Here is a 144,179-nt window from a genome sequence, read left to right as displayed (position 1 = left end):
AAATGTTAGTAATTTGTCGGAAATATTTTTATGAAATGTTTTTGTGCATTTCTTTTCATAACTTAGCATGTAACATTTATAAATAGTGAAAATCGGGTTAACAGTACCCTCTACATATATACCGTCTGATATATAATCGTTTATATAATTTTACTCTTTGGTGGTAATGCACTTTTCACAGAGTTAATATATCCCATCTGTAACGATACCTTCTTTATAACGATATGTTTTACGCCGGTCTCTTGAGTATCGTGATATTATTATAGGTATTTCGCTGTATATAAAGAGTGTACTAATAGACGCTCACCTATTCGGAACCGTCTAAAGTCGTAATCATTCATCAGAAATTTGGAAACGTTTTAGTGAAGGGAAGTGAAAAATAAATTAAGGGCGAAAAAAAAAAGTAGTTCCTTCTTTCATCACTAGAGGGTGTCATATAAACACGCCTTTTCTGTCATAATCACAGTGCACATGCTAATTCTGTGCAAACATGTGTCTAAACTGCTCAAGCTTCGTGGCAGGACATATTCAGAACAACCATTTGCATTCTGATTTCGTTTGAAAAGAGTTTGACGTTGAGTTTACAAGGAGGTGATGCTGAAAATCTCGTATGAACACGATGATTCCGCAACAAAAGCTGAGCACAGAATTTTAGTGTTCGGAAAATTTCTGGGAAAATTATTTTTCCTACTTCATTAAAACGTTCCTAAATCTTCATAATTTTCTGAGGAATGATAAGGCTGCACATAGCTCAGAACGTAGGAACTTTAATTATGTACGCCTCGTATATGTTACAGATTTTTATTAGTTTTATTAGATAAGCTTACCTAATTTTTCCCCATGTCAGAAAATGAACATCTGTGGGGAATGTGACACAATGATAATGATTTTGCATATCCTTCCTTTATTCACGTACATAGTAGATTTCGCTTATAATGGTTTTTTTTTTTCAAAAAAACCGTTACGAGAAAATGTTGTGAGCCATAAAACGCTTTTAACGAGAATATCTCGATGAGAAGATATTAGTGAAAGATGGTACCACCATGAAATTAATTCGTACAAAGCGGAAAAACGTTATAAGAGAGATTCACTGTGTTGATACTCTAAAGACTATTGGCTGCTCCTAACTGGTGAATCAATTTCTTTATGTCTAGCAGTGTATGTGTTCCAGTTTAAGCGTCCATTATTGCCGCTGTGGTGGTCAAGTGGCCATAGTGAAGTGGTCACCCACCGTCGCCGCAGTGGTGGTCGGCTGGTCGGCTTCGAGGCGCAAATGCGATCTCCCCGTTAAAAAGTCTCGCCGCAGAGAGCAACAGGCCTACAACGTTATAATTATTCATTCATTACACTTGACTCACTATGAGTTAAGAAAAAACTCATAGTTTGAAAAGTTGAATGCAGATGGCAGCATTACACAGAAACAAACTTCACGGAAGGTTCACTAAACATACACACGCACACATTCCAACATGTACCAATTCGTTAGAAGTTCCGCAGAGGGATATCGACGAGATTCATGTCTGGTTTAGTAGTGTATGTGTGTTAAAAATCTCCAACATGATACTTGCATAACGTGAATAATTCAAGCAGTCAACATCTCTACTTAGAAATATGGAAGACAGAAGGCAACACCAGCGCAGAACACAAAACAAGCACGATTCTGACTGCATAAATACGTTAATGATACACATACACTCAAAACACACATTCCGACAAGCACCGATTCGTTAGAAATTTTACAGAGGTGCATGCGCACCTCTAAGTAGTAGTGTTAGTGAATGTGTTCATGGAAATCATTTTTATATTATCGTTTATTTATTCAAAACATGGTATCAACATTTTTGCATGTGTGATAGCATCGAATTTATATTTACAACATTAATCCTTTCACGGATCGAAAAACAGAGATGAGTTTTATCTCTAAAACTTTTCCAGTTTTTTCCGACTTTTCAGAACTCAGTTTCATCTTTAGCAATAATTAAAAATTCACGGGCGTATATGAACTCATCATTATCAAAGCGGGTGGGTTTTTAGAACTTCCATACATTACAGCAAATTTAATTAATTCGAGATGTATACATACATACATAACCGACCGGTTCCTGCTCTCTCTCTCTCTCTCTCTCTCTCTTCCTCATTATATTCTCCGGTTTGATCTGATCAATTAAAAATTTCGTCGTTTATTTCCATCTGTGTATTTATATGGTAAATACATAAAAAAAAAAGGAGCATCAATCTCATAAAAACTAAGAAATCGTGTTTATACGTATAAATAATGCGATAGATGTTGCACGTATTTAATTTAAGGAAAGTAATTTGCGCTCAGTCAGTTTCGTTTTTCCTTCACATTCAATTACATTTTCGGATCGGTAAATCACGTGTAACCCAAGAAACGAGATGAAAATTCCCTTAAACGTTTTAATAAATTGCGATCACTCCCAAAAATATGAGCAATTTACATTTCTTGGCTCTTGCTTTTCCACCAGACGCATAAGAAACGGCAAAAATTTTACGTGATTAAAAGGTCACTTTTAAAAGTTTTCTTCACTCTCTCTCTCTCTCTCTTGAAACCTGATTCATTTTGTTGCTGCGAAAACTAATGGAATAAATGCGCTGTCTCTCTCTCTCCAGCCATAAGTGAAAAAAATAAATAAATAAATGCGTATAAATGTATAAATAATTTATGTGTCGATCTGATAAATAACTTCCATCTCTCGCTCAGATACAAAATAAAAGTCAAGTTAAAGCTCCTGACTTATTTAAAATCCAAATGGCACGCTGATTAGAGGAGCTCGTAATTAACGGTAATTTACATTTAATTGCCGTTATTTAGTTGTCTGCGATGTGGGAAGCGAGTGGAAATTATCAAAAGAATATGCAGATTTCCGGGAAAGCACTCAGTCATATCACGTGATCTAGCTGAGAGGCACTTCAAACGAGCAAACATTCCAGAATGATCGGCGCAGAAAAGGCGAGTTGATTCATTTGCGATTTCATTCGAATAATTGCACGCGGGGGCTACAAATTTGTGCATTTTCGAGGACCTGTAATTGCTTCGGTGATTTAGAATTTACTCGTGGAAAATCACCCGGATGTTTTGTCATAAGCGATTGAGTATAATTTAGGGACACACAAAACGAAAGGAAAATTATACTGTTTTTTTCGGTTTTGTTGATTTCTTTTGTTTAAAAGGGAAAGTCGAAAATTCTATTCAAACAGAATAAGTGTTATATATTATTTCAAAGTTTCTGCACCAAATGATTTAGCGGTTCTAGGTGCGGAATTTTTCTTTTTCTTTTTAAAAAAAAGAAAATCAAGACTAGAGACTCATAGCATTATTTTTCCACGTTTCCATTCTAACATCCACCCCAGTTTTGTTTCTGGTAATTACCAAAACTATTATCTGCAGTGATTCTCTTTGCATGCGATGCAAGTCTTCGTGAGTTTGACGCAAATGTTTGAGTTTCCATCACCGAACTATAAAATCGGGTCACTGATTACCTCAATTTTCAATTAATAAATTATTTGGATTTTATCTCTGCATTCTTATTGAATACAAACACAAAGTCAGAAGCCACAACAGACAAACTCACAAACAAGACTACCGGAAAATTTTAGAACAAGAAAAGGAAAATCGACATTAAAAAAAAATTAGGGCTGGGAATCTTGATTAAAATTTTTAACTGGTTAATTAAAAAACTAATCGATTAATCAGCGGCCGACAAAAAAAATTCGAGTCATCGTTAGTTCGATTTATCGGAAATTCCGATTTCAGAGTGGGAAAAAACAAGATTTATCAAAATAACAGCGATACTTACGAATATCATATTAGTAAAGCATCTATACAATACAATACAAATACAGCGCCACAACAGGCAACATGCCCAACGAGGTGGCTGAGAAAAAGATGCCCATAACGATGCCATAACCCAAAGTACTGGGGTTGAAGAAATTCAAAAATATAAGTTATTCTAATTCAATCATATTTAATTATTGAATAAGAATATTAAGAAATAAACTAGACATACATACAGTATTATGAAAATGGATGCATATAGGATACTCGTACAAATAAAGTGTGTACAAGAAGATTTTCCACCAAAAAATGTCATCAGTTGTCATGCAATCAACTTTTATTCCCCCCCCCCCCATGTCAAAAAATTATGTCTACATATTGATTAAAATATTTTTAAATATGGACACTTATCGAAAATGTTATGTATAGGAAGTATACGTACATAATTTAAGACAGGGGTGCACAAACTCTTGCCCACGGGCCAAATGCGGCATGCCACGGCCCGCCATCTGACCTGCAAAAGTTGTTGTTTTTGTATCTCATATTTCCCCTCAAAATAAAATTGTCAATTATAGCCAAAAAAAACAGTCTAATGCAAGTGAAGTTGCCAATTAGAGCCAAAAAAAAAGTCAAAGGTAAGTAAAATTGCGAATTACAGCCATTAAATTGTCAGAGATAAGTTGGGTCCTAATTACTGCCAAAAAATAAAGTCTCTAACTCCATCTAACTAACTTCTGCAAAAATAGCCAATGGCAGAAAATAAAGGGTTACTGGTAATCGTAATATATTGTAAAAATGCAATTCACCAAAGAAGTGTATATGTTTGAATGAGATTAATATGTTTAAATGAGAGTGTAGTTAATTACATAATTATCATTATATAATTTATGAGAAATGAAAGTAATCCTAATTCTTGATTTCAAAAATTCACGTATAAGCCTCGTTGAAAATAAGGAAGAAAAGGGGACATTTTTTTTCCAAAAAAGTTTTCTTCCAAAATTATGGAAATATCCCGTAAAATACAAGTCATATGGTTACTCGATTTATGTTTCCGGCCCGCGAGTCGCAAAAATACCGCATATCTGCCCAGCGGACCGAAAAGGTTAGGAACCCCCCCCCCCTCAATTTAAGACATCTAATAAAATAGGTTTCGTCAAATGAATCAAGTAAATTTAAAAACTAATAAAATTTTAATGAAGCCGATTAACTCAACTAAAATTTTTAGATGAAAATGCCTTTTTTTTTTTTTTTTTTAGATTTTTCTGCCGCAAATGCCTACGTCGAAGTTGTTTTATGTTTTTTTGTGAATTTTTCAGAGGCCATTTTCTGTAGAACTTAAACATTTTTAGTATTGAGAACTTCAAAAAAACTTCTCTTACTATAACATCTTCAACCCGTAGTATTAACTCGAAACGGAAAGTCTTCCTTCCCCGGCCGTATTTGAACACGAATAGGAATAAGTGCCTGAGAGATAGAAAAATTGTTGTAAGGCATAGAAGTGACAAACACCTTTCAGCTCTGCTATACGTAGCTTTCAGATGACAATAAAAATAACGTTGGATTCGCATCAAGGTATTAAGACTTCTAGGCGAAAGCAGCCCATGTACGGTATAAGAAAAGCTGGGAATAAATTAGAACTTGAGTTTAGTTTTTCCACATGTGTTGCTCGTGCATTTGCACAGCATTGTAGTTTAATAGATGACCGGTAACTGTACTAATTCCCTTTGGTTGGCATCACAGCTACGAAAGGTCGGGATGGGAGGTGACCGGGCTCTAGCCCTAGAGCACATGCTATTTAGATTTTGGGTTGTACACCATAGATAAATGAACTATAAACAAATATGGAAGTTATTTCAGATACGCAAAAATCATATCCAAAATTTGAAAGACTTCTTTTTAAATCGATGCAGACCGATCAAATAAAAAGCTTAATCTTTGAAAATTTTGAGAAAAATGTGTTGTTATTAACAAACTTCATAACATTTAAAAATGTTATGACTTTGATATAATTATTCTTTAGTTTCAGCTAGCACTATTTTTGCATGATATCTAATTATGTATCAAGTATCCGATCGAATCAAACTCCGACCTAATCTCGAAGGACCACAAACACTTTTTCTTGAGCATGATAATATCAAATTAATTTGGCAAAAAATGAAAGTATTATAATCTATTGTTAAACAGTATATAGAGATTTAATAAGTGAAGCCAAGAATTTTGCTAGTTTTCGCACCCTTATTCGTTATTAATATCGTAGCTTTTTTAGTGATTTTTCTTTTTTTACCATGAATTATAAATGCCTTTTTCTAGTGTTTATTTTAGTCATTTTATTGCCTTTTTTACGTGCCTTTTTGGGCCATTTCTAGTGACTAAACTTTCGGTCTGTTCTCATTGTAGATGTTAATTAAAATAGTATAGATAGATTACAGCATATAATGATTATTCAGTCACAACCAGAATATTATGTTTGTATAAATAAATAATATATATATATATATATATATATATATACATACATATATTTTATATAAAAATATATTTTATATATATATAAAATATATTTTTTATAAAAATGTATTGTACTCTATATTTTACTATAAAAATGTCACTGTTAATTTTGAAAGTAAAATATAGAGTCAAAAACACTAGGAAAAAGGTAGAAATATAGCTGTGGGAGTTTCGCTCTCGTGAAACGTTAATTCTAGAAAATAAAGTAGCAATATTAGCTTGCATATTGTGGAAAATATAGAAATTTAAATAAATAATTGAATAATCAACTGAATACTAATTTAATAATAAGTAATCAAATAAAGAATATATGAATTGAATAATAAATACATAAAGAAATAAAGAAGTAATAAATGAAGAAATTTCATCGATAAAAATTGAATTTTACGACTCCAATCAGAAATGTGATTTAGTAAAAAAAATTTTCTTTCTTCTATTCATACAAAAGGAAATTTATTTCTTAGCGATTTCATTGAAATACATCGATAATCGATTTTTTTTTTTATTTTTGAAACGTTCTTACATGCCAAAATGATCAAGTCTTAAAGTGAACGCGCAGAAAGCAGTGAAGAGTGGATCAAAAATCGATAATTTCAACTATCAGTACCGTATATTACAGCGTTTCTCATCTTTTCTGAAATCGAGGACCAGTAAAATGTCTGAAACAATTTGACGGCCCCCTGCGTCCGATATTACCGGACATACCCGTAATTTTCATTGTTTCGATTTTTTATACGTTTTTTTCAACGATACTTACTTGAATTTGTAATATTTGTGATAATTACTATAAAGTCGTAACACACACACAAACACACGGTGTTTCATAATATAAATAATTATGGCAAAAATTATGAATAAATTATAAATATTCATCGCACAACGTTTTAAATATAATATTAATAATTAATTGTTAATAATATATATAATGTTAATAATTAATTGTTAATAATATATATAATGTTAATAATTATAATTAATATAATATATAAATTATAATTACTTAATTATTATAATTAATTATAAAATACCCATTTACAAAAAATACATAATTTTATGCGAATACAAAAATACATAATTGTTTGCTTGCGGAACACCTACGCATTGTCATGGACGCTGATATATTATGATGACTTATCAAAATTATCGTTCTGTATCACATATTTGTCACCCAAGTTTTTCTCCGGATAGTTAGCGTTTAGAGGCGTTACCCCACTTATTGAGGAGGCGGTAGTGTGTTCACGAAATTATATTTCTTAGAGGAGAAAGAACGATAAATGCAAATATTGTGTTTGCTTTTTCGTTTTTTTAAATAAGTTCTGAAAGGCTGAGAAGTGAAGAAAATGTCCGTATATACCTGTCAGACACTGGCGCCACAAATGTGCGACTTGCTTTTTCTCACTGTATAGTTTTTCTTTTGACTTCAGGGAGTTAAGCCCTGACTTAAACGATTGTGTATGTTTCGAGTTGGAATATGTACTTTGTAGGTTTTAAAATGGCTTCCGGGAAATATGTGATTTATTACGTAAAAGTTAGCAGTGAAATTCTTGAAAAAATTCTATGTGAAGATGAAAATACGCCACATCATCTTGGCAGAAAAAGTTTGAACGAAGCGAATTATTTCCTCACAAAAAAATTCAAAAGTTTAAAAACAAAGTAAAAATTTGCAGACATTTATGCATTTAATGCATTTTTTGAGCATCAAAAATACAAAAACATTTTGAAAACACCAAATATGAATACTCGGGTCTGAAAGGGGATATGTTTAAAAATATTTTCAGTGTGTTCCGAATGTTCTTATACCCTTGAGTTCTACATTTAGAGTCGTATCTTGTAGCTGTCTTATCTGAATCTATTTTTTTCCTTTTGTTGTTTACCATTGCAAACATGAACAATATGGTTCTGAAGCACATAATTAGGAAAGAAATTCTTGCGAGGAACGTGGCCTCGGGTAGATTTCAATTCATAGGCCCAGCTCCAAAAGTCTGAAACAAGAGTACTCCACAAGGACAAGTTCAGCTCTAGGAGGTGAAGGCAAAAACATTCTTTTCTGAAGAAAATTATTCACAAAGAACTCTTTCTATCTCTTCGACTCGCTGTCTGTATACCAGATACAATGCACTTTTGTAGGGAAAGAAATTCTTGTTTGAATCATTTTAAAGGAACTTTTACTTTCTCCAGAATTTGAAGGAAAGAAAAACTTATTAACTGAAATGAGAAGAAACTATTTAAAGACCTTGCAAACTTGCAAATTTATATTTTAAGTATGAATACTTGAAAGACATTATTTTTCATCTCGTATCTTTTTTTTTTTTTTTGCTCATCATGAACCATTATTATCACTATTTTTAGAGAAAAGCTTGATCTATTTTTACTACTTGTGGAAGAAGTTTCGAGTCGAACCATGGCTGAATCTTTCTATTTTGTTCTTTATCCAAAAATTTTTAATGCATTGTTTAGACAAGTTGTCCCTCACTTTTTTTCCTATTTAAATATTAGAGAGCTTTTGTATAAAAAAAAATTCAAAAATACTGTAATTGGATTTCAAATAAGTGCTAAATGCCTACAGAGTTTCTTAAAAACTCCAAGTAAAAACTTGATGGATGAAACATCGGAATAACTCATATTCACTCAGAAAATCATTTTTGAAACGTCACCGAAAATGATGAGAAACAAGAGACACTGTTTTCTATCGGTCTGTGAGGACAATTGAAACTTTGTCCTGTGCAGAACTTTAAAATCTAAGATGTAAGAAACGTCTCTCTCCGTTGCATCCTATAGCAGAGATATGTAGTAAGGACGTGTCGGAGTCAGTGCCAGCTGACGTACTGTGTGACGTCATTTCTCTGACAGAGCCGAGCGCGCCCTCTTTTTCAACCATGTTAATTAAGATAGTTTGCAATCGTGTAAAGCCTATTTTACTGAACTAATTCCAAAATTACCTTTTCTATTGCTGTCATTAGTATCTGCATATTCATTGGTCTGTTTCTTTGAATCATTTGAATATTTAAATTTAAATATTTCGTTATTTTTTTCAATGTGGTAACTTCTATTGCTACTACATTATCCTCCATCAACCTTCAAAAATCCCTCTAAACTGAAGTATGAGAAGTTGAAGTGAAAATAAAATATGAAAATCAATCCAAATCGGAATTCGACCTATATCGCTTTACATTTTATCCCAGGTATATTCGGGTAATACGTTTGCTCTCTCGATGTACAATAATAATTTTTTATTTAAAAACAGAAATTTAATTTGAATTCTATCCAAGTGATAGCTCTTTCACAAATATTTTTCATTCAATATTCTTTTACTTTCTAAAAAAACAGTAAATATACGTTCACTGAACGGGAAATGTGTAATTGGACTGTCAAGCGGTTCAAACCAGATTGGTCATGTCATTGAAATCTAAAGAAAAAAAAAGTGCATAGATAATTAATATTTCTTTCACTACTTCAATGTAGGGAACATATTTTATTTTACGGACGGATTTCCACAGATGTGGCGATTGCAGTCGCTATCCTTTATTACGATAACCCCCTCCCCCCCTATAACGATATTTTTCGACGAGATTTTGAAACCCCCACAACGATATTTTGTAGTATTTCGCTTGAAATATCCTTCGATTGTATTTTTATACTGAAATATCGTTGTTTGTTATTTTTAAATAAATTAATAAATTTCCGGATACACATCTATCCTCCGGGAATACTTCGATATCCCTCTGAGATGGGAAGCGGGATCGCGTCTCCGGTACTTCAATTTTCAATGCATTTTTATACTCGTCACATACTTCAGTTCTTCCGAGGACGTCTAATACTATCGATATTTATTACCATCTAATCACCGAAATTGTTCCGGTATTGCTACTTTTTGTGCGAGCACCAAAGTCTATTGTCAAAAACATTTTTTACAGGGATAATAGCTCTTGCTAAACTTTGTTCATCAATTAATCCAGCGTTTCTCAACCTATTGTTTGCTGACCAGAGGTGGTCCGTGACGATGGCCACTAGCAGACTTGTAATTCAATTCTAACTGAATGAAAAATTATTCATTTGTAATTTATACCATTAATATCCATATGGGTTCAAATCCATATCTTAAAATTGAGCCTCCATACTTAGGTTCAACATACCTCATCAAGGAAATTGCCATCCTAAATACCACTGATTATAGCCAAACGACGTATTTTAACTTTAATATTTTTCTCATATTTCATTGACAAAAATAACGGGAACTTGGAATTTAAATAAGATAAAATATGGGACGTCGACAGTTGTCATCAGAAACGTTGCTAAAATTCGGCAAAATCCCTAATTGTAGTTAAAATCACTGAAAAATTGATAAAAAAATGTTTATTCTGACAAATACGTAAGATGAATACAGTCGAATCCCGTTATAACGAACGAACTCCAAGAGACCGAAGAAAGCTCTTCGTTATGGCGAAATTTCGTCATAAAGTAATTCCAGGTCTTCGCATTGTTTCTGTGTAATCTTATCTGGGGGATTACAAAAGTGTTCGTTAAAACGAGATTTTCGCTCTAACGGTATTCGTTAAAACGGGATTTGACTGTATTTATTTATAGCCATAATTATCGTAATAAGTATAAAAACGCTGTTTATTCAGTATATGTCAGTAAACATTACAAATTTAAATAAGTATCGTTGAAAGAACTGGACAAATGTATAAAACAATTCGGAACAACTGAACATACTGGAAGGTCACCGTAATACGGGACACAAGTTGTCTGCGGAATTATTTCAGATATTTTACTTAGATTTACAAAGGTTGAGAAACGCTGAACTAATCAATTGAAATTTTTTGTGACGTATAAATACACAAAAGCGCATGTTTTTGGTTGTACAAGCAAAGGGGCAATTTATAGAAAAGATGCCAACAACAGTATTTCTATAACTTTGAAAAATCGAAGGATATTACAGAAGTAATCTGATAACACGTGATGACAATGTTGCCTCTCGATATAACGATAATCGGTCAACAATGATTTTTTTTTTTTTTTTTTTGGTCTGCCGAATATCGACTGTCGCACTTTTATTACGTAACAAAATCCTGAATTCAATCGTATTATAGGTAGGTCATATACCAAAATTCTGACACTTACATGATGCATGAAATCAAGCATACAAAAGCATGTTAGAGAGCCACAAATTATTATTTTTTAATTACCATTTTTATTATGACACAGTGCCTCAAAATTTTTTATTCCAATGCAGCTTGATATTTCCTGAAAGTCAAAATAATTAAACATTTCTGATTTTTCTTGAATGTTGTTGAACATGACATACAGTTATCGTGTAATGCCCTGAAAATATACATATATTAACTATACAAGTATTTTATCAAAATTTCTCTGTAAATATTCAAATTACCAACTGAGAAAACTTTCAGTACGGAGTTTCACGTATAGAGTTGTTGCCACACTAAAGAAACAAAAAAAAGTAACCACCTTGTGTGTTTTTCAACGTTAATCAAGTTGCAAATCTCAGGACTGCGAGTTGCTCCGTTAACCGCTCAGTCACGTTGAAAATGTTACATGAATGTTTCATGAGGAGAAGAATTTAGGTCCTTTTTTTTCCCCCCGTCGCTAAAGAAAGATGTTACTTTTTTTCTCCTGTTTTTACTTACCGAAATAAATTTTTGCTGAAGTGTTTATGGCCATCCTTAAATGTTTTCTTTTTTGCTTTTGCTACTGAATTTTCGCAAGTCATGGCTTCTTGTCCCCCATAAACTGCAAAAGAGAAGGAAAAAAAAAAAGATGGTTATATTCCGCTCTTCAACGTTTTGTTTATTCGTCGAAATTTTCCGGTGACAAAATATTCTGGGATTTATAGTCTCTCTCACTCTGAAGATAACGATGATGTGAATACTAGTAATATCGGGTATTATGTAAACGTATAACGAATGTAAATGAGAATTTATTGAAACTTACGTGAATATATTATATTTTGCATTAATTCTAAAAATAGTGAATAGAAAGGTAATAAAGTTTCGATAGGTACAAAATTTAGAGAGGTAAAATATGTTATATATATAGTACATTCGGGGAATATGGAATACCGCTTTTATCTTTTTTCCTATTATTCCAATTTGCAATATGGTAGAGAAATATAGAGAGACAGAGACCTGAAACCTGTATTTATATAAAATTTTGTTTCTTGTCTTTACATTGGCGAGTGTATCGTATTTAAAAATGAATGTTATGTTTGAGAAAAAAGGTTTAGGAGAAAATTGTTTCCGTGGGCAAACATGGAGCAGTCGAAAAATATGGAATTGGGGATTCAAAATGAAGAAAACTAATTCGAATTGAACGAAAACAACGTTTAATGGGTCTGACAATGAGAAATGAAAATTTCATCGTTTGTTTTTGTAGTTGATGATGCGGTGTTTTCATATCACAAAAGTTAGAAAATTTCACACTTCCTATCCTGCCTCAAAAAAGGTGGACCCAAAGAGAACAAGACACACTTTATATATAAACACATTTCTGGACCTCTCTTCCCTCTTCTAAGTTACTAAACTTTCCATCTTAAAGAGTTATTCTAGCCGTACTCAGATAATACTTGCTGTATTCCATATTACTTGACGCACCACCTGTGAAAAAGTATCGTTCCATCTATAACCGGATTTTAGTTTGAAATCATTGGTCACATTTGCAATAATTAATAAACACTTTTGAAAACTTGCTTAAGTAAATTTCTGGAAGGGGAAAAACAAATGTTCTCCTATAGCAGATGTGATGATGGCTACAGCCGGGTGACACAGACTCTATAGCAACATGGAGACATTTTGAAGTTCACTGTTCCACTTGGAGGCAATATGTATGTGTGTTCCATATTACCCGACTATTAATAACCCGAAAGTACTACATAGGTAGGGAACAAAATTGAAGGGAAAAAGTTATTGTTCGTGAAAAAAAATTTGTATGTTATGTCATTTTAAAGTTTGACTCATAACTGAAATACCCCATAACCTGAATAAAAAACTGCATAATCGGATACTAAGATGCTTTTATTTTAATTATATTCATTTTTCTTAAAATGGCAGAATAATTAATGATGAGTTTCTACTGTCTAACATATCATACATGTTTTCCTTTTAAATGAGATAAACCACAATAATTTGGACAATACAAGAAACTATTCATGGATTTAAAAAATATATATACTGTACATGACATTTTTCAGGACTTTGTTTATGCCTAAACTTATTTCTTGAAGTGTTATTGGGGTTTAAAAATTTTTCAGAATTCTGAATATTCTGCTAAAATGCTGACTTCTAATTGCCGAGATTTCAAACAGTGGCCAACTTCTGGCCACTCTAAGAAGAATCTGCACTTCAGACACTGACCGTAACACCAAAAGTGTAATAAAACAAGCATAATTGACGAATTTTTCGAAAAACATTTATTAATGCGATCACCGTAATTTTTGGAAGGAACACTGCATCATCGTAAACACCACACTTGTAAAGTTATAGTCTATGTCCAAATTCTAGACTCGTTTTGAGGTGGCCAGCAGCTGGCCATCGTCTGAAATCTAGGCAATTGATGGTCAGCATCTTTGCAAAATGCATTGTGTATAATACATTCACGAGCACCTCGAATAAAATATAAAAAAAAGACATGCTATTTTTGACAGTAAAATCTCATCATTAATTATCCTCTCAGTTTAAGAGAGTTTAATGCGTATAAATACGTCTTGGTAACTTACTCTGATATTGTTTATTGAGGATTAAACACGCGGTATTTCAGAGAGGTCTCGCAACGTTGAAATGGCATAACATAGAAACAATGTGGATGGAAAACAAAGATGGAATATGTGAAAGAGTTCGATGGGCAGATTTGAAATTTTAAATACACTGGTCAACAAAATAACTTACAATTCCCAGTTGGCACCACAGTCGTTGTATTTCACCACTTGTTTCTGCGGAGCATTTGAAGTCATTATATACAATAAGAGACTTCAAACGATGTATCAACTTCAGCAGTTCATCTGTGAGGCATACGCATCCATAGCAATAGAAGCATTGCAAGAACGTGGATTCAAACTTAACTCTTCCATTTTTTCATATCATAATCCGTCGTTTTGTGACTGGCCCAGGTTCGCGAAGGGCAATATCACCCATTTTAATATATCGCACCGAGACTGTATTACCATCTATTAGCCAAAGTTATAGCCACTGTGCGGTCGCGTGAGCATCGTGCTGGACTCCGTTGATGGCACAGAGGTGGTCGGCTGAAGTTGGTTTTCTGTGGTGTCCAGCTTCGAGGCGCGAATACTAGCCGATCCCTCATTTGAAAAAGTCTCTCCGCAAAGAGCAGGCAGACCTACAACACGATACTGTCATAACATGAAAAATTCAAGCATTTCCATCTTTACTTCAAAAAATAGAGGACAGATGGCAGCATGAACACTAAACAAGTGCAACCCGACAGCGTGAATACCAAAGCGTATTAAAGACGCTATTGTTATTATTGATACGCTTTGGTGAATACGTTAGGGCCACACATACACTCAGAATACACATCCCGGCATGTGCCAATTCTTTAGAAATTCCGTAGAGGAGTGTGTACGAGGTGCATGTGCTGTTAAAAGTAGCAGTAGTAGCCAAAGTTATAACTAATTTTTATAATTTATTTGAAATTCCAGGCCTGACGTTTAAATGACTGTTTGTCTTTAATTTTTTCATCCCTCTATCTGTCAGTCTCCAAGTTATTTCATTTCAAAGAGTTTGAGAGCCCTTTCTGAAACATCCTGTGCAGTGATATTTCAATGAAATTTATTAACTAAAAATAGTACTGTTTTCTACTTATTTAAATGTTTCAGGTAACGTAAACTTTTCGGTTTTTCAAGTAAAACAAATACGCATAAGGGGCATAAATGACAAAATGCGCCATTTTTTTATTCCGCGGCCAGAGATATCAGTGCAACCTGACCTTTCTCTTTTCCCCATACCTCATTCTCCGGGTTCTCTTCTGGAGAAGAGTAAATATCACGTGATCTAAAACGTACTATAACCTGCCATCTTCGACGTGTATGCACGGAGGCGTGCTATATACCTTTCAAGTCCCCTCAATAACCATCGGATAGAAATTTCATGCAAAATTTCAGCCATCCACGTCAAATCCGTTCAGAGAATATCGCTTCAATATTTTAGAAAACGATGCTTTCTCTTTCCGTGCAGGTATATAAAAGTTTTCTGCTACCAGGTTGAAACTTTATATCCATGCAGAAGAGGAGAAGTGGAACCCTGTGTGTGTGTGTGTGTGTGTGCTTCACTTTCCAGGGTATCTCATTTCTTTACTTTTCCTCAAAATTCTCCGTTTTCTTTATATTTTGCTCTTTATCTTTTTTTCCCCTTAGAATTCGATATTCGAGAGGCCTTCTCTTTCCCTCCGCCATTTGTTATTCTTCACGAATGAAAAAGTTATTCTCTTCAACACTAAACTGTTTCTCTCTGGGAACTCAAACTGTTCGAGTTAAAGGTGGAAATCGCATCTTTAATGGCTCGGTCCTCAAATCCATCCGAGTCTCGGAATTTATTCTTTAGAGAAAAAACCTTATCGGATTTTTGGGATTCCCCCTTTTTTTTTGCTATATGTTTTGTTCAAAAAAAAAACAGAAAGTCTGATATATACAGGTTGTCCTGTAAGTGCTGGCGCGGCCTTTATCTCATCAACCGTCCGTCGTAGAGGTATGATTTCAGTTTAAAGAACGCTCAACAAGCCTTCAAAAACTACCCTGTACTAGTTTTGAGAGTTAAAATATAGTGCGTGACAAAAGAAAATATCTAAATTTTTTTGCGGTCTCCTGTACTCTGAGTGTGTGTGTGACAGAGTGAGTGATCTAGTTAGTGAGCGAGCGAGTGACAGAGTGAGCGGCCAGGTGATTGAGTGTATAAGAGTGAGCAGCATAGTGAGTTGATGATAGAATGAGTGACCAGTGAGTGAATGACAAAGTGAGTGAATGACAAAGTGAGTGAATGACAAAGTGAGTGACCTAGTCAGCAAGTGAGTGAGTGAGTGACCTAGTCAGCAAGTGAGTGAGTGAGTGACATAGTCAGCAAGTGAGTGACCTAGTGAGCAAGTGAGTGAGTGACCTAGAAAGTAAGTGAGTGAGTGACCTAGAAAGTAAGTGAGTGAGTGACCTAGAAAGTAAGTGAGTGACGCGCTTACTGAGAGAGTGATAGAGTGATATAGTGTGTGTGTGTGAGAGCGATATTGCGAGAGAATGACCTGGTGAGCAAGTGAGTAACCTATGAAGTAAGTGAGTAACCTATGAAGTAAGTGAATAACCTATGAAGTAAGTGAGTAACCTATGAAGTAAGTGAGTAACCTATGAAGTAAGTGAGTAACCTATGAAGTAAGTGAGTAACCTATGAAGTAATGAGTAACCTGGTGAGAAAGTGAGTGAGTGATATAATGAGCAACCTAGTGATTGAGTGGGTGACCAGGTGAGTGAGTGAACGAGAACGAGCTAGCTCTAGTTACAGGCCGGTTTTGCTCATTCATCCACTCACTCGTTCACTTGCTCACTCGATCGTCAATTCACTCATATCGAACTGATGTCGGTGAATTTTGGTGGCCAAAGTTGGATTTTCAGAAATGATTCTGACTTTGACTGACGAACACGCGAAGTGTCGGAGATCCCTCGCCACAGCTCTATGTGTTGTTCCGGTAGGCGAAAAATCCTTTTTTTTTTTTCATCGCCAACGTGTGATACATGGCTATATGTAGTAGCTGTATCGGATTTGCTCCGTGTCGCGAGAAAAAATAAATAAATTTGCGAGAATAACTATAAAAATAGTAATATTATAGCAAAATAATTATTTCCTGTCAAATTTTGGAGGGAAAAAAATGAGTACTGCATCATGACTGCGGTTTGATGGGTTGCCACAGCTAACGTGAGCATAAATATCACGGCATAAATGAATACTGAAACTGACTAAAGTCTGGATTATCAGACAATGTCTAAAATTAGATATATGAGAATTTACAAGACGATTAGAAACTGAAGTTTTTTTTCATATTACATACACTATGTGTACAACCTAGTCAGGATCGTAGGCAGGGCCGGACTTTGGCAGGTGCGAAGGGTGCGGCCTCACCGGGCCGCTAAGTTTTTGGGGCCGCAAAATGGAATAAAAATGTTTATATTAATTACATTTTGGCTTCAACTTCTTAGCAAAGCAATAGCTTAAAATTCAGTTCAAAATAGAGAACCTCTAAGGTTGAGGGCCTGGGTAGATAATCGGTTTTCTAGCCCTGAGAACCCCAAACCTTCGAGTGCCTGAGGGCGCAGTTGCAATTTTTCACTGGGAGGCGAACACTTTTGTCCATATTTATTGCCAAATGGCATTTTTTCATGACTACGAAGGAGTTTTACAGTCGTTCTCGGTACTTATGGATACCCTGGGGTATTGAAAAATCCATGTTCAATGGGGCCGCAAATGTTTTTTGCACCGGGCCGCAACATACTTAAGCCCGTCCCTGATCGTAGGGCCTCCATCTATTTATCATTTCATTTGGTCATTTTTGTGTCTCATACATGCAGATGGAAAAGATAAGCTCCTAGAAAATCCAGACCGTTCTCAGTTTGATATTTTACAAATACTGAAGTGTACACTGAATATTCTCTTATCTTATTTTTTTAACACGAAATGATTCAAAAATGTTACGAAACAGAATAGAAAATATAATAGAAAGAGATATACGTCTGGAAAGTGATTATGAGGTGAACAAAATTAATTATGTTCGAGTGACAGTAATTATGATGATGATTTGTGCGCGTAATTTCATATCACAACGTGGCTGTGTTAGATTAGCATGCACGTCCATATCAATAAAAATGTTTGTCAGCCGAAACAGATTCAGAAAAATCGCGAAAATAATCTTCGTCAGCCGAAAAATTTGTAAGCCGAGGTGTTCGTTATTCGAGGTATCAATGGGTTTCTGATATGAAAGAATTTGAAAACGAATTCTAAAAATATTGTTGCGTTTTTAGTCATACCCCTGCAGTAAATTTTGTTTTTAAGCGATTGATTCGATGGATGGGATTACACTGCCATCTATGAAATTTCAAGAAAACTACAAAAATATATGTGAACTTCGGTATAGGAAAAAAATTTATGACACACATATTTCTAAAAAATAGTACTGTATATACATATATATATAAGCTAAACTGTTTAGAGTTTTTCTCGTAAATGAAAATTTTGTCAGAATAATCATATAACTTAATTTAAATTTAAAATAAAATTTTATCGTTATTTTATTATAAAATATTTTAATTACGCAATTGTAAGTGTTTCAAAACAAAAAGTGTCATGGGTGTTTTTGTTTGTTTTTCTCGAAAATTAATATATTGATCAATATATTCCACCTGAAATGAAAGTAATAAGTTGGAATTTTTCGAAGTTCAAGAGGAAATTTATCACTTGACAGATGAAAGGAATTTTTTTAATGAAAATGCCATCACTTTAGGGGGAAATAGAGGAAAAATGAATGACCTCTCGCGTGTTGTGTGTGTGTGTGAAAGAGACAAATAATCTAATTTAATATGTTATTACTTTCTTCTCCCATTTCTTCTGATAATATTATTCCAATCTTATCGAGAATATTTCTTCATTTTAAATAAAAAAATGTCTCTGCGTCCGTTTACACAAGGAAGTCGCACATTCCTCTCATTAACAAAAAGTTCATTCTATAAATATTTGAGATCCCTTCTTCAGAATAATTCACCTCAACAGATATGTTTGTTCAAGAACTCGTTTGTATCACTAGTTCGTTTCAATGAAATTATTCCATCTGCTATTCATAAATATTTGAAGAAGCAGCAACACATCACGGTCGTACATAATGACTACGCGATTGATGTAACGTGACTACTTTTAACTGAATTTAGAATTCCAATGCTTTTACATCGCTCAGATTAAAGTGAGTTTTTTTTTTTTTTCTGTTTCAAATCATGAAAGAGTGATTCGAGTCATCCATTTAATACATTGCTATATTTTCATTTATGTGTATGAGTTAATTCCTGTCACCAGGATGTTCACAGCGATAAATGTTTATTTTTCATTAATTATTAGTAGGGGGGGAGAGTGAGGTAAGAGACGGGATACCTAGTGCTCTTTTGGGTTTATAAAATCACCAATTATGCTTGGAGGTTTTTGAAAAACTACATTTTACTGTACATTACTAATGGGGGGGGGGCAAAATGAGATAGCTGGTGGGGTAGATTGATAGATAGAACCGCTCACAACCCCGGACTGATGCAAAGCACCTTACTTCCGTTACCTCAAAAGAGGCAGGGTTGTGTCGGAAAAGTTAGCAAACATTTATAGTGGTGGTTCCCCGTGCTCGCAAGTTTCGGATCGCTCGCGTTCTCCCCATGAAGACAGCCATCAAATCGATATAACGTACAAGCCATTTGACTATAATGTATAGCTGAACCCAATGACTTGGGGGGGGGGGGAAATTGCACGTGCGCCCAGTGGCACATAAGGGCCGGAGACCGCAACCTGGCATCTGGCCCTTGTGTGCCACTGGGCGCACGTGCAATTTTTCTCCCTAAGTCATTGGGTTCAACTATACATTTTAGTCAAATGGCTTGTACGTTACATCGACGCTGGTGGGGTAGAATGAAGCTTATCTTGGCGTAATGCACAAAGATGAACTAAAATTGAACATCTTTGTCTCTTTCGGCTGTACGTGCAATGAGCCCATCATTCACTCTTCCAACTCTGGATATAGCCTTGAACAGACTGTCAGTATAAATTACCACAGTAAAGACAGCATCGGAAGCCTCTGATGAAAAATCAGAGTGAGACCATTTTCAGCTTGTCTTGCTCACTTTTTTGCTTCATATAGCCAATTTTTTTAGCATTTTCCTTCCTCCCCCCCCCCTCCGTCTTTCTTTCTTTTATTTATTTATTTTCAGCTGAATTTCATTTTTGTATGGTGACTATGTCAAAACTTCAATCTTTTCGTATTTTCTAATCCACTTTTTCTTTAATGTGAAAGCACTGCAACTAGGAATTGTTTGGATTTCTTGTGGAGCAGACATTTGGAATAATTCATGTTTTTTCCCATCACTTGGCGTGACATTGATATCAATAGCAAAATTAGTGGTGTCAGTGATAGCAGGTTGGAGCGTTCAAAGTCGGGATAGTGGTGCAGCTTACGGCCGGTCTGTAGTCTCAGAAGATGCAAAATCATATTCACTAGAAACTTCTTGATTGACAGGCCAAATGCTAGTCTTCAGAAATTGATTACAGTTGACATGATAGCTGCTTTTACAAATGCATTTCATACATTTTTGCGATCTGGTACAGAGAAAGTACACGTCCTGGATTTGATCTTATCTAACTTGTAACTTCCTGATCGTAATAAACACCCAGTGTTTTCACTGACTGTGGAACTTGAAAGGAGTCAGCCGTTTTTTGCATACCGTTTCCATCATTAATATTATTGCAATTATTTATACAGATATGCAATTACATTTTTCGCCGATTCAAAGATCCACTCTCCTCAATTAGTCTTCCTTTTATACGTCCGAACCATCTCCGTAAACAGCCAAAGAAAAAAGGACGTCTTAGCAAAAATGGGATAAAATGAGTCATGCCACACTAAAAAAATCCCATCTTGTTAATGGCTGATTAATGCTCTTGTTTATTAGGTTTTTAAAGAGCGTTTATCAAGTATGTAAATTAATCACTAAGGACTAGACTCTTTACTAGTATTCATGAAGTTATAAATAAATATGTATAAGTTAACTTTAGTAGTATAACCCTGAGGGTTTCTGGCTTCAAATCCCAAACCTGAGGGTTTCTCGCTTCAATCCCAAACCTGAGGGTTTCTGGCTTCAATCCCAAAATTGAGGGTTTCTGGTTTCAATCCCAAAATTGAGTGTTTCTGGCTTCAATCCAAAAATTGAGGGTTTCTGGCTCCAATCCCAAAATTGAGGGTTTCTGGTTTCAATCCCAAACCTAAGGGTTTTGATTATTTACAGGTTTATGCACTTTAATAGTAGAAAATATAAATGTGTTTCAAGTGTTAAAATTTATAAAGATAAAAAAAACTTACTATTCATCATTTGTTTCCGGTGTCTTCTTTTTTCTTTTGATGTTGTTTTATACCACTATATATGCTAGTGCGAGCATAAAAATATCTAATGTCGTTTTTTATGCACGTACTAACATGAAAAGTGATATTTTTCTTATTATCTTTATTCATAGCCACTTGAACCAATACAAAATAATTTTCAACAAATAAAACACAATGGCTTTCTTATATATAAGAGAAAGGATTATGTTTAAGAATAATGAGATACATTTTAAATGAGGATTGTAAATCCTATAATAGATATTGGGCACAATGCCCACTGGCGGTCACCATCCTCCCCAAATACCGCCACCTTCACCACCAATTATGAAGCAAAATTTGCTAGACGTTAAGGAGTGAAATTCAAACATATGCTTTTATTGTTATATTAATCAGAATTTTAAAAAATGTAAAAGCATAGATTTCGATCTACATCTCCAAATATCACAGTTTTTACCAATAACATTTGAAGGAAAATTTGTTAAACGTTGATTATTCATGATATTTTTCTTATTATCTTTATTCATAACCACTTGAACCAATACAAAATAATTTTTAACAAAGAAAACAATGGCTTTCTTATAGGTAAAAGAAAGGATTCGTTTTAAGAATAACGCGATACGTTTTGAATGAGGATTGTAAATCCTGTGATAGATATTCGACACAATACCTACTGGCGGTCACCATCCTCCCCAAATACCGCCACCTTCACCACCAATTATGAATCAAAATTTGGTGAACGTTAACGAGTAAAATTTAAAACATATGCTTCTATTCTCATACTAATCAAAATTTAAAAAATGTAGAAGCATAGATAGAAGAAAAATTTGCTAAACGTTGATTTTATGCAATTTTCACGACTTAAGTAGAAATGAAACAAAATATTTGCAAAATAGTTTTATTCATGCAATTAAAAAATGAATATACTCAATAACAATTTTCACAAAGTCCAAAATATACTGAGAAATCAAATTTGATAATACACCACCACCATTTATAAACATGAATATATATGTAAGCACCATACAGAAGTATTGTTTGTTAATAATAATAAATTTTCTTTTAACTTTTTTAAATGTCAGAAAACAGTTATATATATATATTGCTATGACGTAAATGAATGAACTGTAAAAGTATCAAAATAATTATCCTATTTCACACAAACTATAGGAATATACTAAAAATCCTAAATTATATTTCAAACATCCAACAATTTTGTCTATTTCAATAAACAGAGATAGAAACAGACTTTATTAAAATGTCCTAAATATAATTTTTTCATTATATATCACTTAAAAATATTCGATTTCCAATAGTTTTATTATCTTTAACAGTTTATTGTGTTTTTATAAATATCATTCAAACAAAAAAATGTTCTTTTGAAATTGATTCATTACGTCAATGTCACAATCATTCATTATGTTTTGAAATTGATTCAACATGTATGAATTTTTTCATTTAGAAAAATAGATAGTGAAAAAAAGTTCAATGAAATACAAAATATAATAATTGTTGGTTATATAATATATACCACCACCTATTCAAACAATGATTATATAAATTTCCATTAAATCATGAAAACATAGAAATTTTACGTTTTCAAATACTTATGTTCTGATCAAAGAATATATAAGATGCATTTCTAAGATTGAAACATATAAAAAATATCAGTTTTTAAACTGTAATGCTTTGATAATGTCAATCATGATAAATTTAGAAAGATAAATTTAAGAGTTACAATCATGTTAAAGTTTTATAAAAAAAACTCGAAATATAACATACTAGAAAAGTTTTTATTTATGAATCTTATGATGACCGTATGACAGTACATTTAAACCATCATCTAATAGATACTTTTTGTCATAAAAGGGAGACAAAGATACTTTATTTAATTTTGTTGTTTTCAAAATATGATTTTTAGAACAGATAATATTCTGAGAGTCTTTAAATATTTGATTGTCAAATAGACATTTTTTATAATGATCAATGTTATAGTTATCAACAACAGATTTTTTTAAACCTTTAGCTCTTTTTTTTATATTTTTACCATAAGAAAATGCATACATTTTTGGTTTTAAGGATACCCATTCCTCGATAGCAATACCGCTTGTTTCATCTTTTAGTGTTCCCGGTATATTTTTATTATGGGAAGAATAGAATTCACTTTTTTTAGGGTAATTACTAAAATCCATTATGTGATTAAAGTTGTTTTTTAAATCATGATACACATCTGACGTTTGAATTTCAAGTATTAAGGAATCAGTGTCTGTATATAGTAATTTGACATTCTTGTCATAAAAATTAACAAAATCCTCATAAAATATTTTATACATATGAAGCTTAGACAACTCAAGTACAGTAAAACCGACTTGAATCGGTTTGTTCAGCAATAGTGCTCGTTTTTTAACTTTAAACATAGCTAAAGAATCGTTTAAGGGTGTAAATTGTTCGACACCTGGGTTTGACATTATTTTTTTGCATTGATCTACGGAAGTAGCTATCTGAACATTTATTTTTTTTCTAGGATTTTCCATAGTCTTCCCATAAAATGCATTATTCATTAATTTAAACAAAGTTTTATCTGATTCAGTTTTAGCGTTTCTTTTTAATTCACTGTTCATGTTAACATATGACTTGATCCATTCTACCTGATGGAAACCTAAAATATTATGAATTTTAGTGAGAATCATTCCTTTTTTTAAATAATACTTTAAATTACGGTAATGAACAATATAATTTTTTTTTTCATAAAAATTTGGAATGAGTTTTTTAGTTTTAGACAATTTAATGTTAAATTTTTTAACCATTTCTAACTGATATGGTGATAACATGTTTTCTGTGATTTCTAAATGATCAACAGCCAATGGATAATTATCATGTAACTCATGATAATTCACAGGATAAAATAAGTCAACTTCCAAAATGTATCCATAATCGGAATCATCACTCACCGATAAAACATTGAATTGATCGATTTCTGATTTTTTTAGAAACCGATATTCTGAGAGAGGTAATTTTTCTGTTAAAGATTTACTGTATAAACCATTTACATCTAAGTTTAATATAAAAACGTTTTTTTCTTTGCAATTAAATTTCTGTGTGTACTTATTATTTGCTTGAGAGTATCTATGACCTGTAAAACAAACTCCACCTCTAATACCTCTTTCAATAAAATTAAACATATTAACATTAGTAAAGAGCTCCAATCTGACAGAAGAATGTTTTAACCCCGCGCTCCATGTCAACTGGGGGAGGGATAAAAACTGTACTACATCCAATTCGAAAAAAGATAGCACTGCCGAGCGGAAATTTAGAAAAACGTCTGCTAGTAATGCAACATCTGTTATTTGATAGATTTTTAAATAATCATGAAAAGTTGAGCAATTAAATGATTCCCAAACTTTTTTTGCGTAATAATAATCGGAGTCAGTAATTGATTGTCCTGTTAATAAATTATGAAAAAAAAATTTATCAGGTAAATTTTTGTCTTCTAGTAACTTTACGCTATTGAAATAGGAGTATGGAAAAACTCCTTTTCTTAGTAATAAATGTCTTTGATTATATTTTCTGAAAACCTGATTGAATATTGGAAACGAATAGGAATCTTTTACTAAATTTTCTACTAATACACTCAATGATTCATTTAAAAAAGAAAATGAATCAAGAAATTTAATATTATCTAGAGAGAAGGAAGTGAATTTTTCGAATGAACTTGGGATTATATTGATGTGAGTAAAAACATTTGGAGGTATTGCTTTAATTATAAGATGACTGTCATAGTTTTTAAGTCCGTGAAAAAGTACAGGAATAAAGTATGACGTTTGATAACTTAAATTACAGGAATTATGAGCATAACCGAGTATTCCTAATGGTAATGTATGGTGATGGTTTCTCACAACGACATCACCTGGAATGAAGTTATGTTTGCAGATGTGACATGTTTTTTTGTCAATTTTAATGTCATCATGATTCTCCTCAAGAGGATATGATATTTTCATTCTTTTTAGTAAAATTTTTGATACCTTCGTTATAATATCAATAAAATGTTGTGCTGCATTCTTTCCACAATAAAACTTTTTATATATTATGTTTTCATTATTCTCGATAACTATTATACAATAGGATATAGCTTGATGTTCTTCTTTATCCATTTGATAAGAATTTAATGGTGATGGTTCAACTCCAGATATTTTTTTTGTTATGCATTCGAAATCTGCAAAAATTATAAAAGGATGTTTGCACATTTTCTTTATATCTGTAAATTTTAATACAGGATTTGTTGGCATGATTATTTTTTGAGCTTTATTATGAATGCATGAAATTAAATGGTTGTTCAGTGTTGATTTTCTTTGGAAACCTATTAAACAATTTTTACAAAAAAAATACAGTTTTTTTTTAGTATGCATAAATCGATTAAAGTTTTTAATGAGAAAATAATGATCTTTATAAAGCAAAAGATCTACAGAAATTTTAAAATTTCTGTTACTAATTCGAAGTGGGAAAACAAATTCATCGAAGCCGAATACATTTATAGATATTTGATTCAAGCTTTCAAATGTGTTTATATCTCTCAATTTTATTGGAAATGACAAATTTTTTAATTTGAAAAATTTGAAAAACTTTTTATAATTTTTATGTCTTTGTTTATTGAATTTGGAAGGAAAAAGTTTTGCAATAACTGCATACAGGAAACAAAAATTATCATTGCAATTAATGGTTAATATACATTTTTTGTTTCTAAGAGATTTTGGTAAAACAACGTATCCGCAACCTCCTCTCCATTGGTAATATATTCCGACATTAATTTGTATTTCGGAGACTTTAAAAATTATCCATCCACTTCCTTGCTGTGTGTAAGTTTCTATGCTATTGAGGATTTTTGAAAAAGCTTCTAATAATTTAGCATTAATCTGATTGCTAGTGATTATAACCATAGCTTTCGATGTGAAGTAAGCTGTTCTATATATGTACATATTGTTCACAAACTTTTTAAGTACAATTGTTAGTGTGATAAACATTTTTAAACTATTCATTATAATATTCTTTTGAATAATCTTTTTGAATTTTTTTTTATGTTTCATTAAAGCCATTTCTGGGTCGATTTCACTTATTTTCTTTATGTATTGTCTAATATAACCATTAAATGGTGAATGAGTTTCAACAAACATGGTTGATAAGTATTTTAATTACTATTGTTGTGGTATTGGGGTGGTTAAGGACATGATCATTATCAAAGCATTACAGGATTCGTTTTTTTTCATCATTTTCATTTTACGTCATCATTTTTCAATGCATCGTTCAGATGCTTTATCCCTTTCATCAAATTGGGTAGAAGATCCAATGGCAAGTTAAATCGATTTTTAACTTGATCATTTATTTTCCGGCTAAGATTTATATAGTTAGCACGTTGAAATTCTTGAGTTTCAATTGAAATTCCCTTCCCTAAGTATATCCGAAGGGTTTTTACTTTTTTAAAACCGGTTGACAGATCATCCAATAGGATGATGTCATATTGCTCGTTGCTCTTTAAAGCTTTTGATGAGATGTCTTCTTCATCAGCTACATGATTCTTTCTTTTTTTTGTGATGACATTATCTAACAAATTAAAATTATGAAAATATATTTACTTAAAATTTTTGATAAAGAGTAGGAATTTTTTTAATTAAAAAAATTGTTCACTTACTGCTGTTTTGATGGAGATTTTTTGAACTTATCTTTTTTTTCTTTGATTCAACGCCTAATTGAAAAAACTTTAATAAATTTTGAGGATAATACATCTTTTTAAAAATATTATAAACTTATCTAGTTTCCTATTAAAAAAAACTTACCATTATTCTTAACCTGTGATGTTGAAGGAATGGCGCAAAAATCCTCATCCGAGGAAGAAGAAGAGGAGGTAACTATTTTTTAAAGCAAAGTGAACGGAATGAGTTCACTAATATAAATCATAAGAATCTCATAGAAAAATATAAAATTTGAGTGTACTTACCAGAAAGAGACATCTCGTTCGTTCTTTAGGTCTTGTGATGACAGTGATGAAAAAAAACGAATAGTTTCAGCTGTGAACTAGAAGGCTTTATATACCTTTGAAATTTTCAGCATTTCCATTTTATTTTTATTTGATTATATGTTATATTGAAAGAATTCTAGTGATTAATGAAGAAAAAATAACATATCCTCATCAAAAATATAAATTATATTGATAAGACATAGTAATAACAAAAATATTCGAATCGACCTCGATCAGGATAACACAATATTATTAATCACTGGATTAATATAAATATTCTTACAAATGTATTAAACTAAGTATAGAAATATGTATCGTTTGTAAATATAAAAATTAAAAACGATTTCGTAAAAATTAGTAGTTTAAGCTCGTTGAATAAGCATAACATACAATCACTTCTACCATTAGTGTTTCGACATCAAGCTATGCACATTATACATCAAAGCCCTCAGGCAGAATCTTCAACGGTCACTCTATAATGAATTAAGAGCGTGGAAAAAAAAAACAAACTTGATGAGAATCTTCCAAGTCCAATTCCAGGAGACCTATCCCCACAACCTTAAAGGACATATTTGACTTACATATATAATCCATTTGTGTTATTTTCACATTTTCCCATAAAATTACCATTAAAAAACATCCAAACAGGTAATTAGTGGAAAACACTCAGTAATTCAATGGTATTTTTGTTTTACATGAAAAAATATATTTATTCTATAGTTTCGACAAATTATTAAATGAAGAAAGCAAAATTGCAATAAAAATACTTTGATCAAAAAATTAGTATTTTTGTTATAAGTTAACTATAGTAATAATTATATTATTTCACGATCAACTCTTCTTTTGAGGTTCTCAGATAAAATGACACAAATTACTCATTAATAAACATGAGACAAACTTTGTATAATATATGTTTATTACTTAATTTCATATGCACAAATATTACATAAAACGAAAAAGTGATACAACCATTTTTTCGAAAACATAATAGTATCAAGGTTATTAAGATTATAAGAGGGCTTTAACTAGTTTTTTTTTCTTTGCTGCTTCGTCGTTTTTCTTTCTTCATTCGTAATGCGAAGATGCTAATAACACAGATTTTCTGAGTCTATCTTTTTTTGCCATAAATTATGTATTTCTTTCACGAGGTCATCCGTTTCTAAAAACTTAAAATAAGCTATCTTGATTGAAGATGTTTCAGGTAGATCGAAATTGTTTTCCATAACATAGCTTATACACTGTGAGATATTACTGTAAAACATTTCGCTGTATATACATGGAACATATTGTCCTGCTTCTAGTTTCATGATGCAAAATCCAAACTGCTCATTTTCAACATTTTTCTGAGTCCATTGATTGTGTAACTCTGCTACTATTCTTTTATTGTTCAGAACTTTAAAGTATTTCAATTCCACAGGACAACAATCTGGATAGCTGAAGTTTTGGCTCATTGCATCTTTTATTGTTAAAATCATATCAGGAAATATCATTTTTCCTGTATGGTATGGCCTTCCATCTGAACCGATGTAGATGTAACCGTATTTTCGATCCATCTTGTAATTGCAAAATGATCAAAATCATATGATACACGGCTTTTATAGACGAGATTGTCTTAAGAATAGAACCTTCTGATTGGTTTAAAGTAAACTCGTGCAATTCTGAATTAAATTAATTTGGGGAATGTATGAGAATCGCAAGACTTGTTTTTTTAGAAAAGAACACACTGTTTTTTCGTTTTTTTCTTTATTGTTTGTCAATTTATCTAATTTTTTTCCACGCACAATATGATTAAGAAAATATAAACAAAAAATACCACACGTTTTTGAAAACGGAGATTGATATACTGTTTCATTGTATTCAATTGTCCTTGAATTTTTATGCATAAACCTTAAGATGTATATATTTTGACATTTCATTCCGTAACTGTCAAAATAATAACATTTATGACTATCAAAGTACATAGATATCCAATGTGAACCCGGTTTATGTTTTTGGTCTAGATTAACAATAAATGCTTTGTGTTTATTCTTTCTTTTCTGCGGAAGTTGATCACAGGCATAAACCCCCGCAAACACAGGTGATAGTAAACTATCACCATGAGCGAATTGAAACAGATCGTTAGAATTCATATTTAGAAATCAGTGTAAATGCTTCTAGATTTATCGATTTGTATCGTTTTTGGGACTTGAGAATAAACAATCAATGTCATCGTCTCTGTTAGAGCTTCTGAAAATTTAATTTCGATAGAAAGATTCGATGTTTCAGGGGTGGAAATCCAGTCACCCTCACTTGAAAAGTCTGGAGTTAAATCCCATGCTATCAAGTAAAAACCGTTAGGATAATCTTCATAGCTAATTGGTATATCAGTAGAACTGGAAAATTTGTTCAGGTCTGTAAATAATGACATATAATTTCTAACATAGGATGTTGCAGAAGGAGTGTATGGGTTTGATGGGTACGTCATGCCATCCTTTCTCAAACATATATAATTTATGTTTGAATGCCCGAAATTGAATGGATTTTTTCTTTCATCACCGTTGAAATTTTTGTTTGGTACTAGACCAAGAACCAGTCTACTGGGAATTTCACTTAAGAAAGCATTTGATATAACGTGGGATGCCAATCCAGCTGAAACCGTAAAAGTTCGTATGTCAGTTCGTTTAATCGGAAGTTTTATATTTCCTAATTCCAATGCTTTAGCATGTCCTAAAAGAACAGACGGAGCTATTTGTACTTTTCGAACGTAAAGACTAGCGTCTGTAATTTCAAATTTGGTGTCAGATACATCACTCATTAGAACAAATGAATTTTTAGCGCGTTCTAGCTTTATGGTAAGATCAACTCCATTCAATAAGAGTTTTGATTGGTTGGCTAAATCAAAATGTAATGGACCTAACAAATCCATCTCTCTGGAGGCTTTGCAACGTTCATGACGGTGCTTAAGACCGGAGTTTAAAGAGTTCAGAGGGGCATGATCATCCATTTTGCCAGCAGTGTCAATGTAAAACAGTGAACTAGTCAAATGAGTTTTTTGTGCTGTACTCGAGGTGAACAAAAGCGATTCAATATATGCCTTGTATGCATAATTAGCGTAGTTACTTATTGGTTTATCATTCAAAAATACTTGCAACGAAGAAAAACATGTATTCAAAATATAATTTATCGGTGTGGATTTAGAAGTTTCGGGTAAATCTGTACCGTCTTGTTTTACGATTTTAGCTTTCAAATGTAAATAAATATTCGAAGGGTCTATGTATTTCTCAGTGTTACTCCCACTTACTAAAAACTCGATTGGACCTTTTTGTGAGATACTTGCGATTGGTTTTACTTCTACAAAAGTAGAATCATCCACAGCCACTTGAATAAATGGCTTTTCAAAAATATCTAATTCTGATTTCAAACACGGACATCCTCTTTGTTCCATATTGGAATTAAATGTGAAGATATTTTGTTTCAATCGCCTATTTTTATAACTTTAAGAAAATAAATCTTTTCGCTTTTTCTTGGTTAATTTTTTTTTGGTGATCCTGCGCCGTTTTCGGCCAGAACCTTTTTGGATCTTATCAATAACATCGCTAGCAATGGAATCACGCATTTGTGTCAATCTGGATTTAGTAGCTGTTTTAAAATCCTGACCACTTATTACATCATTTGCAACGTTAGCAGATGTTTTCAAAATCTGTCGACCCAAATATCGACCACCTTTGGCTAGAAATGGTGTAACATATCTAAATATATTAGAAAAAAAGCCATTTCCCCGCTGAATTAACCTGCCTTGAAAATATGGTAAGCCTTCTCCGGTTTGTTGATTAATATAGTAATTGCAACAAGCTCGCGCGCACAACATGGTTACATTAGATGTTAGTCACTATAATAAGAATCTGGAAAAAAGTAGCTTCTTTTATATCTCCATGAAAGATAAGACTAAAAAAACTTTTCCTGACTGGAAACGAATTTTTGAACCAGATGAATCACGTAAAATAACTTCAATTGATTCGATAAAATTTTTCGACACAGAGCAATATAACGGATTAGGAAAGCTAATTATGATCTGCTCATTTTCTTTTTCTTTTAACACTGGTATAATTTTAAGTAGAGGTGCCATTATATTCCCGACAATTTGACTCGAAATGACATCCGTATAGATAAATATTTCTGAAACCCCAGCAAACAACTCGATTTCATGTTTTGAATAATATATACCATGTGGATAGTTTAGTTTTTCAAAACCCAGAATATCCGCTAATTCCCTAGAAAGATTTAACTCGTGGTTCGGTGGTACAATTATTCTCGACATACCCTTTTTCAACATTTGAAAACTAATTTTTTCAAAATGACGTGTTAATTGTTCACCCTTTGAATAGAGACCAGGAGGCAGAGAAAAATTTTCGGTTTTTTGAACTTCTATTTTACGTTTAAATGCCACTTCCTCTATTTCAAAAAAATCTGAATCGTTAACGTCTACAGCGCCTTTATCATATACACTTGCCGTCAGGCCATGAGAAAATTTTGTAACTTCTTTTTTTAGATTCATCATAGCAGAAAAAGATGCAGCATCCTTCTTCTTGATAATCAATTCAAAACCTTCAGAGACTCTAATTTGAACGTATTTCTCAGTTTTATCGAGTGAAAATTCGACTGCATTTCTGCCTGTAATCAACTTAATATTCTCATTTAAAGCTGAAAAAAATGATAAATTAGAAAACTCATCTTTGACTGGTTTAACTGGAATCATAAAGTTTGGGATATCAAAATTTCGTTTATCTATGAGTGTGAAATACTGATTGTCGAGGTTATTCTTCTGCTTACTAGGTAGCCATAAAAACGTATTGTGTGTTGTCGAAGTTAGAACTTTATCCTCTTGAGGTAACCCCAAAATCGCCAACAACTCAGATGCGTTTTTATTAAATTGTATTTCGTATTCATTGGGTAAATTAATCGTAACTTCTTTCTTTTTCTTTTTCACATTAAATGATACCATATTGGTATTAGCAGTGTGTAATATATTTTTATTTATATTCTCACTAAGTGTAGCTGTATCATCTCCAGTTAAAAAAATTCTATATTCTCTGACACCTGGATCATCAATCTGTTCAAAAAATGATACGTGATATTTGGAGTTTTCATCAGTAATGTTGTACCATGTTTTTGGAATTATTATGTCTGTTAAGGCACATTTCCAATTCCCCTCAAGAAACAGTGGATTGAATAATTTTGTAATGAAATGACTCTGTGTATTTTCTGGAAACAAATCGTTATTGGCATTACTTGCGAGCGTTACGTAAAACTGATTTTTCATGTTTTTAAATCCGATTCGCGGATCCATTGATTGAATCTCGAATTGTACCCTAAAAATTTCACGTAATATTCTTTGTTCTTACCAACTTTACGGGTTTTCAATATTTTTTCAATCTTCCAATATGTACTATCGAGCGGTTTTATAACCTTTTGTAATTCGAATTCGTTAAATCGTCCAATTAGTGGTTCTTTTTTCAAATCTATTAAATCATAAGTTGGTGGTTGAGTTTTATATCGTGCTTTGATGAGAAAAATTTCTTGTGTCCAATTAGGTAGATAAGATTTGTGGAAAACTTTCCTGGTTTTCGAAATTCTCACTTGGTCGTTTATTTTGAACTTGAATTTAACATTGCGGCTAGAACCGTACAGTCTTTCAAAAATTTCCGAATGATGAATTTTTTTAATTTTTGATGGAGCAAAACCAGTGCTGCGGTTTACCGAATCATTGATTGATCTAACTAATGCAGGTAAAAGGTGAATGTATTTATATTTTGAGGTGTATGTGAAAAGCCGATATATCTTGTCTTTAATTTGACGAATTTTTCGTTCAGCCAATGCAGCTTTAAAAGCTGACTGTGTTGAGTAGTGTTCGACATTATTAACTTGAAAGAAAGTCTGTAATTTTCTGTTGAAAAACTCGGTTCCACGATCAGTATGGAGTTTTTTACACTTTTCTTGTTTGAAAAGTGTTTTGAAAGCAGTCAAAACCTGATCTTGTGATTTGTTTTTGAGAGGTTGAACGAAAAGTTTCCTTCGAAATACATCAACAACAACTAACAAATATTTTATCCCCTTATTGTACCGAGAATATTTCTTCATGTCCATCAAATCGGCTTGCCATAACTCATTAGGCCCTAAAGCTATTGTGGCTCGAGTTGGAAATTTGTATCTGACTGGTTTATGAAGCGTATAAGTGTCCTGACGCATTAGCCAATCTTTTGCTAACTGCTCAGAAATATTCGCTTTTTTTGCTAATTTCTTCACACCGCCAAAAGAAGCAGGATTTTCCAAATCGTAGTAAATATTCCCTAATAATTCAGCCATTGAGCACCAGGTTCGTGCGTTCTACTTCGTTTACGTGTACTTCTCTTAGGTTCTTTTTTTTTAAATGGAACTCGCACTGGAGTGAAGTAGCCTTCAGGCAAATTCACCGAACTTATATTGCGTTCATCCGGAGAGCTTTTCTTTTTTGGTGTTAGCAGACTTTCTTGGATCGGTGAAGGAGAGTCTTGTGTAAAAGTTCTTTTAACCATATCATTTTGTATCCATTCGAATGGTATTCCAGTTTTAATCAATTTCATAAAAAACAATGGAAAGCCAGAGGGTATTTCTGTGCCACGCCTATTTCTGAGAATAAAACTGAAAATGTCTATGATATGGCTACCTGGCAAAGATTTCCCATCTATTAATAATTGTCCTTGTTCATTCCAAGATAGGTTAGCTTGCATCATTTTATCTATAAGTGGAAGAACGTACTTCCTTGTTGTTTGTGGAATTGATAGATATATCTGCTTAACTATCGGATCTTCGTCAACTTTTTTAGGTGATTCGATAACTGTTTCAGTCACTTCATTTAATTCTTCAGGTTTTTGGATTGAAACTCTAACAGGATCATACGGAGTATGGACCAGTTTTTTGTATTTCGAAACGAGATTATTAAGTATTTTCACTTTGACATCATCCGACATGTTGTTGCTATTCAAAAGATTTCCAATTTCATTTTCTGTTTGTGACTCCTCAGATATTCTCATTCGCCGAGGTAACAAATATTCTTCTGGAACTAAGGCCATTTTTTTAGCCATTTTTTAACGTTGGAAAAGACTGCCTATTGCGCTGATCACAGAAGGAATAAGATATGGTAGGAATGCCCCACCTGTTTGATTAGATAATAACCGTTTCTTGACACGGTTTGAAACCTTCTTGTTAGCAAGCTTTCTAATGACTGACTTATATTTCTTAAGTTTAGAAACATTACAGTTCAGGTCCTTGTTATGTAACGCATTATAGCATACCTCACATATAGAATGCAATTGGGATGGACTAACATTTTTCAGAACAGCACGACGTTGAGATGGATTCGCTTTCTGTAAGAATGCAAGCATATGATAGTTCTTACGTATCGACTTCATTTTGCTGGGGCAAAAACCCAGTAGATACCTTCAGTGTCTGAGAAGCACGAATCTCTCAAACGAAATGTTTTGCTGCTTAATGGATGACAATCAATCAGCAAATAACCATATGGTTTCTCAGTGCTTTTTTTATAAGCATCGATGAAGTATTTTGACTCCCCCGGAAACATCTGACGGGCTAAACACTGAATTTGACTGGAATCCCTGTTGTTCCCAAATAAAATAAGATAATGAGTATTAAGGGAAATATTTCGAAAAAATTTATTTTTAGGAAACAAATTTTGAGTTAACAGTATAACACTCTTATTACCATGATGCGATGTTACCGTAAATAAACGTGATACTTCATCATTTAACGATTCTAATAAATCATCAAGAACCACAATGTTATAATCATCATCAAACGTTTGAGGTATGCCCTGATAAAAATGTATTTTTGATTCTTCTATAAACCAGGGTTGACACATTGAATAACACCATAAAATATTATTTTTCTCTTTCCCATAAAGATTGTGCTTCAATAACTTTCTAACTAATGTTGTTTTTCCACTTAATGACGGTCCAACAACGAGTGCAGTGGATGGAAATCGGAAATGATGAAGATCATTCATTACTACATCCTGTTTTGCAAAGTTTTGTAAATTCATTTTCATTCATCTGCACCCCTACAAAATATGGTTCCAAGTTACCTTGATCACTTTTAAAAAAGTATCTAATGTCGAAAACGTTCTTATTTTCTTTAGAACAAATGTGAAAGAAGTAACTTCTTCCTAGATGTATAGATTTATGGCATGAGGAATTTGAAATATCTACTGTTATAATTTCACTTTCATACACAGTAAAAAAAAAAATAAAGCCAAAACAAACAAAAAATAAAAAAAAACTAATTACATAAAATGAAATGTTTTTAGATTCGATTTTTCTAGGAAAAGAAAGCATCGTGAATGAGATGGTCTTGACCAAAACACGTCTCGTAAACGACTGTAATTAAAAACAGATTTGTTTCCTTTTAAATCTTTTCTCCTCTTCTTACGCACAAGATGATTAAGTGTGTAATAACTCTCTTGATCTCAATCTAGGTCACAGCATGTTAACGTCTGCGTCTTAGAAAAAAGGGAATTTCTTTCTTCAACTATTAAACCATCTGTCATTCATTCAGATTGTTTTTTCAAACCCTCAATTTTGGGATTGGAGCCAGAAACCCTCAATTTTTGGATTGAAGCCAGAAACACTCAATTTTGGGATTGAAACCAGAAACCCTCAATTTTGGGATTGAAGCCAGAAACCCTCAGGTTTGGGATTGAAGCGAGAAACCCTCAGGTTTGGGATTTGAAGCCAGAAACCCTCAGGGTTATTCAGCACGAAACTGCAACGAAGCAAGTAAACTATTCAAGAGAAATCAGACTACCTCTTCTAAAAACTTTTGCACAAGCTAAACGACTCAATCAAAATGGCTGCTTCTTACCCAAGGATTTCTTCTCTCCACCTCTACCACTAGTACCAACGTTGTAGGCTCGCTCGCAGCACCGAGTGCTCCAGCAGCTCAACTATCCCATCTTGTCCAGATATTCCGTCTTTTGCCCCACTCCCCTTTCCACGGATTAACCTTGTTTCTTGCAAATTAAAATCTAACATTAAATTCATCAAAAAATATATCAGAACTCGTTTAATTCGAATTTTTACGAACTCCCCTTCAGTTTTCTATCTAATTTAACGTCAAAATTTCTTGTTTGATTCGAATTTTTTTGGATAATTCGAATATGGATGAAAAAAAAAATCATGATTTTTGTACGAGAAAATTTCTATGAGAAGCCAGAATTTGCTTTTCTCGATCAAGTTGTTGATCAACCAAATTTTAAAGACTAATAAAATTTATTTATAGACTTAATCAGTTTGAAATTCTTTTTTTCTCTACTTCTTTTCTTTGATGATTTAATGCCCATTAACTATAATTTATATAATTCTTGAAAATTCTTTGATATTTTAATGTCATCGTTCAGCTGAAGTGCATCGAGAATATGTACCACTTAATACCGATTATGTTATTAAACTTATGGATCAAGGTGTACCATTCGAAATCCGAATCTTTTTGCAGTCATTAAAAATATGGAAAGTATCCGAAAGGTCAGGCTGTAATACGTTAATTAAAGTATAATTCCTTGATAGCATGCAAGTGATAAGCATTATTTGGGAAGCAGTTTTTCGTAACCGACGACCACGAATTGTTTCCATAATTCAGGCTTTGAGCATGGTCAAGAAATCCGACCGATTACCGAACAGTGGAATAATATGTAGCAGTTAAGATCAATTATATATGTACAGTATTATAAATTATTATATGATTTGGGAAACAGTTTCGTAGCTGATGATAAGATTTTAACAATTCATAATTATTATCCTATTGCTGATTAAATTGCAATTTGCAGTCATTTCACAGCTCCAGGATAACTAAATAACTAATCGTGCGATGGCTCGGTCCATATTGTACGAGACTGCTAACCGGAAAAACCACCAACGAGAAACATATTTTCAATATGTTTAAAATGCGAAATGAAATAATGCATATGTGCATCCCATGCAAATTCCACAATTTTCAAACATTTCCGAGATAGTAATACATCGAATAACCCAGTCACATATGGCCAATCAGAGATGCAATATTCTATAGGTCTATGTGGAGTTACTACTATATATAGAGGTTAATCTATTCTCATTGTCAGTCTATTCCGTAGAAGGGATTTGCGTCCAGCAATAAACGGCTGGGTAGTCTGATACGATTGAAGTCGAAGATATGTCTACGCCTGAAGATAGGCTATCAGAAGATCTAGTCTTGGTATGCCATATATGCAAATGGGTCTCCATAGAATTTAAGGTTTCCATCTTTTTGGTGAGGACTTACGACCTACTGGCTTGTTTCTTCCATATGCTTATATAAGATGGGTTTACCCGAGGGGAAACTGACAGCAGATTCAGGATAATTAATCCAGCTAATTAGATAATTCGAACTTTTTTTCCTGTGTCTTTGGACTTCGAATTACCCAAGTTCGACTGTATTAAGAAATGTTGATAGTACTTACTGTATTACCGACTAAATCAATTGAATAAATCCCTCGTTTTAGAATGTGTGTTGCCTTATACGGTACTAAGAAAATTAATTATGTCGTCACACTGGTGGTAGTACTAATACTACTAAACCGTGCATGCACCTCGCAAACGAATTTTTCTCCTCCCCTTTTGACGAATTTTTGCAATTCGAAACGTGGATTTTTTTTTGGCATCAGGAGAGGCAGCAAACAACTTTCTCGTTGGGTTTTTGAACACAGTGTGTCCGTACAGAAAGTTAATTTTTGTATATTAATAAATACACGACTCTCTGCAACATGAATGGTGTATATGAGTTTTACTTTGGAAACTTTTTCTAACTGGAAATATGTCTCTAGACGGTTCGTCAGTAAGATGTGGTATGTGCTGGTAGCTATGTATATATTCTTTTCGCCACGCTGTTTCGTGTCATTTCATTTCTAGAGAAACATGTTTGATTAGTAAAGCAATCCCAAATATTGTTCCTATGAATATGTATCATTCTTTCCTGCTTTTTATCGTACATATCAATAAAGACGGGTATTTCAAACTAGCGCATGTCATATCATAATGCTCAATTTGTTCACGATTCGTTTCAGAGACAAGAGGGAAACTTCGCTTCTTTCGAATATCCCCCGCACTAATTCCCCAGATTTCAATCGAGTTCGTATTCTTGAAACTGTGTAAATCAGGCATTAAGAAATCCACTATACTATCGAATTTCGCGCGATTTCAAACTGCACCCCAGAATACAAAATTAAAGAAAATGTTCCACATCCAAATACTACACCATCTTCGAGTGACATTTTTGTGACGTCACTATTATCTCTATAGCCGATCGCTGCTCCATAACCTGTTTTTTTTTTTTTAACGGCTGGACGTCATTGGAGAAGCAAAACCAGTTTCTTAGTTCTAGATGGAGGACGATGAGTCCACCCTCCCATCTAAGTGCCTTAACAGAAACAGACTTTTGTCCTCTTATTATCGCGCACGGCAGCGTTATTCGCCGAGAGTAGAGACATTGTAAACTCTCTTTAACTTCAGACATTGTCTTCCAGGTAGCGACAATTGATATAGATGTTTTTTTCCTCGGCCCACAACACATCAAACCAAAAGGCATTCTGGATATTTAGGACGAGACTTACTTTCACTCAGAAATAAATTATTATTTTTTTCGAGATTTAAATGAAATTGCTGAACAGCCGAACATTGGTACTCGAAGATCTCTGAACTCAAGAAATTCGATATTCGTTCGCATTTTTACTAAAATAAACAGTCTCACCACTCTGAACATGCTCAGAATTCTTGACAACATTCACATAAATACAACCCACGTCCACAGACTTTATTAGCTATGAGAAATTCTATTCTATATACACATTACTACATACAGCCTCCAAGTAGTATTAATTTATTGGATTACCGTGCCAGTCTTGAGTTCTGGAACAAACCACCAAAGAGCACCAAGATATCCTAGTATATATATTATTATGCATGCAAAATTTTATCCAGCAAACCATGGAAAGAATCCTGAACAATTGTTTTTCCAGACTCGGTCTATTCGAGCTTGTTGAAACCATACACAGAGAAGAAGGTCAGGAGTTATTCGTTACATCTTAAAGTTCTCTATATAGACATCTCAAAAACATACATAAAATCTAAAAGCTAAAACTAAGTTTGATGCGGAAGTTACAACACATAAAAATTCGAGTTGTTTGTAGTGTCGACCATATATCTATATATACCTACCATATCTATCCAAGGATCATATCTGATAAGTTGAGGGGAAACCTTGTTTTTGAAAACACCTACTCTTCCACGAGAGAATAACCGGCACTACAAGGTATTTTACCTCAATTCTATAAATATGTAAAATACTAGGGATCCCCCAGGTTTTTAGATTTTTCTTGTTTCTTCCGGTATAAGGTAAAGAAGTAGATTCTTTTCAACCGGAAGAGTTGATTTCCGTTCTAGAGAAGTCGAAGATCTCTTCCTTCTTATATTTTTTTTTCCTCTAGACTCCATAAATAAAAATAAATAAATAAATTTGTTGCTGTCAAATCGATGTTAGGATCGATGTTACGCGGAAATTCGGGCATCTGTAAATATTTGCGTGATGGAAATGGAGTTCGAAATTGCCTTGTCCATCCAAGTCAGCGTCATCTATTTTTTTTTTCCATCAGATATAGCCTATATAGTGACTGGACGCATGAAATCGGACATATAGCAAAAAAAAGTTTCCGCATATATGCATTTCGTAGTCGGTAGTGGGTTTTTTTTTAGAGTCTATTTATTTTTACGGGAGAATTGACTTCATTGAAATATATTTGAATCGATATTTTTGGAATGTGTCGTAAGTGGTATGCGACATTCTTTTTTTTTCAATAATGCCATAGATTCAGTGTGTGTGACGTACGTCATTCGTCTATCACGACGATTTGACATACGAAGTATGAAAATTGAATATGAGTAAATTTTTATTTGTTTCTTAATAATGCCTGTTTACCTTATTCAACCCCCCTTCAGCGACATGACAGAAATCACTTAACCCTTTCAGACCCGAGCGTTCATTTTTTGGAATTTCCGGAATGTTTTTTTGCATTTTTTGTACTCAAGCAATGCAAAAAAAAACATAAATACGGATACAAAGGCCACATGAGGCATATTTGCTCGGCAAATGTCATCAAATCTTTATTTTTCAATTTTTTTTTCAACATTTTCAACATTTTCTTTTTTTTGTGAAGAAATAATTAATTTCGTTCAATTTTTTTCAGCCAAGATAAGATACGGGGTATGTCCATCTTCACACACACACATACACAGTTTTTCCAGAATTTTTATTGCTAAATTATATGTAATAAATCACACTTTATCCGGAAGCACTTTCTCCTAGAAGTTATCTTGAAAAAAACCCTGAAAGTCCAACTTTAATGATGCTTTCTAATGAAAGCCACAAAAGTTCATATTCAATACATTTTTAACTCAAAACTTACACAATCCGTTTAGGCAGGGGTTCACTCCTTGGAGACTAAATGCAAGTTCTACAGTGACAAAAAGCGACCCCCACATTTGTAAAAAGGTTATAAAGTGTCATACATCTTTATATATGAAGTATAGCCTTTTTTTTCCTATTTTTTAGCAGGTGCTAAGTAAGGGAGATATGAATATGTGTTCCATTCAGGAATTACTTTTACAAAACATCTTGGCTTGTCAATGCTAAAATAAGAGGATTTTTAATGATGCGAGATATCTCGTCAATGCCGATGAAAGAGTTAAATGCTATCTAATATTTTTGAAGCTATCCATTCTTAAATGAAGACAATCATAATTTGTACAAGTATCTATAATATTTATCTCATAGTTTTTAGTTTTTTAAAGAAAATTGCTTTTTGGGAGGGGTTTGCTGTCATCATCGTCATCCATTTTCAATCCACTGCTGGATGAAGGTCTCCTCTAAACTTTTCCATGTTATTCTGTCTGATAATTTAGCCATACAATTGACTCCAGCCACTTTTCTGATCTCGTCAATCCATCTTGCGTGGGGACGCCTTCTCGGACGTTTAACACCACGGGGGTACCAACTCAGAATATTTGTGGCCATTTCCATTTAAATTTTGAACGTTTAATTCTTTCCATGATAACATATACCTTTGTGTAGCTTCTTAATCTGGAATAAAAATATATTTCCCAAATGACCGTAACGGAGTGGGTATTTTGAGATGGGAAAAGTTTCGGGACAGGGAACAAAAAATAGTTTTTCATTTGAAAAATATTTTTTTGTTCGTCGAAGTAGATATTCGACGAAAAGTCGGAATTGGTGGTTATGGATTTGGCGACAATCTATCTATCTACAGAATATCTGTATTTCGTGGCGAGCTTCAAGCGTTGACAAATTGGTGAAGGGAAAAATTAAATTGCCGCCAAAACATACTAAAATCACTTCGATGAACGCAGATTTCGGTGATGTATTGCAAGCAAAAGACAGGATTTATCCTGAGGCAGATCATCTATATAGTTTATTGTAGGCTCTTTCTCTCTCAAAGCAGGGGAATGGAAAAGTTTTTAGTAACACAATTGACACGTTCAAAAAATAATACGATAAACATACAAATATACAACAAATACAAATACAACGCCACAACAGGCAAAATGCCCAACGAGGTGGCTGATAAAAAGATGCCCATAAAAATATGGTTGTCATATGTTTCAAAAATACAGCAACCCAATTAAAAATGCAATTAACACAAATTACAAACAATATATACACATGATAAAATATTATACAATGCCCATAAAGAATACTTATGGTTGTCTTATTCTAAGAATGGATAGCTTCTCGATTTACCCCAACATGTTTATCGTATTTCTTTTTAAACGTGTCAATTGTGTTACAATTTACTACCTCCGGGGGTAAGCTATTCCATTTATTAACAACCCTATTGGAGAAAAATTCCCTGCGACACCATAACCTTGCATTGTCCCTCACCAATCGATACTGGTGTCCCCTTGTAAAAGCAGTCGATTGGCGGTGTACTAAAAGTTCATGGTCCATCCTATCCATCCCATTGAAAATTTTGAACACTTCGATCATATCTCCTCGACACCTGCGTTCATCCAGTGTAAACATATTCAAAAAATGAAGTCTCTCTTCATACCTCAAGCCCCGTGTGCCAATAAGGACACGCGTAGCTCTTCTCTGCACCCCTTCAACCAAGTCTATGTCCCTCTGTAGGTATGGTCTCCAAAACCTTACAGCATACTCCAGTCCAGGACGAACTAAGCCTCGAAAAAGCGGAAGAATGACTTTAGGAGAACGCGAAGAGACCTTTTTGAAAATGAGACCAAGCATTCTATTCGATTTTTTGACAACCGCTGAACAATGTTCAGAAAACTTAAGTCGCTCGTCAATGAGAATTCCCAAATCGGTGACTCTAGTTGCATCCGGGATAGTGACACCATTCAACTCGTAAGAGAACCGTGGGTTGTTCGAACCAAAATGAGCGACCATGCACTTATCTACGCTAAACGTCATGCTCCATTCATTTGCCCATGCTGCAATCTTGTTTAAGTTGGTCTGGAGCAACTCCCTATCGCTTTCATTTCCGATTACCCTCATTAGCTTCACATCATCTGCGAATTTGCTAGTAATTCCATCGATACCCTGATCGAGTTTGTCGATAAAAAGTGAAAAAAGTATGGGGCCAAGGACACTTCCCTGAGGAACTCCACTTGTGACGTCTGTCCAACCAGAGAATTCCCCGTTCACCATAACTCGTTGCGACCTATCTCTTAACCACGATTCTATCCAATTCAGCAAGTTGCCCCCTATTCCAATCTCGTGTAAACGCTTTAAGAGTTTGCCATGTTGGACCCGATCGAATGCCTTCTGGAAATCAAGGTAAACAACGTCGACATTTTTGCTCTTACCCAAAGCCTTAGTCACGTAATCATAGAAGCAAAGGAGGTTAGTTACACATGACTTCCCCTTCCTGAACCCATGCTGATTATCCGACAATACATTATTCTCGTCTATCCACTTCACAAACTGCCTTTTGATGATAATTTCCAAAATTTTCGAGAGGGAGCTCGTCAAACTCACTGGACGATAATTAGACACCACTTCTCTACTACCCTTCTTAAATATCGGAACAACGTTAGCCAGTTTCCAATCTCTCGGGACGATACCCTCAGCAACACTACTCCTGTATATCTGTGCGACTGGCCCCAACAATTCATTAGCACCTTCCCTGAGAACCCTGGGATAGATATCATCTGGTCCTGGTGCTTTGCTTGCACATACATTTCTTAGAAGATTTAGGACCTCCACGTCTTCAACTTGAATATCGTTGAGCGTTTTATTACCCCATGCAACACCCGTATATCGAATATCATTATCTCCATTAAAAACCGACGCGAAAAAGTCATTGAAAGCACTACACATGCCTACATTGCTCTCTACTTTTGAGCCTCCTATCGAGAGGGGGCCAACTGTCCCCTTACATCCATTATTGACGTATCGAAAAAATGATTTTGGGTCAGAGCCAATGTTATCTGCCAACCTAGATTCAACTTGCTTTTTACTATCCCTTATCGCTTTCTTCAACAGTCTTCTTTTATCAGTAAACAATGATAGGTCACCTCGTCCACTTTTATACTCTCTGAATGCTCTTTTCTTTTCAAGATAAAGGTTCCGCACGCTATCCGTGAACCATAGAGGGTGTGATGTACAAACACGCTTTTTTCGAACAAAGGGTATGACGTCGTGCAAAACAGAGGACAGCTTCGTACTAAATTCTTCCCATTGACTTACCACCCCTACTGATTCCAACCGGTCTTTGAAAACTTCCGCTAACCTTCTTCGCAAAACATCAAAGTTAGTTCTCCGAAAACAAGGAACCAGTCTTTTGTTATCAACCTTACCCGAGGAAAAGTTACAGTGAAATCTGACGATACGATGATCACTGGAAGAAAACTCTTCCCCCACCGAAACATGTTCAACTAGATCCTCAGAACTAGTAAGAACTAAATCCAAAATAGCAGTACCCCTAGTGGCTTCTGATACATGCTGATACAAAAATTTTCGAGCACCAACTTAAGAAAGTCTCTTTCATACTGATTTCCAGATGAAAGGTTCTCCCAATCAATACCCGGGTAATTGAAATCCCCTAGTATGAGAACCCTCTTTCGCTTACACCTGTAGGAAATTTCATCATGCATTTTGGCGATATAGTTTTGATCCCTATTCGGTGGATTGTAACAAACCCCAACAATAAGCTTATGACGTCTTTTGTTCTCAAGTTCAACCCATATGGTTTCAATATCACTTCTCTGCACGTTACACTCTCTAGCCTTGAAACATGATTTCACGTATATCAACACTCCACCCCCTTTCCTATCAGATCTATTTCTCAAAAAATTATCGTATCCGGAGATGTGTAAGAAAGATTCATCCCCATCGTTTGCCCAAGATTCTGTAATGGCTATAAGATCCAAGTCCTCCACAACTATCATAGTTTCTAAAAAATCTTTCTTATTACCCAAGCTCCTGGCATTTATTAACACACATTTTAATTTGCCCGGTGGTTTGTTGTCAATCGAGAAGCCATCCAAGTCAGAGGTGGGTAATTCCCCGTCAGTACTGTTGTGATTATCATTAACTAGGTTAACATGTTAGGGTAAATCGAGAAGCTATCCATACTTAGAATCAGACAACCAAAAGTATTCTTTATGGGCATTGTATAATAGTTTGTCATGTGTATATATTTGTTTATAATTTTTGTTAATTGCATTTTTAATTGGGTTGCTATATTTTTGAAATATATGACATCCATATTTTTATGGGCATCTTTTTATCAGCCACCTCGTTGGGCATTTTGCCTGTTGTGGCGTTGTATTTGTATTAGTAAATTTCATCGATTTTAGCTAGAAGGGTGTTACGTAATTTGCGAAGAAAAATTTTGGCTGCAATTCTATTTCAATTTTGCCACTTTTCAGGCTTCTAGATCGCCATAAAATCCAGACATTTCCATGAAATCGGTGTCAACTTATAGGATTTTCTGCTGCTTCCAAATATGTGCTTAGTTTGCGTATAAGTCTCTCAAAAATTTCACAAATTTGGTTTTTCCCACACTTGACTCATTTGTCCCCCATAACCGATTATCCACCACAACTCAAAAATGGTTCTGAATAGGACAGGATTAATAGAGTGTTTCATGTTTCCCTAGGGCGCATCTATCACCAACTTTCGTTTGGCAGAACACGTCATGTTCACCCTGTATATGAATACGCACCCTGTATTTACATGTAAAACACATTTGAACTGGAACTACTGCTATCACCTATCGTATAAAAAATACAACCGTTGTTATTTTTCTATTGAAATTGATGGCCGGTTTTTGATTATTGTGTTGCATTGAAAAACTCAATATAATATATTATTGACAAACATTTTTTGAGCAATAATGCTAGTTGAATTGTCAAGTTTACTTCAAAAATTTAACAGTTCTTGTTTTTGCGTGTGGTAAACTAACGGTAGTAAGATGCACACCGGTCCAGAACATCCTCCTCAAACTTTTGTGATTGCGAAGAACGTAGTCGAACTCAATTCGACTCATATCTCTTTCGATTATGAATCCTAAACACGTTATAGTGTCCTGTGGGTCCGACCGCAATTGGCAAACAGTGCAAACCCCTGAGTTATTTTATAGCTATCCCAATCCTTTAATTAAAAAAACTTTTGCGCATTTTACTTATGTTAATTTACAGCACACAAACAACAACTGCTAAAATTTTGAAACAAACTTGACAATTTAATTAATATTATTGTTCATAAAATATTTATCAGTATTATACTCTATTGAATTTTTCTGTGAAGCGCATTAATCAAAAGCCGGTTATCAATATCAATCGGAGAAGCACAATAGTTTTATTTTTTATCTGATAGGTGTCAGCAGTAGTTCCAATTCTATGATGTTTCTTATATGCATTTTTAATATACAGGATGCATGGGTAACAGGGCAAATGATTTTTCTGGGGAACCGTTGATCCTAGAGGCATACTTCCAGTTAGGAAAAAGCATCCAACAATGTATAGTACTCAGATGCACGTCATTCATGTTGCACGGGGTCGTATAGTTGTTAAAATAAAAAAGTTAACTTTTTATACGGGCACCCTGTCCTCAAAAACTCAATTAGAAATTTGTTTCCCTGTCTTTCATGAGGCCAACATAAAAATCCCACGTTTCTAATTCCCACTGAAATACTGGCAGGGCATTTGAATTCAAAAATTGGGGGAAAACATCATTAACTACTGGATAACGCTTTCTACCCTGATTTATGCTGCTCTTTCAATCTGCTGATTTTTTTTAATGACACTATCCCGTTAAAATTCAAAATAAAGAACATCCTTGCGAGAGAATATTAGTAACAAGAAAGTTTTCTGCTTTTGTAGCTTTCTTGATTCCGGGATTTTTAAAGGTTCCGTGGCTTTCGATCATGCGGAACCCCCAAAAAAGCTGTCACGGAGCCCCAGGGCTCCACGGAACGCCAGTTGGAAACCCGTGGTAAAGGGCACTCACCTGGCAAGTAAGAGGACGCAAGAGCAGCTGAATTTTCTTTCTTTCCTAAATTCATCTTCGCATCAGCCAGCTGTTGAAAACCTTTGTACGTAATGAATGACGTGTGAAAAATTGTCATTTTCCACCAGATACTTTTGTTATTTAATGGTGGGGACGGATTGAAAATTTTTTCACTCACATATTATTACCAGAGCCACCATTAGGGGTGTTGGAGATCACACCAGGCCTCACGTTTTTGGGGCCCTTTGCACTTTCCGTAATGATAATTTCTTCCGTAAATTTTGGAATTCTAAATTCTGTATTTTTATCAATTCTAGAATTTTTGATTTATCAATTCTGGAAGGTTTTTTTTTCATTTATTAAGAATTTTAAGCGATTCTGGAACTATTTTTGTCATTTTTATTCTGCTTATTCAGAATTATCTCAACAATCTGAATTTTCATCTGGTCTAGAACCTCGGATTACCTCTGTTAAATATTTTTCTCTTTTTTTTTATTCATCGACTCTGAATTTACATTGATTCTCAGACAATTTCTTTAATCAGGCCCAAATTTTAATTGGTTTTGAAATTATTCCTTTCATCGATTTAAAATTTTTCTTCTGTGAGAAATTTTCATTAAATGTTATTGTTAATTCAAATTTAATTGTCTATATATTTTTGTAAGGAAATTTTTCAGAATTCCTGTATATTTTGTCATAATGTAGGAATTTTCGGATGTCCCAATTCCCACAGAATATATAAAATTGGTCTAAGGGGCTCCAAAATTATAAAGACACCTCTGACCCCGCTATTATTTTCGCAACGAGGATCCGTGTCTGGTAACGGCGGCCTTGATTATTACTTGGCTCAGTCGATTTTCCTTACATTATGATTATATCAACTTCAAGGAAGTGTTTAAATCTGCTTATTCGGCGTTCAAAAACAAAAATGTAAAAAATCATCCAGATAAACTCGGTGATGAAAGTTTTCAACGCGCATTTGCTGACACAGACAAGGATGATGGTGTCTGTTCCAAAATCCCAAAAGAGAGGAAAAAAAATTGCATATTTTTGGAAAGAACGCTGCTGAAGGTTGTTCGATTATACATTCCACACCGTTATTCGTAAAAATATTCAGCTCAAAGAGCAGATTATACCTCAAAGTTTTTAGTTATCGGATTGGAGATATATCAAAAAAGAATTCCTGGGGAATCTTCAACAGATGGAGCAGATCGGAATATTCTCATGCACCTCCACTGAGCAAACATAAAAGAAAAAGGAGTTGGAAGAAATGCAAATTAATGTTAGAATAAACGGTCCAGCTTATGTTACTTCCCTCGAAGGAAAAAGGCGAATAATAAAAAAAAAGACTGAGTCTAAGTTTTCATGATGGTATCTGATTCCATCTGATCAATCTGTGTCGGAGTTCGCAAACCGATCGATCTTTTTCCTATTCCTCTCATGCACCACAGTTTAGGAGGGAGGAAAAAAGAGTACACACATACTCTCGTGGTGTCTTTTTTTTTTTCTTTAATATATTCTTGAAGAAGCAAAATATTAAATCTGAATCCCAGTTATATAATTTTTTCTACTTAGCATTTGCTAACTGAACAAATTTCTCCTCCGCACCCTTAAAATATTCCTTTGAATTCCAGTAATTTCAACTAACTATTGGATTTGTTTAAAAAAAATTAAAATCAAGTTTTCTTTTTCAATAGAACCTACACTCATGCTCGAAAATTAAGCAACAAATTGATGACTCTCCATTGTAGCGGTTTGATGATCTGAACGGGAATTGCTATTGGTGCCCTTCATGACTTTCACAATAGGGTCGGAGACGGTGGAGCGCTATCGAGATGGCATCCTTGCACCATATGCTCGCACCATTTATTTCTGTCACAGGATCTGATGTCATGTTTATTGACGATAATGCAACAGTTTACACAGGTTTGTGTTGTCGAGCATTACGTTCAGTCTGAAACACTGGCTTGTATGTGATGGTCATCCATTTCTTCTGACGCACGCAATGGTGCATTGGACATCATCCTTGGAAGACGTTTAACTGCTTTCCATGACCCTCTCAGAAGCCTCAGTGAGCCGCGAACACTGTCCTTTATGTGTATGAACCCTGATACTCCAAACTACTATTAATAATCTCATTATTGGTATCGATTGTCGTGGTCGAGCCTGTGTATCCAGCAGAGGCGGTAATATCCCATAGTCGCCAACCTCCTCCTCCATTGAACTCTTTTGTAGCTCAATCTATGATTGTTTTTTTCTACGGCTGTTGTCTGAGTTTTGATTTCATATTTGCTTTGCAATTCCGCCTAAAAGTAACTTTTGCTTCATCCTGTTACCTGAGTAGATTCCAACAAAACATAATAAAAACATTTGCTTTTATCAGCATTTTTTCTTTTGTTGCAGCAGTAATTTTTGAGCAATTGTGTACTTGCAACGGGGGGGGTGGGGTTACAACCTTCTCAGGCTACGGGTCAGACATTTAGTGTTTCTCCCGCTGGAGAGCCAGAAACTGGAATGTATCCACTGACCATATGACCCGTATTTTAAGGGAAATTAACATAATTTTAGCCGTCCTGACTTTTTTATAGGACGCCCAGTTTTTTTCCGATTTTCAACAGATCTTAATAGAATACCTATTTTTTAGTGAAATCAAGGATTGATTGAGATTATAAAGTATATGATGACAATTATCACTCTAATTATCCTAATTAGTTATATTCAGATAGATTTATTTATTTCACATATTTGTCAAACATTTGTTTCTTTTGGTCAATTATATTTTAATGAGTTGCGAGTAGACCTATATTTCCCACCATTGACGATTTTTCAACAATTTTAACGATTATTGCCAACTTTACGATCGTTGGGTTGTTAATAAATGGAATAGCTTACCCCCGGAGGTACTAAATTGTACTACAATTGACACGTTTAAAAAGAAATACGATAAACATGTTGGGGTAAATCGAGAAGCTATCCATATTTAGAATAAGACAACCATAATATTCTTTATGGGCATTGTATCATGTGTATATATTGTTTATCATTTTTGTGATTGTGTTTTTAATTGAGTTGCTGTATTTTTATGTTGGGCTGTTGTATTTAAATATATGACATCCATATTTGTTATGGGCATCTTTTTTTCTCAGCCACCTTATTGGGCATTTTGCCTGTTGTGGCGTTGTATTTGTATTTACTTACCTTTGACAATTCCTTTGACTGGAATTAACAACTGTATAAACTTTGTTTCTTTTTAATATAATTTCTTTTTAATGTATATAACTTAGTTTCTTTTTATATATTTCTTTTAATTTAATATATCTATAATTTGCTTCCCTTCGACAATTTCCGTGGTGATAATTGGCGAGGGCCCGTATGGATCGCGATTTCTCGTATTTTCCATGAAGGAAATATGATCAGCCTTCTAATACTGGTACTTTTTTTACCGTAACACCTCTCGCGCACAGGAAAAAATCACTTGGTGGGCCTTATTGGGCTCGCGAGCCGGAGATTTCACAGCCCTGACTTGCAACATTTCCCTGCGTATAATTCGAGCGTTAAAAACATTGGAATTTCTTCATATGGATAAAACTCCGTTGAGTCTTATCTGAAAATATTTCTTCGAAAGGTGTTGGGACAGATGTAATTTTTTTTTTTTTAATTAATTTGGGAAACCAGATTTATATTTGCAGAGTAGATGTGAAGTGAAAAAGTCGGCATTTTTCTACATATATGGCACCTGCCCATGTATGTAATATATCTTTCTCAAGATCAATAAATGGTTAGGTTTCACCGGTGAAACCTAAGCCGGTGAGTCTCCAGGGACAATGTGCTTATATCACTGAGTGTGACATAGCCTGGGTGTCTCTCATTTCCTATCACTATCATTACATATATGGGGAGATAACCATTTTCATTCCTTGGAATTTCAGTATTGATGAATGAAATTTTAACATGAGGATTATACGCCGCTGCAGTCAATAGGCGGTAATATTTTGACTCGTAACGTAGCGAAATAAGCATGTTAAATATGATTACACGCAGGTAAAACACAGTAATTACATACAGGATGCCCAGAAAAGGGCACCCCCTAACCTCAGTTTTGCCTTATTGCAATTACCATGCATGCATTTTAATATAAATATTCCAAATTGTACATTTCTTAATATTTTAAAAAATCAACTGAGTTAATTCATTTTACTTCAGTTCATCGTGTTCTTCGTCTCTTGGGTTCAGGAAAACTATCACATTTCAAAAAGAATTCTTTAGAGATAACTGTCCACTTGTGAATGTCTTTACGAGTTGAAAAGTCAATATTGTGTGACAATAATTTTCACCAGTCAAGTTTCATATTCTTCCAATAGTATAAATTTTTCTTCCTTGCTGAATAGTATTCCTAAAACACTTATGTTTAAGGTTAAACCAACTTATAAGAATAGCCGAGTCCAAACTTTTCCTCGTCTGGAATCATTTTTCCAGCTCCCGGAATTGACATAAAGATCTTGTCCGATTGCTCCCAAGATCTCAACACCTTCCTTATAACGACTTTTCTCCTCCCTTTTCTTTTCGATTTCAAAAGAAAAGCCCTCCTGCAAAAGTTGTTCTTTAGTACCAAGTTACAAATTTATGTCTCGTGCCGTTCCTAAGGACTCCCAGCACGGCACAGGACCAATCACAAACATCGAAGAATCGTCCTCCTAGGAGCATTCTTCACTTACTCCTTCCTCCAAATTTCTACCACCGCTTTCTTTGTATAGTACGTACTTCTCTTATCTCTGGAACCTTCTTCGAAATGTTCCTCCATCTTAAGAACGGGAATAAAGTGTGGCCATTAGGCGTGAGATGCGCAACTTTGCTCTTCCCTCCCGGAGTCCTCATTCTTCTATTATTAAGTAAATGTGCCGATTTCTCCTCGATGTACGTATGCATATACAGTTCGTGAACGTTATATATATAGATGATTTTTTTTTCCCCTCGTTCCTTCTCTTATTTTTTTCGCAGGAAACAAACCCTAGGTATGGGAGCGAAAATACCTCACTGGAAACAAAACGCTTAAGACCTCCTCCTGTGCCTCAGGAATCAAAGCGGCAGGAATGGAAGCTATTCTAATAGAATACGGCTCTTGCCTATGCCCGTTCAACTCCTTCTTTACCATCATCCTACTACCCTTCGAACGTATCTTCTTCTCTGGTTCCTCAGCAGCAGGCAGCATAGGTACAAGTGAAAGGCTTCAGAAAACGATGCGTTTGGTTAATGGTGTGGAAACAAAATAAAGGAGGAGAATAGAATAAGGATGAGAAAAGAGATACAGGAAAACTTAAGGAATGGGGAGAAGCGAATAGCTTAGTATAGGAGAGAGAGAGAGATAACAAAAAAAAAAGGAATTCGTCGTTGAAATAATTCTGCCTAAACGATGAGCCCGAGGTAATGCATTTACTCGTAAAACTTTGCGATTATCTGCAGCAGACTGCTTTTGTGTTTGTTATGTGCAATGTCGAGAACTTGTGCTTTTCTCCGAGGCCCTTCTTTTATCCGTGGCTCTTTCTCCGGGCAGAAACTGAGAAAAGAGCATTCCCATGTCGGCCATTATTCCTCTTCTGCAGCATTTGTGAACGAACCACCGACCCCTCTATGCTAAAGATGAAAATGAGATCGTGGGGGTGGTATATTTTGGGTAGTGTTTGTTTGCTAAGCTTGATTTTTATTCCAGATTAGGACAATTGGCATTCTCTCGGTACACGAAAATTCACTTATTAGTTACGCGAAGTTCGTTTGGTTTTCTTGATGGCGGGGCACCTTTATAATGACCGAACTTCTTGGCTTACCGAATCGGATATATATATATATATGGGGTTTTTTCCTTTTTCTTTTACCTTTGCTGTATAATTTATTTTTCCCTCCTTTTGTCTTTGAAAGTCTGGACTTTCGCTAACTTTGCAATTCAGATGAATATATGTCAGAAAACTAAATTCCAAATATAAATTTAGCCTAAAATTTGTTCTGTTTCACATCGCGCATCGATGAATTAGTATTTTCATGGCATTTATGCATGTATTTCCTGATTCTCGACAATTTCCCCTGATTTCTTTATCAACAAAAAAAAATTATTAAAAGAGTTTGAATTCGGATTTAAATAGAAGTTTTAAATGTGAGACTTTATAAACGGCTCAGTGGCTCTTGGAAACGGTAATAACTGTCGCATAAGTTTAATACAAGTATATCAATGCACCATAGTAATAATGAGGTTTTTAACAGTGTAGTGACACTGTTTGATGAAACCTACCCGAGAAAAAGTACAGGCAGAGTAAGCTCGGAATATCCACCTCCACGAACCAGATTAAAATCAAGATTGTTGTTTCGAGATAGAACCACTCAACCTGTGACGCGTTCCCAAGCAAAGGCGACGTTGACAGCTCATGTACTTAATGGGCTAAGAAGAACATGAAGAATATCAATGAAGCTACTGAAAGCGACTAAACATTAATACCAATGACGATCCAGTTCACGATATGAATTTCACTTTCTTTATCTTACACTTCTGGTTGGACGATTTTGTTTCGCGAGAGCTTCATGAGGCGTATGGCTCAATTTATCAATTCATGATCATGATATCTTTTAATTTTTTTTATATCACCTTCTGACGGTGGTTTTTGCCGTTGTTTCCTGTTCCAGGGAACTGTTAAAATAATTCAAGTTTCAAAATTAAGGAATCCAGATTCGCCCATCTTCAGGGATCCGTTTCGATTTGTTGCAAAAGCATTTGAGGCGGGGTGAATCTTGTCATTTTATGTCATGTTAAATGAAAATCATACGAAAGGTAAGAAAGATTCTTCCTGATTTTTTATCAGTATTTTGAGAAATGGAGTCTCCGCCGTAATGAATTCAATCGGGTACTTTTTTAACCATTTTCTCAGGCATGTGACCCGAAAAGTATAGGCAAAGGTTGCCAGACTTCCCGTATCCCACCGGCAGCACAGTTGGTGTTCGGCAGAAGTTGGTTCTGTGGTTCCCACCTTCAGAGACAAATGCGAGCCGATCTCCCAGTTGAATAGTCTCTCCACGGAGAGCAAACAGGTCTGCAAAGGTACAAATATTCAATCATTAAATTTCTTCTTAAATCTATATTTCACTCACGATCTTCAAAGCATGGCCCGCGGAACCACGGGAAGCACTTATGGATCTGGGAGAAAATTATATATTTCAATTATGAATTCCTCAGTATTAATTGGTGCTCCGCGGGCTTCGTGGGAAGTTTCAAATCGATCCGCGGTGTCTGAAAGGTTGAAGACCCCTGGTTTAGATCCTTCAATTCGAGTTCTGTCTGAAAAACTGTAATTTTGGGAAATCAACTTGGAACAACGTGATTGTAGTTCATCTCCTTATACAAAGAGCTTGTTTAGAAATTCCACACTATACTAAGATAATGCACAGACTTTGTATGAGGAAAACTGATGAGCCAAAGGAATCAACGCAGATGTAATTAAATATACTATATTTTTTTTTGTTTCCTAAATACTACACATGAAACTCTCGCATTTAATTACATCAATCAATATCACACTATCGTTAATGAAACCGAAAACTCCTGCCACTGGCGGAAACTAAAAATTTCTTTTTCCTCTCCTTTCAAATTCCCTATGATGAGAGTTCTGTGATGCATCAAGAACTTCGTATCTCTAATCGTTGAGTCACGAGAAAGTAACGCTAAAAATATTCAGAAAGCTGAATCAGGTTGTAAAAGAAGAGGAAGTAGGGGGAAAAAGAAAAACCAAAGTGTCTATTCATCAGTAATTAATTTAGTTAAATTCCACTCGAGTATACCAAATAGAAACATTACCCATCGCTAATTCAAAGCTACTGTGAAAATCAAGGTTCTTCAATCTCCAAAGAAGTAAAATGAAAAGTTGACAGCGCGCAGGCAATGAGAGAAGTAGGGGGGGAAGGTTGGTATAGACAGAGTTAGAAAGAGCGAGTAACACTCTTATCAACGCGGCCATACAAAGCAAACATCCATTGTTCGGCCCCGTTTTCTGGAATTTACCTGAACAATAAACCAAGATTCAAATTAAGATAAGCCTCTACCCATTAAGCCGGAAATAATCGAAATATTTTTCCCCCGGCAGGAAAAAAAAAAATAAGAAGAAATATCAAGGAGGCAGCCGAGCTTAAAACTCCGCCGAAAGAGATTAAAAGTTGGCGAAAATTTCATGCTGGTGAATAGCAAGCACCAACAGAGAGATGGTGCTTGTGCTCTCTCTATTCTCTCTCGCTCTCTCACTATTTTATTTTATTTTTTTCTGTTAAAAAACAAGCCACACAATTCAATGAGTAAATATGATGGAAGGGAGAAGGAAGTGAGAGTTCTCTGAAAATCAAAAAATAAAAGTTGTTCACAAGCAAAAAGAAAGTTACCAGCTGTGAGGAGAGAAGAGTAAAAGCAAACAACGTACTTCTTATTCTTATTCTTCTTCGAAGTAAAAGAGTTTCCCCGAGATTAGGATTAATTAGCGAACACATAAGCTCGTTTTTACTTATATTTCTTTGAAAGATAAAAATCCTTGTCTAATGAATTTTTAATAAAGAGAAGACTGTTATTTTAAAAGTTTTTTTTTTTTTAATTGTATCGTGTGGTTTTAGACAGAGAGAGAGAGAGAGGAGAATTTCGAGAGTAGAGAATAATTCATTTTATATTTTATCTTCAGTACGAGAGATGCTTGGAAATGGTGTATTTTTCGAGCAAGGATGCTTATCTTCTGAAATCCGAATTATTCTGATAAAGAAACTCCTCTGTAGTCTGTCAATTAGAGAGAAAGCCCTCTTAGGAATTCTATTAATGTTACGGTGAATGTGATAAATCCGGTTATCATGTATGCATTGCCAAATATTTTGGTAAGTTTGATCAATTTCCCCTAAACATATTACTTTTGCCGGTGATTATGCATAGTGCCCAAGCGTCGTTGATAAATTTAATTAGTACTAAAATAGTTATCACTTTTACCGGCAATCGATTATGTATAACACCCGTGCGTCGCGTCATTGGTAAACGGGATAAATCGTACAATATGATATACTATACATGGTAATTCATACATGTATTTTGTCATTGCATCGGGGACGATCGTGAAATTTCTCATCATTATATTGGGGTCCGACTATATTCATCACACAAACCTCTGACTTAATTTTTTTCATATTTATCAAATTCAGATATTGCGGTGGGATATTATACATTACATAGTCACAGATAAAGACGATAAATTTCAAGTATTTATCAAATTTGCCGACGGAATGTATTATTCATATTTGCCGACAAAAGTGATAAATTTTATCAAACTTACCAAGACGATTGGTAAGTATGCATATTAACCGATTTATATCACTATCGCATTTACCGAAAAAAAAAGTTATATATATATATATATATATATATTTGGTAGGGAAATATTATACGGTGTCATACTGTTCGTGACAAGGACGAAACCCACGGGCATGTAAAAGAAGATGGATTTTATACATGCCTTTGAAACTATGCAGTCATTTTTATTGGTAATTAGCGTCGTCTAGAACAGGTTCTTCAACCTTTTGTAAACCTCAGTCTGCGAAATAAACGGGGTGGAAATAGTTGAGCATTATATATACACAGACCGGTGGAAACGAGATATATAACTTGCAGACCTTATGACGGCTAAAGCAAATGAAAACCAACACAGAAAGGGTGTTTACAGACCTAAAATTATGTAGGAGCTACGTGAAACAGACAGACATGACCCCACCATCGCCACAGTGGTGGTGGGCTGAAATTGGTTTTCTGTGGTTCCCAACTTTGAGATGCGAATGCAAGCCGATCTCCCCTTTAAAAGTCCCACCACAGAGAGCCGCAGGCCTACAACGGTGAAATCTTCAAACATCACACTTCATAGTTGCAAAAATACGTGGCAGAGGGATGGCAGCACTATACAAGCATTACACAGAAACAAGCTTCACGTTTGGGTCAAAACATGGACACGCATATCTCAACATGTACCAATTCGTTAGAAGTATCGCAGAGGAATATGGACGAGGTACATGTGTGGTTTAGTAGTAGTAGTAGTAATAGTAAACAGACATGAAGTCCTCAATGACTGCCGGTTGAAAAACACTGGTCTAGAGCAGTAGTTCTCAACCTTCGCGAGCCCGTGGCCCGGTTTCATTCATTTTCGTGAGTAGTAGGTTTTTGTGCGGCTCTACAACATTTCGTGAGTGAAAGATCCGGTCAAGCACACGATCAACGGAAAATGAATGAGGAAAAATGAAACGGTAATCATTCTCGGCCCGGTTTGAATGATGTCAGGGCCCGACGATTGAGGAACACTGGTCTAGAGCACAAGTTTCCAGCTGGTGTTCCATGACTGTTTGGGGTTCCGCATGATCAAACGCCATGGAAACCTTAAAAATCCCGCATCCCAGAGATAAAAAGAAGACATTTTTCTAGTACCTGATATATTCGCAAAAGAAGCTGTTCTTAAAAAAAAAATCGGACTATTTGGAGGACTAACCTAGACAGCGTGCAAGCATCTGAGTGACCAAAAGAATGACCTGGTGATGCTTTACGTCCTCGTATCCCGCCCTTCGGGGCATATGCTGGAGAATGAATGACCTGGTGAGTAAGAAACGAAAACAGTGACCTAGAGGGTGTGAAAGCATGTGAATGACTGAAAGATAATGACTGAAGAAAACACAAAGACACATTTGCGATATCGGAGGGGGTGGGGCCAAACAGGCTATAGTCAAGGGTAGGGTAGCCACCACCAAACCAGAACATGACTCCGACTCTGTCCCCAAATGTTAGTTATTAGCGGTCAAGAAGTCAGGCTGGAAAAGCCTTTCAGAATCCAGACTAAGAGAGCAACCACGCAGAGGTCGCGGCAGCAGTAACCAAGTAACCACACGATTAGGGTGACCCAGATAAGTTGCCTGCAAAACCGCGATAAATCCCGAAAATCGTTGTTAAAATACCGGAACATTCATTAATAATAACCGGGACAATACCGGAACATTCTTAAAAGTCTCATTAGGTGGGCATGACTGTGTAAAATTGTATATTATCACAATACTTCGTACACAGAAGCGCAAAAACGAGCAAAACACGGGATGAGAGAAATGGTTTTCTGACGTCCCGTATGCTGTAAATTTGATTGAAGGGCTCATGTGCCATGGAGGGTAAGATACAATAAGTTGAAATAATTAAATTAATGATGAAAACTCTTTTCCCTTGAAAAGGCAATCCCAACCTTACGAAATAACGGACTTATTTCCCATATTGCAGTAAAATCGGGATCATGTCTGGTTTCTTTAATATCATCTATAATCACAGTGCCGAAGCCCTCGAATTTTCTGCTTGCAAAGCCACCCTCGGCAATGGGAGGGGGGAATCACAAAGGTTTATGGGAGGGAGCACGAAACCGCAAGAATTCGTGTGGTTATAAAACTTTTTCTTCTTCCTAGGATGGAAAAAAATTGCTTACCCCCATTCAAACCTCTAATATTGCGCATGTAAACGGGGCTTCAGTGGTTCAAAATGGGTTCAGCGTCTTTTGGTTACATAAAATATTAACATGGCAAAAATTTAACAGTGAAATAATAATTATTAACATGATATCTAACGTAGCTAAAAGTTAAATTGGAAAAAATATAGAAAATAATTCTATATCGACGGAGCGAAAAATAGCGAAAACCCCAGACATCTGGCCACCCTAGTCCGGGGCAACTAATTTGGAGGAATGGGTAGTCAAAAAAACTAGACTAGAATGGCTGAATGAATGGCGGCAAAATAATTTGTATTATTAGGCCACAAAACGATTAATCCGCATCAACCGGGGGGGGGGTGGCAAAGCCTTCATCGGAGGGCCTAAAATTATGTGGGGGGGGTCTTTGTGTTAAGTGCTCGAATTTCGTGGAAAAATGAGGCTGAAATAAGGAAAAAAAGTCTTACTGAGCTGAATAATGTTTTTTTGTATTTTTGGTGGTACCAAGGATCCTTTTTATTTTCCAGATAATAGACACATTCTCTTTAATTTCACCTGCACAGACCTGTTGTTCCTCTGCGCACAGAATTTCGGCATCTGAGCGGGATGAGAAAACTACCTCATACAACATAGGGAATTTTTTTTTTCTGAGCAACAAAAACTCTGTGCACACGAAGTTCTCTCATTCTTAGTCATTCTCAGACTCTAAATGTCTATATTTTGTAAAGTTATTAACAACGAAAAACTGATGCCTTTTTCTTCATTTGGTTTCATCGATAACCAAAAAATGGGTAAAAAGAAAATTTTATCAGCTAAAATTTATCCTTTTTGGAAAATAGCTACTTTGTACAATATAAGATGTTATATTGAGAAACATTATTTAACTAGAACCACTTCTGTCACCTATAAAATAAAAAATACAATTGTTAATGATCCTTGAGATTACAAGATGTGCGGCATAAAAAACAAAATGGTATGACATTTATAAATATTTTTCAAGCAATAATATAAATTAAGTTATCACAAAAAATGAGAAACTTTGCTTGGTTTTAATTTATACAAAAATTGCCACGTTTTTAAGACAAATAAATTCAATTGGTCGAATGGTCGACGCGTTTCGGCTCTTCAATGGAGAGCCGTCATCAGGACTTCGTGGTCAGAATTCACACGAATGAGTCGTGGAAGAGTGATGTTTACGTCTGGTCGTCCGAAGAGTTCGCCTTTGTATTTGCTGCGTCCGAGTGGTCTTTGGATGTTTTTGGTCCGAAGAGTTCGCCTTTGTATTTGCTGCGTAAATCCAAAGACCACTCGGACGCAGCAAATACAAAGGCGAACTCTTCGGACGACCAGACGTAAACATCACTCTTCCACGACTCATTCGTGTGAATTCTGCGAAACGCGTCGACCATTCGACCAATTGAATTTATTTGTCTTAAAAACGTGGCAATTTTTGTTTAAAAAAAATAAATTGAGTTATCAAATTTGGTGCACAACTTTAACAGTTGATGTTTTTATCTAGTAAAATAACGTTATTACTAGTGCATTTTGTGGCCGTCTCGGACTTCTTGTGATTGTAGTCCAAAAGTAAATAAACTGAGAGATTGCTATAATTTGACGCTTTTTGCGCTTTGTGAGTAATACTCATGTTATTTTACTACGCGCAAGTATCAACTGTTAAAAATTTGAAGCAAATTTAACAATTTGATTAATATTATTGCTTATAAATAACTTATTTCATATCATATTGCATCGTTATATTGCATTGATTTTTTTATGCGGTTTGCATTAATCGAAAACCAGTCCCCCAATTCCAATCGCACAGTTATGTTTTTTATTTGATAGGTGGCAGAATGGGTTTCAGTTCAATGATGTTTTCCAATATTTTCCTGTACTGTATAGTTGTATTCTGAAAGACATATTTTGTGGTTAATAAAATTTTATTTTCACCTGTTTGTTGGTTATGGACAAAAGGAAAAGATACCAACTAAGGCTTAACTAAGAAAGGCATCATTTTTTCATGGCTAATAAGTTTGCAAAATATGGACGTTTATAGTCTGAGAACGCCGTGTACATAGTTTTTTATCTGCGCATAAGAAACTACTTATGATATATATATATATATAAGGCAGCATATTATTTTGAGATTCTGCGCAGAGAAACCGGTCAGTGCAGGTGAAATAAAAGGCGATAGTTCCCACCTTCTCTACCGGAAGAAAACAGAGTTGGAGGGCACATTTTATGCAAAAAAATTTTCCCTCCCACCCTCCCCCCCCCCGCGAGCATTTCTGTGCTCATCATGACCCTCCCATCCTAGAGCCAGGCCAAAGCCTCCTAGAAGTACTTGGAGGTAGTATCTAGGAGGCTTTGGCCAGCCCCCCCCCCCAGACTGAGATCGTAGTGGGGCCTCCTCCATAGTGAATTTATAGTGTAAAAAAATCCGACAACTCTCTCAGATAAACACCCTATTCCCTGATTCAATGATTAGCATCATGATTATTTTTTTTCCAAGCATTCTCATGATTATTTAAAGCACACCCCCAGAGTTTTTGTACGGGAACTCTTATTCTGGTGATGGTTATACTCAAATCTCTTGATTCGCGAATATGCCTCCGAATAATATGACAGGGCCCCACCTCTCAGTTCCCAACCACGAGTTCAATGAAGCATGTCACGGAGACCCCTTCCCTTCCCTTTCCTGCAGTATGGCCCCCCAAAGCTGAGATCTTTGGGAACGGGGGAGTCCCCAAGTTAGACTTTTCCCGCCGCCCCCCATTACGAACTTATAGTGTGAAAACAAAAATGATGAGAATAATCTCGGGCCCCGGGCTGAAGCTCTGCCAAGTGATGATGCGGGGATTTCAGTTGGGTTCCACGATAAGATCTGGCACAATGATTTATGACAATATATATGTATATTAAGTGCAGAGGCCCCTACATATTGCGGGAAATAGGGGACCGTCCCCCCTCCCAACCCGACCAACAATAAGTTTAAAAAAATTCAAATATTGAAAGAAAGTACCTTCTATATGTGCTATTTTTTAACCAATTAATAACAATAATCTGTTAATTTTAAAGTTTTTTTAAGGGTGATAACTCAAAATTTCTTGGTAAGACAATTTTTGTACCCCCAAGCCTTCTGCATTTCCTTCAAAGGGCCATCCTGCGTACGCCCTTGATTAATCCGTCTTTCAATTTGCCCTGGAACTATGATGCTGTTGGGTAGGGACGAACATTTTTTTGGATAAGTGTTCAAAAATGTATTGCGTAGAACAGCCTTATAACCATCAAAGGCTCCGCGAGCAATTCTACGTTGGAAACCCCTGGTTTAGAGCAGTGTTCTTCCCCATAGCATTCGTCTTATTGGCATAGGTAGTCCGTAGTCTTCGTTTCATTGGCATAAAAGGCTCCGTTAAGCGTAAAAGGTTAAGAATTTCCTGTTCTATATAAACTTTGTAAAAATCATAATAATACATTGAAATCTATTCCAGACCTTACTTTTGCCCCACTTCTAATTTCGGTAGAACGTCTTAGTTGCCACGAAACCGACAAAAATCATTTCAGTCAGCTCAGCTCAGCTCAGAAATAAAGTGAATATCTAAGCCTATAGGCATAGTGAACGTTGGAAAGATCAAAAGAGTTCAAACTTTGAAACATACATGAAGACGCGCTGCGAAAGAATAAGGATCAACATGAAGTCCACGTGTAATGTAAGAATCCATGGGATAAAGCTGGAGGGGGGGGGGGGGGAATCAATAGAACAACGTAAATCCATTGCAGCTTATTTCATGCGATCAGCAGGAATTCGCATCAATAGACACAGGAAGCATCAAAAGTTGTAAAAATTTTCTAGTGAGCTCAAAAATTTCGTAAGATATTTACAATTCGATAAATTCGATGTCGAATTCGCCACAAAGAACAAAAAAAAAAACGTATATCGGATTGGCGGCAGCATCCCGATGCCAAAACAGAATGGGTTAGAGATTACGACTAAAAAAAAAAGGGAAGAAAGAGAGCTCACGTATAGGAGAATGAAAAGACCTCCCTGATATCGATTCCACGTTAATCTTTTCAACAATCAATACCGGATTCAGTTTTCAGTGAACCTCAAACGAGAAGATGGAGGGCAACTTAAGTTTCTTCGTTCGGGAATTTTCCTCCAGGAATTTTTCCAACGATCCGTTTCCTGTCCATTATTTCCCTGACGAAGGTCAAAAACTCTTCCCTCCCCTCCCCCTCCCCCTTTCTTATTTTTACTTTGAAAAGTTACTTTTCTTTACCTACCATAATCTTTCGAGTCATTAATCGATCCACAAACACATGCAGTATATCTAATCAGCAGGATGGACGGCAAGAGAAGACAGATGAGGATGGTCTGAAAAAAGATGCTCTAAAACCGTGATCTCAGAAATCGATTGATTCATTCCAAGTTTACAAATTTCAACTCTTAAATCCCCGGCTATGGGGGATTCTGTAGGGAAAAGTTATGTTGCCGAATTAGAAGTGGAATATTCCTCGTGATAAGAGATTTCACCGCTTTATGACCACAGACGTAATTTTGCGCCCAAACGCCAGTGGAATAAATTCAAACAAGTTCTCTCTCTTCATCATCGCGAAGTTTTGTAGTAACCCTATGTCAACTGAACTTCCTTTTCTTCCCCTCCTTTCTTTCTATACGTTTGTTAATGATTTTTTTACACATGTAATGTATCTTTCTACCATGTGCATATAAGAGCGGAAGAGAACACGTAGAGTGAAGGTGAAAAGAGACTAAAAAACTTTCTTCTCTACATTATCTATTATACTTTTAATATTTTTTCCCTTTCTTCTCCTTTTTCTAACGTACAGGTTAGGTTAGGACGAGGTTACCAGATTTATCGCCCATTTGTCAAGTACAGATATTCCAAACTGGGGATATTGATATGTGTGCCTGTTTGTATATGTATGCTTTAAAAGTGGTTCTTTTATATGGGAAAATATCTACCGAACTATTCTGGTGATTCGCGCGTGAATCATGAATTGTGCGAAGGAGTAGTGAGGAACAACAGTTTGAGAAACACTGGCTTGCATCATATGAAAATGAATAACATAATTTTTTGTTCCGCTAGGTATGATTTCTATTAAAGAGGTAATTTTTTTTCAAACGTTTGATATGACATCTTCCCATTAAAACGGCCGTTTTCCGTGGAACGAGGGGAGCCGTTATGGTTGCTCATCATCTTGTCATCTGTGCCTCTAAAAACAAAGTTTAAAAAGTATCTGTAATCGAATTTTCTTTGTTCTGAGCTATCACGGCCGTAACAACCATCTTTCAACGGGTATGGGGAATCCTTTTTTGCCAAAAATTTCTCAAAAAAATAAAGGGGCTTCTTTATACACATGGTCAGTATTATGGATATTAATAAACTACTCAATTCCTTACAATTTACGATGAGAGAGAGACTCTGATAATGATGATGAACTAGTTGATGCAGCTGATTATGATGTATCAGATGACAGACCCTGATGAATAAAAAATATCTTTGAGATGAAAACTTTTTTAAAAATTTTATGCCCAAAAATTCAGGGGGTACACGTTAAAATAGGCTATTCATCAGAAATCTAAAAAACTTGAGGAGATACTTTGATAAAGAAATTGAGGAAAACAGAAACTTTACCGTTGAAACATTTTTCTGACAAAAAGTACTTGAATGATACTAATTTTTTTTTTCCAATTGAATGGCCCGTCTGCTAACTTATGTGATAGTAACGTATTCAAATATTTTCATTATTCCATTTGCTATTTGTTCACCGATGGTCGATGATATTAAATATATGAAAAGAGGGTTAAAAGACGTATCCACGTTTACGATTGCGGCCGTGTCGATGATACAGCCTCCAGTCACTTTTCTTGTTTTGTTTATTCAATTTTCTCTCTCTTCTGTTATCTATTCATCAAAACCTTTTCAAAGTTTCGCTGCTTACTTCAACAATGCAGTAGTTACGACTGCAGACGGCTCAGATCATGGAAGCTTTAATTATAGACACCTTGTATGCTCACAAGGTATAGGAGGTAAATAGCCCAAATACTCTCTCTCTCTCTCTCTCTCTCTCTCTCTCTCTATGGAGGTAAAAAATATTCAATTTCATAAATATTGCTTGAGAATTATTTTAATGTCTCTGATTCTCAAAAATTGTAGAATAGAGGATTTTTAAAAGTATGGAATGTATCCGAAAATTCACAAAAACATTTTTCTCTGCATCTAGTACAGTAGATACGTAAAACAACAGAGACTATAAATTTTATTTTGAATCAACAAACTCTAGAATTATTTTTTCCTAAAACAAGATATATAGAGTTGTTTTACATATATTATATAAACTATTTTAATAAATTCACCGAAGAGTAAATACTTTTATAAAAATAATACATAGTCAGGCCGGAAACACGGTAAAAGCTTTTCCCGAAACATATCCCAAAAAATATTTACGTATAAAATTTTCCAAAATATCTCACATATTAGGTGAAATTTAATCCAATTTCTCACGTTATACTCACAAAATTTAGCACAGAAAAATCTGAAGCACTTTCTAAATAAATGAAATACTATAATAAAATATCATAAAAATGTGTTATTAAATTTCTTTAGAAATTCGTTCGAAAATCTTAGAAACGACTGAGATGAAAATATCTAAGAATTTTAAGTAAATAGTTAAGACATATGACTGTCGAATTCTGAAAGATGCTTGAATATTTCTCAATAATATTACTGGAAATTGTTTACAATTATTTAGTTTTATATGTATGTTTTTAGCCCTTCATGGTCCCGTGTACAGGGTGTCTTGTAAGTGCTATCAAGGCCTTTATCTTATCAACCGTCCGTCGTAGAGATATGATTCAAACTTAAAACGCTCAACTGGTGTTCAAAAATTACCCTGTACCAGTTTTGAGAGTGGAAATACAGTGTGTAACAAAATAAAAAATCTAAATTTTCATACGATACCCTATGCTCAAACTTCTACTTAGAAAGTCATTGTCCTGTCTCTCCTGATTCCAACAAAAAAAAGTCCATGCTGCTAAGTGCAATATTCACAGAGATATTCGAATTCGAAAAACGAAGGAAATTTGGGAAAGAACAGCGTTAAATGCAGGTAAAACGGTTTTTCGGCATTTATCGCTTTTCTTTCCGAAATTTCCTCCGTTTTTCGAATTCGAATATATATCTCTGTGAAGAATATTGCACTTAGAAACATGAGCATCAGGAGAAACAGGGCAACAAATTTGTAATTGGATTCTTATACAAATACAACGCCACAACAGGCAAAATGCCCAACGAGGTGGCTGAGAAAAAGATGCCCATAAAAATATGGATGTCATATATTTCAAAAATATAGAAACCCAATTAAAAATGCAATTAACAAAAATTGTAAACAATATATACACACGATAAAATATTATACAATGCCCATAAAGAATACTTATGGTTGTCTTATTCTAAGTATGGATAGCTTCTCGATTTACCCCAACATGTTTATCATATTTCTTTTCAAACGTGTCGATTGTGTTACAATTTACTACCTCCGGGGGTAAGCTATTCCATTTATTAACAACCCTATTAGAGAAAAATTCCCTTCGACACCATAGATTTGCATTCTCCCTCACCAATCGATACTGGTATCCCCTTGTAAAAGCAGTCGATTGGCGGTGTATTTGTATTTGTACTTGGATTCGGATTATAATTTGGACCAAATTTGTAATTGGATTCTTGAGCGCACGCAGGTACCGTACAAAAATTTAGATTTTTTTTATTGTGTGTCACACTTTATTTCCACTCTTAAAACTGCTACAGGGTAGTTTTCGAACGCCTGTTGAGCATTTTATAAATTGAAATCATACCTCTACTACGGACGGTTGATGAGACAAAGGCCGTGCTAGCACTAACAGGAACCCTGTATATTTGAATATACGCGGCAAATATATGTTGAAAAAAAACCCATTACCTCAACTTTGTTTTTCAATTATATTTATATTTATTTTTATTTATTATTATTTTTTTATTTTTTTATTTTTTGTATTTTAGAAAATATGTACATCTTTTACTGTCATTTCTGTACAAAATACAGATATCTAAGCACAAAAATCTTTTATCAAGAAGTTGATTCCTTTTTGGTGTCATTTTTTGTGAGCTGTTAGAACTTTAGAGCTCACAGATTTATAAAATCTCACGAAATTGGGAGAATAGGAAACAAAATTCAAGTTTATATACAACTATTCACCTTTACTATGCAAGATTTTATCTGTTAATAAATAACATTAAAATCATACACAAACTGTATACTTTATACGTAATAAATAATTTTAGCTAATTAAAAATCCACGAAAAAGTTAGTTCATTAAATTGCTGTGTACTGACATATTGTTTCAATTAAAAATATGCTAACATCGCTCATTTACATCCGTATTTTCTAAAAAAAAGTTAACTACGAATTGAACTATGGAGGTTCAAGAGCATTTCTATTAACATGTCATTTCTTTTCAGAAGAGTCCGGATTATATGCGCTAAAAGAATGGAAAATATGCACTAAAAATTACTAAATATGCACTTAAGATAAAGATAAATCCGCATTTAAAAATTCTAAAATATGCTATGAAATCAAAAACATGTGAAAAAATTAAAAATACATGAATCAGGTAATGCCGGAGTGCGGCACTAAAAATGAAATGTGTACGCAAAAATGAAGAAAAAATATTTATTTTAAAGTGCTGAAAAATTTAATACAAATCATAAAAATTATGGAAATGCTGAAATATGCAAAAATAAAAATAAAAATGTGTCTTTAAAAATTCTTCAATATGTCCTAAAGAGCATTCATGGAAAAACTGGAAGATATGAATGAAGAAAAAAATGCTGAAGTTCCAGTAAAAAAGGAAAATATTCGCGAAAACTTTTTAGAATAAAGCCTTGCATCAAATGCAGAAATATGACCTGAAAATTAAAAATAATCACGAAAAGAAAAGTATGCTCAAAAATAAAAAATTTACATACGTATAATTGAAAGCCTCAAAGAGAAAAACAGAAACCGAAAAATATGTGCGAAATATAAAGAAAACACGCATTTAGAATTGCAAAAATATGCATTGAGAAAAGTGCCCGAGACTATAACTTAAAATAAACAATACCCAATGGCGAACTATTTTCTTGAAAGAAAATTGAAGAATTTTGATTAAATTTAAAGAATAAAAAGATAGAAAATACTTTTGAAAACATTAGGACACAATGTGATCAATAGAAAAAAAATGCTAAAAACATGCAATTACACATGCACAGATATACATTTACATACTCATATAATCCGCATATACTCATATAAAGTAATTCCTTCACGTAATCCGGGCTGTACTTATTACATATTTAGAGTATTTAAACGGGTAATTTGAAATTTCTTCAATCAAGTATTCCTAATGTATTTGAAAAGAATTCAAACTACCTTTTCTTACTCGTTTCAAGTCATTAGGTAGTACTAAATTTTTTGGTATCTTTTCCCCCGGTGTAAGGCGAAAGAAAGAGAAAAAAATAAAAGAAATAAATAAGAAAGTGTTTTCCACCATTCAGAACGAGTGCCTCGGGGATGCGAAGAGTATCTAGTCTCCATTGGGAAAGTATAAGAGAAACGATAACATTGGGGGTATATCGCTATCTTGCAGATCCGAAGCAGGAAATAAATGTCAGCATATCAGGGCGAAAGAGAGAGAAGTTTCTACCTTTTCGCCCCTCTCTTCTCAAGAAACAGAAAGAGGAGGACGTTTCACACTCACACACATAAGAAAGTACCGAAAAGTAAGAGAGAAAAAAAATAAAAACGCCGCACATCTGTGATGTTTTGATACTTTTATCGGTTCCACTGAAAGAATCCTCCGGGGCAAGAAACGTAAAAATAAAGAAGGTGCCAGTGAGAAGAGAAGAGAGATCGTGAAAAAGGCCAGAAACAGGCCTGAATATACCTCAAGAGAAACGACAAGTGCCTTGTGGACGTTGAAATCCTGGAGGCTTCTCGGTCTTCTCTCAGGAAACCGTTCGCCTTCGGAAAACTGCCAGTTGAGTTGCAAAGAAAAATGAAAGAACTGCGAGACAGCTATCAATGAAATAAAAGGAAACTTCAGATTTTTTTTCTTTTAGCAGACAGAATGGTTTTTTTCCCAAATAAATACCAATACCATTTTTTTCTTATTAAATTATAGGTATGATTTCTATAAATATGATTCTCCTTTCAATCTAGGAATAACCCTCGAAAACCCAGGTTTAACTCCAAAAGAGTCTTCACATTTTGTTTGTATTGTGATTTTTTATGTTTCGATTTTTCTTCAGATAGGTATGAAAAAATGCTTTCGAAAGCTTTTATATACGTTTTCAAAGTCAAAAAATAACTTTCAATTCCCAAAAAAGTTGATTTCATCATACTCGTACAAAGTGTTTCAGAAAGGACGCCTTTAACTTTGAAATGGCATAATTTGAAAAGAGTGATGGATAGGGAAATGAAACAAGTAATTCGTTTAATTACCAGCAACAGGGGAAGCTTAGCGGGCTGTATCCCAGGGTGGCAAGTTCGGAGAAGTGGCAAATTTGAGAAATGAGTGTTCAAAAAAAGTAATAAAATGGTAGAAGAGTGGAAAGTTTTTCATAGTCCGCAAGTGGTAAAACCATAAATCCGCCTGGAGAGGGAGGGACTAGGTCAGTAACTGACCTAGAGAGTACACAAGCATGAGAGGGATCTAGAGAATGTGCAAGCCTGTGAGGGACCTAAACAGTCTCGTAGAGAGTGTGTGCAAACGGGGAGGGACATAGAAAGGGTACAAGCACGTGAGTGACCAAAATAGTGTGCGATCATGTGAGAGAACAAAAAAGTGATTTAGAAAGCGAATGAAAAAGTCAGGGAGATACTAAAGGAGTAATCTAGAAATTTTGGGCAGTGCAGTGAGGAAAACAGAGATTTGGAGACAGACGTACTTAAGAGGGGAGCCTAGGGGGCCCGAACAGAAAATTTGAGGGATGAGTGTCCAATACAATTAGACTCTAATAGGCAAAGGTTTGCAAATTTTTTAGCCCACAAGGAACAAAACCATAAATTCACCTCTGATCTGCTTGCCTTTAATTTCTAATTCGAATTCATTAATAGAAAGAAAGATTCGGTGTAACTACATAGATATGCCCTGAGCCAAAACGTGTTGTTGGGCCTAAATGGACTAGAAGGAACCTAAATTCAAATTCTTGCACAGGCATGGCTAGCTACGGCCCTCACAGTGATACTACGATTTACGTCAGTAATTCGTTTCAAAACTAATGCGACAGTTGAGGTGAACTTTTCAAGTGGTAATGCCCCTTCCTCTTCAGGAGGAAACTAGATTTAAATTCACAAAAATCTCTTCTTTTTTTCTTTTTCTTTTCTTGTGGACTTCTTAAAGAGGTTCACAGCATTTAGTTTCATTCAATATTTTAGAATGAAGTCCAATGCCAATCTAAAAACCTAAAGCTCTCTCCGATATTTCGTTTTTATTCATTATATAGTGAACATATTTCGATACTCTTTTCATTTCTCGAAAAATTGCAACTTCATTCACGGATCATTAAGCTGACGGAAAAAATCATAATAATGGAATTATAAACAAAAATATTTCGTCGTATCTATTTTTCGCTTTCTCATTTGCGGCTAATTAACAAAATTTAATTTAGTTGCAATCTTTTTAGTTCTCAATTATATTAAAGAAATCATTTGAAACGAAACAACATTATGAGTGATAAACCAGGTATTTTTCAGATAAGTAAAAGTTAGAGCTGATTAAATAGAAGGTGCTTTTCTTCATATAAGAGACAACTACTTGAATGATTTTTCCTATTCAAAAATAGAAACTAAGAAATAATGCAAAAAAAAATCATCCAAGTATTTCGTGTCCATAATAACAAATGAAATATTTACGTGATTTCAATTGTAACGTCTCATTTTATTTTGCCTTGATTTAATATTAGGGTACGCACAAATTTCGAAAACTTCAGCATGTAGTTAAGATTCCTAAAACTCTGCAATATCAACTTTTATATTAAATTCATTTATTGATTCACAAATTGCGAATTTGTGAGGTCACTTAGGACTCCCTCCCCCAAAAAAAAATCTTTATGATGGGGCTGCTTTAACCAAGAATATATCTATCACGTGCCCTTATTTTTTTCCTGCATACCTCCTTGAATCTTTAATGTATAGGTAAAATAAGGACACATGTAGAAAACATTGGGGGGGAGGGGCCAATGTTTTCTACATGTCGAGCCCCTGATGAGGAGGAGGGCAATGGCTCAATTTTTGTTTTGCACCCATGAACTACTTCTTTACCGTGACTGGGACCGTCAATCAGATTATGTTGAGCAGGGGTTCTTAACCTATGGGTCGCGACCCCAATTTGATTCACAGGAGCTTCCGAGATGGGTCATAAAATACACTTAGAGACAGAGATTTTTGAGATATAGATCACGACCCAAACTTGATTCGCGGGGGCTGACCAGATATCAGTAGATATGGACAGTCCTGTTATAAATGCACTTTTTGCATCACTGGCTTCACTAATTTGGTAAAACAAACAGTCTCATGAGTCGCGAAGTTGATCTCGTTGTGATTTTGGGTGACGGCAGAAAAAGATTAAGAACCCCCTTGATGTAGAGCGGTGATTCCCAACGTGGGCGTTAACGCCCGCTTGGGGGCGATGGAAATTTCCAGGGGGGTGGTAGAAGCTACGGGTATAACATAGGATCCTATGGGTTAGATGGCGTTGGGGGGGGGCGATGGGAAAAAAAGAATTCTGAAGAAGGGGGAGATGGGACAAAAAAGGTTGGGAAACTATGATGTAGAGTGTCAGACTTCTAAGGGTCTACAACTATTTTTCTCAACCACCGGGCCGCCATCCGGTGCCGGGCCTTGATATCAGTCAAACTGCGCCACATGCGTGATTCGCCGTTTCATCCTCCCCTTCATTTATTTACCCATCAGTCGTGTGTATGACCAGGCCTTCCACCCACAAAATTGATCAACCAGGTCACGTGCTTCCAAATGTTCCGACGTCGAGGCATGAATGTGAGCCGACCTCCTATTTGTCGAAAGTCTCTCGCAAAGAGCGGGTAGACCTTTAACGTGACACTTACATAATATGTAAATGACTTACATAAAATTTGCCATCTTTACTTCAAAATATGGAAGATAGGTGGCAGCACCAGCAAAAACACGAAACAAGCACAACTATGACAAAATAAATACGTTAGAGCCATGCACTAAACGACGTAGAGATTTTTCGATACCGTTCGACTTCGTTACCGATATCCTGCGATGTAGAGATGGCATACATTTGTCCACGTATTTCGACATAGAGAAATTTGGATTATTTCAAAAAAGACTAAGTATCATACTAGATTCTCCTTCGAAACAAAATTCTGTAAAAATTAGAGTAAAACTATTTTAGAGGGAAAAAAAAGAAGGTATTTTGGCATTTATAGAGTGAATACATTTTTACTATATCGTTTGATATCGGACACGTGAAAATTTTCGATCTCTTTCCGACGTTCGATATTCATTCGACGTTTTGACGTCGGACCGCCGGTATCGATACCATATTCTAACGATATCGTTGTGCTACTGGGGAAAGTTAACAGGAAAAAGTGTCATTCACTCTCCATCGGGAATCGAACCCAGAAACTCTTGCATAACGGACAAGCGAACTGCCCCTTATACCATAGAGAGAGGCAATCTTTTTTTCCTTAAAACACGCACAGTACCGCAACTTGCTGAGTAGAGAAACTGCAGTCTCTTTTCAACTTTAGCTAATGGCCTCCAGGTGGGCGGCAGTGGAGATGGATGATGATTAATTAATTAATACATAGATTTAAATCATAGTTTCCTAAACTTTGTGTTCCATCATCCCCCTTTTTTAGAATTTTTTCTCTCTCATCGACTCCAGTGAACCTATAGCATCCTCTTATTAAATAATTTCATTCTTTGACTTCAGTAATGAATAAAAATTCAGGTAAGCTTCGTGTAAAAAACGGGTAAAACCGGGACACTTTCGCTAAAAAGCCGAGACGGCCAAAAAAAACCAGAAAAAAGCGGGACTGTCCTGGGAAATACGGGACGTGTGGTCACCTTAGATATTGCCCACTTTGGGAACACAGCTATAAGTAAACTGGAGTGAAGACTTCCTATACAATAACACAGACGTTTTGTATTCCTCCGCGTCGCGAGCCCTTCGCGGAGGAATACAAAAGTGGGCGTGACGGAGCGAGACGGGCAAAACATTGCTATTTCAGCATGTAAACAATAGGGGAAACTTCCATCTCGAGTATTTTTTTCAGTTGTTTTCATATTATTTCATTAATATAGTTGTCCATCTGCACATACACAAATGGTGATATTGTGTTCTGCCTATAATTTCTCCAACCGATGATGAAATTGAAGGAAGATCTGTGAAATATCTTTTATTGAAATTTAGGGCCACCACCTGGTCATCTTCCTTAATGTGTTGATTACTGCTGAGCTATATATGCAATAATTATTACAAAGTCTTAATTAGAGGAAAAAGTGTTAGTTTCTGGTACCCTTGCAATGTGAGAAAACATGGCAGTTGTAGAGTCATGATGAAAATAAATCTAATGAAAATGTAAAGAATTTTTTATATGCTGTGAATAATTGCATATGTTGGAAAGGAAAAAATCCCTTCAAATTTAGAATTTGTCTGTGTAAAATAATAGACAAAGGTTTGCATTGTAACTAAGTACTGTAATTATTTGATAGCAAACATATGAGTGCTCTTGTGAATTGTGATTTCAATATTCCAAATTACTCCGTGGACCTGTTTGTAAATTGTTTATTGGAAAAAACTTGTATGTGCACATTGTTGTACATATGTTTGAGCAAAAATATTAAACTCTTTTTTCTCTCTAAATTTTTATTTCATTTCTTGCATTGAAAGTTCTTTTTTCAGCAGTTAATTCGCGGAAATATTCACTGATACGAAGTGGAAGCCTCACCAAAATGAAAAACACAATATTAGACATGTATGTTGTTTTTTTTATAAAAAAAATAGTTCCTCATAAGTTTTGGAAAAGAAAGGGTATTTCGTGTACGAAAGTAAGTATTCATTTTTATACATTTTGTTGAAGATAAAGAATACATAATTATTGGCCGAGAAGTGAAAAAAAACGGAATGTACACGTCTCGTATTTGGAATTGCCCCATTGCATTAACATGGTCAGGAAATGTTTTGCCCGGTTCACTCCAAAAGGGTGATGCGGTCGCGTAGGACCACGGCTCGCGCAGTCCTCACTTTACTTTTAGCTCAGTGTTTGGGAAACACCGATTTAAATGTTAGTTTGAAACTCGCGCTGAAAATTCTGATTGGAGAGAGAGATGATGGAGAAAGCAGTCACGTGTGGAAACGAAACATAAATGCACATGGATTTCCTCATCCGAAAAATTTGTCTTCACAACAACAAAGGTCATCGCCGGTAGAGTTGGTGTGTTTATTTATCTGGAAAATCAGTACGTTATTACATTAACACCTCTCTTTTGCGGACACCGTCGGGACAAAAAAAAAAGTTGTCCGTAAAACAGGAGTGACCGTTTATCAGGGGTATGAAATGCATACAGTTATTATGCAAGGGGAAATTATGTTATTTGGCCGTAAAAGAGGGGTGTCCGTTAAGAGGGGTTTTACTGAATTACCCCTTCGATTTAGCAACTCCTAAACGAATTGAGCTGTTCGAAACTGTATATTTAATGAAAAAACAATTTCTCATTATTAATATAAAATTCATAGTGGAGAAAAGTTTCCAAGAATTAATGAAAATTTGTATTTAATGAAAAAAAAATACTTTCAGAATAAATAAAATTCTTGGATGATGTAAGGGGGCTTCTTGTTTGACTCTAAGCCCTCGTTCTCCATTGGGTGCACCTGTTAATACGCCACTGTATAAATAGAGATATCATAGTATGATTTATTAGGCCATAGGGCTTCGTGGAATTTTTTTTTTATCTAAAAAGTTTAGAACCATAGATTTTTGGCTTCCTCCACAGATCTCTTTTAAAATACGATGTAATAATACAATAGTGAAACCTCCATGAACAAACGCTCCCTTTTAGCAGGCACCCTCCGTTAATGGCACTTTTTAAAATTTACATTCACAGGTGTATATTTTATTACCCATTAACGGATACTCCTTTTTAGCGAACAAAATTTTCTGTCCATGAGTGTCCGCTATCATGAGATTCTACTGGCCTTGAAAAAAAAACCCATTTAAAACGAAGGTATGCATATATGTGTATCCAAACTCACAGCGAGAGGGAGGACTTGGGAGTCTGGTCCCCCACCCGGAAATGTGAGAAAATGACCGAAAAAAAGGGGAAAAGATGGCCATATCTATTCTATCACTTTGGTCCCACTCCCCTGAAATGAAATGGCCCACTCCTCCGAACAAAATTTCTGGCTAAGGGCCTATGTGTGTACCTCTGGAACGAAGAAGATATGTATAGAAACAAACTCTATGTACATTATTGCAGGATTTCAGTTGAAAAACTGAGTTGAAACAGATTTTTTTTTGTAGCGATCCCCAAACAAGTTGAGATTTTGTCAATCAAATTTTTAATTAATCAGTCAATCATACATTGATATTAGATGGGGGGGATCCAGAAATTTTGTCCTCCACATTTCGTCTTCAACATTTCACCCCTGTGAATTTTGACTGCCCTGACTGTATCAGTGACCATATGTGACTAGAACAGCTGAGTGCCCATATGCACAGGTCTGACCTGCCAAAATTTGGCTTCGTTTTCCAGACCCTTCGCAAAATTCTGGGTCTCAAAAACACCCTTCACAAACTACAAAATTAAGGAAACCATAAATTTAACATTTCATTTCTTTTGTGATAAATCAGCTAGATCGTTTTGCTTTCCTTTAAATTGCTAATTTTTCGCAAAATTAATGATCCTCACAAAAATAACAAAAAATTTTACAAAAAACAGGACCCTACGAAAAGAAGTCTGAACAGACCCCTGATATGGATGATCAAGTGAGTGATTGCGTGAGTAAGTGATTGTGAGTGACTGTATAGTTGAGTAAATGACTACATGAATATTCAAGTGATTGTCACTGATACGGTCACGCATTTGGTCACTCACTTGTTCACTTACGCCATCACTCATACGGCACGCACTTGGTTACTGATATACTCATCATACTGTCAGAGCAGGCAGAATGTGATAGGCGAGATGTACCGGGGAGATGAAATGTGCTAGGGCGAAATTTCGGGGACGAAGTTTCGGTAAACCAAACGGATATACGAGGATGACAAAACATTTACAAAGTTAAATGCCTTATGATCACACCAAATTCTGCCATTTACAAAAACAAACCTAATGAAAATTATCATTCACAGAGAGTGCTATATGATGTTTGCTCATTCTTTCCTATCTTTCACAGGGAGAAAAAAATGGCTAAAGTGAAATATTATTCGATGAAAGAGCTATCTGAGCATAACAGCAAAAAATCTCTTTGGCTGCTGATCGATAATTCTGTCTATGATGTCACAAAGTTCATGGATGAGGTATGGGCTCCTTTTAATTCTTGCTTTGTTCATAAACAATCCTTGTTGCTCAGGTGCTCATCAATTTTGAGTTTTCTCAAGGGAGGGACAAAATAAGACGAATATAACATCAAATAAATGTAGATTTTGTTAACTAAACAAATATTTTTGTGTTGAAGAATTGATTTGTTTGTTTTCTTTTATTCAGCATCCTGGAGGGGAAGAGATATTATTGGATCAAGCAGGTTGGTTATGTTAAAATTTTCTCTTTTTTTCAAATACAAAATTTAATATTCTATTAACATAGTTGCCAAGACTCCCAAATTTCTACTCTATCTTCTCGAATTTTGCCCGTGATTATAAAAAATTCCTACATTTAAGGAAAAAAATTGCCAAAGAATTTACCCAAAAAAAAACTGCTGCTGTTGTGTAAATTGTTGGCATTCCGTCAGATCACAAAAAATATTTCATTTTTGGGGAGAAAACAAAAAATTTGCCAATCAGCAAGCGTCAATCCGGCCTTTTGAAATCCAAAATTGTCACGATCGCATGTATCTGCTTTATCCATGTCCCATTTCGGGTCTGACAGAGATTTCTTGGTTTGTGAGATTGGATTTTTGAGAGTAATCATGACAGGTAATTTTACCCACAGACTTTAATCTACTGCTTGGCCATGATTGGTGATGGCTTGCACTGTGTCATGGTTTTTGCAACAGGAAAATATCCCTAAAATTTCCCTTTTACTAATGAAAAATCCTTAAAATGTTTTAAAAGATCCCTTTTAAATTTATTTTTGTACGAAATTTAGATCCGCGTGAAAACCGCCCGAATTCTTATTCTCCAAAGTCAGCAGCTATGTATTAACCTTCTAGTGGGCGCGGCCTCTATATACCGACGTGGAAGGTCACGTGTGTGTATTTCCTAGATATGCTAATATAAGACTTATGTTTGTAAAAGTCTAGAGGAATTACAATTTTTTTTATAATTAATATATATTGCTAATAAATGCAGATTATATAAAAAAATTACATTTATTTTCATGAAATTACGTGATGCAAATATGTAAACCAGGGGTGCACAATCTCTAGTCTGCAAAAGGTATTCCGGTCGAAAAGTATCGATACATATATAATGATAAACATCTATCATGACCTTATTTCCTTCATAAAAATATGGGAAGTCGCAAATTTCCAGCAAGCAATTGTCTACTGCAAATAAAGTTGTCAATTACAGCCAACAAAAAATTGTCAAAGGCTAGTACATTTGTCAGTTAGGCCAGGATTATACTGTAAAAGTTATGTAAAACTTGAGAAATGCAACCAATAAGCATATCTGTTACATAATCGCAAATTGGCTTATTGGTTTTATTAAGTTTTGTAAAAACTTGTTTATAAAACTTTTATAATGTAATCCCAGCCTTACAGCCAGAAAAGTTGTCAAAGGCTAGTAAAACTACCAATGATAGCAAAAAAAAAAATTTCAGAGACAAGTAAAGTTGCCAACTATCATTAAAATTGCTGAAAAATTGCCAATAATAGGAAATAAAGATCTACCGCTTAACCATAAATGCACCATACACATTCCTCTTCAGAATTTCTAACATTGGTGCATGCCAGAATGTATGTTCTGGGTGTGTAGCCCTAACATATTTATGTTTTACAGTTGTGTTTGTTTCATGTTTTTGCTGGTGCTACCATATTTGACTTCCATATTCTCAAGTGGGAATGGTAAATGCTTGAATTTTCTTGTAATGTAATTATCGTGTTGAAAGTCTGCCTGCTAAGAGACTTTCCTAAATAGAGATGGCTCCCATTCACGCCTTGAAGTTGGAAGACCGCAGAAAACCAACTTCAGCTGACCACCACTGAGCTGCCAATGTGGTCCGAACTCGGATCCTCACGATGAGAGTCCATCGTAATCACACAGCAATAGAGGGCTACTACAAGCTGATATAGATAAAAGTGTAATTCACTGAAACAAGTAGATGTTTGACAAATATGTGAGATAGATACATATGTATATGAGTATAATCATGATTTAGTGATAATTATTATCATAATTAAATTTTTATAACTTTATATTATCAAGAATAATCTTAATTTTCGATTTCAAAAACTTCAGTAAGCCTCATTGAAAATACGGAGGGGGGGGGCATTTTAAAGAAAATTGTGAAGGCTAAAATTACAGGAATGGCTCATAAAATACAGATCATATGGTCACGATATGTACACAATATTTTGGCCCGCAAATGACAGAAATTCTGCATATCATTCCTTGGACTAAAAAGGTTATGTATCCCAATGTAAACAAACATAACTAAAATTTCATGACTGGAATGTTCAGCTAATCATTGTAAACATTATAGACATTTTCCTATAAATTACTCTTCCTATAAAAATAGGGTGACCGTACCTCCTGTATTTCCTGGGACATTCCCGGTTTTTTTAGCAGTCCTAACTTTTTTATAAAAATGTCCTGGTTTTTCCTGTTTTTTAAACAATTAAATTTCTGACAAATTTCACAGCTGAACTGCTTGATCTATGAAACTTACCAGAATGCTTGTGTATGTCAGAAATATAAATAGCACCTTCAAAGAAACTGTGACGCCGCACCAAACCTCAGAAGATGATTGAAGTAAGGAGATGGAGAAGAAGGAATAGTCAAGGAGAGAGAGACAAGCAGCGTGCAGCAGACTCTAGCTTAAAATAAGTTAGACCTAATTCATCATGTGTGTATCCCTTTCATATGCACACGTACTGGAAGATTAAAGATGAGATTGTGCAAAGCATGAACAACTTTTTGAATACCAAAGCCTTACATTAGAATTTTTGCTCATATTTATATCATTATCATGCTGATAGGTACCGCCTCCATCCTGTCAGCATAGGTGATAATGCTTCCAATTTTTCAGCCTCATTCAAATCTTCTGATCGGAAACCAGATTGTTTTCACCTTTTTTGTATCTTTATGGAAAAACCCTCAAATAAAAAATCCTAGTAGCGAATCCCTCAATCCTTGCAATCCTGTGTTGATCAGGTTTTCTTCACAGAAATACAAAAAAATTGGGATTTTAAGTATGGAGAATTGTCAAATATATGCTGAAATTAATGAAGTGTTGCCAATTACTGTTAAATTTTCCCAAAAAAATCACTAGTAGGGGAAATAAAGTGCTACTGTGAATCACAGTAAATTAAAATTAATTCTAAGGGGGAAAAATGTTTAAAAATGACATATGTAAGATAAATATTCATATTTATAGTCATAATTAACATAATATAATTAATAAGTTGGCCAAATAATTTTAATCCTCAATTTCAGTAAAGAATAAAAATTCAAATAGGTAGGCTTCATTTGAAATGTGGGAAATTTGTACTCAAAGTCAGGGAGGCCAAAATTAGAGAAAGAAATGGGAATATCCTGAGAAAACAGATCATATGGTCACCCTATGCAATTCCTAAGTTTTGAAATGTGGCAATTACCACCTATGAGGAATATCACGCATATATATATAACGAAAACTCCCAACTGTAACCACTAACAGAATTTTTGGATGTGTTATTGGGAGGTCACCATTCCAAGCTCTCGCTAATCTGGTATAAATTAAACCAGGGTATGCCGGATTACCAAAATCGCTGGCTTACTGGATGTTAGTGGAAAAACCCATTTAAATAACAAATTTCTGTTCTTACACCTGTGATAACCCGTTTTCATCTTTTAAGAAGAGGATAAAATTCCAGATTACTGGGCAGACTGGACTAGTGTATGGCTGGATTATTTACTGTATTAAAAGTTTTTCAGTGCTTCTGGGAAAAAAAGGATTTTTCCTTGTGCGTAAAATGTTGACAATATATACAGTCAAATCTCATAACAAACTCCAAGAGACCAGAGAAATCACTTTGTAATAAAGAAATACCATTATAAAAGAATTCCAGATTTTTACATTATTCCTATGTAAACTTATCTGGAAGGATTGGAAAAGTTTTCATTAAAACAAGATTTTTGCTATAATGGTATTCATTGAAACGGGAATCAACTGTACTATCATTAATTTGGAAATATCGTATTGTAACACAACAAATAAAAAAACATACAACAAATTTTTATTTCGCATTAATGAAATCTGTATTTCTTGATTTTGTAGTTTTTCCTTCATTTTTGAAAGCCATATACTTTCTTCATCCTGCCCACAAACTGTGAAATTCTACAATTTCATTTCTAGTAAAATGTGTTTAATTTGGTATTTTTTTGCTTTTTGAGGCTGATGAATGTTCATTTTAAAGAAATAATAGTAGCTAATGTATAGCTAAACCATGCTAATGCATATTAGCATGGTTTCTATTTATTTTTATACTTGAATGGAAAGAATAACATGCACCTATTGGATTACATCCAATGGAGAGTTGGTGAGTAATTAATGTATACTTTATTAGTCATGCTATGATTACATCGACTCTCTCATTTCAGGAAAAGATGCCACTGAACCTTTCGAAGATGTTCATCACTCAAGTGATGCGAGAGAGCTTATGAAAGAATATAAAATTGGAGAACTTTGCGAGGTACAAAATACATGGTGTTCTTTCACCATTTGTACAATTTTGTTTCTATTCAATGTATTCCCTCACTTTTCTGTATGCAAATTTTAAACCCCCTCAGAAATGTTTAGTTATCTATGTTTTCCTTACTTCCGATACAAGTTCTATCATTTGGACAAATACACTGCTTAGCAAAAAAAAGACACGTTCTAACTCTTTGTTAGATCTCCACACACACTGTTAGATCATAACCCCTTTATGAAGAGTCTTTTGGCAACAAATATGGACAACATGCAGTTGAACTAGAAGTGATAAATGTCAAAAAGTGGTATTATCTTTAATATATTGGGAGTTAAAGGGAAAAAAATAGAGAGGAGTATCAATTTTTTTTAATTCTTTCTTACTCTTCCAGCCTCCCTTTCCCTTCTTTTTTCTTACTTATCAAACCATAGTGAGAGAGAAAAGAAAGAAAGATAATGTTGAGCTAAAAAAGGGAAAAGAATTTATTCACACACAGGGTTATCAATGAAGAGTCAAGAGAAGCGAGAGAGCACATGACTGCATTTCTTCCATATTCATAGGGACAAGATATCTTGTTAAGGTGTTAAACATGAGTTTCTTCAGCCATATATTTTGTACAGTCATGTAATAACTCTTCATTTTTTCTAGATTTGCATTGTTGTGAATGTGTTTTTTTTTTTTTTTTTTTTTGCTGAATCCAGAAAGAGTGCAATAATTCACTCCAGCAAATTGGATGAGCTTTCGATTAAATTTAAGTTAAAAATTGTTGGGTGACCATCCAAGTCACCTAATGATGACTTGTACTCTATTTTTCACACTTTGAGACTGATGTACTTTGGCATCATCATTCTGGACTAGGCTGTCATCTCCAGAGAAAATAATGTAGTTGGACCCACTTATCCCTTTAAGAACAGGAAATTTTTAAAAATATGAATGCTTTTCAAGTATTTCACCCACACGATCGTTCGAGCTCTGGCTTAAAGGATTATAACAAAGTCAGTAGAAATAGCAAAAACATTTGTTATATATGCAAACTTTGTTACACCCATACTGCTTGATAAGTATAAACAATATTAAATTCAAGGGAAATGTAAAAACTTTGTTATATGTGAAAATTTATAATACCCCTGTCCGTTATAAGTGTGTTTGACTGTATCAATTGACGAATGTGTAAATTGAGTATGCTAAAATACTCAACAGACTTGATTTCTATATTTTTCTATAATTACCATTGATAAGAATATGTCTAATTGGGGAAAAAACATCACAACACTCTCTCCCTTCAGAGGCTTGCACAGTAGGTGCAGTAAAATACAGTAAAACCTTGATAAGTCGTCACCTCAAGTTATCGAAAAATTATGACGGCTTAAACAGAGTGACGACTTACGAGGAGTTCTGTCAGTTTTAATGTGCAATGTTATGAAAATTGTATAAATTTAAAGTGATATGACATTTATTAAAGTATGAATCAAAATAACAATATTAATAAAATTTATAGATTGCGAAAGAAAAAACAATAGCAATTTTTTATCTCTTATTACTTTAAGCTCTTTTTTTAATGGGAGCCATAAAAATAGTCTGTTCTTCTTTCTCAAACTTTTTCATAGTGACGACTTAACTGAAATTAGCGACGAGTAAACGAGGGTTTAATAGCATTGTGGTCTATGAGAGCTGGAAGGGTCTGAAGAAAAATGACGACTTAACCAGAGTGACGACTTATCAGGGTAACGACTTAACAAGGTTTTACTGTATGTCACAATTTTTTATTTTAGCCAAACATTATACTTCAATTTGATGTTTAATTGTGTCACATGCCACAGCATTGATTTGTAAACTCTCGCCAAGAATTTCACATTTTGCTATTTCTTCATATTTTTATGAATTCCTTTTTAAAATACAGAATAAATTAGCATTTTGGTGAAAATTTCAGTTTAATTAAATTGTGTGTATAGGTGCATTAATTTTCGTGAAAATAATTGTGATCTTGATTTCTCTTTCTCAGGAAGACAAGTTGAAGATGTCAAAAAAGGTAATTATTTGATCATTTGAATTAGCTATACTGTCAAAAATATGAAATGCTGTTGATTGTGATATCATACATTGTTTATTTTAGTCTGCATGTACCGAGAGGGGTGGGGAGGGGTCAAAACAAAAACCTATTTATTTAATGTGACATTTGTCCTTCTATGTAGGCAGTTTCATAGGTCTGAATTCAGCAAAGAATGACTGTGCATTCGCACAAATATTCCCTGATCACATTAAATTTTATACATGATATCGTTTGCAGTATCTACGTATGAACAAAAAAAGAAAGACTACTTTAAATCCTTAGCTAGGGTAACCAGATATCTCCATTACAAAGATGGCATCTTGACTTATTTTTGAGTGTGTCCAGGACTGCATAATATAATATTAAGCAGTTTTTATATGATGCTATTATTCATTATTTGGCTAGGTGTTCCAAAAATCTGGTCACCCTGCCTCTAGCTTAAATATAGCCACCCCTTACCAATGATTTGAAGCATCACCTGTTTTGTAAATCTTTTTAATAAGCACAACTGGTCCCAGTTTCTGAGAAATACCCTTCAAGGCACCAAATTTCCTCCAGCAAATAGATCCAAAGTAAAATAGATGTATATATATATATATACTTCACCTGGAACGATTTTTCGCTTTGTCAAAAGCATGTGGGTACTTTCCATTGTCCATGTTGTAGCAAAGTAAAGAACTGACTTGTAAAAACATCGACTTGGTTTCATTTACAACTTTGACACATGCCAAATGTTTGTTGCGGAGAATACAAATTTTCTTGCTTCATATGTGGTTCTAACGTTTTGGTTTGCCTCTACGTACATGAATTAAATAACCATAAACTCTTTTAAATGGTTTTTTTTTACTCTCTCTGCCATCGCTGAATTTGAAAATGCTCTCATTTTTGTTTTCTTACAGCTCTTAATTACAATTGATTTGTATTTTTTTGTCGCAACTGATATTTCATGTGTATTGATTATATTCATTTGTTTTAAAAAAATGTTTTCAATTTATTTCTTTGCAGACTGAAGGTTCAAATACCTGGTAAGCAGTAGATTCTTTCTTATGTTTCTCTCTGTTCCTGTTTTTTTGTTTGTTTTATTGCATTAAATTCAACCACCCTCATTTATGACAATTTCTGTATGATCTGTAATTGTTTTGTATCTAATTGCATGTATGTACACCCTCAATTTTTTTACTTTCAAAATCAGTATATTTTTTGTCCCATTCATTGAAAAAGTCACTGCAGGAAATGTTTTTATCATTTTTAGTTGTGCGTGTATAATTTATATATATTATTTTGTTTGTATTTATATGTATAAAATCATACATTTTGTTTAAGCCGTAATTCATGAAATAAAATTGGTACTGGTCGATTATTAGAATGACCATTGATGTGCTTATTCAAATTAGTGTGATACAAGTTTATACAAGATTCCCCAAAAGACTGGTTATATATATTTGTTTTTTTTTGGAGACGGTGATTACAAGGAAGAAAGTTCATCTCTGCCCTCACGAGGACTCAAACCCTGGTCTCTCGTTACCGGACAAATGCTTTACCAACTAAGCTATGGAAACAGATAGTACATTTTTCCTTTGGAGCATATATATATGTTGAAAGGTTTCCTACATGGATGGCGGCAGCAATCAACTTGTGAATGACATAGAGCGAGTTTGTTACATTGAGTCCCTTTTCATGGTTAGGATTCTAGCTACAATTTTTCATTTTTAGCAGAATCTTTTTTCTTTTAAAACAATGTTTTACATTGTTGAATATTGTTTGATTGAATGATAAAACAAACAGGTGATGGGGGAATATCAGCAATGCCGTCAGAAACCTTCGATTAGGCCTGTCTATAAACACAACAAACGAGCCGCCATGTTTACTGGGATCTGGAAATCTTTACCTGTGTTTCTCAACCTTTTTTCACTTATGGTCTCCTTTGCACCATATTTGTTTATCGTGGCCCCCATCATATTATCCAGAACTCCCCCCCCCCCTCCAAGGTACGAGACCTTCTACTTGTGGAATTCATTTTTTGAGCAATTGAATAATAGATAAAAATTTCACGAGCAAGATCATCTCTCGATTCTGTGAGGGTTCTTGTAAGGGTTCTATGCAGTTCCATCTCAACTCCATGAACCCTCGATTGAAATGGCTTTCTGGGGAGCCCATGCACTTGGTTGGAAATAACAGCTTAAATTTATTTAATCTCACGAATGGTGCCAGATCTCATCATGCATCATGCCCCCTACTCATATCAGGCTCAGGGCTATGTGGCCAGATGGACCCATTTGTAGATATAGCCTTGTTTCTATGCAGGGGCAGTTTAGCAACATCGGGTGCCCCTTACTGGCTGGGAGTCCTTTCTATACTTTTTACTTTAAACCATACCCCGTCCAGGCACTGTCAGAAATTGCCAATTAGTCTCTGTATACAAAATTACATACTTATTCTCCAAAATCATAGTATCAGGTCTCATTATCATGGGGCACTTGAGGCCCCCCTGAGCTGCGTCCGGTTGTGCTCCATACATAAAGAAGGGTTCTAGTGCTATGTGCAGTTCTGCATCATTCTGAAAGTAGTCACACCGTGCTTCACTGTTTTCACCTGTGGCCTCCTAGGATATCTCAGTACCACTATTCTGGACTGCTTCGACCTCTCTTTTGTAAAACAGTTGACTCTTTTTTTCATCGCTAGTTGTCCCAATAACCAATTAGTGTCCTTAGTGCTTGTGATCTCAAATACGATATGTTGCTAAAGGTCACCAAAAATTTAATTTTTGTCAGAAGTTCCAATTATTGCTGAAGGTCTAGGAAATATAAGGGCAACTGCAAATCACAGTAAATGAAAATGCATTTCATAGAGAGAAAAAAAAAACAATGATGAATAGCAGTGATCATGAATAGAGAAACATTAAGCTTAAATACAGTAAAATATGGGGCATTGTTAATTGTCACTAAACAATTATTCAAAGGCATTGAGAAAATTCACCGATTATCTATTTGGAAATTTGCAGAAATATTACCAGTAGGGGTCAAATGAAGGGATACTGCGAATCTCAGTTAATTGAAATGTAATTCCTGAGAAAAAACACTGAACATGATAAATATGTGAGATGAATATTAATAGCCATAATCATATAATTACAATATACAAATTATGAAAATTATCTTTATGGTTTTTGTAAAGATTGGAAATGTAAGTTATATATATATAGATACTGTACATTAAATAAGACAGTTGGCCAAAAATATAGGAGCGTCCCATAAAATATGGGTCATATGGTCACATCCCTCGTGGTCTAATATCTAATATACACCTCCTGGTCCGTGAATTTTTTCAGACATTTTATTGGTCGTGGGTTTAAGAAAGGGTGAAAAAAACTGCTCTACGAAATAAAAATAATTTATGATGCAGCCTTTGTATATTGGACATTCTTCTTTTGAGATTTGAAAAGTTACTGAAGTATTTTCAGGTAAACAAAATACGAAGCCATTTTGTAAGAAATTCAAACTGGTGGACTACTTTGAAGAAAGAGCATCTAACAGTATGGCGGGAGTCATAATGATTGACAAAAAAAACCATCGGTCATTGCCCATGAGTAAAAATTTGTCTTTACCGGTGGGCAAAAGTCCCACCAGTCAACATTTTGAAGAAAGGCTTGCGAAATATGAATATTTTTTTTTTGCATGAGCATCCAGGATTAAAAAATGGAAATGAAAAAGAATCAGAGCATGATTGTTTTCTCTGCATGGCCCCAGCATACAATGATAGTATTCAAATTCTGGTATATAAGGAGTTTCCTGCTTTTCGAAATGTTTGTTTTATTTTGTGAATTTGTCAGGTGTAATCTGCTTTAAATACTGACGGACGCTTCTTCTTCAGCTCCTGGGTCCAAGTATTCCTTCCATTGAGTGTGCTCCTGGTGGCATCGCTAGTGGCCTGGCGGTATTACTACCACAAATGAAACCCTGTACGTCGATTTCCCTCAACCTCTTGATGTGCTGTGCATGATGAAAATTAAAATATCCAGAACACATTCGTGTTCAAAACCTGTAATTTTGCATGTGTTCTTACTTTTTAGAACAGCGTGTAAGGGACTGTGCAGTATTTTGATTCTTATTTTGATATTGATGTTCTATTTTTGTATTTCATTTTTTTTTTTCTTAGGGCAATGTTTTTGATACTTCTTAGGAAAAAATTTATATAATTTTTTATTATGTAAACTATTCGGTAGCATTTAGTTCTTAAGGCAAAGCAAAAGCATTCAGAATTTTGTTGCCATATGATGATAGCATCTTGAATTTTGTGATCATAAGAAGAGCGTTTTTATTATTATTAAATAGTAACCAATTCGCTGACTATTCAGAAGATGCCTAATGTGTACATATTTACGATATATCATTCACCAAAATTAATTATATGTGTTAAAATTCTTCCTGATGAAGATTTATTTACTTTTAATCGCATAATTACAGATTATACAGGGTGATTCCATAATTCCCCTTGGCACATTTTATTGGGGAACCGTTGATCCTAGGGGCATACTTCCAGTTAAAAAAATTATCCAAATAACATGTAGAACTCGGATACACATCATTCATGTTGCGAGAAGATTTAGGAAATAAAAAAATAACTTTTATATGAGTACCCTGTTACAAAAACCCAATTATGTAAAGTTTTTGTCCTCTCTCTCCTGAGGCAAACAAAAAACTTCTACATTTTTAAATGCAATATTTTGTAATTCAAATATCTCAGCGAATATTGCACTTGAAACACATGGAAGTTTCTGTTGGCCTCAGGAGAGACAAGGCAAAAGCTTTTTATAATTGGGTTTTTGTAGCAGGGTGCCCATATAAAATTGTTTTTTATTTTATTAACTATACATCCCCTTGCAACGTGAATGACACATCTGAGTTCTGTATGTTATTTGGATTATTTTTTTAATTAGAAGTATGCCTCTAAGATCAATGGTTCTCCAGTAAAATGCGACAAGGGGAATTATGGAATCGCCTTGTATAAAGGGTGTTCATGATTATCATTGTACAATAGCTAATTCTTCTAACGTCTTGTAGGAAACTTCTAGTCGCAGGTGGAGATAAACCTAAAGAGAGTTGAACGTGCATGGTGATATAGTAGTATATATTTTTTATTAAAATTAATGGGGGGCGGAGGAGACAAGCTTGAACCATTGCTTCTTCATCCATAAATTTTTATTAAAAATTGTCTCCTTGGCTGGACAAATCGCAGGTGCCAGATGGTGATTGTGACTAGAAAATATGTATAGTGAAACCTGTCTAAGACGGACACTGTATGAGACGGAATCAAAATATAGTCTGTTCAGTGATTAGTGCTTTGATTTGCAACTTTATAAAACGGAAATCTGTCTAAAATAGAATATTATTTCAGTCCCTTGACGTTTACCGGAGATGCCCTGTTTCCCCCCCGGAGGGGGGGGGGCGAAGTGCTTACGTTGCTTCTTGCGACAGAGCCTGGGTGTCTCGCGGTTTATCCAGTTCCAGTCCCTTGACGTTCTGTCTTGTCACCTAAAAGTTTTTAATGCAATCGGTAGATTACGGTCTATGGATGCCTTATGATGTTTTTTTGTTTTTTTTTCATGGCAGCTTGTTTTCCAAATGCTAAAAAGGGTTTAGTTGTGGAAAAGTAAAAAAAAGAGCATTATTTGGGACTGCATTATTGGACAAAAAATCATGTTGGCTCCTAAAATAATGTGGCTGGTGTCTTCTCTTTTGTCAAACTCTGGTTACCTCTAAGATTAATGGCTTAAGAATTTGCTATTGGATAAGGGGTCATTCAAGTATTACGTCAGCATCGATGGTAGGGGGGGGGGGTTCCGATTGGCTGACTTTTGATGACAAGGGGGGTTTGGATGATGCTTACGTCATCAACCACCCTTTATGAAATATTCTTAATGGCATCTTATTCTATTCACCAAAAACGGAAAAAACCTTTTGATAGTTATTGGGCACCTGAACTAATATTCCACCTATTGATAAGTCCCCTACAGAGCCACTTTAATGATCTCTAAATGTTTCACGGATCAAGTGCTCTGGAAATGTTTCCGGGCTGCTTAAGTGCTCTGGAACTGTGCCACGCATCACTCAAGTGATCTGTAATTATGCCAAGGATCACTTAAGTAATCAGGGAATGTTCCACGGGTAACTTGAGTGATATGTAGAACACACTGGGGGGCCGCTTAACTGGTCTAAGACTGTGCCACATGTTACTCAAGAGATCTCTAAATGTGCCACGGATCGTTTAAGTGGTCTGTAACTGTGTCGAAGGTTACTTGGGTGATCTTTGAATGTAAAAGTGATCTTTGAGGCCTACCTCAGTGATCTGAAAATGTGCCACGGGCCACTTAAATGCTCTAGAATTGGGCCAAAGGTCATTTTAGCGATTTGTAAATGTGCCGCTTAGTTAATTTTTACAAAATTAGGTTTCAGGGGTGGCGGGGCAAGCCACATATGTATCAGATAACCTTCACGGCCACATTTGGTCTGTGGGTCAAAGGTTTACCATGTATGGCTTAAACTGTGGGTCGCAATGAATTTCTTAAAAGAGAAATTTTGAGTTCAAAGCCTCAAATAGCATTGAAATTAACAGAAATCGATTATTAATAACATATAAAGGTATTTTCTTTCAAAATTTTAATTTTTTCAAAAAATATTTTTTGCAATTAAAAAAAAAAAAATTCGTCTTGGGGTAAGGAGGCGCACGAGCCCCTATGCCCCCCCCCCTCCCCGCGTACGTTTCTGGTCCCACCAATATGCGTTAGGAGGTGGGGGCAGTGGTGGCCAAATTTTGCTGCTGACAACGGGGGAGGGGGTCAAAAATTGCTAAAAATTTGCTGCGTAAATACTTTTGTAATATTTGAACGGCCCCTAATGGTAAGAGTGTAATGTTTAAAAAAAAATGTACATATCACCATATGAGATAACTATAGTAGGCAGATGCGCTTATTGTGTTGAGTGGAAATTGTTGTCTGTTGTATCCACTACATGTGTTACATTTCTTTTTTTTATGCAGAGGATTTTAAAATTGATTAAAGGTTGATTTAAAGCTTTTCTGCGAGTTTGTGTAGATTATTTTCACTGTCATTATTTTTGTGGATAATGGTCCCCGAATCAGTTTGAAAACTAAAAATTAATGTTTGCAATATTAAAATTATGGGCTATTTAAATAAGGAAATGAAGATCGACATGTTTTAGTTTGAGTAATACGGTCGAATCCCGTTATAACGAACGCTAAGATACCGGAGGAATCACTTCGTTAAAACGAAATTTCGTTATAAAGGAATTCCAGGTTACCTAGCATTGTTCCTATGTAAACGTATTTGGGGGATCAGAAAAGTGTTCGTTAAAACGAGATTTTCGCTATAATGGTATTCGTTAAAACGGGATTCGACTGTATGACTAAGGAATTCAAATTTTTCAAGGAGCCAAAATTTGAAATCCTGTACTGCTGATGTCAGTCAACATTCTTAATTTTTGTGATAATTCACACTGGAGTTTTGAAAATCAGGGTCCTGCCGCCGAAGAGAAGCAGGGCCTCTTAAGCTGGAATCCTTTTCGGTCTTCTAAGTCAGACTTTTCATGTGCCTTTATATAGGGAATTTATGGCATGAAAAAAACAAAAAATATGGTGAGATTGTCCTAGGACTGGAGCTCTGTCAGCCCCACTCTTGTAAGGGCCGTCTCAAAACCATCATGGGCCCCCTGGTAAAGTGATTTTTTATGGGCACCTCCCCCTACCCGGCTAGAAATGCTTACTGTCCAGTTTTAAATAGATCTAATTTTCATGAGGGCACCCTCCACCCCACTTTTAAAGTTGAAGATGGCGCTGGCCAATGCTAAGGCATTCTTTCAGGAAAAAGCACAAAAAAATACAGTATTTTCAACAAATATTCCTAGCTAATAATTCTTTAAACATTTCCCTAAAAATGTTGAAAACTTAATCTCTTAAGAGGGTCAGTGGAAATTTAAAACTGTTTTCATTTATTTGTTCATTTAATTTTATTTACGTGATAATTGACATTAATTTACTTTGAGAGCATATACAGTATTGCTAGGGTTACCAACTGTCCTCTTTTCCGATGTCATCTTAAGCGTCCTCCGACGTTTCGCAAAATTCGCCCTTTTGCCTTTTTCAGGTTACCAGAATTTTTTTTTTATGGGGAAATTTTTTTTTCTCCAATTTGAAACATATATTTCTTTATTGATATGAGTGTTCCCGGCCCCCCTCCCAACACACATTCACCAATAGCCATCGAAATTCCCAGAGTTTCTTTCTTTAAAGTTGGGAAAATTATTGTTTTGGCCGAATTTTATTAGTCGGAGTAGTGGTGTCATATAATGTAAAAATTGTGATAAGTGACGTCTGAAAGGGTGCTTGCGCAGGCGTCCTCTTTTCTCAGTTTGCGAAGCTGGTAACTCTAGTATTGTTACAAAATGCTATGCATTTATACTGCCATCTATTGCATGAGCGTAGAGTTAGAAAATAAATATCCAAAGAATAATCCTAAACCCGCTCGCTAAAGTGACATCTATGAAACAAAAGAACACACTGAATATGTCACTTGTTCATATTGCCTTTACTAGATGGCAGCACGTATTCCATACTCAAGTAAATTCAATCTGCAAGTGCGCGAGTTTCGATTTCTTTTCTCTACCATAACTCCTTTTCCTTTCTCTTTCCAGCAATTTCCTTTTCTTGCAATCAGAGTAAGTGGAGCCGCTGAACCTTAGAGCCCGAGCCATTTAAATTGTTTTATTCCTTTCGATTTTGAAAATGTTTTGATGCGGAATGAAACATGTCAAATGAAAAATTAGAAATTAATTCTCAAGAGATATCTTCAAAAGGAAGAGATATCTTGTCAAAAAAAAAGGATTAGTAGTAATATAACGGGCAAATAATTAGCTACTTAAAACTGCTTGCAAACTATAATGCCGAATTATCATAGGCATGAACACCCATGAGGTGCAGAGCCCACTCATTATTTATCACCATCTCGATAATATCTATAGAGATATTTGGTTTCAACCCTCCTAATATTTTCAATATAACTTCGTCTTTGTATATTATACTTGATATTATTTCTAATTATATAATGCAGTAGTCAGCATGGGTAGAGATACGGAGAGGAATGCCCCCCCCCCCCCTCCCAGTGTTAATAATTGCCCTGTACCTGTTGTTTGAAAATACAGTAGTGCGTAACAAAATAAAAAATCCAAATTAGTATACGGTCCCTTCGTGCTCTAACTTGTATTTAGAAAGTTGTTGTCCTCTGTCCCTCCTGATGCCAACAAAAAAAAAAAATTCCATGTTTCTAAATTCAATATTCATAGAGATATTCGAACTCGAAAAGCGGGGGAAATTTGGGAAAGAACAGCGTTAAAGGCGGGTAAAACGGTTTTTCCGCGGTGATAATTGCTCTTATATATTTTGAGTCGCTGTATTTTTTGCTACTTAATATTTGAATACCGCTGTATTTGTACATTCATATGTTTAATTATCTTTTTTCAGCCACCTCATTGTACATTTTGCCTATCATGGTAATTGTATTCGTATAAATTATTCCAATATGCAGCTCCTGAAGCAAAGACGAGCACAGAAAAAATGGAAAAAAATATTTAACTAAACTGAAGCGCCAAAAAAACTGGTACAGGCATGCGTATGCAAATAAAGAGATTTGGAACCAATCAGAGTACGGCGCTGCGGTCGGCAACGCCTATATAACACAACAAGTGTCTGGCTTAGTTGTTAGATCGGTTACTGCTGCTACAATGGCAGGTTATCGAGATTTAAGTGAGTTTGAACGTGGTGTTACAGTCGGCGCTCGAGAGATGGGACATAGCATCTCCGAGGTAGCGATGAAATTTGGATTTTCACGTAGGACCATTTCACGAGTGTACCGTGAATATCGGGAATCCGGTAAAAAATTAAATCTACGGCATCGCTGCGGCCGGAAAAAGATCATGCAAGAACGGGACCAACGACGACTGACTTCTTTAAACGTGACAGACGTGCAACCCTTCCGCAAATTGCTGCAGATTTCAATGCTGGGCCATCAACAAGTGTCAGCGTGTGAACCATTCAACGAAACATCATCGATATGGGCTTTCGGAGCCGAAGGCCCACTCGTGTACCTTTGATGATTGCACGACACGCAAGCTTTATGCCTCGCCTGGGCCCGACAACACCAACATTGGACTGTTGAGGACTGGAAACACGTTGCCTGGTCTGACGAGTCTCGGTTCCAATTGCTTCGAGCTGATGGACGTGTACGGGTATGGAGACAACCTCATGAATCCATGGACCCTACATGTCAACAGGGGACTGTTCAAGCTGGTGGAGGCTCTGTGATGGTATGGGGCGTGTGCAGTTGGCGTGATATGGGACCCCCCTGATACATCTAGATACGACTCTGACAGGTGACGGGTACGTAAGCATCCTGTCTGATCAACTGCATCCATTCATGTCCATTGTGCATTCCAACGGACTTGGACAATTTCAGCAGGACAATGCGACACCCCACACGTCCAGAATTGGCTCCCTGAACACTCTTCTGACTTTAGACACTTCCGCTGGCCACCTAAATCCCCATACATGAACATTATTGAACATATCTGGGAGGCCTTGCAACGTGCTGTTCAGAAGAGATCTCCACCCCCTCTTACTCCTACGGATTTATGGACAGCCCTGCAGGATTCATGGTGCCAATTACCTCCAGCACTACTTCAGACATTAGTCGAGTCCATGCCACGTCGTGTTGTGGCACTTCTGCGGGCTCGCGGGGGCCCTACACGATATTAGGCAGGTGACCAGTTTTTTTGTCTCTTCAGTGTATATAACTGTTACTATAATTTCGATTGAAAAACGTACTTTTATCACACAAAAATGCTCTAAGGCTACTTGCTTATCCCGGCGCGCACACTCGACAAGCGGAAGAAATGGTGTATTTTAGTTCTTCCATAGAACTTTATTACTTCAAAAACATTGAACGGGTAAAAACATTAATCAATTTTTTATACATTAGCGTCGGGCATGGTTGAAAAGAATATATGCAGGTCAAAATGCTTGCATGCCTCGGGCAATAGATTTGTCCAGCTCTGCAAGCAACGACACGAATAACTCAATTTACTTGAAAACTGATTTTTCTTAAATTAACTCTTTAAATGGTCATTAGAAATCATCTCTTCTTCAAAATGTTATATCTTTTTAAAGAAGTAGGCTTTCTTCTGATTTTCAGTTGGATCCAAACTAAGGGGGTATATGGAAAAGTTTTCAACTTAATATTTTGGCTTGTCAGTGCTAAAATAAGAGGCTTTTGTTAGGACGAGATATGTCGTCAATGCCGCTTAAAGTGTAAAGTCAATGTAGAAAGCATTTGCATGGTTTTTTTTTCTGTGATTTCACTAAATTTTACTCAAAAACATAATACAGTAAAACCTGTCAACTACAGTAGAACACCTCTCTACATTGGACGGTTTTGAATGAAACCGGCAAAATTCCAAAAACACAGAATGTCCACAATATACCTCTATATCTTGGACACCTCTCTAATGTGAATAGCAAAAATCTGAAAACATGGATGTCTAACTTCGACATTTTTTACCGTACCAAAACTTTATTGATATTTTCTTTGCGTTCATTCGTTAATTTCATGAATGACCTCACAAGGGAAAAGATTTAAAGTGCTGTGACTATAGAGCCCAGAGATATCAAAATTATACTTATTATTTTTACTCTGTATAATTAATACAAAAATTAATCGATTTGAATGGGTCTCGGCAAAGAAATTCTGGCGTGCGGCAGAGTCGTCTCTATTTCACAGGCAGAATAGAGACAGCCCTCCAGGGTTTGGAGGCTTTGATTTCATGTGCATTTTTACAATAGATTATTTTTCACTTACTTATAGATTATTTTTCACTTACTTATAGATTATTTTTCACTTACTTATAGATTATTTTTCACTTACACATGGATTATTTTTCAACGTGTTATAAATGTCAGAAAATGTGTAGTGAAAGTCATTATGTTATGTAAACGTTTGGAGGGATAACCTCAAGTAATAGTATATTTGAGTCACGTCTTTTAAGGGATTTCACTGGAATCGATTCATTCGTACATGGAAATGTTTTTCTTCGGGATCACGAGTCGTCGAATATTCAGCCTTGAATATCATGTTGACTTATACAGACGTCGAATATTTGCTCAGCTTCTTCTTCCTCTGACGCTAGTGAATAGAGTCAATATTGCCTTTGGAAAAAGGTCTCACAGGAGACCTCGGTGAAGTCGATGGATCAAGGACACGTGTTATTCGATCGACATTTAAAAATCTCTGCGGGGGGTTTCTTTTGTGCATTTTTTACAGACCAGAAGAAAAACTTAAAAGCGTCTTGTAAAGAATTACATCACAGTAAGTATCAGGTTTAATGGCATTTGAGGTGCTGTTTGAAATGCAATGCTATTGATATCAAGTTCCGAAAAAATGAAGTTCAAATACGTCTAGAGACATTTAACTTGACGTATTCTCGCAATTTTGTAACTTCTCAGTAAAAATAAATAATTTGTTACATAAAATCACATCTAAATTTCATCGACTTTTTATTGCTGTCTTCGTATCGACTCGTTTGATTATTTTTTAATACTTCCAATTGAAAAAAATATCCAAATAACGCGTAGTACTCAGATATGCCATTCATGTGTCAAGGGGTTGTACAGTTATTGAAATAAAAAAAATAAACTTTTTATACAGTCCCCGTGTGCCCCAAAACCCAATTAGAAAGTTTCTGCCCGGTATCTCCTGACGCGAATTAAAAACATTCATCGTTTCTAAGTGAAATATTCACCGAGATATTCAAATTCAAAAAACGGAGGAAAGGTAGGGGGATGGGAGAAATAGCCCTAAATGGGAAAAACCGTTTAACCCGCATTTAACGCTGTTTCTTCCCGAATTTCCTCCATTTTTCGAATTGAGTGAGTATTGCACTTACAAACGTGGAATGTTTTTAGACAAAAGTTTGGGAACCACTGCACTAATCTCATACATACTAATGAGTTGGGTTTCTCAAAATAATGTGGTTAGCCTTTTGTGGTTGAGTCCTCGTAAAATCTACCAAAATTTCCAGCTTTTTTTCCTAAAATTGCTTCAAGTGCCAGAAACCAGGCGTTACAATAAATGTTTATTACAAATACTTTTGTTATCATATTATCCGTTTATGGGTCCCATACCTTTCTACGCGATGGAAAACTATGCTCTAGTGCAGGGGGTGCACAACCTTTGGCCCGTGAACCAAATGCGGTCCACCATAAGATTCCATCCGGCCCACGATTGTTCCCAAAGAAAAACATCAAAAACACATGCAAAACTATTATACCTAAGCTGACCGTATTGCCCCGATAAAAATTCCTCGGTAAATCGGGATACTTATGGAAATATACGGGGCATCGCCAATTTTTGCCACAAAAAAAAAAGTTTCGAAGATGAGCAAATTTGACAGTGATCACTGAAAAATCGCCAATATCTGGAAATGAAGCGCTGCTGCTGCTGCAAATCGTCGAGGATTAAAATGCAATCCACAAACTAAATGTTTAGCTTACAAATATCTGAGATGAATATAATCCATGATGATTATTAGAGAGTTACCAACATAATTATTATAAGTTATGAAAATAATGTTAATCTTCGATTCCAGTAAAGAATGAAAATTCCTTTAATCTTCGTTGAAAATACGGGGAAAGCATGGCATTCTTACATATTGAAAAGGCGAGACGGCCAAACTTACGGGAATGTCATAAATAATATAAGGTCATCCCGTAATAATATACGGGGGCATATGGTCACCCTATGACTACCAGTTTCTGGCCCGCGAGCGGTTGCAATAACGCATATCTGGCCCACGGACCGAAATGGTTGCACCAGTAAAATGTTTTGCGTATCTCACACACTCAATCTTTTGATAATTTTCGAGAGGTATAGGCATGGCCCCCACATCCTGGAGTAGGGCCCTAGGCTGGGATATTTTGCGGGCTCTCGACCAGACTTTCACAGGCCCCATTATGATGGATTTATAGCGTGAAAAACAGAAAAATAATTAAAATCGTCCCGGGCCCCAGGGTTGGAGCCTTGCCAGCCCGCCCATTGTGGGGGCCATGGGTATAGGTTGGTAGGCCTCCTCGTGTTGCATCCCGGTTAACACTAAATCTGCCTTGTTTTTGTTCCACACCGTCTTGAAATATTTTACTACTATCATATGCTATTGACCTATTTTATGAACTTGTCTATTTTTTTTTTTTTGAATTATTAGTCAATTGTTCAAGGAATGGCCGTTTAGTTGCGTAAAGCCTTGTATAAACTACAAAGAAGAGGAGAATTTTTTTACCTTCAAGAAATTGCATTATTTTAACACCTTTGTAAAATAGCATGGCATCGATGTATTTGAATAAAAATGGATTCGAAATAAAGAAAACTGTTCAGTTCATAAAATGATGAAAAAGGTTGAGATTTCATTGGCTCAATCTTATTTAAAATTAAATTTGAAACTGTAATTTGTAATCCAAGTATTTATGAAGGAATCTCAAATATTTCGCCTCATTTTATGAACTCTGAACAGTTTCCTTTATTTTGAAACAATTTTTATTCAGAGTCATCATACATGCTGAACCCATGGCCGCGATCTCAAACCTAATTTTGCAAAAAATGGACCATATAAGTGGCATATTTACAGCTCATTTAAATTACCCACGGCACAGATACAGGTCACTGAAACGGCCAACAGCACATTTCCATACGTGGTTAAGTGATCAGATGTCTGGGAATGTCCGCGGCGCATTTCCAGATAATTTAGTTGACTGCGGTGTATTCACAGATCACTTGAGTGACCCGCGGTGCTGTTGCAGAGCAGTTGAGTTACCCGCGGCACACTTCCAGATCATTCAAGCGGTCCACGGCTCATTTCCATGTGACTTAGTTGGTCGCATGCCTGGGAATGCTCCCGGTTCATTCCCAGATCACCTGAGTGATCCGCGGGTCTATTTACAGATCATTTGAGTTATTCGTCAATCATTCCCAGATCACTAAAGTGACCCCCGCTTATTCCCAGATCACTAAAGTGACCCCCGCTTATTCCCAGATCACTAAAGTGACCCCCGCTTATTCCCAGATCACTAAAGTGACCACCGCTTATTCCCAGATCACTGAAGTGACCCCCAGCACATTCCCAGACCGTTTAAGTGACCCCCGGCACATTCCCAGACCGTTTAAGTGACCCCCCTCCCCCGCACTCACTTAAAGGTTCAGCATCTTTGAGCTACATTGATCTCATGGTTTTTTATCATGCGCGCAAGGTGTTAATAATGATTTTTTTTTTTTCAAATTAGCAAAACAAAGTAAGAGTGTATTGGAGATAAGTAAAACATTGTATTGATGTTGGATAGCATATACAATCAAAAATATGTATGCAATATATTTAAATCAGTTGTGAAATATAATTTGTAATGATATTTCTACTAGGACATAGGTTTTCACCGTGTTAAAAGGCATCAGACTTTTTACATCGGCACCAGTATTTGAGATAGGAACAACAATGATAGTACAAGTGCGCGAAAGGTAGGAAAAAGGAAGTGTTTAGCCATATAATTCTTTTGCAGGAACAGCCATTACAAAGGCTCGTGGACTCTGCTATTAGTTTTGTCTTTATAATGGCCCTTTGATTTATAATTAATTCGTCATAAGTGTAATTAATGGCTTCGTAAATACGAGTAGTTTTTTCATCGTAGTACTTCTTTTTTTTTAATTGAATTGTTTTAGTGTAATTCCCCTAAATATTAATCAATCTTTGGATAATGCCACAATGACCTATTCGTGATGACTAGACACTATAAAGGCCAAATTTCAAATTTAACGAGGATTTAATTTCGTTCACTCCTTGATTTCACGGAACTTATTGTTTTGGAAGTAATCTGTAGAAATCAAAAAAAAAGATGACCATTCTTTTCCACTTAATTAATCCCATCGTGAATATGGCTTGAGTTTTGAGTGTGCTTTTCAAAGTATTATCAAGTAATTTTATCCATAAGTATTTTTGGATATCCATGCTTAATGTGAATTCATGTAATGTTTGTGATGATGTGATTATCTTGTGTACCGCTACTTGAATTATCGCACGTCACGTTGAATCTAATTAAAATTATACTTCGAGGATAATTATCCACGGACTCTACGTCCGAAAATCATTTCAAATGAAACGTTACTCGAAGTTTCAAATGTTCTAATTTTTCTTTTGAACAGTCAGTCGTATGATGGCATCAACATCGAATAGCCCCGGGCACAGCGGTTCTGCGATCGATGAACAAGATGACTCCAATGAGTCCGATGTAAGTCACTTTTTAATCATACACCGAAAAAGGGAAATCATTCATCATTTTGGTGGGTTGGGCTTTGGCATCTTACTGCCGTGTCTGAAAAATAAACTTTTGCAACAATCTAAGTTAATGTGTGTTTGTTTTTATCAATGAGGCCTAATACAGGCTGTCCCAAATCGTTTGCATAGCGGATATCTTTGCAACCGTCGACTTAAAAAACGTACTTCTTCAATTATAAGAAGCTTTTAAATCACTTGTGGTTGCTTAAAATATCTTAAAGTTTCCAATTGGTGGTCTTGCACATAAAAAAATGAAAAATTAACTTTTCATGTAGGCGCTGTGTGCTAAAACTTCTAATTATAGTAAAATGTAAATGCGGTTGCGAGAAATTACTTAAGGAAAAGTTTTTTTAAATGCAATATTAACTTTAGGTATTTGACTTTGGAGTTTTTAGCATTTATCGCTAATGATTGAGAGCGTGATTCACAAATTGCGAACGCAAATAAAATTTGAAGTTGTAATGCAAAATTCTTTAATTGTCAAAAAAGTGGAAATTTATTATGAATAAAAAAATAAAAATGGTTGAGTTCATTCTGTGTGTTTGCAGTCCTTAATAATGGCAACTTTCGGGCCAATGAAAACTTGCTAACACAGTGACAAGTTTTCGAAACATAGTGATTTTATATATTCAATATCTCGATACATAAACGTTGCAAAATAGGAAATTTTTTGCAAATATTTTTCAGAGCGGGATCCGCATCTCAAAAATCAAACTTTTAGCACGCGTGGCCTGTATAAAAAATTATTTATTTATTTTTGTGTGTAGACAACCCCTCAAACAAACTGAGATTTTATGTAACTTAACTAAAACATTTTGTAATTGAAAATATGTTTCTAAAGTAAACGTTTGCAGAGATATCCGTTGTGCAAACAATTTGGGACTGCCCGTATAATAATGTTCGCTGATAGTACATAAATCGACTGAGTGTTAATCTTTGTTCATACAGTTAAAGAGTAGATGAAACACGTAATCGATAATATGTGTATTTTAATGTGTAACAATTCTTGATATTTATCGACCCGGTTGATTTGCATCCAAAGCCGTCCTTACTTAACGCGTTGCCCGGTGTGAAAATATGGATGGGCTTCTCAGCAATTTCGGGACGGGGGAACATTTTTGGAGATTCTATAATTTTAGGTAATCTGTTGAAGAAGGTCGTTATCCAAAAAATTATTAAATTACTGTGTTGCAGAATATGCAGGAATGCTGAAAAATATCCACATAAAAAGTTATGACACACAAGTAAAGTAACACAAAAATAAATGAAAATTTCGAAGATTCTAAACTGAAGAAAAATGTAAATTCATGGAAGAAATTAGTACAAAACTAATGAAAATTTTTAATTGGAGAATCAAAGATACGAAAAAAAAAAGAGATAATTACACAAATTCCTTAATAGTTGAAAAAAGTAGTTTTTCAACATTTATAAAAATTTGGAATATATTAAAATTCAGAATTGACAAAAAAAACTCAAAATTAATGAAATAAATAATCGGAAATCAATGAAAGAAATAGTTCAAAATTACTGGAGCCTTTAGGTAAACCCATTAAGATCCCACCGGCCAGGGCCACAACTGGAAACAAAAACGAACAAAGAATGATCATTGAAGTGCCCCGTGGCACATTTACGTGCCACTTAAATGAGCCACGACACACTCACAGACATAGGTGGAGATAGACATGGAAGTCTGGGGGGGGGGTGCACGGTCAATGCATATGTACATACGTATATGCATTATGCATTAGATCAGTCGACTCCACCTTTGACGCTGGGGTACTCCTTCCCGTATTTTCGCCCATGTTCACAGATCATTTCAGTGGCCCTTGGCACATTCACATGTCACTTATGTGCCAAACGGCACATTTATAAATCACTTAATCAAGTGGCTCTTGACAAGTTTTCAAATCAATGAAGTGGCCCGCACTCTCCTAAAAGTTGAACATCCTTTGCTGTATACCAAGGGTGCTCAAACCTTTGAAGAGTGCGGGCGAATTCAATAGTTTGAAAACTTATCGCGAGCCATTTGAGTGATGTGTAAATGTGCCGTGAGTCACTTAAGTTCTCTGGAACTGTACCGCAAATCATTCAAGTGATGTGGAACTGTGCACCATTTAGTTCATCTTCGGAAATGTCCAGATGGTCACGTAAGTGACCTCGAGCTGTGTGTGTGTGTCTACAGTGGGTCACTAAAGTGATCTGAAAATGTGCCATGTGCTACTGTAGGGATATGTAGAAATATTACTTTACCCCAAACACCAACTCTGTCGATATCGCTATATTGCAATTTGCTGTCATTAATGAGTTGAGTTGGAAATGAAGGCGTCATCTATCGGTGGTTGTCTCAAGCTCATTAGGAAAAAATATCTTATCTATATTATCCCCAGGGTTAGAACCTGTGACGTGACGGCAATTTTCACTTTGGTGGACGAGTATCTTACGTCCTAAAGCCCTCAGCAGGTATAGAGGACGACATTGACCATTCAAGTAAACTCAAGTCAGGGCATCTTACCGCCAATCCACTCGGGCGCAGTGAGGCAGATAAATTTGCCACTTGGCTCACTTCTACAAAATTACGTTTGGGAACGCGGGTAACATCAGATGACTCCGAGGGCCACAATTGGCCCGCGGGTAATGGGTTGAGCATGTATGCTGTATATTATACTCAATGTGCTTCTTAGATGTTGATGGAAACGTTCCTTATGGCTTTTCTCTTCGTAGCCGAGTATGTCCATCTTCAGGAGCGCGATCCTCGTGGCTCATAATTACTTTGGTCAACCAGCCCATCCATTTACGGCACCAGCCGGACAGGTTCGAGGGTACGTCATCAACCTATGCAGTACCATACCTTACAGGACAAAGCTAGCAATCGAAAACGAGCTTCTCTCGAAAAGGGTCAGTTCCAACTTCTTTCATTGCTGACATTCACTGAACCATGAGTACTGACTTGTTTTCAGTGCATCTTACACAGGGCCTTCGTGTGAATATGGATGTTTAATATATTGCCTCTGAATGCGCGCTTAGTGTTGGTGTTTTCTTCCATTTCAAGGAAAACCGAAGATCGGGAATGCTGGTGAAAGGGAGAGTTAAGCATGTACATGTCGAGGAAAATTATCATAAAAGTGAGTTTAATTTTTTTTTTTTTTTTTTTTTTTTTGTCCCTCGAATCAAATATTAATTTGTATTTTTTCTACTATAATTCTACGACAAACGGTTGATGAGATAAAGGTCGAATTACTTACAGGACATCCTGTATATAAAAACACACATATTTTTTATTTATTCGCACAAATACAAAATCAGAGACTAAGACAAGAGAACCTTTTGTGGTTATACACAGATTGGATCTATTTTTCTCCTAACAAGTATTTTTGGGAGGTTCTCAACCAACCGCAGAGAGTAAAATTCTCCTCTATTTTTCCTGATAATTTCTCGTATTTAAATTGAATTTTTAATTTAACCCTGGAATGGGTACTCTTTTTTTGGACACTTTTGATGAAACACCAAGTATTTTCTGAAACGTGTGTTGGAATGTACGTAGATTACGTATTGCGTAATTACGTTATTATTGTGTATGTAGAACGTATGTTGATTTTGGATGAATCGAAGATGGCGTATCTACTGTAGATTCATTGTTGTTTGTTTTCAGAATTCAGATACGTATTTTGTCGTATCGCGATCGGAAATGACGTCACCTTCATGACGGAGCTCAACAGAAGAACAGATAAAAAATGGAGAAAGAATTATTTCCAGTTGTAAGCCAAGTTTCTCGTTAATTCGTTATTAGGGTTACCACATTCCAGGACTTCGAAATGAGGACGCATGCTCGCACATCCTTGTCAACGTCACTTACTAGTCTTTAAAACACACGGGGCGCTACTAGCCAACAAAGAACAGTAGTCATTATTATTCCCCCAACCGAATCAACCAATTTAATGCATGTAACATTTGCAGCATTTTTCTTCAGGGTATGCTTTTTGATGTAGGGTATTGAAAAATCGTGCATTGAGAGTGTTGTTCGACCCATTTTCTCCATTTCTGAAGGGGAGAATACCTTTGCTCTTTACGCAATACCATGTATTGGGAGGGGTTACTCAGGGCCCCTTCTTCCTGTCTGGAAATACCAACGTATCAATTTACATTCTTTTCAAACCCATATCTGCTTAGAAGCAACTTGGCATACGGGTCAATGAGAGTTCATATTGTTCGTACACTGCCTTCGTTCACCGTTAAACTTCGCAAACTCCAACTCCTTTTTGCCACTACAAAAACAAATATATAATAAGACCATGCTGCTCCTCTTTACTCGCAAACATTCCGCAAACGCAGATAAAGAAACAACCGATTGCCGGCCAGACGATACTGTTGGCCGACCGCTAGAACATATCATGTGATTCCGAGCGACTACCTAGGACCCGTCTATTCGCCAGTAGGTGTTGCCTTCCTTACCTTCGCTCTAACTTCTAGACAAAAATGTCGCTCATTAAAAATAAACCAAATTATAACCGCTGTTCCGTTTTCATTTGATCCACCCTTATATATTCTTAGTATAGTGAACTCTCTGAAAGTCGCCATATTTTACGATGATTTGTTGTTCTGCGATGGGTTGATCACGTGATTCGAAAGTCGTGTGATTCGCGTGAAACAGCATATCGGAAGGTATTTTATTTTGGTTTCACTTAACTATCCATTCGGATTCGACTCTAAATTTTTGAACTTAAATACACCCCAAGTGTGCTCGATAGTTATGTTCAATTTAATATTAAGTAGGTATTGATCGACTCCATTTTATTTTCCTTCCCTCCTTTCATGTTGTAAGATTATTATCATCATACTAATTCAAGTTAGAAAATATGTCAAACGAAGTCGCATATGAGTACTCTTCTTTTGATGATTGATACATGTAGATGGTATATTGTGACCTTTTGCGGCTTTATGTCGAGGTGGAAACGACATCAGGAAAAAACGATACTTCATTGCTATAACAGCCTCTCACGATAACAGGACACACGTGTAATATAGAAACCCCTGAAAAAATAGACTAAGAGTAGATGGTATCGCGTCATATAGAATTTTTTTTTGTGTCATACAGGGTACATTGCTAACACCTCGCACCAAAATTAACGGTCAACCGTGGATCCTAGAGACATACTTCCAGTTAGAAAAAGTATTCAAATAACGTGTGGATATTTTACCAGATACGCCATTCATATTGCAAGGGGATGCATAGATATTAACTTTTTAAACGGACACCCTGTGCTCGAAAACCCAATTAGAAATTTGTTGCCCTGTCTCTATCGACGTCAAAAAAAAAATCATGTTTCCATGCAATATTCGCTGAGATATTTGAATTCCAAAATTTGAAGAAAGATGGGAAAGACTAGCATGAGAATAAGGGAAAGAAGCGTCGTCCGTTAGTTTTTGCTGTCCTTTCCCAAGTTTCCTCCAATTTTGAATTCAAATATATCAGCGAATATTCCACTTAGAAACGTGATTTTCTTTTTTTTTGGCAGCGTAAGGAGAGACGGTTTTTTTAGCACAGGGTCTCCGTATAAAAAGTTGGTTTTTTCATAAGTATACAATCCCTTGAAATATGAATGACGTATCTAAGGACTACACGTTGCTTTGATATTTTTTCTAATTAAGAGGTATGCTTCTAGGATCAACAGTTCGCCAATAATTTTCGGTGCGAGATTTTCGCTACGCAACCTGTATATTTTCATAAGCCTTTTCTTCAAAATATTATGTATTCTCCTTAGTTAAACAGAGTCCCTTTTTTTTCAGGAAAGTGCAAGAGTATGCAAAAGACTCCATCCATTTCCAAGTATGGTATGTGATTTTACTCGCATAAAAGCAGGTAATTTTAAAGGAAGGTTCACAAAACGCTATGAGAAAACATTTGAACTTGAAATCGGATGAAGATTATTAACTACCCATTCAGTTACCTTCTTTTTTTTATAAAAAATGTTAATAAATCGAATATTTATTCGATGGTAATGATCCATATTACATATCCAATCGATAATTATTCCGACTGCTAAATTTCAAGTACAAAAAGACGCAACTGAAATATTTTACATAGGTTACAAAATAAACGACAAAAGTTTCTATTGGGTATAGTGATCCTCTGATGTGGTTTCCAATTTTGCATTTGTGTTTGTATCAGAATTAAAAGTCCTAAATAAATAATTATTTTTCATTATTTTATCGTTCCATAGGCTGACGAAAGACGCGACCTACGATCCGTCCACGTTCGACCAGAATCGGTAAAATTTTACAAATCTTACTTGTGTTTATACTTACTAGGGCCCGGATTATATGCGATAAAACGAGTGGCAAAAACGCTGAAATATGCACTAAAACACTAAAAATGAAAATTAATCTACTCTTGAAAACGCCGAGATGTGCCAGGAAATCAAAATTATGTGCAATAAATGAGAATAAATCTATCTGATAATGTCGAAGTATGTTAAATGAAAAAAATATGGAGACCTGAAAGCGCCGGAAATGGGAAAAAAATCATAAAAATAGTGAAAATATGCATTTAAAAATACCGAAATATATATAAAATGAAAAAAATATGTATTTGAAAATTTTAAAGTTTCCTCTAAAGAAGAAAAATATGTGCAAAAATGGAAAAAGTGTGGAATGAAAATGCGGAAATATTATCTAAAAAACAAAAATATGCTCTAAAATTAAAAACCAAATGCAGAAAAACTTAAAAAAATATATTTAAAAAGCTTATTAAAAGCACTGAAGTATGGCTTAGGAGAAAATAAAAATATGTGATAAAACTGATAAAATAAGTGCAAAAAAATGAAAACAAAACATTCACTTAGAAGTGTGAAAATATGCATTTCAAAAGGGCTAAATGTGTATGCCCTAAAATGATCGATATATCCAATGATGAAATATTTTCTCGAAAAAATTGAAGAACTGTGACTACATTTGAAGGATAAAAAGATGAAAATAATCTTGAGCGAGAAAACATCAATGCGATTAAAAGAAAAAATGCTAAAAAAATATGCACTTATTCTAAAATTTGGGTGATTTTATGCATTTATATGCACTATTTAACTGCAAAAAGTATTAAAATATGCAATTGCATATGCACTTATGCATTTTTGCATATGATCCGGGCTCTAATACTTATCTTCCTTGCACTCTCGTCAGACGTAATTTAGAATTAAGGCCTCTATTCAGTTAAGTATTTTTATTTATTTACTTTTTTTCCAATCACAGGAATCGAGGAGAAAAGAAAAGGTCGATTTGGATCGCCCTCAGGTAGCTATGTCATACGTCCGTGTTTCTCAAAGTGTGCGTCGCAGCTCATAGAGACGTCTTCAACTTCAGTCAGGGACGTCGTGCCGAACTGGATATATTGATGTCTGTGTTTAGTTATGCTTTGGAGTGGTTTTCTTTTATATGATACAAAATATCTATTAAACTATTCTTGGGAACCGCAGATGAATCATGAATTCGACAAGGTAGCCGCGGCTGATGAAAGTTTGGGAATCAATGCCATACATAATAATTTATGTAATTCATGGCCCCCACATCCTGTAGTGGGGCCCCTAAACTGGGATATCTTTTGCGGGCCCTTCGGTCGGACTTTTAACGGGTCCCCTTCTGTAGCTAATTTATAGCGTGAAAAAGCAAAAAAATGATGATAATCGTCCCGGGCCCCTGGACTATGTGGGGCCCCCACCATGATGTAATTATTGCTGCTATAGCATTTTCCAGCCATAAATATATTCTTATTGTTGCTTGCATCAACACACATTTGTTTTTGAAGAATGTAAAAAAATACATAAAAGAAATATCTCCAGGATACTACATGTAAAGCCCTCGCATATTTAGTGGTAATTTATAGCTAGATTATGCATGCTCAACCCATGACTCGCTGGCCAAATGTGGCCCTCGTGTCCCGTGATCTCAAACCAAATTTTTGCAATGAACTAAGCGGCACATTTACAGATCATTTAGATAACCCGTGACGCATTTTCAGATCACTCAAATGACCAGCGGCATAGTTCCAGAGTGCTTAAGTAATCCGTGGTGCAGTTCCACATCACTTATGTGCCCGCGGTATATTTAAAAATCCCATGAGAGTGACGTGCGGCACAGTTGCACAGCACTCAAGTTACTCGCGGCACAGTTACAGATCGCTCAAGCGGCCCATGGTACATTTTCACATGATTTAAGTGGTCTGCGGCACAGTTCCACGTGACTCTAGTGGCCCTCGGCACCTTCCCGGATCACTCAAGTGACCCACGGCATATTTATAGTTCACTTGAGTGACCGGTGACACATTTTTAGACCTTTTAAGTGGCTCACGACATATTCACAAATTACTTACAACTGCAGGCCACAGGTTTTCAAACAGTGACCTGCACTCTTGTGAATGCTGATAAACTTTTGACTAGATTTCTTCTATCAAATCACGAAATACATTCTTTAATATAGTAAACTAAAAATCGCCATATTTTATGTTTTGTTGTTCCACGATGGAATACGGGATGGGTTGATTACGTGATCCGAAAGTCGTGTAATTACGCACGGAACTGAGCATATCTAAGACCATCTTTGGTCTTTGTTATCTGTCCATTCGGATTCCTAAATTTTTAGAACCTAAAAACACCCAAGTGTGCTCGATAGTTATGTTCAATTTGATATTGACTAGGGGTATTGATAGACTCCTTTTAATTTATCTCCCGCGTTCATGTTATTGATGAAAAGTACAAAGCACACATGATTGAACGTATCATGCGTAGAGCCCGTATTATATGGAAATGCATAAGTGCATATGCAATTGCATATTTTAACACTTTTTTTATACTTAGTGCATATAAATGTATAAAATTACCGAAATTTTAGAATAAGTGCACATTTTTTTCTATTCATGGCATTGTACTATTGTGTTTGCAAGATTATTTTTATATTTCACATTCTCCTAAATTCAAAAAAATTTCTTTAGTTTTCTTCCAAGAAAGTTCACCATTGAGTATTGTTCATTTCAGGGTTTTATTAAAGTACTTTTATAAATGAATTTCGGCACGTTTAAATGTATGATTTTGCGCTTATAAATCATGTGTGTTCTTCATTTTTTGCGCGTATTTCTTAGTTTTACTGCACATTCTCTTTTCCCTGCCGTTCTTCAGTGTTTTTTAAATGCATATTTTCCATTTTTGTGTATATTTTTCTTTTTTTGTTCATATTTTTGATTTTTAGAGAAACTAAATGATTAGAAAAATTATTCTTTTTCATGTACATTTTTCATCGTATGTATAATGTAAATGCCCTTCAGGGCATATTGAAGAACTTTTAAGGTGGTTTTTTTTAATTTCGTGCATATTTCGGTGTTTTTGAATGTCCATTTCAGCATTTTTAATGCAGATTTTCACAATTTTTCTAAATTTTTTTTTTTGGCACTTTTAAATACTTTTTTTTTTGTCATACTTCGGCATCATTAGATGAATTTTTTTTTTCATTTTTCGCACGTATTTTAGATTTCAATGGCATATCTAAATGAAGATATATCTCTATTTTTAGTTCATATTTCAGCATTTCCAGTGCATATGATCCAGGCTCTAATCATGAGAACAGCCGACTCTTTTTAATTTTTAGGAGTGAAATCTTTAGGCAGAAATGTCAGAAATCGTCAGTATACTCGTATTACATCTTAAATTATATTTTCAACTTTCAGTTCTCAAAGTGCTTCTTGTATTACTGCACCAGTTTTCTCATAGGTATTCCTCGCTTGTATTACATTTCGCAGGGGAATGTCCTTATCACCGATGAACAGAAGTTTTTTTTTTTGTAGTTGGTTTACGATTTCCATTGTTTTATTCTTTCAAATTTCTACCTAACTTACAAAGATTGATCAAATTTTATTTAAATTGACATGCACTCTATACTGCCTATTTTTTCTTTTTAGAAAATTGTGTAGCAAGGAGACATGGGAAAAAAGGCCTGTTCTCGTGGGTGAATTTTCCGAGAACGTTAAGGTGAGTAGAAATGTACGGATGATACTTTGTAATCATCCATTGAGTCATGTTTGAGTTAATGAATAACGTGATCTTGAGGGGCCACCGAATCCGCAATTGAGCAGCTGTTTCGACGTTATGTGACGACGTCAAAATTTGCGCTTGCCCCCGACTGAATAAGTACCTCTATTGGTCATGTATTTTTATCTTGTTCAAGTATCAAAATCAACTAAGATATATCCAGAAGTAAAATTTTATGGGGAAAGGGTTGGATATATATAAATTTGCTCATATAAGAAAGTATTAAAAATGTGTTTTTTTTTTTTTTTATCACTATGGTTATCATTGATATGCAGGGTGCATAAGTAGCAGGGAGTATGGTATGTTACTGTTGAACCGTTGATCCTAGAAGGATACTTCCAATTGGAAAAACTTCCCAAATAACGCGTTGAAGTCAGATACGGTATTCATGTTGCAAAGGGTTGTATAGTTATTAAAATATTTAAAAAAAATAACTTTTTGTACGGACACCCTGTGTTCAAGAACCCAATTGGAAAAAATTCCTGTTTCTATTTTTGCTAACAAAAAAAAATTCCGCGCTTCCAAGTGCAATATTCGCTGAAATATTCAAATTCGAAGGAAATTTGAGGGGGGGGGACAGCGTAAAATGCGGGTAAAATGGTTTATACGCATTTAACGCTATTTTTCCCCAAATTTCGTCCGTTTTACGATATCAAATATCTCAGCAAATATAGAAACGTAGAAATGTGGAATTCTTATGTTTGGCTTCGGGAGAGCCGGAGCAACAACTTCGTAATTGGGTTTCCGAGCACAGGTTGTCCGTATAAAAAGTTAACATTTTTATTTTAATTACTATACAACCCCTTGCAACAGAAATAACGTATCTGAGTACTACGCGTTATTTGGAAACTTTTCCCTATTTGTAAGTATAACTGTAGAATCAACGGTTCGCCAGTAAAATACCATACGCCATGTTATCTATGCACCCTGTATATCATGTACATTTCAGCAAACAAATAAAATCTGCAAGTGAACATAAAATTTATACTGATAAACATATATGAAAAAGATACAATTCATTTCATGTACATAATTTACACAAATACCGTTTGAACGTGCATAAGAAACCCTCTTTTGCCAAAAACTGCATCCCAAAATAGGAGGCTTCATATACATGAATAGTTTTATAGATATATCTTTTCACAAAATTTATCCAAATTTTCAGCCTAAAAAATCAGAAAGTTCAGAATAAAGAATCAGGAGTTCTTTATGCATGTTAAAATACGGTAAATAAATGCTTACAATTCATATTCATCATGTATAAATGAAACGGTTTTCATTAATATTGTTCGAATTTTCTAGATCTATGAAGATTACAATTTTATTTTGCAAAATTATCATAGAATATTATTTATGTGGCAAATAGGAGCGTCAGTTTTTCAATAAAATATAATAACAGTCATTATAATGTTATTTCAGAATTAGAGTAAAAAATAGATGATAAATAAACAAGACGTCAAATACTATATTTTAAAAATATTGTTCAATACTAGTAAGTGGATTTTCAAGTTATTATCATTTATCATTTCATTATAATATACATTATCAATTTATTATCATGTCTTCTCCAGGATTTTCCCTCAGTTATTCAAGAATGCCAGTTTTCCTTGACATATCCACATGGTAAAAAGAAGGGTATCTCGTCTACAGGCTCCATCATCGTTGAAATCGAACTAACTGCCGAAAAGACCGAAAAGCACTACAGTGACTTCTGCCAACATATTATGATAATGAGATGGTGTTACGAAAAAACGCTCGATACAACGACGGTATGTCTTCTTTGGTGTGACATTTTTCGTTTACTCGTTCAACCATTGTTTAAGGGAATTTACTCAGTTTGGTTTCTATAAATTCATGATTGATGTCTTATATATATATATAGTGCTTTTTTTCCTCTATTTTTTTCAAGCTTTATGGACTGTGGAGAAGTTGGGCGGAGATTATTGGGAGTCAAGGTGTAACACTGATACACCAGCATGGCATCCAGCATGGTCTTGATGAGATAGAGAAAGTATTAGGGTAATATATAATGTTCTTATACTGTGATCTCTCTACAAATTGACTTTTTTTATACAAATACAAATAGAGGCCACAACAAGAAACTTCTCCAACGAGATGTCCAAAATATACATATAGGCCTATATATTTTATATATATATGCCCTTATATAACAATCATGGATGTTCATTAACCCTCTCACCTGCATTGACGGGATAACTTCTTAAAAGTCTTTTATTTTTCAGCAGTGACAAACGGGCCCAGATGTTTTGTAAAGCTGATTTCTCAGTGAGTGTAAAAACATTTTCCCTATTCCCCCTTGCTTTGCAGCTCCTGAAATTCAAAAGAAAGCCTTCTTCATAGGAAAAAATATGGTATTTTACAGGGGGATTAATGAACAGGGTAAATTCCAAGTACAGCAACCGAAAAGCAAGAGATTAAAACGAAAAAAAAAAACCAACAAGGAAAGCACAAATAACAAATATAAACCATACGCCTTCACAGGTGATAGGGATTCCAATTGTGGGGAAGGGGGTTGATCAGTGTCTCAAAGTGTGCGAGCTGGAAATATTGATTTGTGCAGCCATTAATGTGTGTGTGTGTGCTTCGAGGTGGTTCTTTTATTAGTGAAAATATCTACTAAATTACGACGTACGTACAGAGTGTTCCACAGTCGACTGACGGTTTTCGAAATGGCATAGCGAGACAACGGTGACAGATATTAAAGTCATTCTTGCTGAATATAAATGCACAAAGTCAGGAATTTCAGATGCGTCATTTATGTTGCAAGGAGATGTGTAGTTATTAAAAGGAAAAAACTAACTTCTTATAGGCACATCCGGTGCCCAGAAAACCAATGAGAATGTTGTTGTTGTTGCCCTGTTTCTCCTGATGCTAACAATAAAAAATTTTTCACGTTTGTAAGTCCAATATTCGTAGAGAAATCTGAATTCAAAAATCGTCGAAATGTTGTGGTATGAACGTTGTCCGTTAGTTCTTTGCTGTTCTTTCCCTACTTTCCTCCAATTTTTGAATTAAAATATCTCTGCGAGTATTTAGCACTTAGTAAGTTGTTTTTTTTATCATTAGGAGAGAGCGCAACAACTTTCTATTTCTGTTTTTGGGCACAGTGTGTCCGCATAAAAAGTTGATTTTTTTTATTTTATTTTAATAACTACACATCCCCTTGCACCCTAAATGGCGTATCTGAAATTCCTGACTTTGCACATTTATATCCCGCAAGAATGACTTCAATCTCTGTTATCGTTTTGTCTTGCTATTCCATTCTGAAAACCGTCAGTCGATTGTGCGACACTGTGACTAGGTAGTGTTATACTCACATGGCATATAGCGCGTTAAAATTATTTTGATAAGGAAATATTATTAACCCGTGTTTTAAGGATGATGCCATTATCCATATTTGTCTTTAATGTACTTACATCTATCAATTTTCGTGTTATAGATATTTTTGAATCAATTTTTCTTAATTTTCACTTATACGCTTATCTCACTTATGCGTCTTTCTTTATCTCGTTCCCTTGCATAAGTGAGAGATTACTGTAGATGCTAGGCTATTCTATAAATTAAACCTTGTCAGAACAATTAGATCCCAACACTCCAACCTAGAATTGTCTTTAATAACTCTTTTTACATGTGTCGCTGTCGCTTCACAAAATTTTCACTAGTATCGTCCACGTATTGTATAAAAATATTTACAAGACTTGAGAAAAAAATTGAAGTCCTGAAATGGGTAGAAAAATTCTCAATTAAATTTATTCTTCATTTTTAAGTGTTCCTTAAAAGCCGGCGATTTTTCCCATAGGAACACATGGGAAAGCCAAGATCGTTCACTAACCCCCTCAAGATTTTATTTTTGATAACCTTTATTCTTGTGAACATAATTTTTTTTAATATTAATCGTTGTAGAATTTATTTGTCAATTCTATCATTTCGATTGTTTTTTATAAAACAGTAATGCATAATTTTTTTTTTAAGTGCGTTCATTGTGACAACGGCATTGAAAGAGCAATACGAAACACGTATCAGTTACGTTATTCTTTGTAGTCTGCTGGAAAGATTGCAAATCTTGCTCACAGTGGAATCATTATTCGACGACCACGAAGAAAGGGCTTATCGCATCAGTTTGCAGAGATTCCACAAGTTCACGATCACTCAGTTACAGAATCTTCACCAGAACTTCAGCTTGGAGTCCGAGGAAGATACCGAAGAACTTGTAGAAATGCTCAGGTATAGTATACATAGGTGGGTCATTCTCACGAAATTGGACAAAAAACTAAAAAAAAGCTATAAAAAAATGCCTACAAAAATCCAAAAATTTCATAAGGACACATCTTTATTAATGAAATATAGTCAGCAATTAAGTTCAAATTCATGGTTACAAACTCATGGAGACAAAAATTAGTTTAAAATTTAACATGTCAAGGGATGGGCAAATCCAACTGGACATTTTTCCTGTTTCATCACTTAACTTAATATTTACGTTTGACAATCGTAACATATTCCATCTATTTTGGTAGCTCATTTCAACTTGCACAAGCACTGATACTCTGCACAAGTTTTTTGTGCCAATTGCATTTATATTATTATTTTTTTATTTGTTTCTCGCTACTTTTTCGTCGTTTCTGGGAGGACAACAGATTTCTGATTTGCCTTTGTTTTGCTAGAGCATGAAATGCACTCTCGGAGCAAAGTCTTTAGATGGAACATTACTGCAGCTTGATGTTGCAACCGAGAAATCTGAATTTTTTTCTTCAATTTTTATCCTCCCTAACTTAAAATCGTACCTTCCTTCTGGTTGCCTAATGCCAAAAGAAAGACATTTTTACATGTTTTCCTGCACTGATTAAAAACTGAGCATGTTGAAAATATGTACTTTTCCGAAATAGATGTCTCTAAACTGAAATACGTGATAAAGCGAAAATAATTTTTAGTTATATATTTCTTGCAAAAAAAATAGCCAGGAGAAGAACATTTAATAAAAACACTTTTTTTTTTTTGCTGAATAACTCGAATTTGCGAATTAATTTAAAATTCCAATTGATTTAAAAAGGAGGTTCAAGTGATAGCTACATTCTTCTCAACCTTTCTCAACATAAAATTTGATAGGTGGCAACTGGTATTGTCGGACTTGAACCAAATGTTTTCCAAATGTCACCAATGAAAAAGAAAACGGGAAAAATTTAATTTGGCTATAAGCTATTCATAAAAAATATTTAAAATCATGAAAAAGATGAAATATGAAAGCATTCTGGTCTCAATAATATATATATTATTGAAAAAAAGAGCTTCAAGTTAGAAATTTTACATTTTAAAAAGTGAAAAATGAACTTGGGACAAGCCAGGAGAAGCCTTGTTTTTCATCAAGAACATTTCCTTAAGAAATGAAAATATTTGTTCAAGAAAATTTTAAAATTCTATTGATGAAAAAAATCTAAAACAGAATAGGCGAGTTATCAGAAGCTATAATATAAATGGAAAGTGACAAAAAAAATCTGTATCAAATATATTTAATGTAAACTGCTGGGGACACGATTTAGGCCGATTTCGTGAGAATCGCCCATGTACATATATGGAGTAGAAATGAATTACCTTTTTGGATGAGATAGCAGAAATAATAATGATATCAACATAAGTAAACCAAAATGTTTTTCCTTCACATTATTGGGTTTACATCGTTGCTATTATTGTTTCTACCATACATGGGGCGTTTCATGAAATATCCGAATTCAAAATTCTATCATTGATTCAAAAATTAAAATTAAAATATCAGCAAAAGAGGAAAATACAAATATGATAGAAGCATTTTCGTAGATAATATACATACTACTACTCACAAACCGTGCATGCATTTCGTACACATTCCTCTACGGAATTTCTAACGAATTGGTACATGCCGGAATGTGTGTGTGTATATGTTGTGAACCTAACGTGAAGTTTATTTTTGTGCAATGCTTCTTAAGTGTAGTGTTGGCATCTGCCGTCATTTTTTTCTAACTATAGGTAAAAATAATTAATTGGTCTAATAAAGAGGAGAAAATATTATAAATTTTTTCATATTCATCAGACTTCCCAACTTTATATGGGAATCGTGTATAATCGCCGGTAAAAGTGACAATTGTAGTGAAATTTGATCAAACTTTCTTGAGATCGAGACGATTGGTGATTAACTGATCATGCATGACCACCGGTGTATCTTTTTTACACACACATAAACATATACATTTTTAACATTGCAATATATAGGAATCAATTGCAACCGAAGTGAAACGTCAAATAAATATGAAACTTGTATAAACGAAGTTTCACTGTGTATCGTACCTTCCCATTAGCGGACACTTCCCGTTAACAGACAAAAATTTTGGTCCAAATGGTGTCCGTCACCGAAAAGTTCTATTCTACACACACACAGACATACAAATTTTACTGAATTTCTTTAGAATGGAAACCCTGTAGGAATTTCGATTTTTATACATATTTCCCCCCAATTATCATTCCACGAAAACGAGGAAATATCACAGCCAATTGGTTCTTTTACTTAAGCAAAATATTCAACAAATGAATTTATTTTGCTCTTGAGTGTTTCTTGATCGTATATTTAATCACCGTATCTCAAAAACTATGATCATAATCATTTACCGATTTAAAAAAATCATTTGTTTTTTTCTGTGTAGATGCGTAGAGATCAACCTCAACAGTAAGGAGCAACTAAGACTTTGTGAAGAAACGCTTCAGGTAAATTAAGCATCCATTGTATGATCACAATCATTAGTTTCAAAAATTTTGAAAGGTTAAAATATATTTTTTAATGCATATTAGCTCAACACGTGGCCCGTGTTCCCGAATGTAGCCCTCGGAGTCGTCTAATGTGGCCCGTGATCTTAAGATGTCAGACCTCAGATCACTTGAATGACCCGTAGAATAGTTCTACATCGCTCAAGTCGCTAGCGGCACGTTTCCAGATCACTTTAGTGATGTGTAAATATGTCGTTGGTCACTAAAGTGACATGCGGCAAAGTTCCAGAGCACGTATGTAGCCAGCCGCGCATTTACAGATCACTCAAGTGGCCCGGGGGAAGCTCCACGTCAGTAAAGTGGCCACGGCATATTTACAGATCATTAAGTTACCCACGACACAGTTCTGGGGCACTTCAGTGGCCCGTGGCACAGTTCCACATCACTCAAGTGACTCGCGGTACCCTTTAGTGATCCACGCGATAATTGCAGATCACTAAAGTAACATGTGACACAGTTCCACATCACTCAAGTGACTCGCGGCACCCTTTAATGATCTACGAGATATTTGCAGATCACACTAAAGTGGCATGTAACACAGTTCCAGTTTCACTTAAGCGGCCCGAAGTGAAGTTCCACATCGCTCAAGTTACCCGCGGCACAGTTCCAGATCATACAAGCGGCCCGTGACACATTCCCAAATCACTTTAGTGACCCGATAAAACCAGATACATCCCGCTTTACATGTTTTCGCAGATTTCAAGGCGTTCACTTAAATGTCTTGCAGAATATTTACCGATCGCTTTGACTGGCACGCGGCTCAGTTCCAGAGCCTTATCCAGCCCGAGGTGCATTTACAGATCGCTTGTTTTACTGGAAAAAAAGAAGCTCTATTAAGAAGCATTTTTTTATGAACTGTGAGTTTTATTACATCACGGTTTTAAAATGTTCCCAATTTTCTGATTCAAAAACTAGACGGAAGCACATGCCTGGTTCTCGAAAGTCATAGAAGAGAGTCACGAACACCTGGAAGTGAGTAAAGAATATTCATATACAATTATAGCAGTGGTTTTATACTGGTGGGTCGTGTGATCCTTGTGGCCTGGAATATTCTGGGGGAGGGGGTGGGGGTACGAGGGGAAAATCAAGTAAAAGAGGAGTCATGGGAGATGAGTGAGAGAGCTCTACAGAGACCTGTGAAATAACAAAGAAGTGGAAGCCTTTCACAGTGAAATTTGATGGGGGGGAAAATGTGGCACTTTTTTTTACAATCCTGTAGAACATACATGCTCAACCCGTGGACCAAATGTGTCCTTCGGAGTCACCTGATGAGTCAAGCCCGCGACTTCAATCTTAATTTGTTAAGGTTGAACTAAGCAGCACATAACCAGGTTCCATAGTGGCAAATTTACAGAGCACTCAAGTGATCCCACATATTATTTATATATCTTATTATGTACCAATTATTATTTATGTATATCAATATTATGTATATCAATATTATGTATATCAATATTATGTATATCAATATTATGTATATCAATTTTTATTTCCATAAAGTTTAAATTTTTCGTTGTAAGAGATTTCGACATCCTACTACGGTACATTCCGTCTCATTTTTTATTTGTCCACGTCAAATGTGGCTGTATATTAATTTCAAAATATGCAGCGATGATTCCATTCGTTTTATTTTACAGGTGAACGTTGGTCCTCAGACGCACAGTACTTGCAATTAGAGAAAGTATCGAAATAACGTGTAGAGCACCCATACGTCATTCATGTTGCAAGGAGTTGTATAGTTATTTTAAAAAAAATTAATTTCTTATGCGCACACCCTGTCCTTAAAAACCCTAAGGAAGTTGTTGCCCTCATCTCCCAGACCAACAAAAACAATTCCATGTTTCTAAGTTATTGAGGACAGTGTGTCGGTATAATACCCGAGTGGCGTGGTGGTAAGATGCTCGTCTACCACCATGAAGGTTTGTGTCACGGTCCTGGGTTCGAACCCGAGGGAGGATATAGATAACACATTTTTTCCCTAACGGACTTGGCGCGATCACCAGTAAACAGCGCATTGATTTGCAACCCATCTCATTAATAGCAGTAAATTGCAATATAGCCAGAGTTGGTGCTTGGTGAAGTAGTGTGTCCGTATGGAAAAAAAAAAGTTTTATATTTTAGTAACTATACAGCCTTTGCGAAATTAATAACGTATCTGAGTTCTACACATTATGTGGATGTTTTTCCTAATTGGAGGTATGCCTCTAGGATCAGCTATTCGTCAGTAAAATGCAGGGGAAATTTAAAAATAACAAAAAGGGGGCGGGGAATTATGGAATCACCCTGTATATCGCATAAAAGAATATGAATCTCGAATGAATGAAAATGCTTGGTAGAAAATTCGTGTAATTGAAATCAGTTGCATTTTACGTATTTATTATTTGCAGCAAAAACATCCTCTGGAGCAGAGATTAGATTATCTGAGAGAGATTCTAGTCAAGTTTGTCAAAAACCAGATTTATCTCGATGATGCATTCTCACGGTGAGTTTCACTTTCAATATGTCTGTGGTCCATCCATGCACAGTGAAACCTGTACGAAACGGGAGGTCAAGTGACTGAAACCGACGATATTTTGATTCCGTTTTGAACAGGTTTCCTTCTCATACAGTGTCGGTCTTAGACAGGTATCATTAGACAGATAGTTAAGCTACGTCCGTCTCATTATGCAGCTTTCACTGAATAATGCTCCATATATTCATAGCCTATAGCACGAAAACATCGTATTTCAATTTTTTTTTCTCTGAAAATGGGTTTTTGTGTCTACAGAAAGTAACCTCGTATTTCATTCAGGGCTGTTTTAAGAGCATCATAGGTTCCCCTCCCGAGCAAAGTGAGCCCCTTACCCGGCTAGAAATATCTTATTACCAATTTACTTACCCTCGAAAATTGTAACCCAAATCTTATTATAAAGACTGCACCCTTCTGCACTTGAGGCCCACCCGTGCACGGCACGGACAGTGTAATTTGGAGACAGTGCATTATATAAATTGGTAGTTAATTCAAATAATAAGATTCTGATTGATTTTATTTTTATCTGACTCCTAGAGCATGGCAGAATCCAACTAGCTACACGTGCATGATTTGTAAAGAACTTGACGAAGTGGTGAGTTTGACGCACAGCTGAAGTCATCTAACGTTCTCCTTATGCATTAGTGACGTAAATCCTACTGATCGTGATCAAGGGTTAAGAGCAGTGTTTGTTTTTTTTAGATGAGCACGTTTGTAATGCATCTGGTCCGTAACTTGGAATCGGGAATCGGACCTTTTTCTCAAGAGACGAGTAAAAAGGAGATCTTGAAGCTACTGCAGGTCTACCACGTGATCAAAAACATCGTAGATTACGTCCTGGAACAACTTCCCGATGGAAAGTAAGCGTTATCAATATATAAATTACGTTGTATGGCACAAAATGTACAAAATTATTTTTGTCGATTACTCTACCGCAAGGAAATTTTCTTACTTGTTTCACAAAGCACAAAACAAATATTCTTTAGAACAAAGTCATGAAGAAAGTATAGTTTGTGGAAAACCCATTAACTTTTTCATGTGAATCATTCTGAAAATTCAGACTTACACGTGGGGAAAAAAAACAAATCACGGCATTTGAGGAGCATATTTTCAAAAAGGGGACAAGTCCATTTATGGTAAATTTACAGTAGAAGTAAAAACCATTTTTCCTATGGAACAAATGTGGAAAATAGCCCAACAGGTAGCATAAGGGAGTAATATAGGAATATTAAATAGTGTTTCTTGTTCAACATTCAAGGGAGTTATCTACATTCAAATTTTGGAAATGTTTCATTTTGAAAGAAAATTAGGGAAAATGTTACCTTTTGATTAAAATTTGAGCTTGTCGAGTCGGAAAAATTGGAAATTTCTACGTTACATATTGATTCCAGAAGGTTACACCTAGCCCAGGAAAGTACCCTTACTTTCACATTAATTCTACAGTGGAACCTCCCAAACAGACACCCCGTCAGCGGAGACCTCCACTGACGGACACGATTTTGAATTAAATCGAGGGGACGAATCCATTAACGGACACTCCTAGTTAGCGGACAAAATTTTCGATGCCACAAGTGTCCGTTATCAAGAGATGAAAAATACCGATGTGTGTGGGGGGAAAAAGTGGATATGTTCCCTTTCGATAGAAACGACTAACTTTATACTGTAATTTATACCAAAAAATATTCCCGTTTCAAAAATCCCGGCTGGATAATCTGACAGAGCTTATGCCAAAGATTCATAAGCCATTAAAAAGTGCAGTGCATTTCTAAAAAAAAAATGGAAATGTTCCCTTTTGAAAATAAGCTCCTCATTTGAGTCATGATGGATGGCTCAAGAGCTTTTGAATGTAAGTGGATCTGTACGACCCCTCTCGGAAGCCCCTGCGAATCAAATTTGGGTCGTGACTCATAGCGTAAGAAACCCTGGCTGTAAGTGGGTTTGTACGACTTGTGTCAGAAACCCCAGTTTTGGTCGTGACCCATAGCTAAAAAACCTGACTGTCAGAGAATTTGAACGACCTGGTTTGGAATCCTCGACGACATAAGTTTGGGCCACAATCCATATTTTAAGAACCTGTGCCATAGACATTCGGAAAAACGCCACAAATGTGGCTATCACCATCGGGATAAATCTTTTTTTTTTTTTTTTGCTATATATCGCTCAAATCTTATCATCCCTTTGATATATCGATGCATATTATTAATTTCATTTGTTATAATTTATTAAGATTGCTGATTTTTCTTTCGATCTATTATTCATATAGACGCGAGAAGCTGGAAATGGAATCGTATCCATCTTGGTTCCGCAATACCATCATTCGGGAATGGTTCAAACTGAGCGCATCCAAGGCCGAACCAGTGATAGGTCGAGCTGTAATCAGTGAAGCAGTGAGTTTGAACGTCTTTTGATAACAAATATTATGCATGTCGATTCGCAGAATGTGCGCTGTTGTGGGAGGCGGGGGGGGGGGGGATTTTGGGTAAAAAGTCATTGTGCAGTTGAGTGGTCATTGCAATGGACTCGCATCGCGAGGACCCGGGGACGAGCCAGACCAGCGCCACAGTTGGGGGTCGGCTGAAGCGGGTTTTCCCGTGGTTTGTCACTTCGATTCGTGAATGCGAGCCAATCTTGCCTGTTAACCACTCTTCACGAACAAGCTTTTGGCAAGAAATTTGGATTACCTCTACTTAACGAATCGGCGATAAATGTGGTAGTCTTGTCCTTACTTAATCTCTCGTTAGAAAAAGGAAGAAGGGGAATAAAAAAAAATACAAAAGTATAATAGATAAGAGAGTTTTTTTAGTCCTCTTTTTACTCTCACCTACGTGTTCTCTTTGGCTCTTACATGTATATAGTAGAAAGATACATTATATGTGTGTGCGTAGAAAAAAAAATCATTAAGAGGAGTTATAGAAAGGAAGGAAGGAAGGAAGGAAAAAGCAACTTCCGTAGATACTATAAAGCTTCGCGATGATGAAAGAAAGGAAAGGAAACACAGAGAACTTGTTTGAATTTATTGTACTGGTGTTTGGACTTGAAATATTACACCCGTGATCGTAAAAAGTATAGCCTCAGTGAGAAACAGACCTACAATGGTACAAATATTTAATCACACTTCACTCACAATTTTAAATAAGGATGGCAGCACACTAATATTCACGGTCAACACCTGGAACGCACTCAAACTGTTGCGTACCCAAGCGCCACGTTTTAGTCACAACTCATTCGGTAGTAAATTGCCCATGGCGATGGACTGGAATCGTGCTCTATTTGAAGGAAAGAAAAAGACTATGTGAGAAATAATTGAAGTTTTTCGAAAACAAAATAATTTCTTGCGCAAAATTCACGGAAAACATTTATTTTATATTAATTAATTTATTTTATTTTATTTTATTGACAGTTCAAAAAACTGGGTGAGTCTACAAAGCATGGAACTTCGGTACCAGACGTTATCAGTATCATCAGCAAGATGGTTAGTTCTCTAGTTAGCTCTACCTAATTATATGGATGAAATACTGGGTGATTCCATAATTTTCCTTACCGCCTTTAATTTTCCTTACCGCCTTTTACTGGCCAACCTTTGGTCCCAGAGGCATACTTCCAAATAAAAAAAAAGTATCTAAGTAACGTGTGTGTAGACCTCAGATAACGTCATTCATGTTGCAAGGGGCTCTATAGTTATTAAAATACAAAATTAACTTTTCATATGGCCACCCTGTGCCCAAAATCCCAATTAGGTAGTTGTTGCCCCGTCTTTCTTGAAGGCAATAAACAAAATTCCACGTTACCAAGTACAATATTCATTGAAATATTTGAATTCAAACATCGGAGAAAATTTGGGAAAGAACAGCATTAAAACTAATGAACGATGCTTCTTTCCTCTCAGTTATGCTCTCCTATCCCAACATCTCTCGAATTTTTGAAATACTGTATCTTAACGAATATTGCATATATAGACTTGGAATTTTTCTTGGTTTCGGGAGAGACAGGGAAACAATTTTCATATATGGGTTTTGAGGACAGGGTGACCGTTATAAAAAGTTACTTTTTTTTTAGTTCAACTATACAACCTCTTGCAATATGAAGTATCTGAATTCTACGTGTTATTTACAAACTTTTTCAAATCAATCATTGATCATTTTTGTCGCACCACGGTCATTTTCTGCACACGAGAGCTAATTAGACCGGGACCTACAACTTATTGCCGATTCCGAACGGCAGGCTTGTTTTTCATACTCATCGAAAGGTTGGTGCGCTAACCCCTCGGCGGGAGACTCCCTGCGGTAGAAATTTTTTCTGTGGTCATTTCGCCGTTTCTGTTGTACCCCAGTGTCAGGAAATTTTCTAATTGGAAGTATGCCTCTAGGATCAACAGTTCGCCGGTGAAATGCGGCGAGAGGAATTATGGATTCACCCTGTGTATTTAATGAAAATAATCGCCGCGAGAAGAACGAAAATTGTCTTTTGCATAGAGTTGATGCATTTTTCTTTTTTTTCCCCACATTGTTTAAATATTAGATACTCAAATTTTTCTAGGTGTTGACCATTTGGATCAAACTCAAACCGGAAGATAAGGTTTCGACTTATTCTTCGATGTTGCGTGTAAGTAAAGACTCATTATAATTTCTTACGCTACGGCAATATCCTCAAAAATGTTTTCTTCATTATCGTACAGTGAAACTTCGATACAAAGATACTCTGAGAACCAAGAAAAAATATCGTTGTAGATGGATTACCGTTATATATCGGGAGGTAGTATTGTCACCAGGCACCGCCAAATTTATGCTGTTTTTGGCATCTCTTCTGAATTGGCGTTGTTTGTACCACCATGAAATGTATTTATAGGCATTTATTCACAGTGAAAAACTACAATTAATGAGTTGAATAAAACGCAGTTTGTGTTGTGTTCCACCCTGTATATAAGTAGCTTCCTTCACAACACTTTTGTGTACTACACAGAAAGTAACTTCACTGCAACTCCGTTTAACACTTTCGGAGGGTGGATAGTGCAAAGTATCCATTTTATTAATAATCCCCTGACGCTGGTGAGGAATTTAAAAATATATTGAAGGGGTGATTTTGAGTGAGATGTAAAAATTATCGTTGTAGTAGTTTTGCAATCTCCTCAAAAAATATCGTTACAGAGGGTAATGAATCGTTACAGTAATAATGAATATCGAGAGGAGTTTAACATTAGATATAGGCAATTTCCAACACGATTCGAAAAAATATCGTTGTAGAGGGGTTTATCGTTATATCGAGTATCGTTGTAGCGAGATTTCACTGTATACAGGGTGATTTAAAACTCAACGTACTAACTTTTAGGGGGAGGTAAAAAACACAAAAGCAAAACAGAATCACATAGGAATGTATGACCGAAAACCCAAGCATGATCAGCTGGACGATAAACGAAGATGCAGAAATGACAAATCAATAACGGTGGAAAAAATCGTTATTTAGCGGTACTTTACGCGAGGGCAGTACGTGTTGTACACGTTAAGTTTCTCAACAAGAACTCAAAGTTCTCTCATCATCCACAGTTAGATCGCATGCCCTCAGGGACGGGACAGGGTGTGTTATGCATTACCATCCACAGTTATGCACGCTTGAGGGTGCTGTTCGGCAGCGTTGTAGTTGGAATGCCGCGCTAGTCATTTAAGCTAGTCCGTTGTGAAGCGTGCATAACTGGGGATGGTAAGAACTTTGAGCACTTGTGAAACTTCACGTGTACACGTACTGTCCTCGTGTGAAAGTATCACTAAAAATAAAGAGTTTTTCCACCCATTATTGGCTTGTCATATATATATATATCAGAGATTCTCAACATTTTCAGCCACGGCCAAAAATCAACGAAAAGATTCGCTTCACGACCCATGGGACTGTTTGTTTTTCGAAAATTATTGAAACCAATTGTAAGCGGATTTGTACGACTGATCTAGGAAGCTCCTGCGAATCAAGTTTGGGTTGAGTATCCCTGACTGTTAAAAGATTTGGACGACCCTTCTCGGAAACCCTTGCGATCCTGGAAGAAACCCTGGCGTGGACAAAAAAATTATCGTAATGCAACGCTTCCCACCTTCCAAGTAATGCATCAAACAGTCGTTTCTTAACCTTTTTGCCCTATCTTTCAAGAATATCTATGTTCTAGGGAGAATCCTACACTCCAATGATTCTCTCTGGGTTGAGCAAATTCGCTCGAACTCGATCAGATTTTCTCTTGCTACAGGACCACCGTGAATCAAAGTATCGACTCGACTTTTCTGCAACACGTGTGGTAGACATAATCAAAAAAAATATGAAATGAAACTGACTGCAGAGTGTAAACAGGGTAGAATTAATTCAGTTTTAAGTCTGTTCTGTGTTCTTTGCAGTCAGTTTCATCAAATATATTTGATGACGATGACGACGATGCCACCTGTGGATGTTAGGGAAACATCGATTCAATGCTCAAATATACGATGGACTGATAATCCTATTTTTAACCCCTTCACGTACAGGCTTTTGGCAACAAAGTTGGATGATCTATATGTGACACACACACATTTCGGAGATAAAATTCGTAACATTGTTCGCATTTTTTAGAAAAAAGATGGGGGGGGGGAGAAAAAAAATAAATGGAAGGGGGGGGGGGGAAATGATGTATATAGCTACAACGATACTCGATGTAACGATAAATCCTCCTACTGCGATATTTCTTCAAGTCTTGGGTGTACGGACGTACAGAGCTCCGCACTTACTGTGTAACAGAAAAAAAAAATATCACTAAATTATTTATTCATTTTTTTGTAAAAATAACGGAATATAAGATGGTTGTGCTTCAACTATAAAAATCTGTATGAAAATTTGAAGGAGACAAAGAAATTGTAGGAATGTATTGGTCACACAAAGAGCCTCAATCTCGATTATATTCGCACGAAGTCTCTCATTCTGGTAAGAGTGTCTCTGATATTGACGTGTGATATCGGGAAAATGAGGAAAATTTATTTCCTATAATATTTAATGAAACATGTTTTGAATATTTCATAAAACAACTGAGAGGGCTGCTGAAAAACCCTTGCAAATTTGCAATCCCTTTCTTTCACTCTTTGCTATGAAACGATGAACGTTCACGGACACTCAAGCTTAATTAAATCTCAATCGAACCAACCTCTAAAAAACTTAAGGATCCATGATCATCAGCGTCTTTATTCATAATATTTGTATGTTGAAATGCTTTATTTGTGAATTGAGTCTTTCGTAAGGATGTTTCATCTATCTGTATGTATTTTGCAGGCAATAGATTCCTGTGCTATCAAGTATTTCAAAGACATGTCTGATACCATTTCAAGTCAGAGTTTCTTCTATAGCGGAAATCCTTTCATGGTCACAGAAAAAGTGAGTTGAGAGACAACGTACAGTGAAACCTCGCTACAACGACAATCGATATAACAGTAAATCCCTCTACAACGATATATTTCCAAATCTTGTTTGACCTATAGTCTAAGTTAAACTCTCTCGATACAACGATATCTATACTACAATAAATCCTAATCTATAACGATATATTTTGAGAAAATTTTGAAAACTGGTAGAATATTTTTTATATTTCGCTCAGAATCACTTTCAATATATTTTTAAACTCTTCACCAGTTTTTGTTCTTTTGAGGGTGATTAATAGCATTGTTAGTTTACACTAGTTACCCCCCGAAAGTGTTAATGATGTTAACTTAGAACTACTTTCTATGTAGTACATAAAAGTACTGTGGGATAAACTACTTTACAGTGGGGGAACGAGTGAGTTTTATTAATCAACTGGTCAATTTTTTTTATTTTTTATTTTTGGTGAAACCCCGATATTACGATATTCTGCAGACCAAGAAAAAATATCGTTGTAGAGAGATTATTGTTATATCTAGGGATAGCATTATCATCAAATGCCGCCAAATCTATGCTGTTGTTGGCCTCTCTTCTGAAATGGCGTTGTAGTACCAACGTAAAATACATTTAATCCCCCCTCCCCGTAAGGTGGTTTACCGCACATCACTTTTGTGTACTACCAAGAAAGTAGCTTCACGACATTTTCATTAACACTTTCGGAGGGCGGATAGTGTAAAATACCGTGTTGTTAAACACCCTCGAAAGAACAAAAACTGGTGAGAAATTTAAAAACATATTGAAGGTGGTTTGGAGCTAAATATAAAAAATAACGTTATAGAGGGATATATCGTAGTAAATGGTACCGTTGTATCAAGAGGAGTTTAACATTAGACAATATAGGCAATTCCAAACAAGATTTGGAAAAATATCATTGCAGAGGGATTTATCGTTATATCGAGTATCGTTCTAGCGAGATTTCACACTACTTACAAAAGGAATTGTACAGTGATACTTAGAACGCCAATTCAACATGGATCCCAACAACAGCATAAATTTGGGGGGGGGGGGGGGGGCTACTGACAGAGCATCATTATATCGAGGTTTCAATGTATAACGAAATAGTTCTTCATATTTTTCCTATGGTAAATTTTCTTTCATGTTTTTATTAGGCCACTTCAGTTTTTTTTAAGAATTTCATTTTCCTTTTTTCCATTTTAAGCTTTGCGTAGGCGTTAGTAATATGTTCGCCATCCAGGAATTTATGGATGATATGAACAGGAAAATCGACGACGTCAAGGAGCGAGTGTTGCAGGAACGAGGCACCTGCAAAATCGATTACGATCGGCAGTCGCAAAACGAATCGTTCAAGATGGTATCTGGTGTCTTTTTACACGTCGTGGAGAAGGTAAAGATCCCTGTCATCTCTCAATTAGCGTCTAAATCAAGAGAATTACTTTTTTTTAGCCGCGGTACATGTGACAGGAGCCACTTAAGTGACCTGTAAATATGTCACGGGCCACTCAAGTAGTGTGGAACTGCACCACGGGTCACTTAAGTGATCTGGGGGAAAAAATGTGTGGCTTAGTTCCTATTTATAAAATTAGGTTTAAGGTCGGGAGCTACATTAGATGACTCCGAATGCCACTTTTGGCCAGCCGACCATGGGTTGAGCATGTATGAGTTAAAGCGGGAAACGTGCGCCCCCTTTGGTCGGACGCCTAGGGCACCAGACCCGCCAGCTCCTATTCCCCCCCCCCCCCATTGGTTATGATCCCGTGAATCCAATTTTAAAAATTTTAAAGGAAAAAAACATTGAGTATTCTATTATATATTTAATTTAATTTAAAAAATGTATATCCATTGATTTGCATAATTAAGCATAATTGGTTCTATATTTTACAGATCGTAGAAGCATTGGAGATTTCTTTCTATCAACTGCTGGTTGATCAACCGGAAAAACAGCGAAGCCAAGTATGAAACGCTACAAATAACGTATATCTCTTACGTGCTTATGTCTCAGTAATGTCGAAAAAAATTATCAAAATCCATTTCTACGAGATTATTGTCTAATGGTTGTTGTTTAATTTTCCATGCAGAGTATAAACGAGCTATGCAACTACATAGAGCTCAATCTGAAAAAGCTTTGCAATAGCCTGGAAGATGTTCCTTTCACTATCATTCTCCGGCAGTTATGGATAGCTTGTGTGATTGGCCTTCGCTACAAATACAAGAGCGTCGTTCATGTAAATTTTTTTTCCTCCTTCCTTTCGCAAATTCCGTCATATTTTAAAGGACATTCCCGTTTTTCCTCGTTAGTTTGGACAACCGAATTTTTATACAAAAATAGGACCGTTTTCTCCCGTATTGTCAATGCAACTTACTCTAATTTGTGGCTTTGGCTGAAACCGTAGATGAAGATGATTTCCCTTAGTTATTAAATGACATTGATATCTCGCACACGTACACTATATAGTCAAAAGTCCACTTAGGGGTGTTTAGACATTTTTTCTGGAATTTCTAAAAAAAAATACTGAACGAATCGCTCTGAAACTTTTGGTCAACCCCTATGTTGATAATCACCATTTCCAGTGAAAATCTGGTCATGAGTGCATTCGGGGTACCGACAAGAAATAAAATAAGAAAAAAAATGTTTTTGATCCACATTGTATAACGGAAAACTCCAAATGACTTGCAACTTTAACAAAATATTGTACTAACTTTTCGTGCAATACCTTGTGTGCATTTTCGTGAGAATAGTGCATATGTTCACAAAAATAGAAATGTTTTCTATAAAACTCCATTTTTTTATCATGTTTTTTTTGCTTACAACATGCGGAGTTTTCAACCGATTTTTACGAAATTCTCAGAAAAACTAACGCTATGCATGAGATATACTGTACTGTCTAATATATACTACTAATATATACAATAGATATTAATATATATATTAATAATTACTTAAAATGTGACAAATCATTGCTCGATGAGATATGAGTAATTTTAGTTAATGGTTATTAATTGCGCATGTGCAAGTAATATAAATTTAATTTTTTCATAATTTGATTGCCAGATGTATAGAAGAACTTACATATGAAAATTCCAGCTGAATGCCATGCAAATTCAGAAAGACATCAGTGAAACAGTGAACAGTAATTTCGAAACTTACTGGAAATAACTGAATGCGAAGGGATTTTCCACAAATTGGTACGCGATTATTTTCTGTTATTTGATTTTTCCGAAAATAAGCCCACGACATTATGCGAATGAGCGAAGACACGTGTCTGATGCAATGTAAAAGAAACGTTTTAGCATAACACGCGTGTGTGATGTCGAAATGAACAAACTTAAGTCAGTGACTGAAACAACAGAAAATAATCGAAATACAAATAAGTGGAAAATCCCTTATCATTCAGTTACTTTCGGCAAGTTTCAAAATTACCGCTCACTATATCACCGATATCTTTCTGAATTTGCACGACATTCAGCTGGAATTCCCATATAAGTTGCGCTATATATCTGGCAATCAAATTATGAAAAAACGAAATTTGTATTTCTTGCGCATGCTGAATTAATAATCCTTTACTAAAAATACTCATTTCTGATCGAGTAAAAATTTCTCCACACTTCAAATTTCCGTACAGTATGTATCGTGTATTGCGCCATTCTTTTTTTTTTTTTTTTTTGTAAATTTCGTAAAAATTTGTTGAAAACTCCGCATGTTTTAAGCAAAAATCATGAAAATTTTAATTTTTATTGGAGACATTTATATTTTTGTGAATATTCATGCTATTCTCATGAAAATGCACAGAAGTTTTGCACAAAGTTAGTACAATATTTTGTTAAATTTACAAGTTATTTGCTGCTTATTCTGACATAGTTAATTTCTTGGCGGTCCCGCCTAAATGCACTCGTGAGTACATTTTATCTTATAACTGGAAATGGTGAGATCTAACATTGGGTGTATATTGACCGAAAATTTCACAGCAATTCATTCAGTATTTTTCAAGAAATTCGAGAAAAAATGTGTAAACTCCTAAGTGGAGGCAGACTTTTGTCTATATAGTGTATTTGTTATATTCTTTCTTTTCTTACATAGAGAAAGAGTGGCTGGAAGAGGGGAAAAAGAATTGAAAACCTGTTTCCTTTTCATTTCTTGGGCCACCACTAGTTTTTAGGATATATCCTTGCTAGTTCAATGGCACATTGTTCAAATTTTTTCACCAACAGCATGTGCATAAAGGGACTAATTCAAACGAAAGTTTTACAAACTATTTCACCGAACAGTACCTCCACTCCAGTCATATCGCCTTACGGCAATTTCCAATCAATGGAGCTGGGTGGGAAATGATGGCACACCATCCATCGGTAGCCACCCGGTTTTAACAACTAGCTGATGCGAAGATGAATTCAAGGTAGAAAATTCAACTGCTGCTGCAGGGAATCAGACCCACGTCCGCTCACGTGCCGGGTGATCTTGCTAGACCACGGCGCTAAAAGGCAACGAACCTCTTTAGTTAGAGCATGTATGCGTTGAACCGGACCGTGCATGGACCTTTCCTGAATTCATCTTTGCACCAGCCAGTTGGTAAAGCCTTCGTATGAGTCAGCGGGTAGAGAATTCATCGTCAGATAAGTCGCCATCTGGTGGCAGTGGCAGTAATTGTGAGTTGTTGGCTGAGTTTGGTCTGGCTGACTATGTTACTATCTATTGAGCGTGTGCAAGCTCCAACACCGGAGTTTTTTCCCTTAGGGGCTGATTTTTCCGCACCCGGTGACCATTTCGCGTCAGCAGAAACGTGTAACTTTATCATGCTGCACCCGAGGCGTGGGGTTGCTCAGAGAACCCGTACCGCCCCCCCCCCCCCCTGTCAGCTGACCAAAACTTGGAAAAATTAATATTTCAGTGAAAAAAAAATGAAGTAGCGGAAGAAAATGCCTTTTATATTCTATAATAACCAATTTCTATTAATTAAAGTGCTTTTTGACGGGTGATAACTCTAAATTTCTTTGGAAGAAAACTTTTATGCTCCCCACCCCTCCAAAGATCGATCCTATGTACGCCCCAATGGAACCCAATTGTATGATTGTGTTACCATCTAGCTTCGAAACCGACAATGAATCAATATTCTTATGAGTGCAATTTAAATTTGTTCATAGTCTGTTACTGGCTGCGGCGAGATTATTTTCAAAGTGGGGTCTCTCCCATATTGTGCCTGCAAAATCGAACATGCAACTGAAAACTATCCAACTGATTCTCGATACTTTAATGTTGCAGAGGTTTTCGATCGTGTACTCGAACGACCAGCTGTACCGAGTAGTGGACACCGCACAGTCGATCTTCTTCATGATATACAACACGTTTCATTGTCAAGGCAATGGCCTGATGCAGTACGAGCTGAAGAACAAACACGTGATGGAGGTAGAATGATTTTATTATTGTTATTTATTTTAAAATCGGGAACTTTTTTACGAACGCAATATGTACTCCAGTTTAATACCGGGGGGAGGGGGGGGCACAGCCGTCCTGACAGCACAATGGGCCCTCCTATGAAGCGCAGCTCCGTGCGAAAATAATAGCTGGGCCGGAGGCGTCTTAATAATTCCCGTTACCTTCAGCGCCGATTTTGTACTGGGTGCATGTGGCACTTTAATGGCGAACCGTTGATCCTAGAGGCAAACTTCCAATTAGAAAGTTCCCAAATGACGTGTAGTACTCAGATATGTCATTCATGTTGCAAAGGGGTTGTATAGTTATTAGAATAAAAAAAAATAACTTTTTGTACTGTCCCCCCCTGTCCTCCAAAACCTAATTAGAGAGTTGTTGTCCTGTGTCTCTTGATACGAACTAAAAACATTCATGTTTCTAAGTGCAATATCCACTGAAATATTCGATTTTGAAGAACGGGAGAAAGTTGGACAAAAAACAGCTCTAAATGCGGAAAAACCGTTTTATCCGTATTTGTCGCTGTTTTTTTTTACCCATTTTCCTCCGTTTTTCGAATTCGAATATCTCAGTGAATATTGCACTTAGCAACATAGAATTTTTTTGTTGACATCATGAGAGACAGGGCAACATTTTTCAAACTAGATTTCGGGGTTCACGGGGACTTTATAAAAAAAGTTAATGTTTTTATTTTAATAACTATACAGCCCCTTGCAACATGGACGACATATCTGAGTACTTCATATTATTTGGAAACTTTTTCTAATTTAAAATATGCCTCTAGGTTCAACGGTTCGCCAGTAAAATTCCATACCCCCGTTTGCTTTGCACTCTGTATATTGTGTGGGAAAGAAGAATCGAAATTCAGAAAATGAAATTCATGAAAATTCAGAAAATGAAATTCATGGAAATTCAGAAAATGAAATTCATGAAAGTTCTGGAAATGAAATTCATGAAAATTCTGGAAATGAGTCATAAAAATTCAGAAAATTAAAATCATGAAAATTCAAAATAAATGAAACAATTTCAGAATGAATGAAAGAAAAAATTTCGGAATAAATGAAAAATAATTTCGGAATAAATGAAAAATCCAAACTTTATTTAAAAAAATTCAAAAATTGGTTGAGAAATTCAGAATTTATGAAAAAATTATTCCAGAACTATTTTTTATACATAGATGAAAATGCGAAATTCCAGAACTAATGAAAATTTAGAATTTATGGAAGAAATTATTGTTACCTTAAGTGCGGGGCTCCCAAAACACGGGGACTGGTGTGACCTCACCTGTTGCATACCAGAACGAGCGCTTCATAGATCTGGCACTGACACTACTCAGACCTATGTAACGCCCGTTCTGGTGGACGTATCCCATTGAAACTTTGTATATACGCTGTATAGACCATGAAAAAAGGTAAAATTCAATAAAAAGTGCCACTTATTCACTCTGTGGTCGAAAATTGAACTTTTTTTTAATTATTATTCTTACATAAATCTCTCTTCAATGGTCTCATTAATCATGGAAAATCCGAATAAATAAAAGAAACAATTTCATTTTTATTCCGATTATATTCATTCATTCAGATATCCCGAAATGTATGGCTGTAAGATGCGTAGTTTTTGAGAAAAAACTACTCAGAGTATACGGGAACTTTAATTATAATCACCCTGTATGTTACAAATTGCGATATATTTTTTAATGTGCAGTACGTTTGTTTTCATCATAGTTTCCCTCGAGAAAGTCTCTCGGCAAAAGAAATTTGAATCTGGTCAACTGAGAGAAACTGATCAAGAACTGAAGGAAAAGTTTTTTTTTTTGTCATACATTTTCCTTCTGTATAGGAGGCAAAAGCAGCTCCACACGTACATGGATCACAGTGAATGCTACGGACTGATTACGACATTAGATACGGAAGTTTTTGTCGACAAGGAAGGGAAGGAGGGAAAACCTTCTAGCCTCCTACATATGCTTGCAACCTGATAACGTTAACGTACGGGGAAAAAATACGTTTTGTAAATCTTAGCGTTCAGAGTAGAATGAGCAAGAAAAACTTTGGATGAAAAAAAAAACTATATCATTATCCGAAGTCCCGATAACTGCAAACGAATTTTTCCCATGTTGGGAATAGGTCTGTTCCGTTCTTTGCAAATGTGATAACAATACCCGAATGATAACGTTATCCATGATAAGATAATATCCGTCGTCTGTATAAGAAAACACCCGTCTCGATGTGATCACATTAAGCAGCGTGGACTGTATTCAGTTTGTGTTCTTTGGCCAATACACAACCTCTTCATCCGAGTACTGTAATATTGATTGACTCTGGTTGCAAGCGATATCAACAAATTTTTGTAGTTAATTTAAGTAAAAACTTTTCGTTCCAGCTCGATTTTCTGTTGAAGAAGACAAAAGAGAATCTAGCTGACGAGATTAAGAAGAGCACCAGACAGAAGTCCAAACCTAAGATATTTCGCAAGTCAACCACTTGAACATCAACAAACTTCACGGCTTTTGCGTAACTTACTGCAGATTTGCATTTATATCATCTCGTTTTCGTTGCGCACGCACGCGTTGTTTTTACTATTTTTTTAAGCCAAATAAATGTGTTTGAAGCGAATACGCAGATCAAGTTATTTGAAGAAACCAGTGTTATAATGTATTCATTTCTTCTAAATGGCCATATGCCACCCCCTCCCTCTGCGGTCAGTGGTGTATTTCCGGGGGGGGGGAGCTTTAGCGGGCTATACCGAGGGAGGCAAGTTCAGAGGGACGGCAAATTTAAGGAATGAGTTGCAAAGAAAATAAGTAGAATGGGGGGGGGGGGGGGTGAGTGGCGAAATTTGTATAACCCTCAATAAATCCGCCTCAGCAAGGGACCAGGTCAGTGGGGGAACCTAGAGTGACGTAGCAAGTACCTGAGTGATCAAAAGAATGACTTAGGGCATGAGCAAGTATGAAAATTACCAAACGAATGACCTACAGAGTGAGGGACCAGGTCAGTGAGTGACATAGAGCCTGTGCAAGTATTTAAGGGACCTCAAACGTGTATAAGCATGTGAACAAACAATGTGCAAGCATGCCAGTGACCAAAACTGTGTGCAAGCATGCCAGTGACCAAAACTGTGTGCAAGCATGTGAGTGACTAAAAGAGTGACTTTAAAGACACAGGTGTACTTGCAGGACTGGGGGGGGGGGGAGAGCGCCCAAGCGGGTTATAGCTGTAGAAGCAGTGAGGTGGTTAAAGGCAACACTTCCTTCACAATTCAAAGCTAATTAAACATTTATTACATAACTCACGTTACAGAACCTACAAGAACGTATCGATACAAGTGGACCGCGTGACCGTCTGGTTTCAGCGGCAAAACGTTCCTCCAAGTTCCTCTATCGCGTAGTTTCCCAACCTTTTTGTCCCACATCGCCCCCTTCTTCAGAAATTTTTTTTTCCCATCTCCCCCCAATGCAATCTAACCCATGGGAGCCTATGTTATAACCGTATAGCTTCTACTGCCCCCTGAAACATTCGCGCCCACGTTTGGAATCACTGCTCTATCGTAGTGTACGCTGTCGCCATAGTACCCCTCCCCTAAGTGACAGAGTCACATCGTTGAGTAATTCAGTCTATCCGAAGCTCGGACTATTCTGCCGGAACGGGTATGTTGAGTCGGAGTAGTAGTGGGTGCAAACGTCACGTGTCAAGGGGTTTGGATAGTCGTCGTCATCTGCTGCTCTGGTGTTGATGGAACTTCCATGTCCGGTCCGTCCACGTACTGGTCGTTAAGGAGGTTAGCCAGTTTCAGTCAAAGCCGCTTGAAAGATGCTCTCAAGCGGCTCTTAATGCAGCTTTGGTTTCAGTCGATCGAGCGAGATGACGGACTCCCTGTTCTTGACACATATACGGAAGAATTCTTCGGATCGTGACAGCACTTCAAAGGGACCTTCGTCGGTCGGTTGTAGAGGTCGTGGGACGCCATGCCGTGAAGTCGGGATCGGCTTGAGTGTGTCCGTGGAGCTCTTCAATTTATCAATGTAGGAGGTAGCTGGCTCCTGAATATGTTGTTCCATAAAAATCTCTCCTGGTAATCTGAGCGTTTGACCAAAAACCATTTCAGCAGTGGTGGCGTTGAGGTCTGGTCGAAAATATGTTCGGAGGCCGAGGAGCGCAGAGGGAAGGCTGTCGACCCAATCACGTGTCCTGCCCTTCAGTACTTGTTTGAGCTGTTGATGTCGGCGTTCGATGAGTCCGTTTGCTTTAGGGTTGTAAGCAGTCGTATGGATGTGGTTTATTCCGAACAAACTGTTGAATTTATGGAATAGATGCGATTCAAATTGTGAACCCTGGTCCATCGTGTGGTTCTGGAAGATTTGATATAACACTATAATCTTGGCTTGGAGGGTTAGAACCCCTAACCCCCCCCCCTCCCTTTTTTTTTCGTACGCCAATGACCGGCAATCACCCAGACCTATCGATTGGTGATTTACTGCCTGTTATTTCCCACCGGGGTGCAGTTTATTTAATACCTCGTTTCGTATAAGGCTATAACGATGCATAGAAAAAGCAGTTGGCTACTACGCGAAAGTTGACCATTCGTGGCCCAGTCATCAAAGTTTAGCCACCTTGTGAGCAGGTGCCCAATCGGCGCGGTGTTCGGGACGCTGTCTCACGACAATTGCCAGCACAGCACAACCTTTGCTTTTGAAACTGTCCTATTATGGGCCCTACATATGAGGTGAAACTGCGCCGCATAGCCACCTGTCGCGTGGCAGGGTGCACTGTGAGCAGCGCCGCGCCGCCCAAGCAATTGCTCGCGAAGCTGTTGTACTTTTAGGCTGAGCCAAGAACTGCAAGACCAAATATAGTGAGGAAATGTTCCGATTTCCCCACAAGCACATAATTTATTTTTAGATATTTTAAATCTCCTCAGATGATACGGATTAGGGCCATGCTAACTATATAGGATTGTCTTTCCTCTAATCCATGGTTGGTTAAAGAATAAGGTCTTATTTTCCAGTGACGACTTCCGAAAAGAAGGGAGGGGGGAATACCGGCATAAACTAAATGCACGTAAACGGGTTATTAATTACATAGCCCCAAGTATCGGCCTGCCGGACTTCGTGATGTTTCTTGGTGCTGCTTCACGTCACTCTTGGATCTGGAACGCGTCTGCTCGTCTGTTTCAGTGGTACATAGCTTTTACCTAACCTGACGTTGCTACTAACCTTCATTGGTTATGTGTGCGCGTCCCCTTGTTGGACTCCATGGAGGGCATGATCGGTAGGGGCCGAACAAATTATCTCCAACATGGGGAAAACACGAAATGCACCAAAACGTCAACGAATAGCTATGGGTGAAATAATTGTCACTGAACCTGCTCCTACTATCTCATTTTTCTTCCTGCATTCTTCTGATACCGATAAATAACTGGCTAAGGTATCGCCATTTTTAACAGACAAAGCTCTCTATGGCGCAATAGGCACATTAAAATCAGTGAAGGCCCTTCGTTTTCAGGAGACCTTCTGATTGAAACTGTCACTCCCAAACAATCCGAACTCGTTCAAAAGCTCACATCTCTTGCAAAAATTCCCATAACAGTCAAAATCCATCCCACGCTGAATTATCCACGTGGTGTCATTTCAGATCGTAACTTAATTAATATGGATGAAGAACTACTAACAGAAGAGCTGACGTCTCAAGGCGTAACATCTGCCAAGCATATCATGAACCGCAAAGATGGCAATCCAGCTCCATCACGTAACATAATCATGACATTCTTATCACCAACATTGCCGAAAGATGTCAAGATTGGTTATTACAACCTCAAAATCCGGTCATACATACTTAACCCTGTAAGATGCTTCAACTGCCAGAAAGTTGGTCACTCACGAACGGCGTGCCGAGGTCAACCTACCTTTGCAAAATTCGGTGAGAAGGACCACATTTCGGACAACTGCACTTCAACATCATTCAAGTGCATCAATTGCGGTGCCAATCACCCCGCATTTGACAGAAAATGTCCGGAATGAAATGAAGAAAAAGAGATCCAGAAGATCAATCCTTAATAACATCTCGTAAATTGAAACACGTCGTCGTATAACCCTAACCAAGCTCCAATAGTTGGTAAATCATACGCCAATATGACTTCACAATCACCGACCACTAACAAGACTAACATGTTGTCACCAAAGTTTCTATTACAACTCAGACCGAACTAATAGCTAACACATCTACTCAAACTTCATCCAATCAACCATGCAATAGTTGTAGCTGCTGTTGCTCCGGAGGGAGTCTACCTCCGAAGAAGAAGCGGGAAAATCAACGGCGAACACACTCAAAATATCTACTGGTACTAAACCCAAAATTAGTTCTGAAAATAAATCAAAAAGAAACCATTCAAGACGGGGTATTCCAAAAAAGCCATACAGAGAGCTCTGAAACATCCTACCGTTTAAAATATGTCACTAATCGATGACACATCGATTGGTGACATGGATCTTGACAATCCTGCAGAATCCGGTACTACTCGCCGCAAGATTGACCGGAATAAATTCAAGGACCTTGAACCGTCTACTTCTATTTGAAAGTTAAAATTATGGCCAACATAATTCAATGGAACATTCGTGGTCTTAGATCCAATTATGACGATCTCAAGGATTTGATCAATCGTTATCCTCCTGTTTGCGTGGCACTCCAGGAAACTTACGAAGCCCTCGGAGATATGGAACATCAGGCGACACTCTCTGTTCCGTATTGATTACGATGACGGGAGTAGAGCCTGCCGCGGTGTTGCTCTGCTGGTTCCACATCATGTGTCGTCGCGCGTTTTAACGCTGCGCATGAACCTGCACGCCATCGCGGTGGAAATCTCTACAGGCCTAAGAATTACCATGTGTTCTATTTATTTGCCACCAAATGACACCATATCACAGAGAGACCTAGAAGATCTGATTGATCAATTACCTCCACCATTTTTTCTTCTTGGAGACTTCAATGCTCATAATCTGTTATGGGGTTTTAACAGCAACACCCCTCGTGGGGAAATGGTTGAACGGCTGTTAGACGACATGGCTCTCGCCATCATGAATGATGGCAGTTTCACTCATTTGAATGCCCCAAACAATAGTTTCACTGCAATAGATTTATCGTTATGTTCACCTTCACTCTTGCCCAACTGGTCCTGGTCGGTTGATCCGGACCTACACGGAAGCAATCATTTCCCTTTAGTGGTTAAGTGCCTTGATCGAAGCCATAGCACATAGCATTCCTGAGGGACCTCCTCGGTGGAAATTTGTGGCTGCCCGATGGGCTGAATTCACGAGCAAGGCAGAAATCACATAGGATATGGTTTTGCAACCCGATGTCGACCACTGTGTTGACCTTGTGACCAGTTGCATGATCTCTGCAGCAAATGAAACAATTCCAAAAATCTCCTCGATACTTCCTAAGTTTGCTAAACCTTGGTGGAACCACGAATGCAATCTCACTATTAAAGCTCAAAAGAAAGCATGGAGTAGGTTCCGGCGGTACCCTACCCATGACAACAAGTTCGCATTTTTATAAGCAAAGGCGATAGCGAGAAGAACCAGGCATCAGGCTCAACGCGAGTCCTGGCAAAAGTATATATTACTAGGGGAATGAATTCATCAGCTTCATCTATGTAAAATCATTTGGGACCGGATCCGAAAAATCAATGGCTATTATCAATCTCATCCCATCACCATTTTAAATACCAATGGCACTATCATCAACGATGTGAGGGATATTGCGGACCCCATCGCCGCTGTCTCCAGTGATGTGAATTATTCCCCATCGTTTCATCGCATTAAATCATCAGCCGAACGCAATCCGTACACTTTCCGGCCTTTTATACCGGAGGGGTACAATTCATTGTTCACCCTTCATGAACTGACGACGGCCTTCCAGCAAAGTCCTGACTCAGCTGTAGGGCCCGATGCCATTCATTATTCCATGATTCAGCATCTCTCATCAGAATCACCGTCACATTTACTCATATTACTTAATCGGATCTGGGTCAGTCATTCATTTCCTGACACCTGGCGAGCAGCCATAGTTCTTGCATTCCCGAAGCCTGGCAAAAATCCTCAACAACCGAACAGTTACAGACCTATTGCTTTGAACAGTTGTCTATGTAAACTTATGGAACGCTTGGTCAACTATCGCCTTATGCACCTTGAGGTTAACAATATTTTATCTAAACATCAACGCGGCGTTAGATGGTTCAGGTCCACAACATGTAATATGTTACCGCCTTGAGACATCAATAAGATAAGCATTCGTAAAGAGGGAGCATATGATAGCCATATTTTTTGATATAGAAAAGGCCTACGACCGTACTTGGAGGCACGAAATTCTTTCCGACCTCTATAATTGCGGCTTGCGGAGCAACTTGCCCATTTCTGTTAAGAACTTTCTGGCTTGCCGCATCTTCCGGGTACGGATCGGAAGCACATTATCAGCTCCCCAAATTCAAGAACAAGGTTTACCTCAAGGTAGCATTTTAAGTGTTACACTTTTCATTTTAAGACTCAACGGGGTGTTGAACCAACACCCGTTGTCTGTTACTGGCGTGCTTTATGTGGCTGATCTGTTAATATCGTATCAATCAGTGAATATGAGGTCAGCCGAGAGACAATTACAAACCGCTCTCAACGAGATCAGCAAGTGGGCTAATGATAACGGCTTCTCTTTCTCCGCTGACAAGACTGTCGCTGTGCACTTTTGTCGGCGTAGAGACCTTCATGGTGACCCAAACATGCTTCTCAACAACAATCTAATACCTGCAGTAGAAAACACAAAATTCCTCGGCACATTCCTTCGACCACATTTGACCAGAAACTTACTTTCACACCTCATATTGCACAGTTAAGAGCTCGTTGCATGAAGACCATGAACCTCTTGAAGGTCATCTCTTCTACATCGTGGGGAGCAGACCGTAAATCACTACTTCACTTGTACAAAGCTCTTGTAAGATTAAAGCTCGACTACGGCTCTATTGTATACGGGTCAGCACCTCGAAGCTATCTGAGTGTGCTCGACCCAGTCCACCATCTTGCCCTCCAGATTTGCTCTGGAGCTTTCCGGACATCTCCAATGGAGAGCCTGTACGTCGAATACAATGAGCCATCACTGACATCAAGAAGCCAGCACACAATTATCCTTAAAATATTATATCAAAACTAGGGGGGGGGGGGGCTCTGCCCCCCTGCCACCTTTGACAGCCGATCCCCCCCCCCCACTTCTCTTAACAATGTATCTTGTTTATTTCGTCCCACTTCATCAGCGTGCTATGGAAAAAGACGTGTGAAAGTACCAGCTTACTGAAGAAACGAATTTTGCAATAATAAAGCAACAAAAAACAAATGTGATTCATCAAGTACCCCCAGAAAACTCTGTACAGATCCAACCAAAAAAATTCAGACAATGTTTTTTTTTTTTCAAATTCACCAAGGCCGGGATTGCACTATAAAAGTTTGATAAACGATCTTTTACGGAACTTAAAGTCTATTCCCTAGAATGTAACCAATACACTTATTGGTTGCATTTTATGGAAGTTTTATAAAAGAATTTTTGTAAAAAAATTATAGTGTATTATAATCCCGGCCTAAAAGTGTAGATTTGAACAGCTGTGAACCAACCGAGGGATGTCGTTGCGTTGATATTCAATGTTTCATTTTCATGTTATATAATTTTTGAAACCTAATTGATTTCACTTCTATTCACTCACATTAACATTTTGTATCTTCTCCGTGCTTTTAAAGTTCCGAAACATAAATAAACCAGATACTTTATGTGAGTGATAAATGTCTGGCCGGGATTACATTTTAAAAATCTGATAAAAGTTCTTTTATGAAACTTGGGAAATGCAACTAATAAGCGTGTGAATGTAACCAATGAACTTTTATCAAACTTTTATAGTGTAATCCCGGCCTTATGAGCGTAAAAATGATCGTACGCGAGAGAAATATAATGAACGGAACGGGGTTTTTTTTTTCCCCGATTTCAAATGGAACAGAACATGGATCATGTCCCAACAAATCTGCGAAGATTTAAGATCTTGGGTGGTAAACTGAAGACACAACAGTCAAATTGCCCAACAACGTGACTGAAAAAAAAGTGAATAAGGCAAAAAAAAACATAAATATCTTGGCATGAAGCTTGAGCAGTCTGGCTACGTGTTTGCAAAAAATTATGTGCACCACAATTTGCCTAGAAAACTCCCAGTGAAAACCTACTTATGTTGTGTGTGCTCTCATTTTCTTCTCCCCCCCCCCCCTTCATTAAGCTTTGTCCAGAAAATTCACCGCCATGTAATTAATTCACCGAACGGGAAATTCACGGGTATCAGTTCGACAAACATCTGAAAATTCACAGGCATCAAGTGCACGAATGAGTGAAGCCGGACTGCCACTAGAGCTAACTCGCTCTCGTTCATTCACTCACAAGGTCATTCGGTGAATCAATAGGTAGCTTATTCTGTCACTCACTCATTGGGTCGCTTAGTATATCGCTCACTCATTGGGTCGCTTAGTATATCGCTCACTAAGTTGCTCATTATATCACTCGTTGGGTCGCTTAGTATATCACTCACTAGGTTGCTCATTATATCTCTCACTCATTGGGTCGCTTTGTATATCACTCACTAGGTTGCTCATTATATCACTCACTCGTTGGGTCGCTTAGTATATCACTCACTAGATTGCGCATTATATCACTCACTAGGTTGCTCATTATATCACTCACTAGGTTGCTCAATATATCACTCACTCCCTAGGTCACTCAGTTGTTCATCAGGTCACTCACTTACTTTATAGGCTACTCATTCAATGTCACTCACTCAATAACTCCCTAGGTTACTCACTCTCTTTGCCACTCGCTCAATCACTAACTAGGTCACTCACTCTCACTCGCTTATTCACTAATTAGGTCGCTCACTCTCACTCGCTTACTGACTGACTTTATTGCTCACTCTGTTGCTCCCTGACTATTTTGCTCATTTTATCACTAACTCACCAAGTTTGTCACTCTGTCCCTCACGAACTAGATGGCTCACTCTGCTACTCCCTGACTGGGTCGCTCACTCAGTCATATGCACTCAATCACCAGGTCATGCACGTTTACTCTCTCAGTAGATCCCCTCAGTCTACTACTGGGTCGCTCATCATGACACTCACTCACTAGGTTACCCACTCACTAAGTAGGTTATCTACTCTATCTCTAGGTCACTCACTCACCAAGTTTCAATTTGGCTCACCGTGTCTGAAAGGTTGAAGCCCCCCTGATTAACACCCTGTATATAGATGGATTAAGATACAGAATGTAGTGTAGTAATCAAGTGAAAGTAATCAAATAAATTCAAATTTGAATTTCTCGGAAATTAAGTGAAAAATTATCCTTGGGAAAAAAACATGGGAAATGTTTGAATTTTTACTCCCTCTCTTCCCCCCCTCTTCCCCATGTTGTTCTAAAAGAAGTTAATTTCCTTATAGTGTTTGTAACAATGGAGATACACAATCGCGTTTCAGGCAAACCTTAGATATCCAACCAGTTGTGATTTGAAAAAATGAAAATTTGCACACTCATGCTTCTAACATGAAGAAAACGATATAAAAATGATTGTAATACAGTAGAACCTCTCGATAATGGACATCCCGGAACCAAAAATTTTGTCCACTAACGGAGGAATGTCCGCTGATGAGGAGGTAGGTTACATAATAGAATTTCGTTTATACGGCTTTCACATTTATACGACGTTTGGCTTCGGACGCAATTGGTTCGTATACATGCTAATGTTAAAATGTATATGCCACTGTGTGTGTAAAAGTGAAACACTATTGGTTATGCATAAACACCAATCGTCTTGGTATAGGAAGGTTGATTAAATTTCATTTATCATTTTTACCTGCGATTATATATGCAGTTCCCAAATAGAATTAGAAAGTCTTATAAATATGGAAAAATTTATAACCTTTCTTCTCTACATTAAACCAATTTATTATTTCTATCCGTACATGATACGTGCGCTCACATATTTTGCAATAAAAAGTAAATTAAATAAAGTGAGAGTAAGATAAAAACATTTATAACAACATCGTCAGACTTGTGATGTTAGCTTTCTTCACATGTATCAACAAACAAAACCAACATTACGATTCGAATACGCCATCCTGGACCACGTTGTGTAGAGTTAATTAAGTATTAACAGATGATTTGTCATAATTACCGATACGAGCTTCGGATGAAACATAATCTTTAGTTGAATATGATAAATTCTCAGTTTATGAAAAAAAATTAATAAAATAGAGTTTGCCTGATTTTACTGTCCGTTAACGAGGGAGTGAAATGCATTAAAGCCCGTATTCCATGGGAAAGAGGATCAGAAAAGTGTCCATTAACAGAGGTTCTACTGTATCCAGAATTTTGATATTTGTGAAATCACCCCAAAATCGGACGAAAAAAATTTTTTTCCTGAATAATTCTTAACATCAGCAGAGACAATTTCGATTTCCCCTGTTAATTGCGGCATAATAAAATAACTAATGAAAAATTCGAACCAGATATAGTGTTGAGATCATTAGCTGGGACAAGGTGACCTACGCATTTAATCAGGTCACCCCCTACCTGGCGGGTCTCGAATCGAAATCTCGAATTAGTGCCAACCAACGCGCGTCGTGCTTTCTCTAAGCTTCTCTCTGTTTGGCGGCGATTGCATAACGCGTGACATAACTCACGCAACCGGCCTTCACCGATTTAGAAATGCCATATAATGTTGCTTTATTTGAATCTGCTCCTTCGAAACTAAGAAAAAAATAATCACGTTTACGCCATTCCTCTGCAGGGGTC

At 35.9% G+C, this 144,179-nt stretch overlaps 3 protein-coding genes across 6 annotated transcripts; 2 read left to right on the top strand and 1 right to left on the bottom strand.

Annotated features, from left to right (window-relative positions):
* The first annotated feature begins 73,910 nt into the window (after positions 1-73,910).
* Positions 73,911-89,783, top strand: LOC149075842 (cytochrome b5-like). 4 transcript variants are annotated; one of them, XM_089243362.1, is made up of 7 exons: positions 73,911-74,040; positions 76,002-76,125; positions 76,313-76,349; positions 80,569-80,660; positions 82,660-82,686; positions 83,713-83,732; positions 86,578-89,783. In XM_089243362.1, the coding sequence occupies exons 2-7, from the start codon at positions 76,012-76,014 to the stop codon at positions 86,657-86,659; spliced, it is 372 nt and encodes a 123-aa protein (XP_089099488.1). In that variant the 5' UTR covers positions 73,911-74,040; positions 76,002-76,011; the 3' UTR covers positions 86,660-89,783. The 4 variants fall into 4 exon arrangements, with proteins under 4 accessions (XP_089099488.1, XP_089099486.1, XP_089099489.1 ...); XM_089243360.1 differs by having other exon boundaries at positions 73,991-74,065; XM_089243363.1 differs by having other exon boundaries at positions 73,991-74,065; positions 86,537-86,616.
* A 5,319-nt stretch (positions 89,784-95,102) lies between these two features.
* On the top strand, positions 95,103-133,940 carry LOC149075841 (protein unc-13 homolog 4B-like). Its single transcript, XM_089243359.1, has 26 exons — positions 95,103-95,134; positions 99,008-99,093; positions 101,862-102,035; positions 102,190-102,262; positions 102,790-102,895; positions 104,925-104,969; positions 105,359-105,406; positions 106,383-106,424; positions 109,078-109,147; positions 110,779-110,976; positions 111,117-111,226; positions 113,201-113,452; positions 115,897-115,957; positions 116,933-116,989; positions 118,405-118,499; positions 119,064-119,121; positions 119,229-119,386; positions 120,790-120,913; positions 121,927-121,998; positions 123,063-123,128; positions 125,799-125,900; positions 127,102-127,287; positions 127,785-127,853; positions 127,979-128,125; positions 131,158-131,301; positions 133,708-133,940. The coding sequence occupies exons 2-26, from the start codon at positions 99,016-99,018 to the stop codon at positions 133,810-133,812; spliced, it is 2,640 nt and encodes an 879-aa protein (XP_089099485.1). The 5' UTR covers positions 95,103-95,134; positions 99,008-99,015; the 3' UTR covers positions 133,813-133,940.
* Positions 133,941-135,154: 1,214 nt separating this feature from the next.
* LOC149075840 (uncharacterized) lies at positions 135,155-135,667 on the bottom strand. The gene has a single exon (XM_089242151.1). The coding sequence runs from the start codon at positions 135,665-135,667 to the stop codon at positions 135,155-135,157; it is 513 nt and encodes a 170-aa protein (XP_089098277.1).
* Between the last annotated feature and the right edge of the window lie 8,512 nt (positions 135,668-144,179).

This window comes from Pholcus phalangioides, unplaced genomic scaffold, assembly GCF_987345545.1.
Source record: "Pholcus phalangioides strain wild (caught in Gottingen) unplaced genomic scaffold, Ppha-v1.0 ptg000015l_1, whole genome shotgun sequence".
Classification (NCBI taxonomy): Eukaryota; Metazoa; Arthropoda; class Arachnida; order Araneae; family Pholcidae; genus Pholcus; species Pholcus phalangioides.
The sequence above is the reverse complement of the archived record's forward strand: the minus strand, read 5'-3'. Positions and strand labels throughout refer to the sequence as shown.

Coding starts and splice junctions, on each gene's coding strand:
- LOC149075842 (XM_089243362.1), top strand. CDS start 76,012: ATGGCTAAAGTGAAATATTATTCGATGAAAGAGCTATCTGAGCATAAC. Junction 80,661..82,659: donor AAATTGGAGAACTTTGCGAG/GTACAAAATACA, acceptor TCTCTTTCTCAG/GAAGACAAGTTGAAGATGTC. Junction 82,687..83,712: donor AGTTGAAGATGTCAAAAAAG/GTAATTATTTGA, acceptor ATTTCTTTGCAG/ACTGAAGGTTCAAATACCTG.
- LOC149075841 (XM_089243359.1), top strand. CDS start 99,016: ATGATGGCATCAACATCGAATAGCCCCGGGCACAGCGGTTCTGCGATC. Junction 109,148..110,778: donor AATTTTCCGAGAACGTTAAG/GTGAGTAGAAAT, acceptor TGTCTTCTCCAG/GATTTTCCCTCAGTTATTCA. Junction 116,990..118,404: donor AGAGTCACGAACACCTGGAA/GTGAGTAAAGAA, acceptor TATTATTTGCAG/CAAAAACATCCTCTGGAGCA.
- LOC149075840 (XM_089242151.1), bottom strand. CDS start 135,667: ATGGACCAGGGTTCACAATTTGAATCGCATCTATTCCATAAATTCAAC.